The sequence below is a fragment of the Tetrao urogallus genome, assembly GCF_951394365.1.
Source record: "Tetrao urogallus genome assembly, chromosome: Z".
Lineage (NCBI taxonomy): Eukaryota > Metazoa > Chordata > Aves > Galliformes > Phasianidae > Tetrao > Tetrao urogallus.
Window position 1 is genome coordinate 59,252,353 of NC_136816.1, and position 134,074 is coordinate 59,386,426.

Here is a 134,074-nt window from a genome sequence, read left to right on the forward strand (position 1 = left end):
ATTGCTTTTACAGGTCTGGCTTGGTGGAACTGTGGAAAAAGCCTTGCCAGACTATATTACATGAGTGAAAAACATTAAATAGACAGCTAACATGTCTCATCTCTTCCTCTACCTCCTCTCTCTTTTTTTCTCTATCTTTTGTAACCTCCCATAGAGGTTTATGTGTGTGCATCTGTGTGTGTCTTTGTGTCTGTGTCAGTAAAAGCCCAAACATTAGATCACAAGTTCTTGTTTATATAAGCTTCAATTTACCCTTCAGGCAGAAACTTAGAGATTTCCAAACACACAGATGCTTGCCACTATCCAAATTCAATTTGAAATGCTCTGCACAACATCTCCTTTAACTTAGCTAACCTTGTATTGTTTGAATACTTCACAACCTGTTTTGATTGCCAAACATCATTACTAACTTTGCCATTGTTAACAAAGCTAATTGAAACGCAAATAAATGGAATTCCATAAAACATCAAATCTTCTTTAAAAATGCATTCATTTTATTAAGCACATGAATCTGATTTCACAAAGACTTATTAGGTAAGGCTTTTACAAAAAAACTGTCACACAACCAGCAAAAAATGTTGCTACCTGGTATGATCTACACTGTAAAGAAGATCCTCCAGCAGTCTGTAGGAATGGACCATAATCTGCCAAGAATCTCAGGGCTATAATTTATTCACATAGAGCAAAATCTAAGGAAGAGATACAGAAACCTCAGGAAAAGGAAAGTTTACTTAGGGAATTGACAAAGAATGTTTCCCTTATGGGAAGATTTGGAAGTCTATGGAATACAAGGATAGAAGCACTAAACTTTGCAGGCTTTGGGGAACATAAGATTTTTTGATTGTGACATGTTATGGTTTCTTTCAGTGGGCACACAGTGGAGGCAGAGGTTCTGTGCTCTACAAATAACTTATATTGGAGAGATTTGGGAAGAGATAATCAGTATTGGTAACTTTCAAAAAATATCATACAGTAAATAATTCTGAGGTTTCAGGATCTCACCCCTTATGAATTCATTTCAAGGCAATAAATAAAGCAAAATACAACTAAGTAAGAGAAAAGGGAAGCAGAAACTTTGGCATTATTAATCTCCATTCTTCTTCTTTCAGGCAAAGCATGGTTTATGAAGAGGCAGCGCATATCCTTCCTGAAAATCGTGAAAATCTGAGTCTGTAGCAATGCCATCATTAATTACATTGCTTGCTGAATCAGGAGATGTTATTCTCTATAGAGGTTCTTCTACAGCAGGTCCTTCTGCTCCTCTCTGAACCTCCTAGAAAAGGGATGTGTGTTCCCTGTCTGTAATTTCCATTCTGTGGAATGGACATACATAAGTTGTTAAAATAATTAGCTGATCCATTTTAACTGCTGTTATTTTTTCACTAATGAGCTGGCTGCTGCAGGGTCAGCTGGAGTAAATTTGCAGCAGAGCATTTACCCTGTGACAGTGGACTATGGCACAGTATTGCCCTGCAGTGTACCAGAGATAATGCTGTTCACATTTCAGTACAAGACTGACAGGATGACCTGGATGCACTGAGTGATGCAGCAGGTATCAGTGTGGGCATGGGGTGCTGCTGCAAACAGCTGATACATTAGAAATTCACTTCCTAATGTATCCAATTCTCTACCTATATGTTTTTGATATCACACTTCTCTACCTATATGCTTTTGATATACATTGAAAATATGCTTTTCTGTGCCCACAGGATATCTTCATGTTGTCCCTTTCTGGCACAATATAAATCAATGGCAGGAATTGTTGCATAGCTTGAAAAATGTAGGCACAGTACATTCTCCAAGATTCATAGCAACATATGTCTGTGTATCTTGTTCAGAGCCGTGCCTGAAACATGTTAATGTATGTGTACAAGTAAAGGCACGTAAAGGGGGTTTTGGTTTAGGCACATTTTATCACTGGATTTATATGGGCATGAGGTAACACCTACTTTTTTCTTCAAAGAACTAATCCACATGTATAATCAAAACAAGTCTTTATTCTGCTCACTAAATATATACCAGATGTATCTCTTATAAATGTTACATTTTGTAGCATGGTGGGATTTCCTAGTACCTGTGAGTTATGTCAACCTTGATGCAAAAGGAAAGAAAAATGAAGAGCATTGCATTGTAGGATATAGGGTGTCCTAGACATTGTCACAGACTAGTCTGTAAATATAGTAAACAGCTACATTATCACCCTATTGATTTACTTTGTGCTACATGATGGCTTGATTGTTGTAAACAGATCATGCCACTAAAATAACAAACAAAATTGATTGTACTGAAGCACACACATTGTAATTTCCACTGGCTTTTAGGTTTGTTTTGCTATACACTCACATATCATAGGGTTGTGATTAGCAGTTCTTCATGGTGTAACAAGGGAATAAAGATGTGAAAACGTTGTGAATACATTTTGTTGCATCCTTGAGAATGAAATTTAAGTGCTGAGTTGCTCGCAGTTTGAAGGCATTGTAGAAAACTAATCATCTGCGTGTACCTTAGCTCTTGCTAGCTAAACACTCAGGCACTCCTTTCAGAACCTTTCTTACACACTAAGAGTCAACCCTTTAAAAAGTTTTGATTATTGCAGAAGAAGTTTCAACTACTTTAGTTTCTCTGCAAATCTCGTTTGCCTTTAAAGGATGTCAGATATATACCCTTTTCTCACCAGGTCCAGGTGACCCAATAAAAGGGCTTTACTCCCTTGCTTACCAGCAGAAAATCCTGCGTGTAGTCCAAGAGATACAAAACAAACTGGAGAGAGAAAAACATAACACAGCTTCAAAGCTTTCTGAGATGTTTATCCTCTCATTTGTGCATCTGCTAGAAAGTCTCTGTTTTCACTTAATATATTAAAAAAAAAAAAAAACAGCAAAAATAAAAAAGCAACTCGTGAACCAATTACTAACAAGTAAAAGTATAACAGATGCAAACAACGAACTGCAATATTTTTTACCATATGTTTCCAATCAATCTTATTCCATCAGTTGGAAACAAAGCATAATGTTGTGGTTCTAACAGTAACTAACCTTGATCTATCAAACCATAGAAGAACTAATAGTACTTCGACAAGCCATTTGTTCTATTTATCATAAACAGTCAACAGGATTAAGTATGAGTCACCATTCATTTAGAATTATGTTATCTAATGATTCCCATTTCAGCTCCTTTTCTAATTGCCCTCTGGTGTTCATACATGCCTATTGCTCATTTGTTAGTTTTTGCTCTGTTCAGATGGTATTTTGTTTAATAACCTCCAGTTTCACAAACACAGGTCTGGAGGTGAATGGGTAGTGATGGGGAAGAGGACCTGAGGAAAGGGCTGTGCAAGACTGCAGCTTGCTTGGGAGCACAACCAGTGTGGCTATAGATCCCTAAAGTCCTCCTGAGAAATCTACCCACACGTGTAGACACCTGCACAACATGGCATTTTTACTGTCTTTAAAACAACGTCATTCATCTTGAGGTTAATGGCTAAAGCCCCACATATTTGGATCTCTATAATACTGCCTGGGAATCTCAACATGCTTTTGGAAATCAAAGACTCTCTTCTCTTTCTCTTTTCTTTCTCTTTTATTTTACACCTAAGCATTATTCCACATCTTAGAGTTTGTCAGCAAGCAAGATGCATTGGAGGATATTCAGAGTGAGGAACTGAAAAGAATCCCACAGTTTGAAGCTCCAGGTGGAAGGCAAGGCTGGATAATCTCCAAACAACCCTTCCAAGCACCTTTTCTATCACTCTCCCTTGCAGCTTCCTTTTAAATGAACAGAGACATGTCAGTAAGAGCTGCAGGTGCACTTGTCACATGTTTGTACTGTGAACTTTAGAGGCTAATAAGGTACAAGTCTCAGAAAAGGTGCTCTCAAAATTCTTGTTGGGATTCTACCATCTCAAAACATGAATCTAAATCTCAGGACACTGATGCTATGCTCACAGACCGCTCACAGGTTACTTGAAGTGCAGCTCCATGTGCATACAGCAGTGCAGGTAAGTGCTAGCACTTTGAATGTCGCAGTATTTACATGCACACTGTGAATAGTTCAGACTTTGAGCTCCATCTTTCACTTTCCATCCAGCTTTCTGCACTAAGTACTGCTCAGGCTGGTGTTTTGGGTGGTGAATATAATCTCTCTTGCTTTGAGGAGGTATGAACAGCAGAAATTTAGCATTGTAGGTCTGCCAGATTCTCAGCTCTCTGAACCACCTCATCTTGTATTTGCCAAATTTTCTTGAGTGTTGGCTTATTTTCATGAACTCAGTGAACTTTGAACTTAAAAGCAAGGTGAGAAAGCAGTGAGATTAAATGTAAATATGGTTTTCAGATCTAACTGTGACTTTGGGCCAGCTCCAAAAGAGGACTTAAGCACTTTATATGAGATCTAGTTGGAATTCAGAAACCTAAGTTCAAAACCCAACGCTGGAAATACGTGCCTAACCCTGGAGGCACCTAAAGTTATTTGGTGTCTGACTTTTTTCTTTTTAACTTTTCTTTCAAAACTGTTCAGTTTGTGTATCTATATTGACCCATCTTGACATGGACAGTCAGGCTGAGTTCCCTCTTCAAGAGGTTACTCAGAGCTCTTATCTTTTTTTCTTGGAGTGAAATGTTCTGACACCAGGCTATAAGTGTTCTGGGTAGAAGTGCTACACAGAAGTGCCACCGCTACAACACCACAATGAAAAGCCCTCAAGGTTTATGGAATGACTCAGGAATTTAGTAGTCAAGTGGCTCAGCTCTATTAGAAAAGATATGAATTCTGTTCTTTGTTCCAAAGATGAAGTCTGCACTTCAGATAAAATAGGTAAAATACAGGAGTGGTCATGGAAACAGGCATCAGAACTGTGCTTCCTCACTGTCAGTCTAGCCACTAGACTATACAGTCGTGCTCTGCCTCTCTCATTCTGTCTTCAGCATTTTCTGCACAGCAGCAGATTTCCCAAAGGAGTGAGAGGAATGATTTTTTGTATCTCTCACACCAGCGTATTTGGATTAGGTAACCTCTTAGTGATCCATCTTCTGGAAAGTGGGATAAGAGAGATTAAACCACTCTGAGATGAGGAAAGAATTAAGTCTGTTTCCCCTGACTGCACTCACTACCTGCTGTACACAGATTCTGGCTATGTTTTAATAGAAAAAAAAATGAGTTCTGACTAGTTCATTAAAGACATATACCTTCCCGTGAGGATCCTGCCTGTACATAGCAAGCACATAAAAGAAATTTCTTGCAGCTCTGAGTAAAGGGTGAGACCTAAGACACACAAGAACCTTGGGGTCTCTTTTTTGGCTGGCTTCTGGCACCTTTATACTGACTGACATAATGTAACTCCTGGTTAGCTAGTTCTTAGTTTTTTGTTGCGGCTCAAAGATGCTTAAATTTACAAGGACAATTTATTGGCAATCAATTTGGGATGCTGAAGTTGGAAAGGTTTTGAAAACCCAGATTGGGTATTTAAAACGTATCTAACCATGAGTATGGGCATACTGAAATTTCTCTCTTCATATCTCCAGGTTTTCCTGCCCTTATCCTGCTGTTTACCAGAGGAATGGAGAATGTAGGCAAGGCTTTGGTTCCACAATGAGTGCCTTGGTTTCTGCTTCATTTCTTCTTCCCTTCATTTTTTCTATTTCTCCACTTCATCATTTTCTCTCAGGGAGGGCTGTGGAGGTTCTGTCATCAGAGGGCAATTGCTCTGCCTCCTCTCCTCTTGTGGGTTTATCTGCTACACCAGTTAAAACACAACGGATCCACAATGATGTCACCAAGAGGAGGCATGTAGAGACTTCTCATGGACAATCACCTTGACTATTTCAGTATCAGACTTCTTGTGGCATTACAAGTTCATGAATAGATGAATTTTCTGTCTCCTCTGCAGAAAAAATACCTGTGCTTGCATGACCATTTCTTCTGCAGAGGAGAAGAATATGTTTCCTGAAAACATATTTTTGCTTATTTTTGAAGCATTCCTCCAACGTAAAAGTCTGTGATTTCTCTATAACTCAGCCAAGAATTTCTTCACTAAATATCAGATAACATTTTAATTTTTTCTTCATCAAGGAAGTGCATGGATCTTGACTGGAAACAACTTCATCCTATTTCAGATCCTCTCTTGAAATTTGTATGTGCTGTTACGAGATTGGTAATCATCTGGTTTACAAGTGACTGAATAAAGGACATATATTCATATTTACAATGTGAAGAGGTAAACAGACAGATGGATTCAATGTCCTTTACAGAAATAAAAGTGGTTAAAGCATGTGTGCACAAAGAGAGATTAGATTACACATCTCCCCCGTTTTCTGTTCAGCGTCAAGCCACTATTAGCCAAACAAAATTCCAGTAAGAGCATCATGACTAATTATTAATTATAAAATGGGGCCATACTGAGCACTTTCTGGCTTTACTCCATGGTATCACCCCTGATCTGAGGCTCAGTATCATACTTCACAAAAATCCAAGCCAATAGCAAAAGTGAAGGTCTTAGTATCTGGGCTTCTTTTCTCCTGCAGAAATAAAGAGGGTAGCACTACAATGCTTCCACATGTGACTGGGTGTACCTGCTTGCTTAGGCTGAAAATGCAGAATACGGTGCTCTTTCTCCCTTACGCTGCAAGCAAGGACAGTGGTTTGCTCTCCAAGGAAAGAATATCAGAACTTAATTCCATGCCACTGCCTGTATGCTGTTCTTGTCCATTTATAATGAATTAAGAAAGTTTGAGGTTGGAAGGAACTATTGGAGGCCATGTTGTCTGTGCCAGAATTGCTATTTTAGGCTTTTTTCTGTTTTTTGGTGAGATGTAACCAGGTTTTCAATACATAAGGCATGCTTTTGTCACAGCTGTGAATTTCCAGCAATATAACTCTCAATTTTAATACCATGTCTGGAGCTGTTGTCTCTTTGTACTTCCTGCTCTTACTCTTTTTGGTAGATACTATTATACGCAGCTCACAGGACCATGCTGCTGTCTGTAGATATCCAGCCTTCCTTCATTCTGTCACTGTGGTCATTAATGTTGTTTTTAGAAAGTAAGAAAAGACATGGAGCTTCAAAAGGGAGAACAGTTCAAGGTTCAAAAGGTTTCTTTTTTTTTTTTTTTTTCTTTTTTTTTTCTTTTTCTTTTTTTCACACAGAAGAATCTTATGCATATAGAGGTTGACCATCTTATGATGGATGGGCTGTGCCGCATGCTGTATCTTTCAAGGATGAAAATAAGACAGAGGAATGAATACAATCAATCTGCTGTTTTTTGGACACAAGGGGAGTTGGAGTTGCAAAATACAGTGTCCCAGAATACTGGATTTTGCATTTTGAGCTCTTCATATGCTTACACTCCTACTGAATATCTTACATTCCTACTGAATCAGAAGATACTCACTTGTATTGCCTGTTCCCTACAGCCATATGGGATACACTGTGCTCATTAAATATGCTGCTGACTCTGTATTGTGAGGAAGAAGTAGGTGGTGAGTAAGGGTAAAAGCCACAGATAATGGATCAGAACACTTCTTTTATTACAGAAATGTAACCACATGTAAAAGCATTGTGATGGAAGTTGTTTGAAGCAGAAATAGCAGTAGCAAACACAACTCTTTAAAGTGTTGAACTCAAGGAATCTTCTAGTACCACAAGCAAGGGCAAAGAAGAAGCAAGGTGAGCCCAAATGGCTCCAACAAAGGTGAGAAGGCCTGGATTTCCTGAAAATATATTTTTGCTTATTTTTGAAGCATTCCTCCAAAGTAAAAGTCTGTGATTTCTCTATAACTCAGCCAAGAATTTCTTCACTAACAATACTTATGCTCTAACTCAGCACACAGTAGATACATGCTGGTATTCCTATTCTCATAGAGAGTTTCGTTGTTTTGAAAATCAGGGAGATGGACCTACCTTTAAAACAAACAAACAAAAAACATACAAACAAAACAACTACTAACAAAAAAAGCTATCATCACTTACACTTTTTCATCTGTATGAAAAAAGTAAAAAATTGCACTGATAGTCTTTGCTTTACACCACTGCAAATGTGGAAAACAGATAAAAAGTACTTCTCCATTACAAAAATTGATCTGTCCTTAACAGAAACGCTATGACTACCACAATACAAGATCTTAGACACAGCAGTTTATAACTGTCATAGAATCAGTAAATATCCCAGAGTGGAAGGGACCCACAAGGATCACTGAGTCCAACTTCCTTTTTCCAAAGGAAAATCCAACATTCAAACTCCATGTCTGAGAGCACTGTTCACACATTCCTTGAACTCTGGCACTTGGTGTGGTAACCACTGCCCTGTGCAGCCTGTTCCATGCCCACCACCCTCTGGTGCAGACCCTGTCCCTAACCTCCAGCTGCCCCTCCCCTGCCACAGCTCCGTGTCACTGATAGAGAGAGCGGAGCTCAGCACTGTCTCTCCGCTCCCTGTAAGCCATGTGGCCTCCCCTCAGCTCTGGACTGAGCAAACAAAATACCTTCAGCTGCTCATCAGATATCTTCTCCTTTAGATCCTTCACCATCTTCACAGCCCTCTTTTGGATGCTCCCTAATAGTTGCATTTCCTTCTTATATTGTGGTGCCAAAAACTGAACAGGGTGATTGAAGTGAGGCTGCACAAACCCTGAGTTTTCACACATTTAGGTAGGTTGTATAGACAACAGGAAAACCTGGGGCTATGAGTAAGCCACCTCACGCTGGAAACAGAAGCTGGGGTTTCTTCAGCACTATTTTACCTTACATTTGTTCTTCAGTCTTTCATTCTTGGAACATGAGCTAGATTGGTGCGAATACTGTGTAGATTAGCTGCTTGTGATAACTCTCTTGTTTCCACTCTTCAGGAAATTCACTCCTTAGTGGGAGCAGGAGTAAGCTAATTTGTACTAGAGTGTGGTGGTTGAGGATTGACTATGGAGTGGCCAAAATGATGCATGGTTGTGTGTCAGTGATCTTATGTGACAAAGTCCTGGTGTAGGTGAAATCAGAGAACCCACCTCTTTCCTAATCAATCCAAAACAGCAACATCAAATCTTTATTTGCCTTACAGGCTGATTCCTGTGCATACACTTTGTACACCACAAGCCCCTCTTTTGACAGAAGTACTTGCTTATTAAGAAATCAGATACCATCAGTTACAAACAATAACTCATTAGAACAATGCTTGCTATGCGTCTTAACTTCTGTTTTAGTGTCAAAATTGTAATCCGTAAGAAAATTTTCTCAGCTAGTAAAATCCTCTAATTTCAGCAGATAATGCAACAACTGGAGGGTAAGAATGTGGCAAATCCTTCTCTTCTGTTGTAGAGATTTTCAGTGAAAATTCCCATCCTTCTCTGACTTACAGTGTCTTAGGTATTCTCACTGGTAGGACTAAGCAGTTTCAGGTGGGACTGAAACTGCATGTGCTGCTCATAAAGGTAAGTATGTCCAAATATGTAAGAAAATACTGATCAACTTTTAGTACCTTTAATTAAAACTGTGTTGTTACTGAAAAGGTATGTTTTAAACTGAATTCTGAACTGAATCAGTGGTGTTTCCAGTACAATAGCTAAACTGGATGTAAAAGCAAGAAGGATAGTGATGACATGACTCAGACTACAGACTCCCACCTCAACATTATGTTTATTTCTGTATTTCTGCCCATTGCGTTGCACTGCAATATTTTTAATGCTCTTGTTTCACTTCCAGAACCTGAACAAAAGTAGCAATGTTTGTCTATTGCTGGTGTTGTGAGGTTTTGTGGACATTCTGCGCTGGGAAAATGCAGACACCATAAAACACAGGAAGCCAGACTGTCAAATGAGGACAATCAAACTGAACAGCCTGTTCTCTATTCAAGCATTTAATTATGCTAAGAGCTAATGGAAATGAATGTGCACCTGTGCTCTTTGTGAAAATAGAGGGAATTGTATGAGGTTGAGGTTATTAACGTGGGTGTCCATGTATAGCAGTACGTTTTGCAAATTCATACAAACTAACTTGAAAGTTCAGAGCTTATATTTTCTTTTTTAATATATAATTCTGTGAAAATATATGTATATTTTCATATATACTTATAGCACATCATTTGTGCATGTATGTGATTTATAATTCTGCTCCCCTATGTCTGTATTAGGCAGTCTTTTGCTTTCAGGAATGATTTGTGAGTGGCTGAATCCTGTTCCAGAGTTAAGAGTAACATTTTTGCAAGCTGAGTATGTGTTGTTTAGTTGGAAACTGAACTGTTGTACAATGTCCTTCTGCGCTTCTATCCTGCCATTACCCTTGTAGGTTCCCTCTCTGGGCCCTTTCTAGGATCCTTTTCTTGTTTTAGTTTGTACGAATGAGCTTTTTTATAAACAAGTTTACTTTATTGCTGATGGTATTTGTCAACAGCCAGAAACACTTCCCAAGAAGCACCATAGCTCAATAAATATGTTCCAAAAGTATCCTAATGAAAATAAACAGTCAAATGAAATATTACTTGGATCAAAACAGAGGTTAGCAAGTATCAACGCCTATGTAGACCATAATTGGATCCTTTTCATTTCCTAATTTGATCTAGTGAACAAATACAAAAAAAAATAGAAATTTGATTTCATGACTACATACATGTATATATAAATATATATATACATTTTAATGAGACTTGGTAACTCAATCTGCCAACACTTGTGTTGCATTAAAAACAGGATATTGTGTCTCTCTCCAAACTGTACCAGATAAAACTGTTCCCTCCAAATGCAGAGGATTTTGCTTTGCAGGAGGGTGGTAACATATGCCTGCCACCATGTATAGCAGAGCATTTCTTGAGAAATCCTTTCTATGAGTCTTTTATATAGGTGGGATTTCTTCTTTGTATGCTTGCCATTAAGGTTAATTTTATTTAATTTGCCCTCACTGTATTTTTGCATGTAAAGAATAAGGTAGTACTGGCAAACTGTTGACAATTCATAATAAGCATAATTCCTGTGAAAATATGTCATAGCCCCTTAGAAGAAAAAATTGTTGGAAGAAATAGTAAACTGTTTTCTTTATGGATTAAAGCAGTGCTATGAAAAGTATGTGAATAGATCACCACACACATTTCTGCCTATGAAGGTTCTATTTACTTGTTTGTATTATAGGTGCCTTAAGAGTAAGCCTTCAACCTTTAGGGGCGAACACATCATTCCAAGATTTGGCATCTGCATTTAATACACTTAAGAGGAACAAAGTCGAGATATAACTTTAGTGAATACCATTGTATCTGCAAAACTGAGCGACTGCTGCTAATGCGTACTGCCACCACATGGTCTGTTAAATGAAAAGCACCACTTTCCCCCCGTTGCCTAGACAATGCAACCAGTATTCTCAGAAACAGCTTATTTGAAAATCATGTTTTAATTCATGAAATAATTTGGTACTCTACTTGGTATTTCAGGAGTGTAAAGTAGGAAAGCAGGTGTGTCTGATCCACAGTGGAATTATTACTGGATTAAAAAAAAAAAAAAAAAAATAATCTTTTGAATCACCTGTTCTCTCCTTCATCCTTTTTGTTCTAATGTGTACTGCACTGTTCCCTCACTGACACTGGAATATCTCCTGTCCTGCAGTTTCACCTTTCATTGCTGCATGAAGGAGCGCTCCTTTCCCCTATGTTTTTCCAGAGCTTTTGTTCCCCAAGCCTATTGGGGAACATTACCTTGCCAGGGATTTCCCTTCATTAGGGAAAAGAAAGGAAAACAAAACAAACCCAAACTAACCTTGGAACTCCCCTTCGGTTTGCAAGGTTTGTTTACTAAATACGTCTTACCAAATTCAAGTGCTGCCTCACAGGCCTTGCTGTACATATGAAGCCCGCTGGGGTTGAATGCTGGCTAATGGCAGATGAGAGGGCCAAACTGTGCCACTGACAGACACCATCCAATATCATAAACTCCCTGTAAGTTCCTGTGCATGATTTAGTGCTGTTTTTTTCAGTTTGTTTGTTTTTTATTTTTTGCTTTTTTGCCAGTCCACAGGAACCAGTCACAGATGCCAGTGTCACCTGTTTTACGTCCTTGCATTTGTTTGCTGTATGTTCTGTCTCCTAAATTATATTTTAAGTTCTGCAGAATAAAGTTTGTGTCTTCTTATAAGTTCGTATGATGCACAGCAGGACCCAGCATTAGACATCTGGGTACTATTACAAAACAAAAAATGAATCATGCCAATAATAAATAGGGCTTAAAAAAAAAAAAAAAGGCTGCAAAACTTATGGTCAGATTTTGGCGTTTGTAACATGGGAATCTAAGAAGTCCATCTCCTTTCTCATGGTCTCATGCACAGACTGTCCTAATTTTGATACATGGGATAAATTAAAAAACACATAGTAAAAAAGACTATTATTTGGGGTAAGCACATCTCTTGTGCAGTACTTACGTATTGTAAATAGTGCACAGGAACTATATGTGACTTCCATGCACTTTCCCACTACAGACATACCAACACTGGCTCAGACACCCATATAGTGAGTAGAAGTTTTGCTTCAACCAAGACTTCTCTGCAATAGATTCAAGTGCTGACCATTTACAAATGGTAAAGGAAGAGTAGACAAAGAGCAAGATAAAGCACTGAGACAACTAAGAGTTACACACAGGAGGTATATGAACGGTTTGGTATAATGCTTCCTTTATTTTCTGGCACTGCTTTTCATAAAATAAAGCTGTCATTGTAGTCCATGTATATCAGCTTGAGGTAGCAATAGTAAGGAAGGATGAAGACACAGTGGAGAAAAAGATGTAAGTGACATCTGAGGCAGAGCGAAGAACTGTACTTCTGAGATGAATGGGGCACCGTATTAAGAAATACATCGCAGTGCAGTAACAGTATATGTAGGTGCTCAGAAGATGATTAAATGGCAGCAACAGAAGAAAAAAGTTGCCATAAATCGCTTTTATCCTTATTATGCACAGAATAATTTGTAAATATGAGGGTTAATTTTGTTTTTATGAAAGGAAATTCTGCAATATAAATACCTGAGGCCAGAAGATGGGTTCTAGCGTGCCAAAACCACGCTCTAGTATACTGTTCCAGGCAGTTCAGTCACAAAACTAGACCTCAGTTAACATAAATGTAAATGCATGCATTTAGGCATCTGAGCACACCTTGCATTTTGTAGACTTATAAAGGAAAGTTAATTCCTTTCAATTAAAGATAGTTATGAAAAATTATATCCTGGAGGGCAAGACATAACTAATACTGAGGTTTTATCCTCTACTTGTCTGTGGCAACAAAACAGAGAAAAAAAAAAAAAAAGATAAAAAAAAAAAAATCAAGTAAATGGGAGACTTTGTGAAACCATGGAAAAATTAGTCTCAGTTCACATATCCTCTGGAAAATTTATCACTGTGATTTTTCAGAATTAATTAGAGTTCTGATTCTGTTCCTAAGATAGAAAGCCAAGTATCAGTCACAATAAAACAATAAGCATTGCATATAATGTCTTTACCTCAAAAGTCATAACTACTGCAATGTCCTGTCTTTTCTGGACCTTTGGTACCCATCTTGCTATTAACATAAACCTTCTGCAACTGTAGCTAATAACATTGTCTTGAGCATCAGAACCTCTTCCATATTGATTTACGGGCCAAAGAAGCATTGCCTAAAAAGCTGAGGAAATAAAGCCTCCCAGAGAGGACAATAGGTTTTTTTTACAAAACATATGTGCTGAATTTCCATGTTTTTACTCTTCTCAATTGGTTTCACTCAAGGCACATTGCAAGTTAATCACTTTCTCATTTTTCAAAAATGCATATAACTCCTGAAAAATAATCACTTTTTGATTTTGTAAAATCACAAAGTGATTTTGCTTTAGTCGAAGGAGGAAAAAAGAGAAAAAAATAGAAGGAAAAGAGAAAAAGAAGAATGCTTAGCAGAAACGGAAAGACTTGTGCCAGACAGACTGGATCTGCATTTGTAATACCCTTGCTTCAGGGTATCTGGATGTATCCACAGATTTGATTCAGACCATTAGAGAGACAGAACCCAACTGTAAAATTCTAAGTGAGATCTGAGCAGTGCTTAGAGTGTATTTGGATATAGAGTGTTGGCTGACCTATTTAAAGGATGATATTGTGCAAGAGATTACTCCATAATCTAGGCAAGTGCCAAGATATATTTAATAGGAAAAAGTAGCCAAAACCTAGAAGTTTTTCTAATGCGTAAAATCTGCTTCTTTCTTTCTCCTAAACCACTCATGGTCAATTCACAAACATAATGGAAATTAAATTCATTGAACAAAATATGTGCTGTAAGTTAAGCAATTGTCTCAAGCAAGTTCTCTGGAAGTTTTGTCCATTTGATGGCAAATGATTCCAAAGATGCATACATGGATATAAGTTCTGATTTCCTTCAGCCCTCAGGATGCTAATGTCTGAGTACTTTACCATATGTAGCATATTTATTCTCCTGAGACCACTGTGATGTAGAGAGAGAGAGAGTATTAAATCCATCTTAAGAGTGAAGAATAAGAGACAGAACACTGGGATCAAATAGGTGATCTGTGCTTGAGCAGATCAAAGCCTTCCTGATCACAGGCTAAATCCTTAATTATTTAATTTCCCCCTATCCACCCTTCAGAATAGTTTTTTCAAGTGGAGGTGTTCTGTAGAGCTGGCCAAAAAAATATTTTTTTCTACTTTTGTAATCCATAGAGCATTTTCCCAGAATGGAAGATTGGAAGGAGTTGTAGAGTGAGATCTGAGATACGGGGAACGTGACTACATCTGTAATGTGAAGGTATCTTTTGTGGTATCAGTAAGGTAGAAATTCAAGAGAAGCCTCAAGGAAGGAATGGACAAGAGACTTACCCTGTAGCACTAGTCAAAAATCCACAGGAGTAATGCCTTTCAGTTTGCAGATTATATCAAAATCAAGCACACTAGGTAACTATTACCTACCACACTCAGCTCACCTTGTCAGCGCTTCAGACAGTTTTCATGATAATTTGTCTGACTTTTAATTCTGACCCTGTTGCCTCTTTCAACCTTTTGTTCTCAGAGTGCTTAGCCCTGAAACATACCTTTAATTTAGGCACTAAAATTAAAAGGTTACACTGTGCATATCAAATCAGTTGTCCATTGTTTCTGTTTCTCATTTTTGCTAATTTCCAGAAATTCTAGACTCTAGTTATACTAGGTTGCTCTTTTTTTTTTTTTTTTCTTTTTTTTCTTTTTTTTTTTCCCAGGCTGGAAACTCATATTCCTTACCTCTTGGTGTGGACTTTATAATTACTTCCATCTTCCTGAATGTTTGTTTCACTTCCCTTTGTTCTATCATCTGCAAACTTAATTGCTATAGTTTTCCTATCTTCTTCCAATGAATCAATATTGACATGACTCATCCCTGTGACACTGCATGAATAATTTACCAGCAGCTTGACCTACTACCATTAACTATTACTCTCTGTTTATAAACCTTCAGGTAGTGAATGCTCTGCTCATGTGCATTCCATTAATTAATTAATTAATCCATTAATTTTCCAAGTTTTCAAGAAGCAATGAACAAGTTCTTTTCTTATATCTGCCTACATATACCTTATAAACAAGGTAGACTTATGGACTTATGTACCTTACTAATTGTCAATAAACAGAGGATGAACCATCTACCTCTCCTTTACTACTCTCATATGACTTATTTTTCAATAATTCTTTTCAGCAAGAACATTTGATCAGGCTGCAAAGGGTTCAGTGCATCAAATGACCCCTCTCATGGGGGTCACTGTCAATCCATAAAGGAAAAGATTTAAGTTGTTTTTAATGAGTTTGCTACTAGTAAAGGCCAGTAGACACAGTCAATTACCATGGCTCAGATGACTTATAACAACCTAACTGTATTTTTGAAACCAAGAGTGCTGAACCTATACTGTAAATGCACATAGCTCACAGTTACATTGTTTTTTATATTTCACTGTACCAATATGTGAACATGTATCATACATCACGGAGAGCAAATAAAAAAATGCTTTTACAACTGCCAGCTTTTTCACTGAATGACACCTTGATTCAGATTCAGATGTGATAAGATTTCAAATGGTTATACACAAATAGCCTTCTTAATAAATTACACCAGTTAGAAGACTTGGGACTATTTAGTACTTGGGAGAAAATGAACATTTTGATTAAACATTTTAGTGAATAACCATTTTTCTCCTCAGAGTGAATTTTAAATTAGCCCTTCAATGGATAACTTTGTTTCTTCTTCTTTTCTTTCCCCTGCTGCTGAAGGTACTGTTTCTGAGAAGAGGCGAAATGAAGTCTTGAGAAATGAAATACTTATATCCCTATTACTGATTCACGTATTTACAAGAAATCCTTTAAACACATTGACCAAATGCAAATGCTAGTAATTGGATCCGGTCTCCCTAAATATTCCCATTGTTGTTTCTTATGAAGCCATTTTTCTTAACTTCCTTTCTTCAAAAAAGCTGTTATTCCTGGCATGGTCTGGTTTACCCTATTCCTCTCCAGCAGTAACTGTACTTCAGTGGTGGGTAAAGAATGATTTTTATATGTAGTCTGTAAAACTCTCTGGGATATGTCATGATGAAAGGTACTCTGTGTACAACACCATTATTAACTTATTATATTTCATCAGGTTATTCTATTTCATATCATGTCACTCCACTGAAAGACCCTTGCCAAAAACAAAAGGAGTGCAATATCACTAATTGAAAAAACAGACTCTTTCAAGAGGCAATGTAGCACATAGATAGCATGGAAGTCCCTGGGAGTTCAGACTGGCATGGCTGTGGCGTGGTGGGACATCTGCGATGTCAGCATGTGTTATGTGTAAAACTATATTTTTTAATGTACTGTGGGATGAAGAATAAGAAATGAATTAGATTGCGAAATATGCTTAATATATCAACTTTTGAGTTAATATCTCTTCAGAACTACTGGAAATGATCATTTATATTTTATTAGTTTATGCAGATGGATGTAATTTGGCAAATTCTGAAACAGTTTGTTAAGCATTTTAGCAGTCTTAATGAAAAACATCTGAGTCTTCTTAAGCGGAAAGCTTCTATTCAATTACTCATTACTTTAATAGATAAAATAAAGCCATTTCTTATTTCCATTTATTTTGCTGGAAAGTCAGTGCTTATTAGCTTTATTAATACTTTTTTTTTTTCCCCCCTCTTTTTTTCTAGCTAGTTCTTTTTAATGCTACAATGCACCATCTAGTTTTTGTAAAATTTATGGGAGAGTGTTTCCCATGACAAATAGAAGCTAGGACCTGAATGTTTTTTTTGTAAGAATTTTAACATGACTCCAGAAACCCCAATCAAATTCTATTAGACCTGCTGGTTTTGTACATCTATTTCAAGACAGCTTATTTTAAAGGAGGAAACTATGAGGGCTGCTCTGAAAGTAATGCCTCCAATTTTTTGACTTTTGCTCAGAACATCAGAGGTAGGTGTCTGCTGTATGGCAGTAGGGGCTGAACCTTCCCACCAATATCCCATTACATTCTGTTGCCACCGCAGCAATAATGGCAACAGAGGGGCAGTCTGGCAGAATGACATGTGACATGGAAGTGTGTATGAAACAAAGATGTGTCACCGAATTCCTCAAGGAAAAATTGGCACCCACTGACATTCATTGATACTTAATGAATATTGGTGGAGACCAAACAGTGGAAGTGAGCACAGTGAGGTGGTGGGTGTTTCAGCAGTGGTGACAGCCAGCGTGAGCCACCTCTGCTGGTGCAGATTTTTATGAGAGTGACATTCAGGTTCTTGTTCATCACTGGCAAAAATGCATAGTTATTGGTGGTGACTGTGTTGAATTAGAGTGTTTTGTAGCTGAGAATTTGCTCTATCCAGTAGTGTTATTGTGCTCTTTGTATGAGTTGTCATTTCCATGGAAATAAATAGGAGGCATTACTTTCAGAGCAACCTATGTAGATTCAATTGAGCAAGATTAAGTAAATTTTGGAATAAAAAAAAATCACATCAACACTTTATTATTTGTTTTGCAAATCTTCACACAAAGAAATAAGTACTGCTGTGATTTATTTATTGCACTCCCAAAGCCTCATAAATCAACAGGACTTCTGTGACAAAATACTAACAAGTTTTGTTTTGAAGGTTGTATTTAATACTCTAGCAAAGAAAGTTTCCTTTCCTTAAGGCTGAGGCATGGATTTTTTCCAAGCCTTAAGCGAGAGGTACTTCCAGAAAAGATAAGGACTCTGCTTCTTGTCTTGAGAGCCACCTTCTGCTTTAGCCACCTTCTGCTTTGGCCACCACAGTGATCTGAGGAGGCAGTGGTTTCACCAGGTCTTTGCCTCCTAGATGTGTGTTTCCTAGGACATTGCCAACACAGCCAGTCTCCTTGTTTTGCATGTCTACAATTTCCAAGTTATCAGGTGGTCCTAAATCATTATCCTTCTTTTAACTGAAAGGAATGCTGTCCAAGATGGATCAGATTCTTTGTCAAATCATGCTGTTTTCGGCATAGGGGTGTTAAAACTGAACAAAGGTCATCTGCCTTTTCACTTTTATAGTTTTGGCCTAAGTTTGAAAGCTGTGTTTTTCTTAGTCCAGCTTAAAGCCGTCCACAGACTGCTCAAAATTACATGAGACTCAAGTAGTTCTTTATAGGATTCTTCATGGGCAAAGAAGTAGCTAGTAAATGCACCATGGCCACAACCTCTGCAATAGCTGAGTCCTTACCAGTTCATCACCTTTATAGGATTAAAAGTGGTACTTGGGTTAAATTTGTTAATACTACTGTGTGCTAAGTGGCAGGTTGCACTCTCTTAACAGTTCTTCTTCAAATACATATTTATGTACTTTTAACACAGAAATAAAAAAACTATGCTAAAATAATGTATATATTTAATTACAAAATAAGATCTCTGATTTCAGCAACTGAAGCAGCTAGACCAAAATATTTTTACCATGGTTCTGTTAAAAACACATAGGGTATTATTCTCAGCCCCCTGTGGCTGTAAGCACAATGGGTGGACTGAGCATTCACTCGGCATATGCTACTTGGCTTTAAGTCAGACTTCTTAACAGTATCTCTGTGGCATTTTCCCCAGGCCAATTCCTTTTGTTGTGTTTTTCTTTTACAGCAAAAATAAAATAAAATAAAATACATGTCACTGAAGAACCACATTAGAAACTATCTTGAAATTGTGGCATATCCTTCATCTCAATGAAAATGCCCCCAGTGTTCCATCTTGATGAAAATATTGTAGGGCTGTATCAAAATGTATCTTATAGCAAAATAACCAAAAACTCAAAAAAAAAAAAAAAAAAAAAAAAAAAAGACTTGCTATACTAGAGTGAAGTATATTAAACACCAGTTTTTCTAGAGTTTTAAACGTCTGATGAAAGACAAGAAAATCAGCAGATGTAAAGCAATAAGGAAGAAGGTGAGAAGGCTCCAGCAAGAGCGAGAAGGAAGCTCTGAGCAGAGGCTGCTGAACAGTCATATGTGCCAATACCTTGTATGCTGGTAGTAAGACTGATTTTAAGACAGTTGTTCATTTATGCCCAGTAAAAGAAGTATCACATATGACCCACATTAATTTCCAAAAATGTTGGGTTAAGCTAATCTACTGTAAACTTCTGCAGATTTCATTGACTGGCATTTGTTTGGTAAAAATTTTCAATTTATTCCTTACACAAGTAATAATAAAATCAATAAAATACATATATTAACTTTTCTATCTCTTCTTTCCAAACTTGTCTATACTTTTGGTTTAAGATTCGTTTACTGCAGTGTGTTACTTAAATAGTTTTAATCTTCAATAAATGGTCAGAAGTTTACTTTTTGTTTATGAGAACTGCATGTTTTTCATGGGTCAAGAAAGAGGCCTTAGGAAAAATGCTGAGATGGAAGAGAGAGGGAAGTGTTCTGAATGTTGTTGGAGAATTAATTCAGAACTCAATTCTTTCAGGCTTTTCATGATGTTTTCTTTTTGGAAGGACATTAGAGATATTTCATTCATGTGACCCCTATGGCATGGAGGACAATGCTTTGATTTTAATTTTTTTTTTTTCCCTTTAATATGCTATTTTATTCTTTTTTTTTTTTTTTTTTTTCTTTTTTTTCCTGTTATTTTCAGAGGTCTTTGTTACAAATTACATGTGATATTTAAACTTTGCTGTAATTACCAACATTTTTTCTTTTTCTTTATCAATGTTCTCACGTCATACTGTCTAAATATTTTGAGAGCTCCTTAGGGACTGATACAGGGCAATTAATATCTACTGTTGATATTCTTTTTTCTTGTGCTCTTAGGATCTTATCTCTAATCTAGATTAAAGGGATGGAAGAAAGAGAGGAATTCAAGTATTTGGATAAGGATTGAGAATAAAACTGTCTTCAAAGTCGTGATTGGTTGTTTTGTTTGAGCCTTCTGCAGTGACAGAGACTATCTAAAGACTCTGAATTTGGATCCAGGTTTGGATTCTTTGGAAATAAGACTCTCAAACAGATAATGATAAACACAAAACCATATACACTAGTTCACTAGCCTGGACTAAGCTCACCTCTAGTTGAACATTTTTAAAACTAATTTAGTATCAGAGCAGGGGTAATGGTGAAATATTTATGGACAAAAATAGAGGCAAACTAGGAAGCATCACACTAGATGCTTCCTAGACAAAAAGCTTCACACTACTGCTAGAATTGCTTCTTCTTCTACAGGCTATTCTGGCATAAAAAGTAATGGCATTAACTTCATGACATTTTGTAGATACAGAAATACGTTTTCCAGAAAACTTTAAAATTTAGAAAGCCAGAAGATGTTTTTGTGTTTCTAAAGAGAGGTGGTAGAGTTGCCGTCCCTGGCAGTGTTCAAGAGGTGGCTGGATGAGGAGCTGCGATATATGGTTTAGTAGCTTGTGGTAGCAGTGGTAATGAGAAGACGGTTGGACTAGACGATCTTATAGGTCGTTTCCAACCTCATGATTCTATGATTCTATGATTCTATATGCTGTCCCTGAATTTGTTCAAAGCAGTTAAAAGGAACGCATCACATCCACTGAAAATGCACAAAGCCTTCAGTGAGACAGGCAGAGTCCCAAAGCACTGCAGAACTTGCTTTGCAGCAGTCTGAGGCCTTTGTATCCAGAAATGTAAGCAATGCCTAATGAATCTACTAGAAGTTACTGGAAGCTCTCTTTGACCCAAGCAGCATGGGATGCTAGCGAGATGTACCTGATATTTACTAATAGACAATTATTACATATTGATAAAATGACAGCCAGGTACATGATACTGAAATTCTGAACCAAGAGAGGAAAAATAAATTCCTATAGAATCCAGAAGAACACATCTGCTGCAAATCCCCTTTCCTTTTCAGTGTGTTTTGCACTTCTCCCTTCTTTGTAGCTTCTTCATGCTTCACTCTTTCTGAAATTCTATGTCACTTTCTCTCGCAGAGAGATCTCATCATGGGGGATGTGGGGTCAAATCCCAATCAGGATGTGAATCTCACGAATCATTTCTGTAGAAATGCTGAACTTTATTCTTTAGCAGAGTGGCGAGGCCAGAGTAACAGGCATTGTGTAGTACAGCTATTTGCTGGCATGGACTCCTGGGGCACTCTAGATAGCTTGTTATTCCTTATACCTGCATGAAAAAGATGAGTTACTGTGGCTTGCACATTGCTAGCAAGTACAGTGTTGTTGGCATGTGACAGTGTAAAAACAGAAGAAAGAATAAATATGACAGGTCTGAGGGGTTGCTATGAAAATGAAGTTGTTGCACGGACTGTTTAGGATTACAGTTGGCCCTACTAGCTTTTATGCTGTGGCTTGCTTTATATCACCTAACTCTAGGCAACTGGCCAGGTATCTTAATTAGGAATGTATTCATTGTTAGCTCACTCCCAAAAGAGAAAAGGGAAGAAATTTCCAGAGTGTTATTCAGCTCCCTCCTAAATCCCCCGCTGAAAATGTCTCTCATTCTTTGAACAGACTATTAAGGTAGCCTAGGCTAAATGTGCTCCTGTGTTAAGTCCCTCAGTTAAACTTGGTACATCAGGCCTTTGCCATCAGCTTATGTCTCTCAAACCTAAATTTGGTATGCATAAAACTGAGGATGAATGAGAGGAAGAAAGAAAGTGTAGACCTGCAGGCAAGAAAGTGATGCAGCCAAATCCTATATGATGCTTTTATTCAGTCAGCAGCATAGTGCATGTAGTTGCATGAGCTGGCACCATGCATTTGCGTGTTAGGACATATGGTAACCAGAGACGCCACACTGCTGCTCAGCGCTACAGGCAAAAAACATGCTGGTCTTTGTTTCTTATATCCCCAGGGACTCAGGCAGTGAGAAATAAACTTTGAGAGGGCTGCGAGAAACCCACTAAAATGGGTCAAATAGTGGAACCAGGTCTCCTATTCTACTCTCTGAGGAAGATGTAAAAATAAGGGTATTTTCTGCCTCTGAATAGTTTGCAATCTAATGGGCTGTGAAAAAATCCTGAACATTGGGATAATTCAAGATGTGGATCAGCATTTTGTGGTCCAAGCCCAGTACCTGGACAAAATGCAAAAATCTAGACAATGCCTCAGCAGAAGAAAAACGTGAACTTGTTGTTTTCCCTGTGTCAGGGCTGATGACAAATATTTATAATGTTTGCCACGTGAAACTGTAGTCAGAAAAGCCAGCACACAGATATATTTTGGAATTCAGAATATTAAGAATAGAATTGAAAAATAATTTGAGTTGGAAGGGATTATTAAAGTTCATCAAGTCCAACTCCCCTGCAAAGAACAGGGACACCAACAGCTAGATCACACTGTCCAGAGCCCCATCCAGTCTGACCTTGAATGTCTCCAGGGCTGGGTTATCCACCATCTCTTTGGTCAACTTGTTCCATTGCTTCGCTAAAGAAATGACGACCTCGTTTTGATCTCAGAATGTGCAGATCAGTGTTAACCTCATTACTGACAATAATGCTAGACAGCAATAAAGGCAGTTTTTGTGAAAAGAAGTCTGCCTTCTATTATTGGTGACCAAGATTATTCCATTCTTACCTAGTTCCTGAGAAAGGTGTCCCACTTTTTAAATATCCATTTAATTTGTAATAATCCTTTGGCTCTCTCATTTTCTCCTCCACAGTCAGCTATTTTATTTTACTGATTAATAAAGATCTGGGTAGGGGCTGCCAAGTTTGAGGAATTAATAAATGTGGTTCTGAGCATGGGGATCCATCGGGAATTAAAGTGTAAGATTTGAAGAAATGAGCATGTTCTGTGGAGGTCCTCAAAATAATAGATTCATAGGAGAATCTACATTGCAGGGGGCCTCTGGATATATAGTCATAGAATAATTTAGGTTGGAAAAGTCCAACCATCCACCTAACACTACCATGTCTATCATTAAACTGTGTGCCTAAGTGCACAGGCCTCATAAATGCTGCTAGGGATGGCAACTATACCACCTGTTTCAATAGCTCACTCCCATGCCTTACCAGCCTATCTGTGGAAAAAATCTTCCTGATATTTGAACTTTGCCTAGAGCTACTTGAGGCCCTTACCTCTTTTCTCATCATCCAGTCCATGCAATTTTGGAGCAGGACTACTTTCAGGACAGGCTGCTCAGTGCTTACCTCAGTCAAGCTTTACATTCTTTCAAGGATGGGGACTCCATATTCATTCTGGGCAACCAGCTCCAGTGCTTGAAAATATTTTCCTTACCATCTGCAACAGGTAATTCACAAGGCTTTCTTTTTCTTTTCTTTTTTTTTTTTTAGAGGAGGAGAAGAATGGGTATTGCTCTAACTATACAATTATCTTGACCTGACTTTAAGAAGACAAGCCTTTTTGCTTCAGAGACGCAGTGCTTGCTACCCAAATAAAAATAAAATGAAGTCCACCTAGAGCATTCTTAGTAGAGAGGGAAAAAAAAAAAGATTTTTTAAATAGAAACTTAAGAAATGCACACAATGGAATTATTCTTCTCCAAATTACTCCTCGAGAAAGTTGCTTTTGGAAGAGTAGCCCCTTCAAAATTGGTATAACTAAAAATTATGGAAATAATACAGCAACATTAAAATAAAAGGGGAAGAAAGCAGAGCTACTAAGATCTGTTTTATCTGCTTAAATTTCTTGCAGCATAACCTGCAGTCTTGTGTTTTATATTCAATGTTGTGCATTGGAATTAGGACAACAAACATTAAAAGAGACGTCATTGCCATCCATGGTGTGTTGAAATCCTGGGAATATTTACTCAAAACAACTACACTGCTGGCAGTTCATTCTGTTTCAAGGTTGACAAAGTTTCCATGTCTCAAAAACAACAAGGAAAATAAATGATTATTTTAACAGGTCTTGGCTGCAGAGACTCAGAACCATGTAATCATAGGATATCCCAAGTTGGAAGAGATCCACAAAGATCAGTGAGTCCAACCCTTGGCTCCACACAGGAACACCCAAAATTCAAACCCCATGTCTCAAAGTGTAGTCCAAATGCTACTTGAACTCAGGCAGCTTGGGGCAACAACTGCAGCCCTGGACAACCTGTTCATGGTTCTAGCCACCCTCTGGTGAAGAACCTTTTCCTAAACTCCAACCTGACCCTTCCCTAATGCAGCTCCGTGCTGCTCCCTCAGGTCCTGTCATTGCCAGCAGGAGTAAAGATCAACACCTGCCACTCCATCCTGGAATGACACCACTTGATTGTCAGGGTTAGTTTAAATCCATTCTGCCACTGATTCAGGAAACTGAAAGTGTTTACAACTATTCTGTTATTTCCCTGTGATTAAATGTAATATTGACATAATGGCCAATACTATTAAAGACAAGCATTATCCAGCCACAAATTGTGCCAAGCAAAGGTACTGAACTTGAAATAGTTACAAAAAGTGTTGCGTAATTGTATAAATTCCTACTATTTTCCTGTCAACAAATGTCTCTGTCCCATCAGAGGGACTCTGGTCACTTGGGATTGCTCAGTGAAATGATGCTGGTATGCCTCATGGTCATGCCCAGCTCCAGGGAGTAGAAGTGATTTCCCAAAGGTATGTGTGGATGATGTGTGTGAGTTCTGGGAGAGTTCTCAATACATGTCAGTGATGAGCATACCTTGGTGACTATCTGTGTTGATTTCTCATCTGCAGACAGAATGCTGTTATATTTGTGTTTTCTCTATGGAAATATACATGCTTTATTTAATGCTGTGGCCAAGTGTATCAGATTTTTTTTTTCTTACAACACTTTTGGTAAGGTACTCTTCGGTAACTCTCTTCACTGAGAGAGTGGTCGGGCATTGGAACAGGTTTCCCAGGGCAGAGATCACAGCTCTAAGCTGCTGGAGTTCAAGGAAGGTTTGGACACAGGTCTCAGATATGTGGTTTGGATTTTGGGTGGTCCTGTGTGAATCCAGGAATTGGACTCAATTATCTTTGTGGGTCCTTTCCAATTTGGGATCTCCTATGATTCCATTATTCTTATGCTAACAGAAGGCTTTGTTGCTTGGTACTCCTGTGGTCTCAGGCCCTCTTTCCAGCTTGATGTGTTATAATGTTTAAGGATACTGTGATAATTAATAATAAGTAATAATAATTAAGTGATCTATTGCACTTTGGTCTGCATGAAAGTGTAATCATACAAACTGATCTTAAAAAGGATACTTAATAGCATTATTTTATATATTTTTAGCATATTTCATTTTTCCTCTTAGCAATATTGTACAAAAATCTCACATGCTTGGAAATACTTGTTTAAAAGATTGATACTCTTTTTGACATATATCAAATATACTGCTTTTGAACAGAATACAGTTTCTACAGAATGAAGTAAAATCTGCTCCTGACAATTAACACTATTTTTTTCCCTTTGTACTCCGTCAGTTGAAGATAAATTTCTCCACATTTAGTAAATGGTAGCAACAGCTCTCAAGCCTCAGTAATCTGATTCTAACAGTAAAACATGCTTGACGGTGCTCAATATAGCAATATTATGCAGCAGTACGGATGTAGAAACAATAATACTGCAGTCTTTGGAAGAAACATGTTCTACTTTTCCACCTCAGATTCTACTTTTTGGGTATGTTGCTGCATCTTATTCATGCACTGGTACTACGTTGCTTACTTCTTTCGAATACTGGTCTTTGAATGTAAGAATATGAATTTTATTTCAGAGTTGCACTGTTCTCTAATTTACCCTGGTCTTCTAAAGAAACCACAGGGAAGGAGAATACATAGTTGAAAGAGAAAAAAAGACAAATCTCTGTTTAGTAATATACAGTCTCAAGGTTACAGTTCTTTACAGTTTGTATGTATAGATAAAGTGATACTGTGATTTGCAATAAACACAAATTGCATCAAACTTTACATTTTCTCCATTACCACCTGATCACAAAGAGGGGATTCTGCAGATGTAAAAACTAAAAAAGCTGTAAAGCTAAAACAGGTACCCAGGAGTTTACAAAAACAGGATTGCCATACATCCAGAAAGTGAAAAATAGGCAAGTAGAAATGACTCCCAAACCACATTTCCTCACTTCACACTATCTATTCTCCCATGTAAGCTGTACGGTAAAACAATGTCACTGTGTTGAAGACAGTTGAATAGGTGAACTCTTATCCTTCTTTTTTGGAGAGAAAAATGCATGACTATATTAAGCAACAACTTTTTTTCAAAAAGAAATCACAGACTGCTCCATCCTCTTTCTGATGAAGTTCAAGTGAAAAATCCAAATAAAAATCTCAAATTTACTAACATTATTAGCTACAAGCTTCCACTAACCATGTTAATCCATACATGGATGAGTATGTGCATTATTCCAAGCTAGTTATAAAGAGGCAAAAACTGGAAATGGCCAGTTTTAAATTGGACTGATGCCAGAGCTATACAAAACTGAGAAACTCCTGGGAATTCAGGAGGAGAGACTAAAAAGAGGCATTTTCCCTCAGTCCTGAAAAGTCTTCCCAAGATGATTTTTGCAAAGGAGTAGGAGCTACAGAAGCACTGAAGAAAAGAATGATTACCTTGGGATCACTGGAGGAGGCTGTACAGCTTTTGAGCCCATATTAGATTTGTTACAGATCACATTCATTTCCCAGGTCAGTGTTCTGAGTCCTGAGCCCAAAGGAAATTCCATATCAATTTCCACTTTGGAGAATTAACTTTTACACTGAAAGCTTTATTCCAGATTAGTTGAATAATCCATAGGCCCTCACTTAATGGTAAGAGGTTACTTAATATTCTAGAGATTTCTCCAAATTTTCTTCAAATATAATTTATTTAGCTTAAAAATGTCACTTTCGAGTTTTTTATTTGAAAAGAGAAAAGAAAAGGGAAAGGAAGGGAAGGGCTGGGAAGGGAAGAGAAGAATGGTCGTAGAGTTTACACTTACTCTCACAGTAAAGGACAACATTACCTCAAAGACCCCACCCCTTGGTCTTCCCACAATGACAGTTCTGTGTCTGGGGGTACAGGCACCCTGACTCATCAGCTCAGCTGCTGATGAGCATGGACAGAAGATGAAATGCACTCAATTTCATTAAGTCACACCTTCATTTATTTGATATCAGCATGCCATCTTTAGACACAAATATTTAAACTTGTCTGATTTAGTATTGAGAGAACAATATCATTCTGATACTGGAAAACTAAAGTTCTGAAATCTAGGTTCACATTTATGTTCTTAGATTTATGAATTACTAACAAAAGACTTTATCAGCATGAATTTCTACTTCCATATCAGTGTAATATTGGCAATCCTCAGTCAGTAGTCCCATGAGCAATTTATTTTGGCACGAACCCCAGACTGCTGCTGAAACAAATGATCCCACCTTCCCACTACTTGTTCCCACCCATACCTTGTCTGCTGAGTTGGCATCAACATCCATGCAGCTGCAGGGAGAAGTGATACTCTTTGCTAAGCTTTTCTTGGCTGGGCCTAGAGGGTTTTCAGCAGCTGCCACATTTGATGGTGAGGCTGGCAAAGGTAGCTGAAAGTGGTTACAGGATGAGAAATGCTATGTGTGCACAAACTACAGCAGCAAATGCTTTCACAAGCCTTTTAATACTAGATCACTAATTGTTAGCATTAAGTTGATTGGACTGTATCTGCTTATTTTAAAAACAAAAGGTTAGTGCTAAGCAGTTATCTGCAATACTTGAAGAGTGTTATAAATTTTGACAAGACATGCAAATTCTTTCAAGAAGATTGTAAATGTCCTCATGACAGAAAACACACATAACTGCGAAACTCAAGCCCACCACTCCTTGTGTTAAGCAGACAGGGTGTGCTACAAAGTCCAGCCATTTATACCTCTCATTGTTTAGACAGACAAGCTTAAGAGGAAGACACAAGGCTACGTACAAGTGGGATCACCTATAAATTCTGACCAGTCAGGAAAACATGAATTGCAGTAGTAGTGTTAACTCAAGTGCCATGTTTAACTATAAAGATACATTTATTTATTTTAATCAATACTTAATCATTTTAATCAGCATTTTCTACTTGTATTGGTACTGCATAATATGATGGAAGGACATTAGCTCTTTAAAAAAACCCAGGTTCACTATTCCCAGAACCTTATAATGTCAGGGTACAGCAGCACAGAGTCACTGCAAGGGTGGTGAGGAAAGGGTTGCTGCTCTCTTACCTTCAGACCAAACTTCAGCTGGGCACAAGCATGTCTGTGTCCTGCTGCTGCTTGCGAAAAGTGGCTGCAGTTCCCTTGTAGTGCATGTAACAGTGAAAGCTGAACAGAGCATGGAAGGGAAGAACAGAAATATGCCCAGAGGCCAGAATATACAGAGGGAAAAATAACAGTATATGCCCTGAATTTAAAAAAAGTTGTACTATAATTCTGCTTTACATAACATCTGGAAAACGTGCCATTGGTGCTGTTTGCCCTAATCTCTTTATCAAATATATCACTATTTGATCTCCATGGTTGCAATATCTGGTGAGTCATCTGAGTTAATCCACAGACAATATTTTAATACTTCTGCTCATGGAAGGATTATTCTTTTAATATGCAAGATCTGCGTTATGTTTTGTTTTTGTGTGTGTGTGTGTATGTGTGGTTTTCCTTTTTTTTTTTTACTATTGCTTTTACTATTTTTTTTGAATAGCATTACTCCAAATGCAGCACTGGAAAAGTAGAAACCTTTCAGAAAACTTTATGACTTGTATCACACAAATTTTGTGTTGACACATTTGGATTCAGTTTGTGAAATAGTCAGTTTGAAACAATTTACTCCATTTATGATTTTAAGTGGTAAGAGAAACTCAATACACGCAAGATCCAAGCTCTCACTGTATATATATAGAAAGAGAGAACAGCAGAGGGAAATTTGACTTCTCTAGTTATGACTGTAACCATTTTAAAGAGTCAGCATCCTATATAGCAACCCTTGCTGTGTGTTCAATGTCTGTATTATATGTTTGCACATGTATAACTACGCATCTAGACCACTCCTCTACTTCACAGCTTTCTCATTATTTTTATTAAGATATCACTGATAAAATGCTGACCAGATTCAGGAGCTTCCAGAAGCCTGAGTAAGCAGACTTCCAGTTGGTTGGTCTTGTGGTACAGAGTGTTACAAGCTGAAAGGAGATAAAAAGTGTTAGGTATCTAATCTAGTCCCAAACTGAAGCTTCACAGTTGTCATTAGATAGCAGATATTCTACTGAGAGTAAGTATAAAAGATAGGCTGGCTATAGAAGAAGACTAAGCACTAGCACTAGTGCTACCTAAGTGACACTTGGACAGCTAAAGTTAGGTGAAATGGGTGCCATTATTTGTGACAAGTCTTAGTTTTGAAGCTAGCTAAACAAACTGAAGCTCCTGCAACTGGCTTTGACAACACCCCACACTCAAGTATCAATTTACAGCCTTTTGTTTTTAACCCTTGGGACTAGTTCTTGTGATGCCTTCAAAATCTTCTCTGAGAAGTCACTTTGACTGTGACTCATATGCACTAAATGGAGTCTGGCACATGGAGATATGCCAGCTTCACAATTACACTTGGTTGTCAGTACTCCTACAGTGCTTAGGGGACCAATAGTCTTTGTTTTACTCAGCCGCTTTTGCTGCATTAATTCTTCTGTCTTAACGCACATGCTGAAAATCTCAGTTTCCATGTTATCATTAGTATTGTTGTCTCTCAGGACATGGAAATTTTCATTTCTCATACATTATCATCTATGTTAAACTAAATTGATGTCCATTCTAATTTATAATCAGTTCTGAAGTGACTTTAAACGTCTTCCAGTGCCTACAAGTGTGTTCTATCAAACTAAAATCTCTAATCTCTTCAATAAAGTGATACTACAGTGCATGGCCATCTTTCCTTTTCATCTTGGAGGTGCTGTTAAAAGAAACTAAACAGCAAGTTCTCCATTCACTAAGCAGTGCAACAGTTTCAAACTCATTCTCATTTTTAATTGGTTTCAGAGGCGGCATATTGATAAAAAAAGCTTACCTCAATCAGTCAAGTTGACAAATCACTTTTGTTAACTGATGAATATATACTCACCTAACTTGGTGTTCTAAATAGCTCAGCACATACGTTATGGTTCAACTAGAATTTCTATTATTGCAATATTTAATGACTGCTGATTACTTCCCCTTAAAATTGTTTTTGAAAAAACGCAATGCAAGAAGACAATCAAATAACTCTTATTCCACTCTTCCCTTTCTCTAAGATAAAGCTATCATTAAGAGTAAATTACTGTCCTTTCAGGTGACCATTTTTTCTTAGAAAATCTAATTTAAAGATTCCTTAAAGTCACCACTCTGCATCAACACTTTTAGTAGATTTACATAATCACAACTGTTCCATGTCCACACCTGCTCTCAAGTTTGTTCTCAAGCAATAGAATGTGCTTCTGCCTAAGTGAGGGTAGTCCTCAGATCAAACTTTATGAATTTTCCAATTCTTTGCCTTCTTGGGGATGCAAACATTTTCTGGATTCTTCCCATTCCAGAAGTCTATGTTACATGATATTTCTAATCTTTAAATAATAGTATTTCCCTGCCACCAGGAAAGCACTCACAAAGATGAAAGTAAGCCCAGAGAGCCTAATTTCTCTAGATTACCCCAACAGTCAGTGGAGCAACAAGCTTTGGCCAGAGGTAAGCAAGTTATTTTAGCTCCTAGAATGACTTCAGAAAAGCACACAGGTTTCCACTTGAATAGAGTCTAGAGAGATCACTCTTACTATGTTAAGACAGATTTCCAAATAATTTCCAGAGTGTTTTGGAAGTTCCTGTCAAGTTTCTCTGTTCTTTAAAAAGCTGCACAGTTGATTTTGAAGACAAACACCCTATGCTTGGCGTAACCTTTCCTATTTAACAAATACATTGTTACATCCTCCTCCTAATGTGCACTGTGCTGGCCTACTGAATAAAGTATCATGCCTCCATGCTTTTGATTGCCTGGCACATTTGGAGTTGGAGAGGAAATGTGATTGTTCAGGTTCTGTGTCTATGTTGGTGGATGTTCTTGGAGTTCAGCATGGAAAGGAAGGAGGCAGACTTGGTCCTGAATCCTCCGCCTAACCCAGAATAGAGCAATAATAATTGCTCTCTGCTTTTTTTTTTTTTTTTTTTTTAAAAAAAAGATTGTATAACTTCTACAAATTGATTGTTTGCTGTCTGCATGTATGTGTGGATTTCATAAAAATGAAGCTAAAATTTGCAATTTTTTTTCTCATTTCAAAGCTAAGAAATAATAAACATTACCAATTCTAATGAGAGTTTATTTCTGTGTCATTATGTAGCCAGGTTAAAATGGGATTTTAATTTTATTTCATTAAATATCTTAACATCTTCCATCTCCATGTGATTAAAAGTTTTACCTTAGGGTATCTATTGAATATAAGATGCAGGGAAATACAAAAACATTTTTTGGTCTTGGAAAGAAAGAATAAAACAATGTCTAGGAACTGTAATGTTTAAGATTTCAATCTTCTCTCTACCTTTAAGTATGGAGTGACCATTGATTGACACGTTCATTTCAGAACCAGATTACACAATGGTCTGAGAATAAGATGTCTGCTGGTGCCCTCATGTGGATGTCTGTGCTTTCAGATATGGAAGAAAAAAACTTTTAAGACAATGCAGAGGAATAGAAATTTTAGCTGCTTTGTTTTGCACACAGAATTTGGATGCCCATTAGGATAGCTTTCACCATTTTTCTGAATTGCAGGCAATCCCATATTGTATAATTGTAAGCAGAATTTCCTACCTGCATGTCAGGATATGGTGTAGTTCATAAGCTAAATTTGAAATAAAAAATTTAACTCATTCTTAACTACATAGTTACAATATCCCTCTCATAAACTACTGCTTCATATTAAAATGTCAAAGTTATCAAGTGGCTGGCTTTCAGAACTATTCACGCAGCATTTTTCCAGGTCTAGGAAAAATTTCAACTAAATATTATGTTTTCTGAAAAAAATACTTTTCTGATCAACACAGAAAGCATTCCAGATGTCAACCAACACATGTAAGACTTGAATATGTATAGGGTATATACACTGGTGGAAATAATTTCTATTTAATCAGCCTCCATAGATGTTACCAGTAAGGATCTAGGCATGTTTTTCTGGTAATATGCAAAACAGATGAATGAAAACAAAAAAACTTCAATAAGAATACTGATCCAGTTTTCTGTACAGTTTGCATGATGATCAACATTTACAGACCATCAGAAAGGCTCCTATGTAGGCAGCAATGAGGCAGATGTGGGAACATGGCACATTCCACATTGAAGACAACTTGTTAGAGTAAGGGCAGATCCACACCTGGTGTCCCTAGTCACCTGTTATAGGTATCGTCCATGAAGAACATCTGCTGCCAGTGTATCTTTAGAGAGCTTATAAAATTGTTTGCACTTTTGACTCTACTACATAAAACTCTCAACCTGAAGTGTAAAATTAATCAAGACATCAGCATAGCACTCTATAGCATCAGATGTATAACCTTTACACAGAAAGTGTAAAGAAAAGCTTAAACGAAAAACAACTGGAATACTTCAACTGATATTGAAAGAATTAATCATGTGATGCAATCGGAATCTAAAACTATGACTGGCATTTGCAGAATGCCCTATCATGATTGCACTGTGGGCACTTCCAGAGGTAAGAAAAGAAACTGATGTTAAAAACTGGATAAAGTTCAACAAAATTTCAGTTTTCTAGCAAAGAATTTACAGTGATTATAAATACTTCGTAGATAGAGTAGCTGCAATCTGTGATTTGATATGACAACCGTCTACCTGAAAACTCATGTTACTGTTGTGTAGAGATGCTGATTTTGTTTTCACGAGTCAGCAATGGATTGAGGCAACGCCAGTGGAATTCCATTGGCTTCAGCAAATCTGTATTGTGAAATGCACCTTACCTTGTTCCGTGTTTCAGATTCTTACACATTCTGATAATTGGAAGGCCAACAATTTAATCTTGCAATATAAACTAACACTGTATAAATAACCTGCAGTTGTCCCCATCTTCAACATCTCTCTGTGCTGGCTGATATGCAAAAGGACAGAAGAGCATACAAGCCAAGTGAAATCCTATGGATGAGAGAAATTTTATCATTTTAAATGCAATATCAGAGATGTGATGATTTGAAGATTTGATAGCACTCAAAATTCTTTGCCTTTTCCATCAGTTTGTTATTTGAACCTCTGTAGTAAGCACTGAATTTTTGACATTACTTTTTTTTTTTTTTTTTTTTTTTTTTTAAACAGTGACAAACAACAGTTTTAAATATGTAGATTCTCCAGATCAGAGAATGCAGAGGTGCACTTCTGTACCAGGCACTTTGGAAAACGAGGTTCTTAGGTATAAAAATTTTGTTTTGCATTGGGATTAAAGACTGTGGAAACAGTTTTTACCTTGGCACCATTACTAAGTACCTTAATGCTCTCTCCCATGTTTAGAACAGTTGTTATACCACTTAATAGACACCCAAAACTCCACAGCTAGCTTGATTTGAATGATGCTGCGTGCATGCTGGTTTAATATAACCTTGAGCTACCCTTTGTGCAAAGGAGAGTTTGAAAATTAAAAAGCTTTAGAAATACTTTATCCATCAACAGAAAATATTTTATACAAACCCGAAAGATGGATTTTTAAAATCTCATTCAAGAAGCTACATATTTTACTTACTGCTCTTGCTCAATGAAAATAAAAAAGAATTTCTTATAGAAAAAAAATTGCTTTAAATGAGACAGTTGAACAGAAAGACTTGTGTGCCTATGAACTATGAAGCAGTTCCAGACTGCTTATACTCTGCCTTAAAGCTGTGTATTTTTCTCTGTACTTACGCAACGCATTTATATTGGAAGGCCCTCTTAAAACTGGGTGATCTATTGGTTTAGGGAGCTAAAGATTAATTCCAGATGTAGTCATGCTACTCTAGCCTTTCAGAAAGTAACTACTGCACCATCTGTTTTGTAATAGACAATTTCAAAGAGTGCCAAGGGGGATGTTAAAGACATTGGTCAAATGGCCACATATACCTCACACACAGGAATTCTGGAGGTCACAGTGCCTCAGAAAGATTCATATTTTCACTTCCCCACCCCTCCCTATTCCTCCAACATGTAAACTAAAGGAACAGCTTTCTTTCCTCCAAAAATAGGAAGGAAATGTTTTCCAGATTATTAGCAGTGTTGACACATTTGAATCCAAATTCAGACCTAAATTCAGTGAAATGACTGGAATTCTTGGTGACATATCTGTTATACCTGCCACACTTTGGGATCCTTGTAAGTTATGATGAACAGCTTTGTTTTGTTTTAAATGAACTCGGTAGCAGGAGGTTAATGATAAACTGACTAAATCTGGCTGGGGACCCAAGATAAATGAAGGGTACAACAAGTAATGAAGGGTTATTCCAGATCGTGATAATTCTCCCTGGTTATTTCAGGAAGCGTGAAGTAAAGCAATTGTGTGCATTTTTTTTGAACTACAGTGTTACGCATCAATACCTAAATGTCTGGTGTATACCACAGATGCACTCAGGTGTAGCTAAATTCATCACAACTGTAAAGTAGGAATAAGAGAAGTTCTCTCAACACTTCCTAAGTATAGATTTGAACTTAACAGCAGTAATTCATGATCCATAGAAATAATCCTACAAAAAGGTCTAAGATGAAAACAAAATGAAACAGAAGATACAACCATGAGTTAGACAGTCACAGTCTTGTGCAGTTCTAAAGAGTCACTTGTGTTGCAGTGACACTAAGTAAATCACTGGCAAAAATAAATTAATAAAATTAACAATATGTGAACAGTTCATTCCTATTCAGTTTTCCCAACATGTCCAGGTAGGTTCTGTAACAAATTCTGTAATCAATTATTACAAAAATAGCTTAGGACTAGCAGACTGGTGTTCCTACTTAAGTATCATTCGTTCTGCTTTGTTTCTCTCAATTCAAGAGCACTATGCAAAATTAGTACCTTAAACTGTAACCCTTGTGCCTGGGTAAAGTTCAAAGTAAGGCAGGTAAGATAGGAACATCAGTTCCTTAGCGTTTGCCCCTCCTGGATTTTGTTTGAATTTGTAAGTCAGTTTCTATTGCAGTGGTATAAGGGAATTCTATGCAGGAAGATCTGCACTTTTTCAGTATTAAATGATACTAAACAAAGAACAGTTGGAAAACAGAATGAGAAATGTCTGCTCTGGAGGTCTTTATCACAGTCTTTAAAATATCACCTTAAAGTATCACCTAAGATGCTAATATACATATGGATGTGGGAGGATGCACACACATCTGTTCACAAAAGCAAAGACCACACCTTAGGACGAGATTTAATTTAAAATATTAGACTCAATAAATGACACTTAGAACTATCCATTACATTCTGCAGCTACTCAGGAAGAAAATGGCACCTGAAAAAGGATCCAAAATAGACGGTATGTTAGGGGAAAACGATGTGGACAGAGATTAAAGGAATCATTAAGAAAAGACAGTTTTGAAATCTCAGCATTTACAGAGCTAATGTTTTTAATCCTGGTCTTTAGAAACATCTCTAATGTCATTTTACAGGAGTACCCCTACTCACTATTAAAAAAAAAAAAAAAAAAAAAGCCAAGCAAAAAAGTAGCAATTTCAATAAAAGTCACTTTTCCAATCCAATGAACTTCCTGAGTCTGGTCTTCTTGGAAGAAAATAACTCCAGATCTAAGAGGTATTTATGGACAGTTTTTGTTGGATGATGATAATACACCTCAGTTTTTCTTAAAAACTGGTAACTTCTTTTGTTGGTCCTAAAACACAGTAAACAATTTCAAGAGTCACATATGCTGTTACATTCCTTTGCAGCATAGGCCAAATTTTGCATATGAGTCACACAGCACAGAACTAAGGACTGAGCCATCCTTTCAAGCAAGCTCAAGAAGTGGCTTCGGCAAGTCATTAGCTGGAACCCAAGGAAAATCAAGAAACTTGAAATCTGTAACTAACTGCTCTGTCCTTATTCCATAGTGGACCTCACTCCAAATCCAACTCCAACTCTAAGAATAAATCTTTCAGAGCTTACTGTTTTGTGAACTGAGACGATAATTTGCTCCAGCTGAGCCCATCTACTCATCTGCTTGACTATGAGGACATGACATCCATGATACATCTTTTGCACCGGAAAAAATGTGCCAGCCACTTGCTAGCCATTGGGTAGGTCATCCACACTTTGTCAAAATTATCTATTTTGTTTAAGTTGTAAAGATCTGACACTATGCAGCCCAGATAAAAGAGCAAGCCTTTTATTTACTTGACTTGAGTTCAATTTGTGACAGTAGTTAATCATTCACAAGCAAAAGAATAGAGTTTTAAAAAATAACACATTTGTTCCTCACCGCAGAAAATTAAGACATGGTGTACTGTTTAAGAAGTACAAAATGCATAATCCATGGGCTCACTTGTGTTTCTACAGCACGTCTTTTGAAAAACTTTGTTATCACTGTAACTTTCATTGCACAGTAGGAGACTGTGCTACTGCCCTCTCTTTATAAGTTGGTGCCAAAAATTGTACACAGGAAGGCCTGTTTCCATTCTCAGTGATCTTTTGGAATGACAGGATACTAGTTCTCATTTTGAAGACCTTTTTTTTTTTTTTTTTTTCTTTTGCATCTAGTCAGGATGCCACCACCTGCCCATACCACAGTTTTGGCACGCTGCAAGCTTCACGTCTCCACGAGCAATTACAGATTTCCCTGTTCGGTGTGATGGGAGGAGCTGTTTGCTGGCCAGGGGGTTACAAGCGTGGTCTGATGAACAGTACAGAAATAATGCTGGCCACAGGGCTTGGGGGCACAGCTATGCTGGTAGCTTGCCAAGGTCTCCCTAGCATGTGTCCTGCTGTGCTGCCTTCACCACCAGCTCATGTTCCTCCCAGGAGAGCAGCAACTGAAGGCCTGCAGCTGTCCATGGGGAGACAGGTGATACCGTGCCACTGCAACCTTTGTACTCCAGAAAGGTTTTCAACAATGTTTTAACAGACTCTGGGCTTTGTAATATTAGATATATCTATGATAAATATAAATGTATGAGAAGTTCCGTGCACTGAACGCATAACATCTGCAACTACTTGCAAAGGCTGCACCCATCTCAAAATCTGCCTTTTAAGGTCCTGTTCCGAGAATTTACAGGCCATTCCAAACCGGACTCACCGAAACGCAGCCCTGCCCTGCCTAAAACCCGGGCCGAGGCCGGGGCCGGGGCCGCAGCTGCAGGCCGCAAGCGGTGGGCCGGGCCTAGGCGCGGGGGCCGCCGGGAGGCCGAGGGCGCCGGGCTGCGGGTGGCGGCTCCATGAGCTGCCAGGTGAGTGCCGCCGGGCGGGCGCGAGTGGGCACCGGGCACCCCCCTGGTCTCCAGCGGGGCCATTCTTGGTTCTCGCGGCGGAAGCGTCGGGCGGAGCTGCCTGCAGTAAGCGCGGATCCGCGGTCGCCTACAGAAACGTCCCCCTGTCGTCCCCAGGTGACGGTGCTGTACTTTGCCAGGAGCGCGGAGCTGGTGGGGCTGCGCTCCGAGAGCGTCTCTGTGCCGCAGCGGATCACCTCCCTCCAGCTCTGGGAAGAGATCGTTAAGATTCATCCCAGGTATCGGGGAAAGCGCCGCGTACAGGCGGTGCATAAAGCCTGACGTTCGTGGGGTGGAGGATTTGTTTTTGTTTTGTTTTAAGAAATACAAGTTCATCATACAGGCTCGAGCCAGAGGCTACAGCAGCGCTTTGGCTTCAGAACAGCAGTGAACTTCTCTTTGTGTTGTAATAACCTCAAGTGAGCGTTTTGGCTGTGAGCCAGTTGCAAATACTGCGGCTTTACATCTATATTAAAAAGGCTAAATCCGATAAACGCACCCCACGGCTGGGTATTGCAGAGGTCTGAGGTCCTGTTGTCCAGGACGGCCTCCACGAAGTCACTGCTTAAAGACAGAAAGCACTACCTGTGGAAAGGCCAGGTGTCCTAGGAGGGGATGCAGCCCAGCTTCAGCGATAAAGTAAGAAGGTCTGATCGTAGGCAAGTGTTTTTTGACCACTTACCTCTAGCTGTACTCTCAGTTTATGGCAGTCTCTGGAAGGCTAGTGAAGAAGGGAACTAAGGCCCTGGCCCAGGCTTCCTGCCAAACAACCCTTACACAAGAAATAGGCTCAGCTGTTTTCAGCCTCTTCTGACTGGGGGAAAAAAAGGCACTCTTGATTGCATTTCACAGGGAGTCTTGTTTTTTGGGGGCGACAGCAAGAGTGCCTTCATTGGTCAAGGCTGAAGAGTGTGTTGGAGCCTACTGATGATAAATCAGATGCAGAAAGGCGTAGCGTCATTTAGTCAAAAAGAATAAAAGTATAGCGCATAACAGAAGTTATGGGCTTACTGCTGAATGCACCAGGATTTCCACCATTTTAGCTCTAGTTTTCTAGTTTCTTCCAAAGTTTTCCTTTGTGCTCAACACTTCTGTGCTCAAGCTAAAATGTTATGAGAAAAAGAATAAAAATTTAGCAATGTTAAGTGTTTCTAAAGGAGTTTTAGAAGAGGAAGGGATGGGTAGAATAAGATGGGTAAGTAGAGTTTTAGAGTAAGGAATGGATGTATTTTACTTTGCAACATATTACTCTATTTGGTATCAGAAGCACTAGCACCTTTCACAGTTTATCGTAGTTTGTCAAATTCACCCTGTTTTGAAAGGTGACTTGCTGTCCTACATTTTGCATGTGCGCATGCCTTTCACAGTGGCCTTCTTGGAAAATGCTTCTGTTCCTAGATTTTCTGGAAAAACTCAACATAATTGTAGGGCACTGACCACAGACTTCTATTCACGTTGCTAATGGATATTCAAACTGCAGCTTGAGCATACTTGACAATGCTCTTCTGTTCCACCCATTTTCCCCAATGAATTAACTTGCAAGTGACATTAATTAGAAACCATCCTTTTAATGGGCACTTCAGTTCCGTAGTTGTAGTCTGTTCTTTAGTGGCTTGCTTTACTTTTGTACAGTCCTTCCCTTCAGTCTGTCCTCCAAGACAGCGCTACTGATTTTCGCTCAGACAGTGCCTTGCCTAGCTGGCTTTAGTCTAGCTGGCTGGTAGGAAATAAGTTGAATTTTACATGTACCATTTTGGCATGCCTGCTTGTTTCTAGGCAATGCAGCTCTTCGCTGTCTGTGCCAGATTCTGTACTCTCAAACAATACAGTTATTATGCTGCATCTGCTGAAGTAAAAAGTTGGCATGATTTTCTAGTGCCTCAATGGTGTTGTCCTCATACTCTCTATGTGACTGCACTTTGTTGTGAAAGCAAACCTTGTTTCATGGTATCCAGAGCTGTAGACTCTCACACCAACATCTCAGATGTGAAGGCCAACAGATATACGCAGAATCTGCAGAAATCACAGAGTCCTCACAGAATCACAGAATGGCCTGGGTTGGAAGGGGCCTCAAGGATCATGAATCTCCAACCCTCCTTCCACAGTCAGGGCCACCAGTCTCCACATTTAATATTAGACCAGGCTGCCCAGGGCCCCATCCAATCTAGCCTTGAACATCTCCAAGGAAAATGCACCCTATCTGCCCTCTTAGCAGTGCTGTCACCCTCATCAGTAGCAGACTTCTGATCTGTAAGTACAGAAGACCAAAAGCCTTTTTGAGGTTACAGAACAAGAATAACAGTCTGACCACTGAATCTTCATGAGATCTTGAAAAACAAAGTGTTGAGGGATGGTATTCTTGACAAAAATTGCTGTAAGTGCAGCCGCACTGAATCAGGAGAGCATTTCCTTTTAATCCCAAATCAGATAGTTTGTATGTTCTTGAGTTATCTAGTTATTAGAAGCTTCTAAAGCGAGTCTGGCTTACGTTGGTTAATTTTTAATAAAATCCAGTGACAAACCCTGACTTTTGAAAATTGTCCTTAATTGGTTTCTCCCTAGCTCCAAGAAAAAAAAAATATCAATGAAGTGGGTGCTTATAATGTATGGTATTTTTTTCTGGTGGCAGTGACAGGACCTGAGAGAATTGGCATGAAACTGTGACAGGGGAGGTTTGTAGCACTGAGGTTGCTGTAGTTTGAGGAGCATCTGGACAGTGAACTCAGTCATGTGGTTTTGTCATTTGTGTTTTTGGGTGATCTTACTTGGAGCCAGGAGTTGGACTTGGTGATTCTTATGGGTCTCCTCCAAATCAGGATATTCTATGATTCTGTGATTTTGAGAAGTATATTGGAAGAGAGTTGCTTAAATCTCAGCAGCATTTACCTCAGTTGCCCCAGACTGTCTATCAGTTTGTTGTTAATGAAATCTCGTGGTTGAATGTAAACACTCTAATTAGAAATCTAACTGTGTTCCTGCCAATCCCCTCAGGCTTGCTGTCATCCGGGAGCAAGTGGTTTTTGCTGTTCGGCAGGAGTACGTGCTTCTTGGAGATCAACTTCTGGTCCTGCAGACAGGAGACGAAGTTGCAATCATCCCACCAATTAGTGGAGGCTGAATCTGTGCAAGTTCTGAGAGGTAGGTATCACTTCTTGCTTCACGTCCTGTAGAGGATCATCCAATGTTAAAATATCTGATGCATTCTGTACAATCTTTTTATAATACTTTTCTGGTAAGATCCTGAGATTTGGTATGCAATTATCCCCATCTACATCTGGTACTCTTTGGAGAAAGCGTAACTTTTGTTTCCTGCAGGAGAGAATTGCAGTGCTGACCACAATCTATAAGCTGTTGCATGAATAAATGATTAGCACACACAAGTAAACGGAATAAAATTGGCAATGAGGTCAGGCACTGTTTTGTTTTGTTTTTGCTTTTAGGTCTTATTTTCTTTGGTAGTTTTTTTCTGATTATCAGTAGATATCCAGCTTGCATAAGTAAGATTTTTAACTGAGAGGATGCCACTTTTTAACATAAAGGATGATACAGAAGAAGAATTGTTTGCTAATTAAAAAAATACTTTGTTTTTTGCTGTGAAAGGGTCAAGTGTTTCTAGCTCAGATTCGTGCTTTCCAGTGTAGCTTATTCTACTGCTGCTGCTCAGTCCACTTATATTCTTCCTCATCCTTAGATGAATTGGTAACTGGTGTATATAGAAAGCATTTAGAAGTGGCACCAGTGTCATTGAAACAGCTGATAGGATGAAAACTTGCATGTCCTGGTGAGCATATTAAACTTTGAATTAAATGCAAGTTTAAACTGTGATTGATTATAGGATAAGACAGAAGGAATGGGCTGACAGGCTTACCAGAAATTTGCTAACATAGTGGTTTGTGCTAGTAGATTGTACTGTTGAACTGAACCTTGAACTAGTTCTTGTTTTGTCCTACTACACCAGACTTTCCTGCAAAGCAGGAGCCAATTTGCCTTAGAAAGAGATCTTCCCATGGTATTTGCACTTACTGTTCTCTCAGCAAGTCTGCTGAGAAGTGAATTTGCCATGAAGACTGGTCTCTTGGGGTGAGTAAGAAGATGGTACATGTTTTCTGAATAAATTGGGGCATCAGTATGGGATAAAAGGCAGTTGGCAAATGTTAGTACTGCCAAAAACAACTGCAGAATCTGTTTGGTTTTAGCCCTTCTAGGGAGCCATGGTTGAAAGAGAGGATGTGCCGAAAGATTTTATCAAGCTCAAGGCTGAAAAGCTGTCTGTAGATGAAGTGTCAGAACTGGTCATTTCACCATGCTGTGGGGCAGTGTCTCTTTTCATTGGTGAGTTTAAAGTTTTAGAGCCGGATCTCTGGATGTGTTAATAGTCTAATAAATGGAACCCAGCTTGTCTCACACCCCAAACTTGTGCTTCTCAAATAAATGCATTTCTGGACTGAACCCAGCACGTTTAGAAAACTCATTCTGAATTATTTAGAACAAGACCATGGCAACTCTTAAGCAGTTGCATTGAGACTGAGTGGTGAGAAGCTTCCCTGCTGGTGTGGCTGTTCTAGGACTGAATGGAGCAGCAGTGCTGGAGGGCAGTCCTGCTTATAAGTTACTGTGCTATTTCCCTGCACACAGTTTATTCAAGATGGAAAGTAGTGACTGCAATAAAACACAGGTACTCACCTATGTGAAAACTGATGCAGTTCAGGTCTTGTTGAAGACAAAGTTTTGTTCTACCAGTGGGCCGGTGCAGTTTGAGTTTGCTGGCTCCACCCTGTTGTTTAAAATACGTGGTATAGATCTTCAAACTCTTTTTTTGCTTAAGCATGAGTACCTGTGGGCTTTTAAGTACTAAGCACTTAAATAAATTAGCACAAAAGATGTTCCAGCTTTGAGCATTACAGACTATGTATTTTCGTAATCTGTAGGCTTATTCCTCGTATATTGAAATTTCTTTTGTTTGAAGAATCTCTTTACATAGCCATAACTGGAGGAAGTCATTTATGTTTAGAGTGCTGTCCTTGGCCTCAGCAGGAGGTCCTGAGTTTTGCTCTGTTTTTTTTTTCTGTTGCTTTCCTTTTATAACTGCGTTTTTGTTCAGGTACTACGAGAAATAATTTTGAAGGGAAAAAAGTGATTCGCTTAGAGTATGAAGCGTATACTTCAATGGCAGAGATGGAAATAAAGAAAATCTGCAGAGATGTTAGACAGAAGTGGCCATCAGTCAAACATATTGCAATGCATCATAGACTTGGGTATGTACGGATAGACCATATTCTTCTTCAAATGGTATACTAATCTTTGAATGACGCTTGCATACTTGAAGGTTGTGCAGGAGTCTATAAAGGCTGTAAAGCATCAAAGCTTGCTACTGGATTGTGCTGTCAGTAAGGAACTAGGTTTCAGAAATAAAGTCTTGTTTTTCAAAATATTTTTATTAGTAGTATTTGCCAGAATCCATATTAAGCTGTCAGAAACCTCAATCCTGCTGTTATGGTTTGAGAGTGGAGAAAGGAGATCAAGATTTCCTTGCAGGAGAGAGCAGGCCATTATGTTTGTGAGGTTCTCTTCCACTGCTGCAAAGTGTCACTATTTTTTTCCTGTCAGGTTTAAGTAATGGAACCTAAAATGTCAGAATATGAGGTTGAGAGAAAGGCATTGTAATTGCCAGTCATGCTTGTAAAAATATCTCTTGTTATTCCTTGCATTGGATACACATTTTTTAATTGGATATAAACCATGGAATGGTTTAACATAGTCCTAAGCTTTCAATGTTCATCAGATTTTTGGCTGAAACTAGCAGGATTGGCATTGTGTGTTGCAAATATTTGTTTCCTTTTTTTTTTTTTTTTTCCCCCCACAGGAAGAACTTAGAACGAGATCACAAACGTTAATATTAACTCTGAGGGGTAGTTTCTTTGGATTTCTTCTACAGTCAACAGAGACAGGAATTAATTCTCTCTGAAGAGCAACTCAGAGTACTTGAACTTAGGTTTTTCTCTGAGCTGTTTGCCAATGCAGACTTGCTAAGTAGAGGGGGTTGGAAGGCAGCTTTTGGGAGTACTACCCTTGTGAGGAGTAGTACAAAACCTTGTGCAACTTCTGTTAGCTTAGTAAAAATGACCCACCAAATAGAAAAAGAAACATACTTTGAAGTCAACATTTGGCAAAACTAAAGTTATGCTGCAAAATCTGTGTACTTTGAGATACATAGTATCTTTTTTCACATATCATCTCAGTTTGCATAAGAATTTCTGATATTTTTAGTTAGCTTCCTGTTCCAGACCTGTTACTGTTCATTATTAAGCCCAACTTCTGGAGTGTTTCCTTTGTTGCAGGATAGTAATTTTCATCTCTTAATTCCATGGACTTATTTTTAAAAAAGAAGAAAGAATAGAAAAAAAAAAAACCTGTGACTGGTGGTTCTATTTATTTTAAAGCATGGAATTCCTGCATCTGATGTTGATTTTAGTTGTGGTTTTCTTTCTGTTTAAATGTGCATAATCTTTTGGACATGGCTTGACAGTTGCTCAGTGTGAATGAGTCAGGAGTGCATGTGACCAGAATACTGATGTGACATGGGTACAGTCTTTGGGTGTTGTAGATGTTAAGCATTAGCTAAAACTTCTGTTGTTGTTCTCTCTCTAGCGTGGTTCCAGTAACAGAGGCAAGTGTAATTATTGCAATCTCGTCTCCACACAGAGCAGAATCCCTTGAAGCTGTAACACATTGCATCAACACTTTAAAAGCATTTGTCCCAATATGGAAAAAGGTATGTTTGGGACAAATTTGGTTCTAGCCACTGCAAGGATCTTAGACAGCTGGACTGCTGCTGGCTCTTAGGGAAGGAGCTATAGTGTTATGGGCAGCAGTTGCTCCTGAAGAGATGCTTTTTTCTTTTCTTTTTTTTTTTTTTTTTTTTTTACTTTAATGCAACCAGGCCTGAATGTGGCATTCAGGGACCAGGAAAACCCTCTCTTGCTTGTGCCTCCCAGCTACTCTTCTTCTTAATGCCTTTCTGGGGTAAGAGTGATTCTTGAGCTCATCTCTTCTGAGTAAAGTTCAGTTCTGCATATACTAATGGAAGAACTTAGAATGTATTGTCTTGGATGGCATTGCAGTTTGCAAATAGAAGTGGCATTTCTTTCTATTTTTCTCTCATCTCTATGGCTATGGATAGGCACAAAGCATTAAGAAGCAGGACACACACATATAGCAACAGCACAGAGTGAAGGAGTATTCAGTGGTCTGAAAGCTCATTTAGAGACACAATAATGTGTGTAGAGTGCAGCCTAAGTCTAGAAAGAGCCACATTGCATAACCACAGGATTACATGCAATTGGTGGACATTACCTCTGCCTTCTCTTACTTTCCAAACTTGGTATGTAGTAACAGTAGTTTCTTGAGTTGCTCAGAGTACAACAGTATCTTCTGTATCACTTTTCTGACACCTACTTCAGGAGACTGAAGTTTTATGATTCCAGAAAGAATAATTGGGTTCACAACCCTGCTAAATTTGATACTTGGGACTGGACTGCTGTTGGGTAGTCCAGTCTATCCTGAAGATGTAATGCTGTATTTTGAGTCTTGGTGTCATTTTTTTTTTTTTAACACGTTTTCTAAACATTTAAACACTCTAATTCCTAAAAAAGATGGTAGTATTTAGGACACAAGTGCTGTGTACTGTACAGCTTCTGCATCCTTTCTTCTAGATCTCTTTCTTTAAGTGACTTCAATATAGATGAGGCCTTCTAAATGTAATGGGTTCAGCTCCAGGTTCAGCATGTGCCCACATGTAAGTCAGTGTTTTCTAAAGATGATCCCCCTTTTCTGTTTGCCAGCTAAGTATAGTGTAGTCCTGATGTGGTCAGCAAATAATAGCAAGATGGCTGTTGAATTGTTTGGCCTGGCTTGTGCAGGCCAAACAACTGTGACTGTATGTAGTGGACTCCCACAATATTTCTCATTCTTTGTTTGTATTCACAGGAGATTTATGAGGACGAGTATTCTTGGAAGGAAAACAAGGAATGCTTTTGGACAAATTCAGAAAAATAACTGTACTCTTTTATAAATAAAGTGTTACTGCTCCTAATGAGTATTCTGTTCTAGCTTTGAATTGTTCTTATATAGAATCTATGTGATCTTAAGTAATTGTAATAGGCATTTCAATCTGAATAATTTAATCAGGACTGTATGAAATTAATGAGCAGTAGTTAGGATTTTCTGTGTTAAGTGTTAAGTGTTAAGTGTTCTTAAATCCTTTGAAAACACGGAGTCAGTTTTTAAAACTATCTTTCCTAAAATTCATGGCTGCAAGACATTTAGTCCTCTGTGATATATACTGCTTTAGTTCTTCTGTGTTTGTAGTCTTTGTTTGCTGTTTTCATGGGAGGTCACAAGAAGACAATTGGATATTAATACTCTGCCAGCAACAAACTTGCACTAGCAATAGCACATAAACTTGTATTCACCTAATGACGTCTAGACATGATTGATTTTGAAGGAGTTTTTTTGGATGTGTAATTTTGTGATTCTACAGGAAAAACATCCTCAAGAATAAGTTTAATTAGATTTAGTAGTTTGACCTTAGGCAGGTTAGGATGCAGTGTCATCAGAATGGATTAGTTGTTCAAAGAAAAGTTGAATGTATTGCATATGTACATTGCAAGGAATTCACAGCTTATATATGCCTTTAAATTCACATTTACATTTTTAATAGTTTTTCACTTATGTTTTAGTCTAAGAGAAAAGGACGGACATAGTATGCCTGTTCTTCCACTGTGGACAATAGGCTGCTTATCTGATTAGAATTGTTTTCTTTATATTATTCTGTACCGCAAAGTATGGTAGATGTTAAAAGTTCAAGGTGGCAGTGTGTGTGATATTTTTACTAGTGACAAATGGCAGATTTATCTAATTGTTATCGATGTAGAGAAGAAAAGTATTCTAAGAAAAGGGGAATGCAGTTAAGTAAAATCATTTTTACTGAAGCTGATATATCATTTCATAACACAATACTTAAGCCTCAGCTGTATGAATCTGTTTCATTGTGTCTGCAATAAAAACCTTCACAGCTGCTAGCAGCACAAAATGAAACTGGAAAAATAGGCAGTGATCGTTTTCCCCAGTGATGTCAGTCATTTTTAATGCTTAGTGATGGTGACTGTACTGGGTTACATAAACCCCGGAAAAGCATGCAACTTCAGGTAAACAGGTGGTTAAACTGTTTAAAGCTTTATAGCTTGCTGCTGCACTTTCCCTCAGTGGGAGTTCTTCCTCTGCAGGACAGCAGCTGCTCCTTGTATGCATGTGTATACACAGTCTTCAAACCATGTTGGCTCTATTATCTAGGCAGAGCTGAACAAGTTAAAGGTTGCATGGATGTTGGAGAGAAGCCCTCTGTTAATTTGAGTGTCATTTTTGGTGGGAATTGTATGGAATCCTGACTACAGATCACTTCTTCAGACAAGTAATTATTTTTGTTCTTAAAAAAAAAAAAAAAACAAAAAAAAAAACAAAACAATAAAAAAAAATAAAAAAACAATCAAAGACACAAACAGTTTCCAGTGTTTTTGTGTTTTTGCACATTAATTTGTTTGTTGTTACTATGCAACTGATTAATTTCAAGCAAATGGCTAGCTTGCCTTGTGATGTAAGGTTTATGATAGAAGTAAAACCTGTACAATTTTTACATGCTCAAGCTGTGCTTTGATGCAGGAAGACTGATACTTAGAAGAGTTAAATTGTACTTGGAGCTCTACAGATTCAGAGAACCTTAGGATGATCTAGGTTGGAAAAAACATTCAAGATCATCAAGTCCAATGATTGAGGGCAGCTCCTGTGTAAGGCAAACTCTGTTGCCTTCGTACTTCTCTGGTGCTGCAGTCTCTTTGAGGATTTGTCCAGGGTGACCCTAAGTGCACCTTCTCCTTCAGTAATGCAGCTGGGAAGGAGGGTGCAGAAAAGAAGAGAAAGAATAATGGTGTACTTCCCTGCAGTGACCAGGAACAATGAATGGAAGAGATGTTGTACTGAGTCACAGCTGAGTGCTACAATGTGTGTATGCTGCCATGGTCAAAACAATGAAATGTCATTTTATGTCCCTAGCTGTGCATGAGGCAAGTAGTGCTTTGTTCTGGAACAATGATGTATCAGTATTGTGTAACTTTGGGTTCTTCTGCTGGCATCTGAAAGCAAAATGGAAAAGTCCCTAGGAGGGATGATGTGCATAGAGGTAAAATGTATGTAACTGAAATGTAAATACATAACCTGAGCTATTTGTTCAGGCTCCTTCTGTTGTGCTACACTCTGCTAGAGAAATTATTTTAAGATGGCAAATTACTCTTCTCTAACATAGCTGCCTGAGGCTATGTCTAGAGCAACCCAGAACTGCTTCCAAATTTCCAGGCCTGGGGATGAACTTCAGCTGCTTAACTGCATGTCAGAGAAAGATGCGGCTGCACATGTCCTGGTTTCACAGAACTAGGCTGCTGGATGAAAACTACTGAGTGTTCTGATGAATATGAGCTGGACAACAGAACAGTATAAATGCAGATCTTGTTGTCTGGGATGAGTGCAGCTTTTTCTCTGATTTGACTATAAGTGAAGGTAATCCTACGTCATTGCTGCTCTTCCAGCTGTGTCACAGTAAGCTATAGAGATGAGGCTGTGAGGAGAGAGGGATGTTCCTGGAAGCAGACCCTGTAAACCAGAAGGTAAATCTGTGACTAGTGTAGTGACCTGCATGACAAAGGGTACGCTGGGGGTGAAGAACGTGTCTTCAGAATGAGAAGTTGTCTTTCTGAAATGTCTTGGATTTGACTGGTGATATTTAAATAGACTGTTCCCTTTGTCTGTACATCAGCATTGCATAAGTTTAAGTTTCCTGCATCAAAACTTTTCATTTTGTTCTGTTCACAAGAGAACCTCAGAATGACACATTGCGAAAACACAATGTGAAAATGCAACTGATGGAAGAGACACCTACCCAGGAGATGGCAGCAGAGGGACAGATGTGTGTATGGGCAGCCGCCTGGGAGCACAGCCGCGCTGTGCTGGGCTCCATCTGCAAAATACAGGTGCTCGCTTCTGTAATCCATGAAACTACCACTGTTGTACTCAGTAATGAGGCATTTAAGTTACTCAAGTTTAAAGTAAACTGGCTTTTCTTTCAGCTCACTTTGCCTTTAGCTGTTCAGGGAATTTCTGCTTCACAGACTATATAATCATAAAATCATAGGAAGGCTTAGGTTGCAAGGGTCCTTAAAGACCCGCTAATTCGACCCTCCTGCCATGGGTGGGGTTCTCACCCACCCAATCAGGTTGCCCAAGGCCTGTCCAACTTGGGGCCCTGAACACCTCCTGAGATTAACTTCTTTGTGTAGCCTGTGCTAGTGCCTCACCATGCTCTGAGGACAGAATTTCTGCCTAATGTCTGATCTAAACCTCACCTCTTTTAATTTAGAGCTATTTCCCTTTGTCCTATTCACGTAAAAAGTCAGTCTTCCTCCTTCAAGTATTCCCTTCAAATACTACTAAAACTGTTGATGGAGTATAATGAAAGTAACTTCGCCCTAAGCTCTGAAAACTCAGTTTTGGGCTTTTCCATTAAGTGCTGTCTTGCAGAGGTACGTGAAGAAAGAGTTAAAAATAGGTGGGTGACTATAAGTGAGAAGTGTTTCTTTTAATATCTAAGGACAGTGATTTTCTTGGTCCAGATAATATGAGTCATGTTACAAAAATTAGCTTCCTTATATATTTTGATAGTGATTCTGTTTTAAAAGTTTGATTTCTGCTACTTTGAGGGAAAGAGGTAAATCATTGTTAAAACTACTAACACGTCAAAGCCAGTGACTGCCTATGAAAAATGAATCATAAGTGAAGGCACAAAGGTTGATTGAAAAGATAGGACTTGGCTTTTCTGAGGTTGTGTAAATTAATGTACGCTTTATTACCTTTAAAGGCAACAATAAATTGAGGTAGTTAACTATCGATTTCATATTTGTATCATTTCTTTAATGTGCAAGGTTTTGTTGCTCTCTAGTTTTGTATATAACAGATAATACATGCTAGTTAGTAGATAAGGAAGCTGGATTTCAATTTTCCTAAACAGCAAAATGGGGTGAATGACAGAATCTCATGCCTTAAGATTAGAAACATTTGATTCTATTTTGTGGAAATTCTAAGGTTTGTAGCCGTAAAGTATACAGACACAAAGCATGGGGCTGGCAGAATACGGTGTAATTTCAGATGCCATAGAAAATAATCATATGCATATAGGAAGGCCTGGCGCTGGTGCAGCTTTGTATACCTCACAGAGTCATCACCTTAGGTTTTTTTGCTGTGTGCTATTGGAATAATTACACATTTGACCCATTTTATGCAGTGCTTTTTCAGTAGCGTTTCTTTTCTTTAGGGTGCTGTATAAAAATAACCGAGTCTCTGTTCAGCAGTATTCTTGTTTTTATTATAATAATGCTATTAGGCCTTCAGGTAGGCACCACAGAAATACAGTCCCTGCTCTCAGAGAGCTTACACACTAGTTTTCAGAAGTCTGTTTGCTTATGAACTCTCTTTTCCATCTACATCTAGTCTCATGTGAAACTCCGAGTTTAGACTTGATTCTAGTACTTCCAGAAGTCAGCAGCTAGACTCAATTCTAAGATCAGATATACCTTGAGATTGTTGAAAGAGTTCCTGACTTCTCTGCTGCAAGCACAAACAGAAGCACATGCTGAAGTCCAACATTTTGAGTATTATTTCATTTGCAACATGCTATTTTTTAAAAAAAAGTAAAACTAAAAAATCCATAATACAAAATATACATAATATTTCCAGCATTATTTGTGGCTGTGCCAACTTAACTTAAAAGTGCAGTAGAGTAACCCATAACAAAAACTGAACTAACCAAGTATTAATCATAAAAGAAAAATAAAACTAGTAACTTGAAGTGGTTAGGATAGAAAACCTTACACATTGCTATGCCTTCCCTTTATTTCAGGGAAAGTATTATTCCCAGGATTGAGAGGACTCCTGTTGTCTGGGACAAAATAAAACCTAGTGTAGACTGGTGAACAGAATTGTCGCTGTCTATGAACTGTTAAATAACCAAGACGTTGGGTGTCAGATATTGACCTGTATTTCACACCTGTGGTTGAAGAAGTAAGTCTGGCTCACTGCCTACTCCTTTCCTGTATGGCAGCATGAGAAATGACAGATGCTACAGTCTGCTTTGTTGTGAAATTCCTCCTATGGCCTTGATTATATGACCCTCGCACATGTAGGTGTAGGATTTTGTTTTCTTCCTTACAACTTTATACAGTGATTGAGACAGACAAATTTTTATCTTCACTTTTAGAGCATTTGCTTGCAGGGTTCATAACTATAAGTCAGGACCACATTCCTTAGGTTTGAACAATTGCTTTAAAAAAAAAAAATTAGAATAATTGTTTTGGTCACAAACTCAGCTAATGGCAACAATCTTGTCTGACAGTCAAGATCAGAATCCAGATTGTTTTTCAGAATGTTAAAAAAAACCTGAACAAATATATAACCTTCAACTGATACAAAATAAATCCAAAACACATACAATTATAGTGAGAACAATCCAGCTGTCACTGCAAATGAAGCTGTTATTTGCCAAAGAGATAATTGTCTCATGACTGATTAATCTTTAGTGATTTAAAAAAAAGACTGAATAAAATTTCCAAACACACTCAAACGTAATTTTTTAAACATCCCACAGAAAATAATTCTAGAAGTCCCTAACTGTATTCACAAACTAGTTTTTGGGGAAAGAAAACGTAACTTCAGGTCCTGTATCAGTTAGGCACATTTGAATGTTATACTCTTCAAGTAAATCACATCAAATCAGAAACAATCTTAGTTATGTGGCAGCATCCATAAAGACAACCTATGTGTCTTCTGTCACAACTGCATTTAAGTAACCACCAGCTATGAAAGTGAAGGCAGACAGAAGGCCAAATCCCCTGACTGTTACCAGTCTTACAGGGCCTTCTGACTTATCTATCATTAAAACTGGGCAGCACATGATAAATTTGAGGTGTGTAGCTTACACAAAGACCCAACTGTGCTCAGAGTTCCTGCAGAGCTTTACAGTACTTTATTATGTAAAATACAAGCTAATTTCCTCAAGACATGAAGACAAAGAACCAAATAAAAAAAAGACAGGTATGTAGGTCACACTGAACTTTGGTCTCCTGGAGGGCACAGAGATACTTAAAAAAGCAAGTGCAGTGTGTAATTTATCACAGAATCACCAAGGTTGGAAAAGACCTACAAGATCTTCTCCGTCTTCTGTCCTAACATGTGCATACGACCTCAGTCATATCCCCTTTAGCTCAACTCTTGTACTTACTATTGCAAAATCTTCCAGTACAGAATTAAGGGCAAGATTTTGACTCTGTTCTCTATTTATGCCAAAGCTAAACTGATGTCAGGTGGCCTGCGCACATAAAGCCCAGCGTAACAGTATTGGTAGTTCTTCTCCAGATGAAATTTGAAAGCCAGTCATAACATGACAGAGAACATGGTGTAAGTGGTTATGAAATTCTTATTTTCTTCTCAGAGACAGCATTCAGAAGGCAGTTACATGTATCATTTGGCAGTATTTTCCAAAAACAGTATACTTCAATAATTTGTGACCTTAGTGCGAGGAAATGCTGACCTTTTGGAACAGTATGCCCATCCAGTTGCCCTGTAGCACACAGATACATGTCTTCTTACATAGTTCTCACTTCATAGATTAGTTAAGACAAAGGTTTCCTTGTACAAATTTGTGTAAAACAATAAGGATGGAGCTAGTCAATGAAAAAATGAATTTTTTTCTCCCAGTCTGGAAGCAGTATTCACCACACATTCATCATCAACGTAATAGAAAGTGTCCTTTACACATATGGTACTTGTCAACTGAATTACGAACTGATGCTGTTCAACAATAATCTGAAATAAATTGTTCTGTTTCACTCTGCAGTGGATCAGGAGAAGTGTTGCTGGCACAATACGTTACTGTAAACTCCGGACCTGCCAGTTCTAAGGGCTAAGTTTGTTTGAAAGGCAAAAATATACAAGAAAAGGCACTATAAATCACTTTTGAAAAAACAAAACCAACAAACTGTCCTGCAGTTACTCTTATAATAGAGCAGAATCTGTAAAATATTTTCATCTATAAAAAAAACACCAACACTTTAATTAAAAATGTTTAAATGTTATTAAGCTTTAAGGCACTGCAGCTGAAGAACAGATTGGATCACAATTTCTATTGGTGGCTCAGATCTTCTCTCTTTATCCACATAATACATCTTCAGTCTTTGTCTTTTGTGAGTTCTGTAATTTCATCAATATCTTCTATATCCTGTGTCATTTTTTCATACTGTCTCTTGAAGAAGCCAAACTGTGAGGAGTATGGATATAACACCACATTACAGTCAGTCATCAGTACTTATATTTCTAGGTTAAGCTAAATACTATGATGGAAGAAATGCATGATATGTGCATGCACACACATCATGGAGTGTTTGATTTGTAGATGATTCCTAACTGTAGAGAAGCTGGACCTTAATTTCCTGCCTGGGGCAACAAATGCCAAAATAGTAATGCTGAACAGCTAGTCTCCCTGCCAAGATGAAGGGATATCTAGGCTGTCTTGGTGTGCCAGGGTCCCCCAAGAACTAATGCTCTGGCATGAACAAAAGATTTTCCTTTCCTCTTATCAAGGTATCCTTTGTAAACCACTTTTTGCTGTCACCCTTCTCTTTTCTTTTTGCCTGTTCAGCATATATTCTGTCCTTGCTTCTTTTCCCCAGACTTGCTCACTGAAAATATGGTTGGTGAACTGTGGAGGGAGACAGGGAGAGGGACAAAAATGCTGCTGCTCTCATTTTAAGGAACTGGCAGCACATTTATCATTTTCACATTGCCCGTGTCTATGGTGATTCACTTCAGCATTTTGATTTTAAAAGCTCCCATCAAGAGTGGAAAGCCAATGCAGTATTATTCTTGTTACTAAACTGCGTATGCAGTTTTGTTCAGCGCTAATAAAGAGAGGTTCCAAAGAAAACAGCCCACATGTACTTATCCTTTTCTGCTTTTCTTTTTAAGAATATAAACACCTACTTACTTTCCATAAAACAGCAACCAGTACTAACAGCAAGAGGAGTCCAGCCAATATACTGCCAATCACAACACCAATTGGTATCTCAGCTTTCTCATCCGGCTTTATTATTGTAACTGGGATCTGAAAGCAGAGAGATGTGGTAGAGGTTAACATTTCCACAGCATGTAAAGCAGGATTTGTAAACCAGGTACTTATTAAGGATAGCTGTAGTGCACGCATGCCAAGATCAGTGACTGGAGCACACCAGACAACGGCAACCTTTTCACTGGGGTCCACAGGCCACAGCCTGCACCACAATAGCACTGGACAGTCGAAGATTAGGAACTCTCATCATTCTTAGCCATATACAACAGGCATAGAAACAATCTCTTCATGTCAGCTTTCTGTCTTTTTGGTAACAAGGGTACTTTCAAAGTTATTCCCAGAGCGTGGACACCCTGCTACTACGCAAACCACAGATACTGACATGCAGGCTGGGAATAGCTGTGCTTACAACCCCGTCTACTCAAAACAGACTTCATCTGCATCAGCTAGAGAAGGACTACTTCCAACCGAGTTTTCAGACTCCATTCTCTGTAGTGGGCAGCCATTAGAAACAATATTAATTGTTAGATCATCTGGTATTAATCTGTGTTCTCCTGAGTTAGCTTCAAGAACTTGCAGTAAGACATAGGGGTCAAACAGAAGCCTCTAGGACATCTGTGCGTCCCAAGAAATACCAGAGAGCTCGCAGGATAGCATACAATGTCTGGAAGTTCATTTTCAGGTGATACCCTATCTAGTTGGATTGCATATGACCAGCTATCTAGTTTCACATAATGTAGTGGCACAAGGAGATACTGCTGTAATATTTATGAACTGTCAAATCTTTGGAATGACGTGCGTTTAGCATGAAGATTTTTTTTTCTTTCCTTCCTGAAACATGATAAAAGAAGTCATGTCAGTTTACTTTCTCAGGGTTGCTTGCTCAGTGCATTTGTCTGGGGTAATTTAATCTTAAGCTTTCCGGGAAACTTGCACTGAGCTGACATCTCAGTGATTTAAGTCATTTCTGCTGGAAAGCTCTACTGTTGTGTTAGGTGTGGCTCTATGTATTCATTTCACTGAGGCAGGCTGGCTTTATGTATTCTCTAACAGAGTAGCTGTAATGATGATTATAGCAGGTTAACATTCTGTCCTCCAGCTGGCAGTACTTCCCAACAAGGAAAGAATCTGAAAGCTTTTACGCAAAAGTATCAAGCAGTTTCTCCACATAACATCACAAGGTGATATTAATTAATTTGACTACATAGCAATCTAACTCATCATAATTTTAAAAAGCCAATCTCATTTCTACATGCAGTCTGTCTGGTTAGAATTCACCTCATCTATTGCTTTACCTACAGAATAGCCATTGGTTTTCCATGGAAAAAGATTGGCCTTATTTTAGGACATCATTCACCTTACCTATTTCTAGCAATCACCTTTAAGATGTAATTAACTGCATCACAAATATACCTATTCTTTCTACTGATAAGAGTTAATAGAAGTGCTAACTGTTGTATGGATTTCTAATGTAGATACTAAGTTAGATGAATCCTACCACTCTAGCTGCTTTTCTACAATAACAGTATAAGTTGGAAACAAACTCAGATTGCCACTGCACGGTCCCATTCCAAAGAAAGAGTGAAGGGACAGAGAGTGGCCATCATTTCTGGCCTGCCATGCTAAGTGACCAGTTCTTGATGCTGGCTCCAACACCGAGGTGGCAAAGGGAATTGTTGTAGAAGAGTATATGGTCCACTGCCCTTTACCAGCTGGCACATTTGCCAAGTCTTCTCACAGGGCAAGAACCTATTAAGTAAAGATGGGACTAAACTTCACCAGAACATAATGTGGATAACTTTCATGGTCTGCTCATCCACTGTGTCAGAGCAGTAAAAGTCTCAGGGGCAGATATTTCAATGGTTGGCTGAAAAAACTACCTTTTGTGTGTCAACTGACTTAAGCAAGAATCACTGAAATAGGTACGTTCTGAAATCACTGACAATGATGCTGGAAATGCAAATTTGGTATTATTATGTTCCAACTGTACAAGAGTACACAGTCAAATGTAATCTATAAACTAGCTAAAAAGCCTGTACAATAAGTGGAATATTTGTACTGTATGTTAATGGGTTTCACCTTTGGGCAGAAATACTATGTCACAAAACAGAGATTCCCAGCAGACTTCAAATATAGGTAATGTAATTTTTCTGCAAAATCATGGCATTACTTACAGATCTATACATATTTTTCCCTTCTTCAGGGATTTGAGGCTTCCTTGGTTATAAAAAGATCTGTTTAGAGGTTCTCTGCAAAAACTGAATTATCCATGAGAAAATAATGACAAAAATAGTACTGAAATATGGTCTCATCATCACTTTGAGATAGGTCAATCAGTTACTGTTTTGGTACATACTTAACTGAATATTCCATTGCCTGTGAATGGACTATACCACGTTTTCTTGAAGATGTTTGACTCCCTTAACAGCTTACTTTGGTCTTCAAAGATCTGTCTACAAACTCCAAACCTACTACAAACCTACGTTATGGAAGTAAAACTAAAAACCAGATTTGGTAAAATGTTTCCCAGAGCTTATTTATCTACAACAATTAATTCTATTGAAGAAAGAAGTTCAGTTTGATCTCTTCATGCAGAGGAAGCTGAATGAAATTCCTAAGTCTTTAACTGCGTTTGCTGATACTTCTACAATCATTTTAAAATCTGAAGATTTTATCTCTGCTTTAGGTAGTAGTCAGATGAAATTAACATGTTTTCGTAACTTACAGAAGTTTGTGTGTAGCCAAAAGGATACATTAGTTCAACATATTTATATGTCACAAGAGGTTGAAATTTGCTATGTACTTCTAAATATCACTGTAATATCATCAGTTTAACACAGTAAGAAAAAAAAAAATCTAATTATCCATCACTTACAGTTAGGGTATTTTCTCCAATTATAAATAAGTCAGTATTATGCACATTGATTTCTGCCTCAGCAAAGAGTTGCAATGTCTGGAAAGTGGACTGAAAGAGAAGATTAACAAAAATTATAAAGCTCTGTTGCAGGACAACTCAATTAGAGTACAGACTTTTTAAAAACTCTTGTTTTTAAATCTTCATAAGTCTTCAGAACCGTAAGAAATTCACAGTATTAAGAAAATTAAAGTGATCTTTCTTTTTATTTCTCTCAAGATAGTGCATCTATGAAAGCAATTATGTAATGCTGACAATTTCTTAATTTTGTTGTTTTTATTTATTAGCAGTAAAACTGTAAAACTCTCCCCCTTTTATCTTCTTTAACAGATCAAATGAAATAGAATAAGTAAAATTGCTTTTATAGTTATTTCAAAGCTATTGCTGCTGATAGCTGGGAAGAGATGAGAAAAATATAACAGTGAAAAAGGGAGAAATCTCTCTGGCTTTTGAAAGAAATGGAAACTGGATGTTCTCTCCCTGTTTTTCCTCATGACCTCTACCCAATTCTTCTCTCTTCTTCCCCCTTTATTTTTTTCCTACCACTGTCTGTTCCTCTCCACTGCTTAAATTCTGACCTCATGTCCTCAGCTTAAACAAAGAAGACAAAAATCCAGGCCAGTTCCCATTTGAAAAGGGACCATGTGCCAGATACCACTTCCTTTGCAAAAGCATCCAGCTCAGTGCTGCTCTTATTCCCATGCCACCTCCCATGTCCTGCTAGCATGCTGGTCCCAAATTCTGCAGTGTCACTGGAGACAGCTTCTGGTTTGTAAGACTGCTTGCCAGTCATCTCAGATGCAATGAGCTCTTTGTCCTTTTGCCTCCTCAGCTTTTTCTCTGGTTCTGAAAACCCTACTGCTACTGAAAGTTCAGGTATGGTGAGTTTGACACTGGGAGTGTGAGCTACTGTGATCCCACAGCCATCAGTGTGCACCGAATGGACAGCAGCATACAGCATGCCTGCACCATGGCAGGCTGTCCTGCAAACCTGAAAACTGGAAATCTGCCCAAGCATGTTTCAAAACACCTTCCCAATTCTTAAACACATCTTTCTTTGCTTTGTTTAGCAGGTAATGTACCAGGAAATCTTACGTCCTCATCCTGGACAAGGGTGATGATTTGCATTTTTGGCTGTTTGTACAAGTATTTGCACTGAACATTCACAGTCAAATAGAAAACAACAAAATGGGAGATGAGACGAAAACTGTCATTTTCCATCTTCCTTTCTCATCTCTGAGTGGTAAACAAATTGTTTCTAGGCACTGTCTTGTACAAGTAACAACCTTTTATCTGGGTCTCCACCTTCTGCACATCTGTCAGCACTAACAAATGCTCTTGACCCAGCCAATTTGAAAAACACCATCTTTAAACATAGGCAGATGCTTTTCTTCACATACTTGCATAAGTACATTACATTATCAGCCTGACCTTTTCCTTTTAAGAGCTGAATGGTGAAGCTGACAGCAACCCTGCTGTTAAATGTCAGTACCTGCATCATACTTGCCAGACAGGGTAATGAGACTGCGTCATGTTCTTGATGCTCTGTGCAAACCTGGGTCTCTAAGACAGCCTGGTTGGATGCCTAGCTGAGAAGCCAACATGGTCTCTTTTCAAAAGTCTGGTAATTCAAGATGATTAATGTCCTGGAGGACACATGATGATTTAAAGTGGGAAGGTCAAGGTATTATTGATGGATATTTTTAAGCATCCTGTAGTTCTTTAAGCAAGGACAGTTTCCTTGACGCCAGCTCTAATAAAAACAAAAAGTCAATTAAAAGTTTTCCACGCCTTCTGTAACAAATTAACTGGCAGAGCTAATAGGCTTTTCCTATTTTGGTGTGACTTGAAATGATCACTATGTAGCCTACGATGTTCAAAAACTAAAAGCAATATTATTTTCTAGACTATAACTACACTCTAGTTTCTTATGCTGAATTTTGTGGAGCTATAGTTCCCCTTAAATTAATTTAACAGATGCAGAAAATGTTTTCTACAGCTGTGAAGATCTACATTATTGCTGCATTTTCCTAAATTATTTGCTGGAATAAAGGTTCCCAGCTCCATTATCTAGCCTTACTCCTTATTTTACTTCTTGGTTCAAGTTTTCAATTCAGACAAACACAATAACATAATATTTTTAGAATTGAAAGTTCTCTTTAACAAACTTTGTAAAGCATCAAGAACTAGAAAATACTTGGGTATTGATTCATCATGAATACACCAGTGATACTCACAACAGCAAAGGTACCGTTCCAGATTTGGGTGGACACGTTCACAAAATACTCTCCCTTCAGCACGAGGTCTTCCAGTTTGCATGTGATGGTACTGCACTTTGCATTCTTACAGTTCTTCGAGGGAAAACAGCAAGGAGAGACAACAGCATGCATTACAAATTACACTTTAAGTAATGATCCTTTAACATGTAGGTAAAGTTTTACTCTCCTATGCCCACACATTAAGTGTGTGCACACTGTGAAGAACACACAGTGCTTCGTCTCTCTAAGGCAGATGCAGCATGAGAACATCACTTCTGCACAGCAGGTGAAGAATGCCATGGCCATCACAGCGATCCCCACAGGTGCAGCAGAAAATGTCAGCCATGCACCCATGTCCTGGCTCTTACTCACCAGTTCTTTCACAGCTCTAAGGTTTTCTTTCTTGAAAGATGTAGAGTAAGGTCTTTTTCCTATCTGCAGTGGATTTATCTGAACTTGACAAGTAACGCCTCTGGCCTAGGAAATGGACAGCAGAATTAAAATTGGTGGCATGCTCTGAAGTTTACAGTCATCATAATATCATATATTCCTGATGGCATGGTTGATGTGAAATTATAGGTTGTGAATTATATAATACTGGATAATTTAGAAACCAATAGACAATCTATTTTTTAGTCTGCTCTTCTGGTAATTTTTTTCCTCCTAGATCATGCTGAAAATTTCATGCTGATCAAAAAATTCCACTTTTATTGTATTCTTTTGAGAAGCTTGGAGAAGAACCTAGTTGAAGAGTTCCAGGGTGATATGAAAACTCAGCTGTGCACTGCACAGATAGACGCCAAGGACTAGACTTAGAGTACTGCTGATGGTTGTGATCCTCCCCCACACCTTCCCATCTGTGACTAAGAGACAGGAAGCAATCACAGCCACACTATGAAGGCTGATGTACATAGTGCTGGCTAACTCTCAAAACATGGCAGCTTATATGGCTCAGTTCTTCACCTGATCTGTATCAACTGCAGTTATGTACATCAGTGGGTTGTCTTTGCTGGTTAATTCTGGAAGATGGATTTTCACAGATGCCATCTTCACTGGAATACTCCCTGTTGTTACCTGCAAAACAAATAACTCATAATTAATTCAGGAAGCGATACTTACATATACATAAATAATTTGGTATATCAAAAGAAAACCAAAACAGGGATAATTAAGATATAGAACAGGATTCCTTTTGCATCAGTACTTTTATGTTGGTAAATTTAATAGGGTAAATAATGACAATATGCCCTAATGGAAAGTGTACTATGCTGTACGCCTTCAGAGTACCGTATATACAGCATAGCTTTGGGTACCAGTCTGTTTCCTTAGCAAAGCTCTTATTAACTGGGTGAGATATTTTTTTGAAAAGCAAATATTCTACTACAGCCAATAAGCCTTAACAGCAGTTACAGGAATGTAAATGGAACATAATTTAATTTTCTTCCACGTTGCATATTTGGATCTAGGGTTTTTTTGAGGTATGTAATAAATGTTGTGATCTGGCAAGTCCTTGCATCTGGTTTGAACACTTAACCCTCACCAAATTTAAATTTCAGAGTCCAAGCCCGCAAAGACTTATTTTCCTTTGTCAAGTGAATAGAAGACAAATAAGCTCTGTGAACAAATAGTATAAATTGGACTAAAGTTAAGCATTAACCATCTTCCAAAAACATAAACAATGCAGGACCAATCCCTCCCCAGCCTACTCATGCATTAAGTGCAAATTTCATTCTTGACCTCATAAGACTGTAAGCATTTATCCTCCAGCTATTTGCCATTTTTTTTCCTATCTGACTGATTCAAAAGCATCAAAATCAGACAGTGAAACAGAACTGTTTTTTCAACTGTGTTTTCGGTCCCATATAAGAGGAGGTAAAGTGGCTTCACAAACCAGAAACAGAAATATTTACTAACCTTCACTGAAAAGTTGAATGTGGGGCCAATATCTTCAAAATTATTCACAGTGGAAGGAATGTTATGACCAGAGTATACTTCATAGAAGTTGATGTTGGCAAGCCTAGGTAGCAACCACAAAACAATACATTACAGCTGGCAGCTACTTTGAAAACATAAGCAACTGAATCTGCTTTGGTTTGTTTTAAGTTTGTGGGATGGGTCAAAAGTATAATGAGAAGAAAAATCAGTCACTTGTACTGGTCTTTGAATTTTACAAATCTGTTTATGAAAAGAAGGGCTATACTGAAGCCCAAAGCCAAGAAAGCATGTGGAGCCAGCAGTGCAGCATCAGATGTGGCCTCTGCTCAGCCTCCTGCACCCTACAGTGCTTTTGGCACTGTACTGCAGGCTCCTCTCCCAAGAACAAGTGCTACTTTTGGCCCTAATGTGCTCTGTTCCACGTGGGTTTATTTCCTCACGGTCTGGGTGTGCACACACAGCACCCTGCAAATGTGCATGACACATTCTTACACTATCTGGGACACTACTTTTTTTCATTCAGAATTCCCAAAAGAACATGAAGGTGATGCAGCCCAACATATCAAGCATGAAATGATGGGTGTCTGATGGAAGAACATGGTGGGAGGGCTTGTGGATGTTTCAGGGGTTCAACTAGGTGGGACCACGCTCAAAGACAAAAAAAGCATCCCTATGTAAGTAATTGCTTCCGCATGCTCCTGGGGAGCAGCTTTTCTGCTGAAACATCTCAGAATTTTATAGTCTTCATCCTAGAGAGGAGTTACTCAAGCAGTTAAAAAAGTAGAATCTGGGAAGTGAGTTGGCAAGAAGCAGAGGCCATCATGACTCCTTCCAGCAGCTCTGTGTAGCACAAACTGCAAATCCCCTCTGTTCAGTAAGGCAGCTCTATCCATTTAATCTGGGTAACATCTGTGCATACAATGCCAAATTAACATGTACAGTCTCAAAGAGGCACTTCCTGATGAGGTGCTCTTCCAGGGATCCTCTGTGATCCTCCATGCTTTTTCCCATGAGGCCTTTCCCTGCAGGGCAACAGGACAACAACTCGCAGGACAATCCATGTGGAGCTCTTTCTCTTTCTTATTGCTCGAATCTCCAATTCTTCTAGTTTGAAAGTATCAACTTCCTGTCCTTGCAGTTGTCACTGATAAGATTGATTCCCACCTCTGAAAACTCAGAAGATTTTTTGCCAGAAAGGACGCCCTTCAGCGAGATGACTTTTTTCCCTCAGTTCTTATTTTAAAAGTTACTTGCTAAAAATTACCTTTCAGAGGAGGAAACTATTTTCATATTGATATTTGCTAAGAGTTACTAAATCCAAGAGAAGCATTTAAAGTTGTACACTGCCTTAATGTGTACTTCCTTCAGTTCTTTTAAGCTGGTTCATCTCCAAGAATAACTGAAAAACTTTTCTGACTAGAGATTTCTTCATGCACTTGCATAGGCAATTACTTTTTCTGATACTTCAGGAGATGCAGGTGAATTTGAAATCCTATTTTTATTTGGGCAGCTCTTCTATAAGCTTTCTGCCTGTTTTTGTGTTTTTTTTTGTTTGTTTTTTGTTTTTCTGTAATTATTTCTCAGATAAAATAAATTTGCTGAATCAACTTTGCACCATCTGAAATTCCTACTGACTTAATCCTTAATTTGGTGTGATAGCTACCTACTCAAATCTTTCTGTAGTCTTTGTGCTCCTGCCAACTTGAGTAACAAACACTCTTCTCCTATGACTTTCCCAGGGAGCTGAAAGAACTTGCATTGCTGGTCTAAATACATGTTTTTCGCAACTACAAAAAAAGGAAAAATTCTGTCATACTCTAGACCTGGTGGACCCAACTGTGTTGAGCACAGGGCCTTAGAACAATGAAACTGCAACTGCAATGCAGTTCATTAAAATAAGCTTCTGTGCTATGATCCAGATTCAAGGTTAGGTCACTGCATGAATCTCTTGTGTTATGTGTCACGGTGGCTTTGGAATATTCATTTCCTAAATTCATCATTGCTGTGCATTTTTAAACAGCTTTCTTACTTTCATATTTCTGTCATTGTTTGAATAACTACCATTTGTTTTCTACCATTTTATGTTTATTGATTTTGGAATGCTTTGGGATGCAAAAGCATTTTTTTCCACCATTAGTTTGTGACCACGTATAGCTCCACAAATTTTATCTGAAAATTCAGCAGCTGGGAAAGATAACCTTTCTTTGATGAAAATAAAATAGCATATCTTAAACTGTGAGTCAAACGAGTGTATTTTAATTTCATTTTCAATTTCAGTTAAACTTTAACTGGAATTATTCTTGTTGCAACATTATCAGACTAACTACTGTTTCAGTGCATCCCAAATCACTAAATGTTCACAGGGCTGAAAAAAGAGGTTTCAAAGGCTTGAAGTCAAGATCAGTCTTACGGGGACTTTTGTCCCTCTCTCTCCTCCTGACTAACTAGCTCTACTCACAATCTGCATTTCTCAGGATACCGTGTCTGACACACACCAATCTCAGTTGCCTCCCACGTTGAGGGACAGGCTCATGATCCTAACCCTGGGCATGTGGAGAGAGGATGTGCTGCTCCTGCTGCCACAATAGTTAGGGTGGGAGCAGAAAGAAAAGCCAAGGGAATTTCTTGTGACTTCCATAAGAACAGAACAAAGTTTCAGTATACTTTCAGTGGTCTTTCAAGACTGTTTCTATATTTTAATGCCTTTGAAAAAATGACAGCGACTCCTTCCATTATTCAGCATACCTTGTGAAGTGAATTTCTGCATCATACCGCAAAGGAATTGACAAGCTGATCTGGTTGTCCAGTTCTTGCTCTTCTTTACTTTCACTGTTCATCAAAATAGATTTTGATCAGGTGTTTTCATATTATTTTGCACAAATGTCCTACTAATACATAATTTGCTTTATAAAACACTTTACCTCAATGCATGAAAACTTAGAACTGCCATATTCTGAAGATTCTTCAGGTTAAAATCAAAACTAATATCAAAAGACACCTATGGAAGAAACAAGGAGCACAGAGTAAATGAGTCGACGATACAACACCAAGAGAACTTAAAGGTTGCAACGTTATTATTCATATGTACAAACATCACCCTCTGTAACCGATTTCTCCTGTTTCTGTGTAATATTTCAAGAATCTCTTAATCCTTCTGCATTTTCCTTTCTTTCATGCACAAGTCAACTCTGTTATGTAAACATTAGCTATCTGTATTTTTAAAAGATGTGTAACTTGCTTCAGGCTGCAACTACAGGTCTTTAGATTGCTTTAGTTACTTATTTTTACATGTTTAAACACCAGCACTCACACAGCCTTTTCCGCTTCTCTTCCAGTCATTCCAACAGGTCTGCTTTGACCAATGCAATTAACAATTAAAAAAACCCCTTAATGTTATGTATCTGATGGGATTTCTTTGGCTTTGCAGAATATCATGTTTATATTACTTCTGGAAAGTCTCTTATTCCTCCAAGTGACTGTGCTAAAGGCTGGAAGCCTACTTCTGTTCTGCCTCAGGAATAAGAGATTAAGTTCCTTAAAACCAGGGATATCCTGAAATTTATGGCATAAATGAGAAAAAGGATACATGATCTATCCTCAGGCTCTCCTCTCCCTCTCCTCAGCACCACTTCCTTGCAGAGCTGAGCTGGAGCAGCTGCCCAGGTTTGCTCAGCAGTGAGGGTTTGATGCACTGCACAGAGCCCCCCAGCAGGCTGCACGTTGCACCTGGCTGCTCATCTCTTGTCTTCTTCCCAGCCTTACTCTACAAGGGTTACAAAGCTACAGAGGCATTTGGATTGTAGGGGCACAGAAAAGTGTGCTTTAGAGCATTTTTTTCCTTTAATCTAGTACTCTGGTCACCACAGTTTAGGCTCCGAGTTGCTTCTTTTAGTGCCTCTGAAATCCAAGGGGAAGTTACCTATTGCCAGCCCTAAAATCTTCAACAACAGTGTATGCCGTTTTAGGGGAAAACAAAAACAACAAAAATGCTTTGGTACGTCAGTCGAGGTTATTCAATTGTGCTAGCTGTACCTGTTGTCCTGTTCGGAAAACAGGATAGCTAATCTGGCAGATGACTGTAGTTTGAGATGTTCCTGTCTGACATGAGACTTCAGTCCCATCGCTCTGCAGGGGAAACAAAAAAATCATCTTAATAGCAGTTTCTAATAAAAGACAGGAAATTCCCAGCCTGCCTCTTCCACATGAGCTGTGTTACAGTAAGAAGCAGTACCAGAGGTGTTATAGCAATAATTCCTAGAGATGAGATGGATGGGAATTATAGGTAGGGCTGGGAGTGAGGCGGGAGAATGGTTGAATAAGGTTTGATCCTATGTAATTTCTCTGGACTCTAATGATCTTACAGAAACTTCATGCTGGGCTTGAAAGAAGGAATAATGACCATAGTGTATAGGCCACCTACTTCATTAACACTTACTGTGCTTTTTATAATATTGCTGCAGAACTTCTACAGTAATATTTGCATGGCCTGAGAGACAGTTAAGTACTCTCACCATAGAAATTAGTGCATGGAAGAGAAATCGTATCATACTTTTTGTAGGAGAGTCTACAGTACTTGAGAGTTTATTTATTACTCTTATTATTATTTATTTATTTATGTATTATATTATTACTATTATTATATTATTTAGCATGTCAGCATCTCACATCAAAGGAAAGACAAATTCATAGACTATGGCCAGTTATCATCATGCTGAAGATAATAAAATGTACTGTTTTCTTGTAAAACACATCCCTACCACATATTTACCATTCATGATTTATGTTCTGAAAAGAATATAAGCTTTGAACAAATAGCTTATAATATTTCAGCTTTGAAAAAGGCATGTTTTTGGGGGGAAAAAACTTCACTTGCAGGCTGGAATACTTCTAAACAAATGAGCTTTTAAAGTGGAAGAAAAGCCTAGCTCCAGTGTGGTCCTTTGGTATGAATGGAGTGAGTAATTTTGCTGTGCAACAGGATGGGGAGGTAGAGGGGCACACTCAGCACAGTATGGAGTCCCTCTGCCAATTCATTGTTCCAGAAAATGTGGCTCTTGGACAGTGATGAATGCTCCTATCCCTTCATTACTGCTCTGGATTTCACCCCTCGTATTATCACGCATTTCCCCAGTAGCAGTCTAACGCATAGGCCAAGCACTGAAGTCTGGATTTCATCCTACATGAATTGTTTTGGAGAAACAGTTCACTTTAAAGATCTACTGTATTCCCTAAAATAGTCTGTAAATTCCTTCATTTTCCCTTCTAAGACCAAATCTGTTAGAAGAACTTCTGGTATAGCAATCATTTCAGTCTGATTAACTGTCTATAGCTGGAATATGTGGTGTTGGCAGTGAAACCTCTTCTAGATCCAAAGTCTTGACTTTAAAGTTGCATCTGTGCCGCATGCTTTATCAAATATGAATTCCCAGCAACTGTATTCAGGCATATTTTTGGGAGTTAAGCATGAGATGTGACTGCCAAAGCCTAAAGTGAGGAAAAGATGACTTGAAATACTGACGTGAGGTCAAACTCAACAGGTTGCCAACTTTTATGCTGAGTTGGCAGTGTTTCTCCTTGACCTATATAAAACTGATATGCTGAAGGGAATAATTCTGGTAGCCAAGAAAATAAACTGAGAGAAAGATTTGCACACACATTCTCCTTTCTTGGGACAGACACTAATAGACAGAAAAATACACTTTTTGGAGTAGCTGGAAAATCGGCAGCAGTAACAGAAACAGTGAAGATGGGTACCACGTACCGGTAAGGAAGAAGAAGCAAAAAACAAGTTGTCTGAAAATGTGGCCTGGATTCTGGTGTTGTATGCATTTTCTTTTTTATTTTTCAATTTCATGTTGAATGTTAGTCTTCTGTTTTTGCTGCTGACAATGAACTGCTGTTTGCTGTTGGAAAATGAAGTTCAATGTTGTAAACAGAGGTAATAGAACAGCTGTGGATCATGAAACTGTATCGTACTGTGCTGCCTCTAGCCAAGAAAGAATAACAAGCACAGCAAGACATTTCCTATTTTCTATTCATATAAATCTTCTGCTTTCTAAGCCCTGTGACATGAGAAACTCTGTGATGATGTTTTTCAGAACCAACTGGAATTAATGTCATTGTTAAGTGCAGAACTGATCGTGTACAGTCAGTCACTTTGCTGAACTTTCACAGTTTCCACCATTCTGGGAAAGGTGAGCAGAGAATGGGCAGCTGAGTCAGACAGCAGCTTCAGGAGGAGGCAGTTTTGTCTGCATACTGTAAATGTACATGTGTCTGCATATGGATTTAGAGTACATGCTTATACGCTATCTCCTTGTCCCAGCAGCACAGCCTGATGCAGGAACCTCTCTGTTCCTCGCAGGAGGGTCTGAGACTGCTGCTGCAGCTGCTTTCCTAGAGCACTTCTTCTGACACAGTCTTCTGAGTTTTCAGTGTTTACTCATTCATATGGTACAAAAAATTAGTTTTGTCTACACTTATAAGAATCCTGCTTCTGTATCTCTGTTCATATCGCACCCCTTTTTCCTTGGCTAGTTATTTAGACAGAAATGCTATTATTTTCTTTTTTTTTCCTCTGCTATTTCTAAATAGATTTTGCACTGAAATGGTATTCTTATTTAGAAATTCATTCAGAGCCTAAAGGTAAGCCAATCCATGAAATCCACTAGGAAAATGTCTCCACCAATCCCATTTGTTGAGGTCTTACCTATCATCTCCCTTCTGCTGTACATTCAGAACAAGATCACAGATACAGAGCTCATCTTCACCACAATCTTTAATAAAAGGAATCTGTCAAAAACAAATAAACAAATAAATAAATCCTGAATGACAGTGTTTTACTTTAAAATTATCTAGGGACAGTAGAGTCTTAAACACTTTATAGGGAAAGAACATCACTTCAAAGCACATTAAGAATTCTGACAGATGGAAAAGCTATCCTGAGAAGCATGTTACTACACATCAGCTGATCCATAAGAACAATGCAGGCCTACACCAATCATATAATCTGAAGGAATTTACATTTCCCAGTTACTCCTTTATTGTAGGCTAAACTGACTAAGACTTCACAGTACAATGCAATAGAAATTCACATGTACAGTGACTTGGCTCTACCAAAATGCTTGTTATGCCATGATGTCTGTTGTGTGCTTGTAGATGAGCAAAGATTATGTTATCAAGGTATAAAGCAACAGGGAGAATATGTGCAGGTGCCTGCTTTCAGTCCAGTGACTTAACTAGAGTACGAGTTTTTACCTGTGTGCAGTTCCTTAGTGATTTTGTAGGTCATGTTAGGCACAAGTGTATTGCAATGCATTGTACAACAGTGAGATTGTGTACTTACACTGTAGGCCACAGATGCAGGAGAAGATGTATCAAGTACAGGGCTGGTGCCAGGATTTGCTAGGCCGATGTCAATGCGCACATTAAGGGAATTGACTGCATCAGAAGGTTCCTGTAAAACACAGATGGTAGCTCTCAGCACAGCAAATAACATAAAAATGGTAATTCTGTTGTAAATTTATAATGCATAGTAAAACAATACTTTCTCTAAACATGAAGTAACAATGTAAAACTCCATTTATTTACCAAAATACTTCCGTGAGATTGCCTGGTGTGGTATCCTCTTGCTAAACAGCTTTTATTTCCATTTCTGTGATAAAACTCCTTTTGCAAGTGTTCCAAAAGACTCTATTCATCACATACATGTATAGATTTTGCATCTGCAGAAGCTAACCATTAAAAGCCAACAGCAGGTGACTTTCCTTCTCAAACTGCTGCAGGAATCAAATTCCTATCCCAGTCTGCATAGGCAGCAATAAAACACTGTATGCCTTGAATCTCTTTAGTTTCTTTGTTCTGGGTGGATACTCTCCTAACTCATGGCTCCAAGATGACAATAAATGTGATCAACAAGTCAAAAATATTTTCCCTCACTGAATTTGGGTGTACAATAAATAAAAGAAGGAAGAATCAGAAGGAGGGATGTGAAAACATTCCTATTTACTATTCAGCTCTAAGCCTGCTGGTTTTAAGTACTGCAAAGCAACGCAAACTCAAAATTCTCAGACTTTCTAATACCTGACCTGTCACAACACAGGGGGCTTACTGCAGGTCTTAGGGCTGTGTTTGGCCTTGATTCTAAAGAATGATGGACACTTTATCCCAAATACAACTTGTGTGTACTTACGGTTAGCATGCATGAGGTAGAGAAGTCCACATCAAGTGTTCATTTGAAATAAGACATTTGTATGTATTGCTACTGGTCATGCATCTAAAATTGATTGAAACTAAAGGGAAACTAAAATACATAGTTAAGAATGGCCTCTTCTGCCTTAAAAAGCAGTGATAAATAAGACAGTTGTTATTGTTTTCTTTGGAACTGGCATCTTACTCTGTGTTTTTCGATATTGCAGAATTTAAGAAACTTAAATCCTATATGAGGCCATGTACACAAGCTGGAACGTAGAAAATTCAATGCAAACATGAGGAAAAAATTCTTCACTGTGAGGGTGACAGAACACTGGGACAAGCTGCCCAATGAGGTTGTGGAGTCTCTTTCTCTGGAGGTATCTGAAACCCACCTGAAAACTTTCCTACATGAATGCAACCTACTGTAGGGAAACTGCTTTGGTAGGGAGATTGGATAGATGATCTTGAGAGGCCTTTCCAGCCCCTACAGTTCAGTGATGGAAATCATCTTACAGACATAAAATTCATCAACATCTTCTTCTGATCATTTTTGTCACAAGGCCCCTTACAATTGCACTTACCTGTACACTGAAGATGTCCTGAACACAATTCATGGAATGAGTCACCACAACATCCCTCTGCATGTACCTTTCATTATTTTCTTTGAAAAGTCCTCTAGAAGTCACTCGGGAGGCCTGGAGATCTGCATCCAATGTTGCATTGCACTTTATAGCTACAAGAAAAATAACAGTACTTTTTTTTTTTTTTTGCTGAGCCATACTGCCTGTGATCTCATTGCTATGTTCAACACTGCAGAATGACCAGACTTTCTAAACCACAATAAATATTTTACTTTTTTCACAGTAATCACAGAACATTCTCAAAATGATAAAATTTTCTCTTGTGTTTTCCAAAGCAGTCAAACAGTTTTAAATCCTGAAGTAAGTTCTCATCCATAGAGAGCACATTAAATGGCAATCAATTCAGTCTCCACTTCAGATGGCTGAGCCTGCATCTCAGGCAGAAAGCCTGTTAGCAGGGCCAGGATTATAGCAGATAAAGAGGCACTGCAATCATATCCTGAATTCTGAGACGACTATAAAAAATCTGCATCTTTTCTTCGATCACATCATAATTTCTGTCTTCTTCTATTCCTAGGATGACTAATACACCTAGAAAGTTCACTTTAATTTTATAGCTAACAATCACAAGTTCCAAAAGGCACTGGGTGTAGGACTGAAGCAGTCCAACTGGTGTTGGACTAAATGGCTTCATGAGAGATGAGTGCTGGTCTCAGAAATATTCTGAGCTCTCCTGTTCTCTGAAAAGAAAAGGTTCTCTCCATGGACTTCTGTACTGATCTTATGGAAATTATTTTTGTGCTGAACAAAGAAGAGCCTGAAGTCTGCCATTGAAACAGCAGCTCACAAAGACTGTACCCAAACAAGCATCCTCCAGAGATACCCATTCACCCTTATTGAAGTGTGTTGCCATATGTGAGTGACATCAGCTGAAGGAAAAAAAACAGAACTGGTGAGCAAAGGCTAAAAACATAAAGTAAAATGAAAAGCTTCTCAGTATCAACATTTTCTGGGTTTTGTCATACCGATTTTCTTTATATTGTTATTTCCTCACTTTTACAAGATTATGGAGCCAGTGATGACCGTAGATTTTAAAAACACTTCCTTAAGCACTTAAATTTGATAGTGATTTCACCTTTCTTGACATCTAATGCATTATTTCTTTAAAATTTCCACTATACATTTGAATAATGGTTTCTGAAGAAATTAATATAAAACAAGCCATTGAAATACTCTTACCCACTTGATTATCTCTCTTAGCAGGTCTAAATGTAGCCTGAAAACATATTTTGACAGTTATTTCAGTGTTCTTGTTCAGGAGACTGATTTTCTCAGGTATAAACAAGGCAATTATGGACACATTTGCAATGCTCTGCGACCTGTAAAACATTTTTAAAGGGTTACATGTGATTTTCAACAGCACTGGGTAACTTAGACACCATTCTCTGCTACTGTTTGTAAACGTAACATAGATCTTTTGGGTTCTCAATGGAAACAGTATTTATGGCACTGGCAAAATTACTTTTATTTGCATATAACCGAGTCTACTAATACAGCAGCTTTGAGAAATTAAACAAAAAAAGCTTTAAGATAATTAAACAAATAATGTATCATATCAAATTAATGGCTAATCAATGTCTTTGTCCTAATGACCTAATCAGTCCCTTACGATAACAGAGAATGAAGCCCTTGCCCTGTTTTCCTAACATGAAACCTTCTTCTGCTCCTTTGGGGAAGTCATTGAGTTCCACTGGGAAGGTAAAAAAGGGTAATTCTTCTTTTTAATTATGCCTTTGTTTTTTTCAGAAAAACATCTTCCATGTAATTAGAACATTTTCAAAGTAACCCTTGTAAAAACAAACACTTCAATCACAAATGAAATGCATTAATCAGGCCAAATTCCAGAGTGAAAGAAAAATGAGCATCTTCATTAATCACATAGAAATAAATGCCGGTACTCCAAGGAGCATAATTTTCTTTAACACAATCTCCATCAGCACCAGCAGGAGTTCTCTTGTAGGTCAAGGATCCAAACTGACCATTCATTTTGTAAACTCTTGCTTTATTATGAAATAAATAGCAATTCAGTGATGTTTCTCTTGTTACAATGGGGGCCCTCAGGCAAGAGGAAGGGTGACAGATTGGACAGCAAGCTACAGTTTAACTTTCCTCCCCACAGAAGCAGTGGAAAATACACAGTATTTGTGGAGGCACAAGGTTTGGGTTCTTGAAGCCCTTCTTCTTTATTTTGTACAAGTACTCAGATTGTGTCAGTAAAGGCTACGTGCTAGAAAATATGGGTTTCCGGTCAGAAGTAGATGCCAACTCAATGGCACTGCTTTCAGTCTATACCCAGCAGAATAACTCTTCCTTCATATAAGCCTATCAGTTTACAATGGCTCTGCAGGTTCTGTAGGAAGAAGCTTTGTCTCTCTCAGTACTGGAATTACCTTGTAGCTGTTGAAGAGTGCTGTTACCGAAGTTTCTTGTCGGGTCCCACTCCCCTCTGCTACCATTTCCTTCCAGACCATATGCCCACATGGGAGTGTTTCTTCCCCCTACCCACTCTGAACCCCTCTCACAGTCCTCACTATCCAACTTCCCCCTCTGCATCTTCACTCCGCTCTCAGACTGGCTTGGCTTTTGGTAGTTTGATTGTAAGTACTCAGTAGAATCATAGAATCATAGAATAACCTGGGTTGAAAAGGACCACAAAGATCATCTAGTTTCAACCTCCCTGCTATGTGCAGCCAGTGACCAGACCAGGCTGCCCAGAGCCACATCCAGCCTGGCATCCACAACCTCCTTGGGCAACCTGTTCCAGTGCTTCACCACCCTCTTTGTGAAAAACTTTCTCCTACTAACCTAAGCCTCCCATGTCTCAGTTTAAACCATTCCCCCTTGTCCTATCACTATCCACCCTCGTAAACAGCCGTTCCCCCTGCTGTTATACACTCCCTTCAAGTACTTGAAGGCCACAATGAGATCTCCCTGGAACCTTCTCTTCTCCAAGCTAAACAAGCCCAGTTCCCTCAACCTTTCTTTCATAGGAGAGGTGCTCCAGCCCTCTGATCATCTTAGTAGCTCTCTTCCGGACCTGCTCCAAGAGCTCCACGTCTTTGTACTGGGGGCCCCAGAAGTGTACTCTGAAGCTGTGTATTAGTGATGAAGAAAGTGTGCTAGTTCTCTGAACACATGGAATAAAAAAGCTTTATGATTTGTTTTGATGCTTAATTAACTAAATGCTCAACTTTCATCTGATTTATTAAGTACTGCTTTTCTAAAAGAGTTTACTGACCAAAGCAGAACCACGTTTCCATCTGCACCAACTGATACATCAGTAATGTCATTGTCATCTAAGTCTCCACGGCCATCTACTGATCTTCCAAAGAATTTGAGCCGTTTTCCAAAAGCAGAATCCGATCCTAAAATTTTCTGGGAAAGAAAGTTTGGTTACTAAGTTGCCACAGCAGTGCTGTAAGCCTGTAGATATCAGCCCAAACAATGGATTTTTGCAGATTCTCTCTGTATACGTAACATATTGTTTAAACAAAAAAAACTTGTGTGAATGTTTTCTCAAATGCTGTTAAGCTCTTTTTCCTCCCCTGTTGGAGGAGACAATGGACTAGAATTTTCTGTCATGGTAGTAAATCAACTAGCTGACTGCTTTATGCCAGCCAGCACTTACTGGAAACTTTTTCCATCTTACATTGAGCAACTCAAAGAATAGGAAGCTAAACAGGACTTCTAACAAATAATTTCTGCAACTAGAAGATCTGCATGGAAAGTGACATTAAAATTATTACTATTATATATTTTGCATTATATATATTATAATATATATAAAATATATAATGTATATTAGATAATATATACATATACACATTATATATATATTTGAATATTGCATACCTAATATACAAATTTCTCTGAATTACTTTTCCTCAAATACATATTTTCAATTTCTTTATTTCAAATTTACAGTGTAAGGACTTATCTAATCTTCAATGCTGCACAACAGCTTTAGTTTTTTAGAAACTTGAATTGCAGGTGTCAAAAAAGATAAAGGAAATGAGTTGACTTCATATGCATGCACCAAAATTATGAGAGGTTCAAACAGAGCATCCTGCAAGCAGTTTTCCTCTGTACACTTCAGCTGTAAGTACCACAACAGTATCACTCAGGATATGCTGACAGTTGAAGTAAGAAGGGGGATAAAACTTGAAATAAACCATGAAAATAACAATACTAAGAGGATGAAACCATGGGCAATAAAAGGATAGAAAATCCTTCAGTTTTCCTCCAGCACACCTAAGTACAACACTGTACAACATAGTTATTTACCTGAGAATATTTGGTACGTATAGTCTTTTGAAACCCATTGTAAATATAAATTGCTCCAGAGTTTTGATTTTCCAGTGGTGCACCTATTACAACATCATTAAAGCCATCCAAGTCAATGTCTGTAAGTGCTGCAATTGCTGATCCAAAGCGAGCATTTTCTGAACCTTGTGGGCCTTCCAAAAGCTCTTGTTGATCCAAAATTCCCTTTATAAAAGGAAAAAGAAGAAAAAGCCAAAACATAATTATCATGACACCAGATTAGACATAGCAGCATTATCTATGTGCATTGTTTTTTGCTTCTTTTTTTTTCCCCCAGTACATTCCCCTTGGACTGCTCAACCCTGAATTCCTTCCCCATTGTATTGCCCATTCAGTTTGCATTATGTCTCAGAGTCTTGGCAAGCATTACACAGCAAAATTAAAGCATGCTATCCAGAGTACTAACAGCAAATATAACCATATGTATAAAGCTTAAGTGCTCTCACTGTCCTCATCTGACTGTTCTGAAAGTTTCACAATACATTGAAAAATACAGTTTCCAGTTTTGGATTACCAGTTTTTATGCAGAGGGAATGGAAATTATGTAACTGGACATAATTCTTTGAAATAGAAATGGAATTTCCTAACTATACTAATGCAAAAAACATGTGTCCAAATGGTAAACTCCTGACCTCTCCAGTGCCAATGAAGAAAGAAAGGCTGGAGATCTTTAGAGTTAAGTAATCACATTCATATTACCTTAAATCCAGCTCTTTGGCAAGTATCATTCTCATCTCTAACCTAAGTTATCACACTGTGCTCAAAATTTTATAAATACCAGCCAAGTTATTTGTTCAAAATGACTAGAAATGTGTAATTTACGCAACATAAACACAGTTTCGCAAATTCAGGTTTCGTTTTTTGTTTTTAAACCACTCTCTCACTATATTTAACTTTAAGTAATTTTAAGTCCAATATTTGAAAGATTAAAATTTGTAAGGACAGCCTTTCACTGTACTCATTTTCTGAAACATGAAAAAAACCACCATCCTTGTATATTTTTTTGTCTCATTTCACAGTCACATTGACCAATCCAGCTGCCAACAGTACTTCATCGACCTTAAAATTGCCCCAGAGTACAGCTTCATCTTGCTTCAGGATAATTGGACCCTGAGCACTTCTAAAGAGGATGGCACTTCATTTCTGTTTGTCTGATTGTAATTTACCTAGTAAAAGGCCATGTTTGCTAATAGCTGCCATTAATAGGAAAAATTTACTTTGTGTATTAAGACATCCATGACTGTGAGACTGTTCAGAACTACCAGATTTTTCAGGATGCTTAATACAAACATTCTGAAAACACCTACCACAGATCTGAACAAAAAACATCACATAAATAGCACAGCTATGCTGACAAAGGAGACAAGTATTAGCAACCACCCGCTGTAAGGTCCATGAAACAACGCATTGGCAGAACAGTGTTTATTAGAACTATTCTAGGAATACTGTTAGGTTCTGAACAGATTTCCTAAAATTACACAGAAAATTAAGTAGCGGAAGCCACAAGCTAAATCTTATAGAGAAACAGTCAACTTGCATTGCATTCATATACTATGTCCAGCACAGTCCCTAAAACCAGGGTCAGGGAGGAGCGAGCTGCAGCAGTCAGCCCTTAATCACTAATACTGCTTAGCTATTAGCTTGCCTCATGGCTCTCTTTCAGACTTCTCCAGCTGGCTTATTACCAGATTATGTCCATGAGTGGTTCTGGGGAGAGTTTGCACCTGCTTCTGAAAAGCAGGACAGGAAAGACTGTGCTGGGAAGGGTTCCATCTGCATCCTCTGACCAGACAGCCTTTGCATCACTTACCCCTGCCCTTACACTACACCTCAGGCAAAGCACATGTTCTGTGTGTCTTAACAAAAACACTGCTCTCAGCATTTCAAATGCTTGGAGAAAGATAAACAAAATAAAGGCCCAGAAAAAGTCTGGAGCCAACGGATTTTTTGCATAGCTGTGTCCAGCCTCTGCAAGAGGGTAGTGCTAAGCAATGCTACCCTCGGGCCACAGATCACTCCTTAGATCGTTCTCTGATTTAACAGAACAGATGTTGTCACCAAGTTCTGATTGGACTGCCCTGATAAAACTATAATCCAGGGAAAAACAGTGAATCCCAGCTGAAAGTGAAAATGCCAGAACTCATTATGGAAGGATATGCAAGAAGCCAATTCCAGGTTTGCTACATGTCCATTCTTACCTTTGTGATGGAAAACATATATACTCTCCCTTCCTCTTTCTTCAGGTCATTCATAAACATTGGTGCACCTACAAGCAACACGTCTGTCACAGAGTCCTTGTCAACATCCACTGAACATACCACGCTGCCAAAATAGGAGCCAATCTGAAAACCAGTAAAAAACTGAGTTTTTATGTGGATTTTGCAAAGCATAATGCTTTAACATCTGAACCAGAAAACTCTTAAACCTGAAAAAGGCATAGTAGTAATGAAACTGCCCATTGGCATGAAACTATTATATAGCATACTCCAGTATTTTATGAATCACAACCGTACTATGTGTTCACTGCTTCTGCCTAGTAGTTGCTACCATGGTACTACTAAACAAGAACGAAAACAGAGAACAAACAATGGAAGCTATGCTTCTTATATTAAACTGCACACATTATACTCCGCTTTGTCTTACAAAGTAGAACAAAACAAACTGAAGCCATCTAAGCTTTCCATTCTTTCCAAAATAGAGAAAAAGAAAAACTTCCAAATTTCTCCCTTGATGTCATCTACTTCGCAACTTCTCAGGCAGAGTGGAGCTCACCAAATCTCTCCCAGTTAGATGCGCTGACAAAATTGTACATTATGTGGCTTTGTGTATTATCTTGTACCACTAGTAGAATGACATCATAAAATATGCTTCAGTTAACCTCACGAAGTCTAGTGGTAGAGAAAAATGCAAGTAGGATGCTAAGTGCACTGGAGAAAGGAGTTTTTCAAGTACTGCAATCTACTCCTCTATCAATAAGAACAGACACCTTCAAAATCTGCAGTCATAAACAAAATATACTTGCCTGTTCACCTCTCTGGGACTGCACAATTGAGATATTACCTTGGCTGTCAACATCATAAACCACAACCCTGCCAGTGTAGTTGGACCTTGGTGCACCAGCAACAAAATAGATGGAACTCTGAGTTGAGAGAACAGCAACTGAATATCCTGGGGGAAGAAGACAGCATATAACATGTGAGAGTCTGTTTGAGAGTCAGGTTGTCAGCTGGTTATCCATAAAGGCACAGACGACTCAGTCTGGTGCATTAGTGGCAAAGGATGGTGCCTACAGATGGGAACTGAAGTTGTCCCATATGCATCAAACCTCTTCTGGAACGAACAGAGGCACAGAGATCAAATCGAAGAATGTTTGCAGACCAGCATGGACAATAGCCTAGCCTAAACATAGACCATTAAAACGTCAGTTTTATGAAGGAGATAGGAAAAATTGCACAAAGAGTATCCTGGGAATGAAGAAATAAAGAGAAACTTGAGATAAACATATGAGCCAGTGCTCCAATCAGGGAGAAATACCTATCTTTGGCAAAGCCCTCATTGCATTTTCTCACAACTCACAAAACCACAGCCCAGTACTTTGGCTGAACACAACAGACCATAGTAGCTTGTCAGCTGAAGGGCTTAGTTGGTTGAATGTCTTTCAACATTTTAATCCTCATTCACATTATTCTAACATTTATTTGCTTTCAGGAAACATCTTTTAGTGCCCACAGATATCTTACAATGTATTAGCACTGTAAGGATAGTTTTACTACACATTTTACATTTCTGTGATTTAACTACACCAGATTTATTTTAACACAAGTAAACAAAATCACTCTTTCTAAAGTCTGTAACTAAACTGAGTAACAAAATCCCAGTGATTGGGCAGAGCATGCAAGTCTTCAGCAAGCTGTTGTACAAAGCAAGGAGCACAGACCAAAGGGATTATGCCTTGGTCATTACATTTATCGGTCTTATACAGGTTTGTGTGCAGTTAATTTGTGACTGTTTTTCCAGGAAGAGAATGTCACTGGAAGCTTAAATTTCAAAAAAAGATTTTATTCCACAGCTTAAGGCCACAAGTTCCCAATTCAAACAGCACACAGCCACTTGAAATGAGAAGGTGTAGTGCAAAATGTATGCCAAGCTAGCAAGCTGTGATGAGCTAGCAAACCCTTTAGCATGGGCTCCTCACTGACACTGGGGAGATTCACTGGGGAACAGAAAGAGGGAAAGGAAGGAAATGAGAGTACAGCAACAGTACCAAAGGAGGAGTAAGAAAAGATAGTAACATTGTTTGCTCCAAAAAGAGTAAGCATGATGCTCTAGATAACGTCTAGTGGAGAAGTGCTGCACAGAAATGACCTGACCTTTCAAGAATTATTCTAACAGAGAGAAAAGTAAAAAATCTGAATCTATCAGACATACAAAAAAGCTACTGCTTTTTAAACTATGTTTAATAATTTCATTGTGTCAGATACAAGTACTGCTAACTCATAGGGAAAAGTGTAAATATCAGCGGGAAAAATAGCACCTCTTTAATAACTTCACACATTAGAAAGCCATAGTTGATAAACACAGTGCTATTATTCAGGAACAAATTGCTAGCATGCATATTGTAGCTTTGCAGAAAACATTTCAATGAACTGAGAAGACAAACTGCCTGGCTTCACTGGGCCACAAAAGCATGTGTCAGAACATGAATGGGAATTATTATGAATAAGATCTCTGCTAAACTGTTGTGTTATGCCTAAAACTATAAAATTGACGGGAAAAGGCCAAGAAATGAAAAAGCACAGATGAAACTACAACAAGTCAATCAACTGCCATGTGCAACTGAGAAAGTACATATAAATATTAAAAGAGAAGTTATCCACTACTACAAACTGGCCTTTTCTCAAATCTCATGATTTTTTTGGATTTGTGACAGAACGTTTTGGTTTTTTTTTCTTCCAGCTTAGCATTTTTGATAGGAATAGAATTTTAAAAACACAATAAAAGACTTCATTAAATGTTCCAGTAAATAAAATATTTTTGCATACAAAATTCTTTTCTTTGCAGATCACTTCTTAATGGGAATGAAAGATAAATTTTCCAACTTATTCACCAGAAGCTCGATGCATTTCCAGATTTGTATTTTTGTCCTTTACCTAGATATGAACTATGATTTCGGTCCTGCAGAATTTTCTCAAACACACTGCTTGGAAAAGTAGTAACTCTGTTTGAAGACTCCTGAACTACTGTTCCACTCCAGTCATAAGCCCCAACAGCACCCAGCAGCAGGACATCCTTTAAAAAAAAAAATCAACACTTTAGAGCTGCTTATTTCAGAAAAAATGTGAACAACAACAACAACAAAAAACAACACCAAAAAGCTGAAGTTACCATATGTAATTATATAAAACATCACTGTGTTTTGAGGTAATGATGTGCATTCTAATGACTACAAGCAGTCGATGTGAGTTGTTTAGTTTTCACTTGCATGCTGGACCTTACTACCCTATTAAAAAGGATTTCTACCCTTCTATTGCAAGAGGATAAGTGACAGCTTTAGTTCCTGAGCACTGCAACCCAACTTTCCTACACCTGGCTTCTCTAGAGCTGGTCTTGCTAAGCATACACTTTTACAAACTCATGATCCTTGGGAGAGTGTCAAAACTGATTTAATTAAGATAATCTTAAAATTGATTAGCATGAAGAATTGATCTGATTTATTATAGTAATTTCTAAATGAAATGTTATTTAAGCAACTATTATTGATTTTATAAATATTGGAGAAGTTATTTTCTGACTATTTATATAGAGGTCAGAGCCCAGAAATACACTATCATTACAGTATTGTTTCAATTCTTCTGAGTTATTCAGCTGCAGAATGTCAACTTCAGTGACTGAATTTCTCATGATAGGTGAACTCAAAATTGATGAAAACATTAGATTAACTTTCTCAAAGTCATTACAGTGAAGTGGTACGAATACATGTAGCTGTCACTTAGCTTCACTTATGAACAAATATTTTGTCTTTTTGAGAGAACGTACCACATGTTAGAAGTCAATTTTGTGTTTTTCTGGTAAAAAAAAAAAAAAACAAAACAGGATAATTTGACATTCTCCTGGTTATAACAATCTTTAAAAAATTATCAATTTAAAATCTTACACTGTTGTGTTTCAATGCAGTATGTCTATCAAATAAAATCTACTTATGCCATTGAATAATTAAATTCATATACCTTTTTTTGTGAGAAATATGCGCTGAAGCCCACCTGAGACATTTCCATTTGGAATGTATCACCTTGATCTGTACCTGGTAAAATAAATGTTCACATACAGTTAACCCAACAGAAGCACAGAGAGAGATCCAATCCTGCTGCTTACAAGTATAACTTTATAGAGTCCCTATGTAATTCCATCTTTTCTCCAATTCACCATTTCTCTTAAAACATTTGCAAACAAATGAAATCAGATAAAATGTTAAAATATTTTCACAGTGTTGCATGGAGCCATGTTACAAGACTTCTCCAAAAGAGGCAGATGATAAGGATGGCCTGGGTCAGCCTGCATGATACTGGCACCGTAGCTAATCAGCTTTTATGTTCTATAGGACAAGTAACAAGAATTCAAAAGAAATACTCAGCAAAACTCTAGAAAGTGAAGCTCAATTGATTCACTTGAATATAGTAACACTAAAGCTACAAAAAGCTCTGTAGCACGAGCTGAGGTCAAGTCACAGGTCTCCTGAGGAAGGCGCAAATTTGACTTTAAAAAGCTGGGTGTCAGGAGAATGAAGTGTCTCTGATCCACAGCTGGTATACCCTCATCCAAAACACACATGGATGATGCCAGGAACGGAGTCCACCAGAAACCACATGGATTGCATTACCGTAGCTTTTCAGCTTTGTAAAAGGTAACTCAATCTTCTGACTTGCTTTTTATCTTTACTTTTGCTTAACATTAACAAACACAAGCAGAAAGATCCCTTCACTGTCCAGTGATGGCAGCTCTAAAAAGATTTGGATGCACATGGACAAACCCTTGGCTGATGCCTGAAACTGAGGACTCAAGTGAAATTTTCAGAAACTGAGGAAAAATTCCCACTAATTTGCAGAAAAGTGAAGCTCAGGGTTATAAGGGCTTTAGTAGCTTGTACAAACCATAGCCCTCCTGGGGAGCCTCAAACATGAAGCAGTTCCAGCTGCTTCTTCTGACATCAAGGTGAAGACAAACAAAATTCTCACTCCCGAGCTGGGAGAATCTTGTCTAATATTTCAGAGACATTGAGTATTTTACCTTCTATGCTAAAAATACGCTCTCCAAGTGTTCCTGCTTCTTCCAGTAGTGCAGCCTCAGATGACACATTAAAGAAATACTTGTCTGTTGGATGACTAGCAATTCCTTTGATTTCTTTAATTAAGTTTTTAGTATCAAGTTCATTCCTGATTAAGTATCCCAAAACCTTGGGGGAAGAGGGGGAGAAACAACATAGAAAAGCAGGGGATATCATGTTGTTACTTCATTTCCTTGTGTATCACTTGAGTAAGCATTCCAAATATGACAACAAAAATAAAACTAATTTCATTTATATTAAGGAACTACTAATGGACCACTCAGACAGAAAAAATACATAAACCAAAGCAAAGAAGAAATCCATTGATCAAATTAAAACATTTCTGCTTTTTTGCCAATTAAAGAGGTCCTACATTTCACTAACTCATGAAGATACATTTAACCAAATTTAAGTTACTATGTTATTATATAATTATTACATATAGAACATAACACACAATAATATGATCTTTCCGAATCTGCCATACTATAAGTAATTATTACTTACAGCAATGCCAAATCTTGTTATATTGTCTTCATTGCATCTACCTATCACAGTTTTCAAGTTGGAGCCGTCATGCGATTCACCGTCTGTCACAACAACCATTACTTTGGTGGCTGTAGGCCGTCCCCCTGACTCAGCTGAGAAGGCATGCTGTCTGTTATAAAACAGTGGGTTTACCAGATCGAAATTCACAACAGATGGAATTATATGTATATATACCAATGAACACGTCTATCACTGACATAGAAAAAGGAGAATCTATATTTTGTAATACCAGAATAGCTAGGAACTGCCTAAACTAATTTCAAATAAAAAGGGATAAATATTAACAGTATGCAAATTTGGACTCCACTGAAGGTTGATTCTTTCCTTAAATAAGATTTTCAAGATCATTTAGACTTCCAGACGCTTATGCCTACAGCCCTGTCTAGATCCAATCACAAAATAGCATCTGCCTATTGAGAAATGCACCAGGATTCTATGTGTGTCCAGAATTCACAGTATATCATTTAAACATTTTTCAATTTTTTTCATGCTACTAGTGATGCAGTGACAAACTGACAGCAGAAAAGGGACTTCTTTTCCCTGTATTTAACAAACATGACCTGAAAACTCATATGTTACCACTTCCATTAAATCTCTGGAATTTTTTTACTACTTTCAATTATTTTATATCTCTCCCAAAACATTTTCAGTGGTGCTTGATGTGAGATGTATCTATTGGGTACCAGAAATACTTAGAATCATAGAATCATAGAATCGTTTGGGTTGGAGGGACCTTTAAGACCATCTAGTTCCAACCCTCTGCTATAGACACCTCCCTCTAGACCAGGTTGCTCAAAGCCCCATCCAGCCTGGCCTTGAATGCTTCCAGGGTGAAGGCATCCACAGCCTCTTGGTATCATCTGCCCTCAGCATGACGCCATTTGCAAATTACAGAATCACAGAATGGCCAGGGTTGGAAGGGACCTCAAGGATCATGAATCTCCAACCCCCTGTCACATGCAGGGCCACCAACCTCCCCATTTAATACCAGACCAGGCTGCTCAGGGCCCCATCCAATCTGGCCTTGAACACCTCCAGGGACGGGGCATCCATAACCTCTCTGGGCAGCCTGTTCCAGCACCTCACCATTCTCATAGTAAAGAATTTCCCCCTGACATCTAACCTAAATCTTCCCTCCCTCAACTTAAAACCATTTCCCCTTATCCTACAGTTATCAACCCTTTCAAAGAGTTGATTCCCCTCCTGTTTGTAGGCTCCCTTTAGGTACTGAAAGGCTGCAATGAGGTCACCCCACAGCCTTCTTTTCTCCAGGCTGAACAAACCCAGCTCCCTCGGCCTGTCTTCACAGGGGAGGTGCTCCAGTCCCCTGATCATCCTAGTGGCTCTCCTCTGGACCCTCTGCAATGGCTCCCTTTCTTTCTTGTACTGGGGGCTCCACACTTGGACACAGTACTGCAGATGGGGCCTCACAAGAGCAGAGTAGAGGGTGACAATCACCTCCCTGTCCCTGCTGGTCACCCCTCTTCTGATGGAGCCCAGGATACCATTTGCCTTCTGAGCTGCAAGGGCACAGTGCCGGCTCATGTTAAGTTTTTCATCTATCAAGATCCCCAGGTCCTTCTCTGCAGGGCTGCTCTCAAGTACTGCTCCTTCCAGTCTGTATGGATGCCTGGGATTCCTCCGGCCCAAGTGCAAAACTTTGCACTTTGCTGTGTTGAACCTCATCAGGTTCACCCAGGCCCACTTTTCCAGCCTGTTGAGGTCCCTCTGAATGGCATCCCTTCCTTCCACCGTGTCAACCGCACCACTCAGGTTGGTGTCATCACAAACTTGCTGAAGGTGCACTCGATTCCTACATAGATGTCATTGATGAAGATGGTAAAGAGCACCAGTCCCAAGACAGACCCCTGGTGGACACCGCTCGTTACCAGCCTCTACCTGGACATGGAGCCATTGATGACCACCTTTTGTCTGTGGCCTTTCAACCAGTTTCTTATCCATCAAGTGTTCCACCCATCAAATCCATATCCCTCCAATTTGGAGATAAGGATGTGGAGGAGGACCATGTCAAAGGCCTTGTTCAAGTTCAAGTAAATGACATCGGTCGCCTTTCCCTTGTCCACCGATGCCGTCACTCCATTATGGAAGGCCACCAGATTGGTCAAGCATGACCTTCCCCTGGGAAAGCAATGCTGGCTGTCTTGGATCACACGCTTGTTCCTCATGTGATCAAGCATGTCATCCAGGATGATCTGTTCCATGATCTTCTCAGGCACAGAGGTGAGACTCACCGGCCTGTAGTTCCCAGGGTCCTTGCTGCTCCCTTTCTTGTAAATGTGAGTGATGTGACCCTTCCTCCAGTCATCTGGGACATCACCTGACAGCCATGACTTTTCAAACATGATGGACAGCGGATAGCAACCACCTCAGCCAGCTCAAAACCCTGGGATGCACACCATCTGGCCCCGTAGACTTGTACACATTCAGTCTCATGAGGTGGTCTTGGACCTGCTCTGTCCTCAGAGTGGGGGGGAATTTACCACCCCAATCCCCACCTAGAGGTTTAGGGATGCAGGGCTCAGGAACGTGAGAAGTACTGGAATCCTGACTGCCAGTGAAGACCAAGGCAAAGAATTCAGTCAGTACCTGAGGTTAACGTTAAGGACTTGATTTCAGCAAGCTGAATTTACGTATCCTTGCCCTGCACTGCAGTTGATGCTGCATATGTACCCAATGTACAGTTATTTGCATGTACCTATTTACAAATATACCTCCTTGGAGACTCTAAGGATGTGTGCTCTCAGAAGGAACCAAACTCAGGATGTGCTCCTTGCCTTGTGAGGTAAGTTATGATAGAAATCACACCACAGTAATCATCACCACATTTTACCTTGCATAATCAATGGCTTTGAAAGTATTAGTCAGATCTCCTCCTTGTTGAAACGTTTTCTCTGTTGCATTAACAACATCATCCTTTGTTCGGTACTCACTCAACTTGAACACTACACGGGGATTATTTGCATACTGAATTAAACCCACCTATAAAATGAAAGATTTACGTTAAATTACCATGTATTACAATCACTTAAATGATGTCATGATGCATATCTATTTATCAAGCAGGAGCAGAAGATTTGCAGATGCGTACCATTTTATCTCAACATATAAAACCAATTTATACTAACTAATTTGGAAAGCAAAAAAATCTAAATACTCTTGAATCTTAAATCATTTATTATGGACTACAATATGTTAATGCAAAGAATTTGAAATAGTAGGCATTTAAATGTTTGGTTACTTCTGGAAGAGCTTAGGAACAGCAGTAACACAGTGAGCTATGCAAAAATCAGAAAATAGCAAGAATTCTACAAGCTGACAGCACCTCATTTTGATCTTTTCTAGGGAAGTCCTAAGGGTTAGTTTCTTGACAGCACTGCAAACCTTACTTACTTTCAATACAGGTGAATACTATGGAAATACGTTAAGATGTACATGTAACATGAAAGAAAAAAAGAAGGGAAGATGGTAAAGATAAGGTTTAGAAAGGACTCATGACGCTGAGCAGGAAGCCTGACTTTTAAGCACCTCACTTCCAAAGTAGCCCAATGAAGAAGGCAGCCTTTGGGAGAGAGATTTCCAGTGCCCAGACTTTGTTCCCAGAATTGTTTATGGAAAATGGACAGCTGCAAAGACAGAAAATGTTTAAAAACAGGAAACAAAATTTTCCTTACCATCATCAGAATAAAATGAGAAAAGAATCAAAGATCAGACAACAATCAAGTGGGGAAAAACTCCTATTTTAAAGATACAGCAGTTGGAAAGTAAAAGCCACATGAAAACCTCCCACAAAAAAAAACAAAAACAAAAAAACCCCAAAAACTCAACAAACACACACACACAAATTTACTTATACCACATTTCCACAGACTACATTTTAATTATTTTTATCTATCATATTATCTTATATATCTAGAAGAGATCTGTGTCCATTATACATAATTTAGACTACTATTTAAGTTGGTCCGCATTTGGTATCAAATTACTAGTCACTTTTGGAATAAATAAGGTGTGAGACTGAAAAACAACCAACAAACAAAATACCCAGTACTGAAAGATAAAGGACAACTGCATTATCTATGGCCTTGGGGGAGTTACTATTGTTAAGGTAAAATAAATGTGGTTTTCTTTAAAACTGCCAGAATTTGCTAGTAAAATCCACTGCTTCCTTCCCATGATCCTTATCCCAAGGTTGCATTTTACTTACCTGGGTTTTGTTAATGCCTATATCTAAACCTTGGACAAATTTCTTCAAAAATGCCCGCACAGCATCCCAGGGATAAATGCTGTTTGACTCATCACAAACCACTACAATATCTATGACGGAAGAACACTCTAAACAAAGAAAAAAAAAAGTGGACATCACTCTCAATTTACTCACAAGTCTTCAATGAAATCAAGAGGAGCATATCTAGGTCTCACATAGGCAGCACTTCAGATAAGGAAGCTTTCATCTGAATGAAGACTCAATGATATCATATGCAGATTTTGAGTCGGTTACAACTTGCACTGCTCCAGTGCAGTGCCTCTGAATTCAGAAGAGTGAATCCAGATTCTTACCAGCATTAGATCAGTATCCATGAATCTTCCTTTATGTCAGAAAGGCTTATTTTAAGTCTCCATATACATTTTTTCTAAAATCCCAAATTAAAGTGTCCCCAACACAATATATCTTAATTTTGCTTGATCCATTTTTTTTACTGAATCTGTTTTATAAATGTTGTCTTACTTTGAATAGCAGGAGAAAAGCTTCTTAGAATCTGGAAACTTGGGCTGATTTCAGAACAGACTCCTGTTGCATAGTACTGGCTTCCACACTGCTGTGCCCACAAGGGGCCACAAGTCTTTAAAAGTAATAACAAGAATAAATTACAAAATAACAAGTACTGGTCTCACTGCATCCATATACAAAAGCACAATAAGCTGGATGAAAGGAATATGGGATAAGATGAGCCCCCATGGGTTATTAGGCTGAGTCTCTTGCTGTCACCACAACAACATCAGACAATCCCCTTCGTGTACATTCTCATAAAAAGGACTCTCTATTTGTGGCCATTCTGAAGTCTTTGCAAGCTCCTTCCTACAGAGCATTTGCATCTATAATTTCTAGTGTGACACAGTCTGCCAGGAACTTGTGCTGCTTTATTAATCTGCCTGCTCTACAAACTATCGGCACAAAACTAGAGTTCATATTTCCAAGTTGCTTTCAACCATGTGGTGGAGTTCTTCTATTAAACCAGGAGGTGGCATTATATCCACGAGCATCTTCATAGCTCCAGACAGCACGCTCTATTAGCCCACACAGTGACAGGACTGACAAATCTTAAGATCACTGCATCTGCACATGGATTTATTAATTTGAGAAGACTTGTTCCCAAGGGAAACTAACTTTGCCAAAACATTTGTGAGTTGAGTTTCTTCACGGTCTCCCCAGTTTACACAATCTGACTTAGCTGCAGGCTGCTGCTGAAAAGATATTTGGCCCCTGCCTTCCTCAAAAGTAAGCTTGCTCTGCAGAAAATGATCTCTACAAAAAGAAAATTTTTCAGCTGATCGTATAAAAGTGAGAACTCTGATCTTAGAAGGATTTCTACAAAAGTAACTAGATGAAAAGACAAATACAGAGACAGTACTTTATCATCAGGATATTTGGGAGGTTCTTATTGAAAGAAAATTATATTAGGAGAAAACATATGACTTCTGTCAACAGTTCCGAAAGAAACTGTGTCCAGTTCTGGGCTTCCCGGTACAAAAAAGACAGCGATCTCCTGGAGAGTGTCCAGCAGCCACAAAGATGATAAAGGGCCTGGAGCATCTCTCCTGTCAGGAACGGCTGGGAGACCTGGATCTGTTCGGCCTTGAGAAGACTCAGAGGGGTTCTAATCAATGTCCATAAATACCTAAAGTGCAGGAGGCAAAGGGACATAGCCAGACTTTTCAGTGGCGTGTTGTGATAGGACAAGGGGAAATGGCCACAAACTGAAGCACAGGAAGTTCTGTACAAATGTGCATAAGAACTTCTTCACAGTGAGGACGACAGAGCACTGGAACAGGCTGTTCAGGGGGGGCTGTGGAGTTCTCCTTCTCTGGAGATATTCAAGACCTGCCTGGATGCCTACATGTGCGACCTGGTGTAGGGACCCTGCTTTGCAGGGGGTTGGACTCAATCTCTGGAGGTCCCTTCCAACCCCTACAGTTCTGTGATTCTGTGAAATGATAGCTCCCATGCAAATACTTTCTGATTCACCTATCAATTCTGTCAAAGTCAAAAGAGTCTGGATAACAGAAAATGCACCATCTCCATGTCAATAGTGAAAGGAGAGCAATAGAAACATTACCCTTTTGACAAGAATGCTGAAGAGAAAAAGAAGTAATTAAAGGCAGAAATTAATAAAAAATGACATAAATGTCAGACAGGAATATCAGTGGCAGATGGCATCAAAATATTCTAATATATTTTTAAAGATAGCAATATTTCTAGACAAAAGAAACTGATCATACCTATAGATAAGTTCAAGTGTTCTAGTGTGGTTACAGTCAGAGAAGCAAGATGCACCATTAGTGCAGTGGAAAACTGGTAGGTAAGATAAGTAGAACTGATGAACTTGAAAAGTGGAATATCAGAAAGGGGAATAGATTTGTCCTTAAGGACTGATTCTACGAATTTTGAATGCAAACTGGGAGCTCTCTGGAGGGGAGAGACCAAGGAGCAGATGGATCACGTGCTGACTGATTACAAGGTGGCACAAAGGCAAATGTGGCATGAATGGCCTGGAGGTATGTAACAAGAAGCACTTGCAATTGAGACAGGGAAGTACTAAATACACTGCGCTGTGTCCAGGAGAGATTCATGTGGAATACAGCATACATCTGGTTTGTAGTATTCAAGACAGATATATTTTAAAAATCTCATTTCATCCAAAAACCTGTTTGACCAGCAAAGAAAAGAATGAAAGAGAATGCCGTATTAAATACTGAAGTGAGATTTTATATCCTGGGGATTGGTGGGAGCTCCTTCAAATTACTGAACAACAGTGTCCCAAGAACAAACTGCTAGGAACGAAGCCTGGAAGTTAAAAAAATAAAAATTTGTTAGCCATCAGAGGAATGAAACTCTTAAACACTATTCAGCAGGACTAAGCCTTCCTACAAAAAATGTAACAAGCATGTGCAAATGACTGCCGGTTGTTAGATCACTGTGGGAAGCAATCACATGACATCAAAAAGCTGAACACACAGAGCCCTCAAGCTGCAACACAGACATGCCAGGATCTGAGCAGTCTGGAAAGAGCTCTGAAGAGGAGCGACATGGGCACAAAAGTTTGGAGCCTGGAAGAGAGGCAGCCACGGGAGGATGAAGCATGAGCTGGATAGGAAGTCCTGAGCATGGTACAGAGAGCCCATTGCAGAGCCCAGCTCCCAGAGATGTGTCCCAGAGTGAAGTCCTGGTTGGCAGCAACCTGCAATTAGGAGCAAAGATAGTCTCCACTTATTGATCAATGCTAGTGTATGTAAATGACAAGGCTTTTGAAATTCAAGGCAGCTGAGACACAGATAAGCACCCATCTCTAATACTCACTCTTTCAGAAAGAACTTCCTTTCCCAAAGATGTGGCAAATAGTTCACACCTTAGCATTCCACTTTTTTCCTGTGTGTTTTGCTTTGCATGCTACTTTATGCAGTTTGGATAATCATCAGTGCCACATGAATCGGGAAATTCTTTTTAACTGAAAAAGTTCACGTATTGCTAGAAAATGTATTTTTTCCTTTGTGAGATGTTTTATACTTCCTCAGTCACTGATACTGGTTAAAGTAGTTATGCAGGGGACAGTGTTAATTTTAATTAGAGATGTTACTCAAAAGACAGGATCACACAGTCCATCTGTGTGAGAACAGAGAACTGTTGCTGTACTCTGAGCTTATGATCCACCTAAGTAACACTAATAGAACTGCTGGAAAGCTTGTAATTAAATCTGTATCTATCGTAGTAGTTCAGTGAACTGGGTTATATGGTGGTGAATATAAACAATTGAATAATTTCATGATTACCAGGAAGATGCAACTGAAAAATAACAAGCTTAAAGGGATGTTCAAATCTCATTTTCCAATATTGTTTCACTTGATTACCATTTGTACATCATAAACTGGTACATATCCACTTTTCAAGAGTTATCAAGCCTATGGCTAAGACTGTATAACTGTGTACAAAACAGGCTGAATTTACTCTCAGTTACTACATCCCAATTATACAGAATTCTAGGAGAAGTTTTCACAGTATACACATAAAACTCACTCCCTCTACTTCACTATTCAAATAAACCACACTGCTAAAGCAAAAAGCAGACCCACAGGACTGGAAATCTTAACATTTCAGGAGAGTAGTCACTGTGCAAGTGCTTAATGCAGAGGAGAGATCTCATTTGTCTTCTGAAAGCATAACCAAAGCTATATGAGACTACCTTACAGGTCCATTGTGGAAATGCTCCTGTAAATGTTTTCTGACCTGAATTACAAAATCTTTAATTATATGTTTGGTGGCTTTCTTCCATATGGTATTTTGATAAGTGTGAAAGACAACCTGCATGGATCCTAGGAAATAAGAGCTTGACTTTAAATCATCCGAAGTATGTATTTATCAAGGCTGCATAATGAAACACATCTGGCTCAGGCTTAACTAGAAACGACAGAAATTCTAGTTTCTTCATTGTCTTCATGAATTTCTGTATCTATTGAATGTATCCTCAATACATACCAAAAATCCTCCTGTTTTTGAGTTCTGGATCAGTGTCAAGCCAAGGTTCATGTCTTCCTTTATCTCAGTTACATTTGGAATATTTATTAAAGCTGAAATAAAAAGAAAAAAAAAGTGGCAAAACAATAGCTGAGGAACAGAAGCAATTCAGTCAGTTACAATTCCTTCGTGTCTTAGAATCTAACATGCTTCTTCCAAACACCTGCATAATATTTTGAGACAAAAAAATGAAAACTAATCTTTGTCATAAATTTGCTAGCTAGTAATAGACATTAATTAAGTAGGGCCATTTAAAGTACCTTCTCCCAAGAGAGCAAAGGCACAGGAGAGGAAGAAATTGTCTTCCTTCCAACTAAGCATTTTTGGCTGGCTTCATAGATGCAGCTGAGCAGCTCCTGTTACATTCCTCAGGATACTAAGGCTGCCCTTATCCAGTAGCACGCTTCAGACAAAAATGTGAAAGAAACAGTGGAGAACAGATATGTCACCACAATTAAACATGAAGTACACATTTAAACTAAAATTATACTGTGCTGTACTTATTTTCACTGTATGCAAAAGGGAATCTCATACTTAGTCTATAAACACACAAAGCAGAAATGCCTTCATACATTGATCAAATGAAATTTGAAATGAGAATGTAATAAGAATCCCCAAGTATTAAGTAAAAGTCTTATAAATATTAATACTGCTAACCCTGTTAACAGGGCTGCTACAAATGACAAAGAATGTAAGTGTTTATAAAGGCAGAACAAAAAGTGTTCCAGAAAAGATATAGAAAACACTAATAGTAATAGTAACCATATTACTAATTTTTTTTTTTTTTTTAGTTTTATTTTATTAAAGAGCATATAAACATGAGGGAGAATGACTGTTTATGAGGGTGGATAGTGATAGAGCAAGGGGGAATATTTTAAACTGAAACTTAAACTGAGAGGAGGTTTAGGTTAGATATTAGGAGGAAGTTTTTCACACAGAGGGTAGTGAAGCACTGGAACAGGTTGCCCAAGGAGGCTGTGGATGCCCCATCCCTGAAGGCATTCAAGGCCAGGCTGGATGTGGCTCTGGGCAGCCTGGTCTGGTGGTTGGCAACCCTGCGCATAGCAGGTGGGTTGAAACCAGATGGTCTTTGTGGTCGTTTTCAACCCAGGTCATTCTACGATTCTATGATCATTAATTAAAAATACTTGAAATAAATGACAGAAAGATTAAAAAAAAAAGCTCACATCAGTATCATAAGGTCAATTGTAAAAAAATACGCGTAAACATTCACCAACAGTTAATTTTAGAACTCAGAAACAGTTAAGTGAAAAAGACAAGAGAAAAATATTTTTATTCTTCAAGGAATCTGAGACCACTGAATACTGGACTTGTCATTGAAAATGAAATTCCTCTGAATTCCTCTTAAGCAACATTCATGCTTACACTGCTGTTATGTGCTTTTGCTACTGGTCTTGCTAGCTTCCAGCTATTTCATTAGATAGATGGCCTGGTACAAAAATGAGAAAAGCCTGAATAATTGCAATGAGGCATTATTCACTATAACTTACCTTGCAAGTTTAATTTTTTACACGTGGTTTTGGGTGTACCAACAGGACATGCATAGATATCTCCGGTTCTATTTGCTGGATAGCCACTCCAGGGTGAGCCAACCAACAACCTGAAACAACAGGAATGTCTTTTACCATGCCAAAAGGGCCAGCAGCATTGACACAATTAAAGCTGAGGGGATCAGGTAGGAAGGCTTCCACCAGATATACCACCTAAGACTTTCAGGAGTTTTCTCCAGAGTTGTTTGGATGCTGGGTTTTACTTTACTTATACGTTAATACAGTTGAGTGATGACTGGAAACCCTGACAGGAATGCCTCTAGGAGCATACTGCCCCAAGCACTTATCCCATGGGTGTCCAAACTTTTGGCTAGTATACACTGCACTGAGTGAAGAGGAATTGTATATATATTTAGGTTGCTCCAAAAGTAGTGCCTCCTCTTTATTTCCATGTAAACTACAATGGATACAAAGTGCACAAAGATCATTTGATAGAGCAAGTTGTCAGCCAGGAAGTTCTATTTTTCAACAGTCACCACTGTTAGCTATGCAATTTGCATCAGTGAAGGTGATCCACTGTTGTTGCCTCTGCAGAAACATACCTCACGCTGCCTCACTGCTCACATTCACTGACTGGTAGTCAGACTGCCCTTCTGCTGCCATTTGTCACAAGGCAGTGAAATGTAATAGAATATTGGTGGGAAGGTTTAATCTCATAACACCAAAACCCACCTCTGACATTGTGGTCCAACATCCTAAAGTAAGAGATGTTACTTTCAGAGCAGCCCTCATAAAATATATAAATGTAGTCAATGTATATAAGTAACAACAAAAAAAATATTTTTAAAATATCTTTTTATTAAAACCTAAAAAAGGAAAGCAGCAAAATCGTAAAGTTGGTGGGCTATTTGACCCTGTTTTTGTGAAACTATTGCATCAGTGTTCTTCAATGGCAGCTTGAGCTGGCACTGTATTGCACCCCAATTCCTGCTTTCAGCATCGATAGGGTTAATAGTGCACCAGTGTTCCACTGGTGCTGAGAGAGAGTTTTGAGCCCAGGCTAGACAGCAGGCAGCTGCATTGCAAGCTGTGCTGGGCCACATGGAGCCTGTGGGACTCAGGTTGAACCTGACTGACTTGTGACACTGTGTCACCATGTCAGAAGAAATAAAGCACAGGTGTTAATGTACACCAGTGCATACAAATTTAGAAATATATGCCTTATGGAAGGAGAGAGAAAGAATTTGATTCTCCCGTCAGGTAACAGTTAACTGCTTCCTTTTAAGTTATTCTTTTAACCGATAAGAAGCACTTCCTTCAGGCTCTGCTCAGCAACAGTATGGTTCTTATGTCTGAACTTGAAAGCTGCCACACCTTGACAACACTGAGTAAGAAAGAAAATACTGCAGGTGATAACAGACTGCTGCGTGAAGTATTTAATCCTGAACAATAAAGTTAAAACTTCAGTAATTTATGGTAGTAGTATGAAATGATTCACTCTCCCCAGCACTTTTCTTCATTTGCAGTTAACATTCCCTCTCCAGAGCCTATTCCTCAAAACATCTCTCACATTTTGTCTGAAAGCGTTCACAAAACCAACAAATTCAACCTGTGGAAATGCTGCTGAAGAACACCTGTCTTCCAGCACTATTCTCTGAGAGAGTGCAACTAACAGGCAGCATAGGGTAGTGGAGCTCTGGGGGAAGACAATTATTTACACAGTTTAATGTGCAACAAAATGAGGGCAAGACAAAATACGACTATAGGAACATGATCTGTACAAACACACACACACAAACCAACAAAAATAGGTGATTAGAGAGCAGCAATATGACTTTCCTTTCATGAAGCATAATCTATGGTAATAATTAATGCCTTTGTGGGACAGTAAAAAGGACAAACAGTACATCTTTTTTCAGTTCACCATGTCAACTGCCATTCCCTAAAATTTCACAGGTAGGTGATGTAAATATTTTGCACTGTAAAATAAATTATTTTATGAAATAACTACGCTTTGAAGCAGCTTTCTTGAATGATGATATGCTACTAATTTTTGGAAGACTACCTGATTTTATTGCTCCAATTTTGTAACTAGTTCAAGTAAAATTGTTTTGATGAAAACACATAGTTTTAGATGCAAGAACAAAAGTTTGAGTCCTTCAAGTCTACACAAGGCTCTCAGATATACAGTCAGATTTTTGAGTGGTTCAGTATGGAGCCAGGGGTTGAAATGGATGATCCTTATAGGTCCCTTCCAATTCAGGAAATTCTATGATTCCATAATTGAGATTTCTTAAAGGAAATACTGCTATCTGTATTTTTTAGTTTATTTCACATCAGCCAAATGCAAACCTGATGACACAAATAATGTTCTTCTCCTTTATTAACTCAATTGCCATTGTGTAGGAATATTTTAAAAATATCTGTCCACTTCTCAATTATCTTGCAGAAAGACAGCAATTGTTTTGTTGTGCAGACCAAACAAAGAAAAACTAAGCTAAAATAGTAAGCTCCTCTAATACTGTCCTCAAAACAATATCTATGCAAACGGTGCCTAAAGCAAATGTAATTATAGCTTTCATTTAGTTTACATTCCTCCTAGTGTTCTGGATGTTATTTTCATACCTTCCCTTTGCTGGAATTAGCCTTCAATACACATTCGTAAGACCCACAAATCTCAACACACAATTACACCACAAGCAAAAAAATGCATCTATACACAGAATTTAATACTTAAAACTCATTATTACTGACACTCTGATTTTCAGAAATTAACTGTTTAACATCTTTTCTTATTTGACTTAACTAAAATTTCATCAATATTTTCTTGAGAAAAAATGATTAAACAATTTCTGCCAGGCCTAGCCTACAGCGATTTTTTTTTTTTGTCTATATAAAGATCCTACCTAGGAGATAACGTAATGATGATTTCTTTTATATCCCGAGACTTACGTGAGTTTAATACCAGTCTTCATCTTCTAAATCAGTAATCCTCATTGTATTTAAAAAGTAGAAGTAAAAGAAACTGTTACAGTACACAGTTACACAACCGGGTTCTGGGAAAATGCGTATCTTTCAAAAACATCAGAAATGAAGAAAGAGAGTATCTGACTAGCATCCTGCTAGCGACAAAAACATTTATTTACTTTGATTAAACAGGATGTAGGCAAAACAGAGTGAAACAGAATGTATCAGGAAAGAATGCAAAAAATGATTACTAAAATACTTCAAAATACTTGTTTTAAAATAAATTGTATCATGCACAGTGTATTAATTATGGACCCTTCTTAGGCATGGGTTAAATATTTATTTTAACAAAACTTCATTATGTATCTTTGTAGAGTAGCTTTACACAATACCATTGTGATCACTGTGTAGTATTGGCACGGATTTCATTAGTCAGCTCTTTAATCAGTCTCCAACGCTATATACAAAGCAAGAAGTCAAGTAAAGTTCAGCAGCAGCCATACCACACAGGCTGAAGGAGAGGCAGATCAAAGTGTAATGGGAATTATTTCCATGAAATTACACCATGACAAAGCGAGTAACTGGCAAAGTGTGATGTTGCAAAAAACATCAGAATTCAGGGTGAAGGGCTACATTCCCAGCTGTTGTCAAAGCAGTTTTTAAATTTAATGTTGCCTTGTTGACTTTTTAAAATGCATTTGTTCTTTAGTGCAATTTCTAAACAGAGAAGACTAGCTGCAAATTGCAGTAATAAAAGTAGAAAGGACCTCTTAAATCATCTGGTTCTTTTCACTTCAACTACAGGAAGTGATGAATAGATACAAAGATCAGGAATCTTTTCACTGTCATAGCTGCTTCTCTACACATCCTAAAGCCCTGATCACCATCTAAAATTTCCAACTCTTTGAAGAAGATACTCAAAATCTCATAAACTATGAATTATGGCAAGAATTCAGACCGATAGACATAGAAAGCCATGAAGACAGAAGCTGGGAAAAAGGAAACTAGGTCACACAGTTGATAAGGCAAAAGGCTGCGAATGTTAGCAGTTGCTGCTGACACTTAAAAGCAAGAGTTGTAATAATGGCAGCATTTTGTTAAAAAATAAAATAAAATTGGCCAAAATGCATTCTCTTAATTATAGTATGTAAATGTATCAATTTCAATGAAATTGCTCAAGAAATGTGTGTTTTTGTCAAAATGTCTTTTTGGTTGAAGAAGTCAGCAGATCAACAGATGTGATGCTCTAGAAATGATAGGGCATGTCAAGGCATTTCATAACTAACATGATATTAAGTGTAACAAAAATATAAAAAATGCAAAATCCATACTGTATGTTGCAAAACAAAATTAAAAAATCCCAAATCCTAAGCACGCATGTACAACAGAGTAGAGTGGCTGCACTTTTATATCACACACTGAAATTTCAGTCTATTAGTTCTATTGTGGAATGTATCTCACAATACTTAATGCAATAACAGAGAATTTATTCTCAATTTAAGACTCAAATGCAAATAATCTCATGACAAGAAGAGCCATATTATAAACTCAGTGATGCTTCTGCTGTGGCTTATTACTTCCATGGCTATCTGCCTCTTTTTTTTTTCTATTTGACAAGTTTCTTCAGTGTTCACAATTTTATTTGACCTCATTAAAGAGTTCCTGTCTGAAAATTCCCACCAGACACTATGAAAAGCTTGAGCTTTGCATGGCTTGCAAATCTGTCCTTATTTACAAGCATCACATGCCATCAATGCACAGCAGATCAGTGTCCAATTATCCTGGATCTTCTGACTCTACACAAAAAGGGCTCCCTTGCTGGTTTGTGTCACAGCTTCCCTACATACAGTAGCCCCTACTATATTCAAAAGCAAAGTCTAGGAAGTGATGAAATCCTTGTGGATCTCAGATTCTGGACAATCTCTCCCTTGGAGAGAGCTGCCACCTGTGGTGTTTGATGTGGAGAGAAACTCTACTGTGCCCAAATAGATTTTACAAGTGCATCACACACTTGCTGCACAGTTATGGTCTTGCCAAAAAGCACATAGTGATAAATGTTCCTTTCTGATACAAGGCAGCATCTCACCGTTGTGCAAGGCATCAATTTGCCTACCTCCCTCCTAGCTTAGATATGTCAGCCAGTGCTCAGTACATAGACTGCAGTCAGTGCATCACCTATAGGAAAAATCAACTCTAAAGCAGCTTGAGTGCTTTTAAATAACATGCACAAGCAAAAGTGCTATTGCCCCAGTAAAAAGAAAATAGCTTAGATAAGAAGAGAACGAGAGAGTAAAATGGGAGTGATGTTTTTTCCTGCATGTTTAATGGTTACTTGAGAGGAAGACTGAAAAGAGCTCTTCTTCATTAAGAGTCTATAACAAGCCATGGTTACTGAAACAGCTGCTAATAGAATTCTTCTGAGTTTTGGAATCATGGTCAGACATTACGCAGTGAATGAATAAATGATGAAGAAGTGCTTATTTGCAGAATACAGCCCCAAATTCATAATACTCACATAGATGGGAGAACAGATAGGGAAAGTAAATCCAAATTTACTTTCTTTCCCAACTTCAGCATACCAGCCAGTAAATTTGTAGTGAAGGAGTTATTATATTGGAACTAATTATAAAATGGAGACAATAAAAGAACAAAAAATGCCTTAGTTCAGTCCTGAACCTGCTGTTCCTGTTGTAAGCTTAAAGAGAAATTTATAAGGATGAAATGCATGACAATTTTTTCAGAAAATACCAAAGCATTTAATTGACTTTGGGCAAACATTCTTTCTCTCCTTCAATAGTTTCACACAGAAGAAAGAGTGCTCAGAACTATGGGTGGCTAAACACATAATTAAGGCAGGCAGAAACACAGCAAGAAACTGTTACTGCAACCAGAGAGAAGCAGGGGAATTTCATGCTCAAAGGGGTGAGAGGAAACACTGAGCTTCTACTCGGGATACAGCTGTGCTCTCTTGCTTTGTCTCGTGGTCATCAGCGGTAAACAAGGTATGCAAGAGAAGCAGTGGGACCAAGGAAGTCTTACATTGTTCCATATGCAACAAACTGTGCTTACAGCAGTGACTCTGCATAGTAAAGCATCTCTGCTAGCTTTTACAGTTTTGTCTGGGCTTTTGCAAACACTGAGATCTTCATATGCATTTCCATCTTTCTTTTTACTGAAAAATAGTTCAGCTACTTACTATCTGTCCATCATCAATTAAACATACCAGTTTGTTGTTTCTTTGGTTATGATACTGTTTCAATCTGTAGAGAATGACGCATCTAAAATATTATCTCAGCTTATGATAATATGTATAGCTTGTATGACTTTCCATTGGTCCCTGCCATAAAAGATGTCTTAAGCTTTGTGGTTGCTGAGACTGCAGAAGGAAAAAGTACAATGTGTTTAAATGTACATGGTTTAATATTTTAAAGTTCTTTTTGGAACCATCAATACCAGAAAAAATATTTTACTAATTACTCATTAAGCTGAATGTTGTGGCAATAGAGGACTTCACATGAAATTTTATGCTTGAGGAAATGCAGCAGACATCCTTTGCTAAGATTACATTATGACACGTTGCCCTTAAGAAGCAAACAATATCATATCAGAAAAAGATGTACAAAGTTTAAGTTCGGTTAATTTTAATAACTGGGAATCCTTATTCCTATCGATTTGTGTTAACTTTGCTAACATTAAAGCAGAAAATATCCTTAACATATACAGTGTATAATAGATATGTTACGGCTACAAGAGCGACTGAGATCAGAATTAAAATGCTACAAGTAATTGTGAGTCTGAGGAGAGTCATATATTGGAGGGGAAAGTAAAAGGTTAAAAGAGATAAAGACTTCAGATTACATTGTGTAAAGGAAAAAGAACCGGAGCATTCACATGAATGCATCTTCAGAACATTTTCACTTTTGTTTTAATAAGGTCAGTATTTACTAGTAAAAAGATTAATATAAGAATGAACTAATTGAAAGTCACTTAATTGAAATCTGGAATCATACAATAAAAATATGTTGCAGGTTTTTTTGCTACCCATTTAGTTTGACATTTTCAAGATATTCAAACTGCTTACCATTTGCCTTGCTCATTTATGAACTGTTGAACTGTGTATCCAAATTGCTCTCTTGATGGACCAGAAAATATTTTTGCTTTAAGGAGCCCAACATTGTAGGCTTCACAGCAGTTATGAAGAAAACCTGTTAGAAAAAAGATTATTATTACCACAGAAGCAATTAAAGAAGAATTTAGATGCTGGTGAAAACATTTTTTCATCTGTGCCAACTGCCACAACAGAAGAAAAAAAAACACAGCCTTTGACATATGCAATAAAAGACAGCCTATGGCATCCATCTGCCCTGCCATGTGTACAGCCTGTCTAGTATGCTGCACAGGTGTTATAATATCATAGGTTAATGACTCATTCACTGTTTTGCTCGGCAAATCTTGAGGCATTACTAATGAGAGCATTTTAGTTGAAGTGAAGCAGGAAATGTGATTCAGAGGTTCTTTACATTAAGACATAAGCCTATGGCCCACCCAAATGCATCAGCTGCCTGCTGAGGAATACTGAAATGAAAGTTCACAGAAAGTAATTATTGATACTGTTTGTATTCTAGTGTCTCTCTGAAATTTAATGTTTGAAACACTGGAACAAAATCAGATTACCTACTGCATCAGAGAACCTATGGTTTTGAGTCATTTCATTATCACAGCATGTTTGTTTTCTGTCCAAACAGCCAGAACGGTTGTCCAAACAGGAAAACTTAGAAATACAAACATGGAAGTTATCACAGTATTAATAAACTACAGGACTTAATATTGAAACCTCACTTTGCTGTGACTGTGATATTAATTACTTTGTGTTGGGAAGTGCAGGGATTCACTCCTCATTCATAAAGGATCTGAAATATTTCTGATGAAGGCCTGTAAGAGGATGTTAAGAAGAATGTCTACTGCAGAAGTTGCAGGAATTTTATTATTACACACTGTACGTAATTAGAAATCACTAATTGCCACGAGTAGATTATTCCCCCTTCCACACAGAAAGATTGAAACAATGGTGGGATCCCAAGAATAAGCTCATGGACACCTTAGTGCCCCAGGGAAGCCTCTGAAAATGACAGCAAAGGAAGAAATGGTGACCTCTGTTTGCACTGCTGAGGTTCTCAGGTAGGTTAGTTCACAGAGTTGCACAGTGGTTAAACAACATCCCTGATGCTTTCCCTCCCTTCCTGTCTATCCAGACAGGAAGTGTTTTATCTACTCTACATACAAAATATGTCTCATCATAGTTTTTCAGTACGAGTCATTCTGTAGTAAAGTAGAGGTCTTTATAACAATCCCTTATAACATTGATCCTTTAAGGAGGTATGTACCAATCTTTTGCACTTGAAAATCTGATCTTAAATTGTATTTCTCTATCTTTGATGTGTGGAGTGCTAATTGTTGGTTTTTCACTCTTCCAGGTCCCTAAAACAGCTTCAGTAGAGTTCAACCACAATTAAATTGGCATACAGTAGCCCATCACAGCAGCTTAGCTGTAATAGTAACAACAGTAACAACATCATAGTGATAACATCAAAATCACAACTGCAGGTTTGCAAGTAAAGTTCACTACATGTAAAAAATTTCAATGACTTACATATCACAGCCATGGAATAGAAAGCACAGAGGTTATGCAAAAGAGTAAATGCAACTCACACACTTACTACTTTTTGACCACAAACTCAAAACAGGAAATCATACATTAGTTATTTCAAACAACCACTATCTACAGATGGCCTTTGGAAACCAAACAATTGCTCTTTGCTAGAAATACAGTTTCTTGAGAAACATCATTAGAGACAAAAAGTATTTTCTCAGCCATGTTACTTGAGACTGGAGAAGTGTGTGTACAGACACACTACTCTGTGTATTGCAATACTTTTGACAGTAATTACAACCACTTAAAGTTACACCTCAAATCTAGGTTTAGGGAATTAGAGAAAAGGAGAGACAGATATTGACCATATGTAAATTAAGATTACTGTGGAAACTTTGCCACTAATTCTTTGGTGATCTAACATGTTTGTATTTTATCAAAATATTTTGCTTGTGTCCCATCCTATGTATTTTTACTTTGGCGTCTATTGTTTTTAAGTTACATTACACTTGGTGAGAAATCACAGAATCATAGAATCACAGAACGGTTGAGGTTGGAAGGGACCTCTGGAAATCTTCTGGTCCAAATCAAGTATCATTTGGTAGTGACTCATTCTCAAAGACCATGGAAGGCTCTACCACAATGCCATCATATATTTTGACTTCCTCATGCAAATTCAGGGAAAGAATAACTCTACAAATTAGGTGATATACATACAAATAAAGCTTGTATTTGGAATGAAGGGCCAAAATATGTGACTTAGAAGCATACTGTATGGTTTTCCAAGTCTGTATGCTCATCTCTGCATCCTTGCACTGAGTTACTGCTATCATCAGTTGCTGTATATGTGCTATTAGGAAGCAGTGCAACATGTGGCTATGCCTTACCTGGATGGAGTTGGGCACAGAGGATAGGGAGAGCCCTACTCGACTAACAGAAAATAAAAAAAAATTATCTTAAAGTAAAGATTTTATCTTCTTGATGTCATCTACCAACACTGTAGCTATCCCAGATGACACTTGCAGCTCTGCAATAAGGTGCCAAAAGATAGACTTCTGTTTGTATGACTTGAGTGAATACATCTTAATATTGCTGCTGTTACTGCCCAGTTGTCACTGGGTAAAAGGGAGTACAATCATACTTTAGTGCTCCTGTGTTTCAAAGACATATGTTATTTCTAGCCTGCTAGATGAATTGTTACTTAGCTAAATATATTCTAAGTGCAACTTAGCCAGCTTAGGTGCAAATGCATTGAAGATTCCTCCTCATGTGTCCGAGATTATGGTATTATTAAATGCAAGAGTGAGGGCAAAAATTGACAGAAGTTTATAAAACTGCAAACACCAGACGCCACAAATAAGAGCCTGAAGAGAAATTCCCATGTTGACTGAATTTCATATAGGGCATGGTGTCGAATTAGATAGGGTTTGAGAAAACACTGTCTGGGTTGCACATTGCCTGTCCATCTCTCCCCTTGCCTTCATGTGGGCACTGCAGTCCTCCTCAGACCAACCACATTTAAAAAAAAATAAGGTGAAGTTAAAAAAGAAACCAGAAAATGGAGTGTCTAGGGAGGCAGTGCCATCTGCAATATTCTTGTATATCAGCTTTGCTTCTTACTACTACTTACTGCATGACTACTTGCAAAATCAAAGTAGAAAAGCAGGCAAATACATCTGACTCACTTCTGACATTATTAAGGGAACCATAGTATAAATGAATTTCAGTGACAGTCATTTTATACTCCATATTTTGATAATTATTAGCAGATTTTTTATTTTAAATTTATGTCCCACACATCAGGTAGTGTACATGCAAATAAACCTTGGCTTTGGAGTGAAGAGCCAAAAGAATCCTATGGCTGTAGTAAGGTCTAGAGAAGAATAACATAGCAGGCATTTTCCTGCTTTTTTCTCAATTTCATATTGTGCTTACAGTATAAAGACATATTTTATGCATTTTGTACATCTATCTACGTACACTACTCAGAACAAGAAATTCAAGCATTTGTAGCAAGAAAAAAAAGAAAAAAAGAAAGAAAAAAAGAAAATGCTGTTTGCTGCAAACCTATTTTAAGACTGTTCCAGAATAAGAAGGTCTCTTATGCATTCAAGGAATGTCAACTACTGAAGAATCTGAGTTCAAAGTACTGTATATTCTAGGCTGAAAGATTCAGTATCTGTTTCTGCCTTCAGGAAATGAGCTTTGATAATCTGAATATCTCAGAATAAAGAAAACTAATCCACTATCTGGATTTCAATAACTTTTGGTGACAGAATATTACTTTGTGACCTAACAATTACAATGAGAAATTAGTCGGGCAAGGAAAAATCCACTTTGCAACTTCAGTTTGTAAATGACAACCTAATTACAGTCAAATAAACAGACTTCATGGAACAAATGAAGCCAGATGCAAGACCAAAGTTTCTGAAGGGGCCTCTGAAAACTTCAGTGTGTTTTTTGTTTTTTTTTCTCTTTACAGGCTGGATAGGGAACATAGGCACTTTGGTTCAAAAAGGACAGCTTCATCAGGCAGTGTGGCTCTGAGCAACATTTCAGAAAAAAACAGTAGTTAGAAAAAAATCCTTAATGGAATAAAAGAGACTGCAGGATATCTAATGAAACTCCAGTACCAGTCTGCCATGCATTTTTTCTGGGAATTACTATGTTTCAATGATTATTTTCTACTGCATATGAGAGATGCAGTATAGTAGTGCTGCTGCTTTTATACATCTGCACCTCTGTTTTCTTGCTTCTAGCAGGATGAAAAATAATACAAGTCCTGACTGAGCACCTTTAAGCCTGAACATGTGGGAATTCTTCTGTAACTATAAAAGGCATGTCTAATAATGGCTATTACGTCTTCGCTACTATTGTACTAGTAAGTACAAGTTGAAGCAAGTTTCTTGAAGAAGCAATGGCTTATATAAGGTACCCTGAGTTTGTAATTGGTTTGGTTCTGTAAGCAAAATACAGAGATTTCAGTGAGCAAGTATAAAATACTGAGTAATCAATCATTCAATGTCGTGGTTATAACAATAGTGGCTGTAACCCTTTCTTTTTATTAAGGAGCAAAACAAAAAATAAAGGTTAAATAGTAAGATGAGAAGAAAAAAAAAAGAAACATGACTCTCTGTGTCTAATAGAGTCATAGAATCATAGAATCATTCAGGTTGGAAAAGACCTTACAGATCATCGAGTCCAACCATGGCCCTAACCATACTGCCTTAACTCTAACAACCCTCTGCTAAATCATGTCCCTGAGCACCACATCTAAATGGTTTTTAAACACATTCAGGAATGTGTGACTCCACCACCTCCCTGGGGAGCCTATCCCAGTGCTTTACAACCCTTTCTGTAAAGAAGTGTTTCCTGATATCCAACCCAAACTTACCCTGGCACAACTTGAGGCCATTTCCCCTCCTCCTTTAACTTGTCACCAGTGAGAAGACACCAACCCCGCTTTTGCTGTAAGCTCCTTTTAGCTACTGGAAGAGAGCAATAAGGTCTCCCCTCAGCCTCCTTTTCCCCTGTTCCTTCAGTCTCTCCTTGTAGGGCATATTCTCCAAGCCCTTCGCAAGCCCTGTGGCCCTGCTTTGGACCTTACTTGGTTTGCCAGGTAAGTTTGTAATAGTTTTTAAAAATATAGTAAGAATCTTATTGGTCTGCATTTTGTTTCATACTGTAATAACAACCACATCATTTCGTTTTAAGTCTGAATACTGAAACTGAATTTTCAGTCATCAGAACTACACTTAAAAGGTTTGAAATGGTGATAATACACAATAGAATCCTATAATCATACAGTATCATTTTTACTAAGTCTCAGCTCAGATATATAGTACAATAAAGGCATTTACTATTGTTTAGTTTATATTAAACAAGTCTTGCACTCACAGTATAGAGAAAAGAGAAGACATGCAGGAACTTGATCACTGAATCTATAAAGACCCACTTCATACTAATCATTAGTATTAAATTTATCCAGTATTAGCCTTGTCAGCAGAAAATTCTCAAGTGATAGGAAATTCATCATCTTCTTCCTCAATTACACGGTAATATGTTCAAAAAACTAAACCAACAAAAAGCCAAAACACAAAAAGCCGCTACTGCGAAAGTTCATTGAATAATCCAGCTAAAGCTACGGGTAGTCTTTATTCATGAGCCTTCATTCCATGAATGGTGTCAGGAGAGGAAACACTGTTGGCCCCTATGTGAAGTCCTACTCTGCCCTATGCATAGCCACAGCTACAGCTGCACTGTGCAGCATCACAGCTTCAGAAACCCTCGCAGCACAGGGCAGCAGAACCTGGCAAACACATATGCAGTGTAAACTATCTCTGCCAGATTTGTCACCAAACTGCAATGATGGTGAATTGAAAAAACAAAACAAACAAACAAAAAAACCCCACAGAACTGGCACAAGAGTTAATTTGGTTAACTCTATCTTATGTAGGGGATATAAAATAGTATTACTGCCTACACCTACATACAAGCAAAAAAAAAAAAAAAAAAAAAGACATTAAGAATTCAGGAGTGGAAGGATTATGCCTGTAGGCATTGAAGAAGATAAAGGTCACAGTACAGCATTATAGTAAAACCATGATAGTATTTCACACATTCCTGTGTGGTCTTTTAAGTCCACGATCTGCTTTGGAAAATAATATTAAAAAAAGGTCACTGGGTGACAATCACACTGGGTGATTGTCTGCTTCCTGAAGCAGTTTCATAGATTGGCAGCCAGTAAGATGTGTATAACCTACACTGCCTCAATTGCTTAGCTTAGCAATTTTTAGAGTATCTAGTTTTTTTCCAGAAGACAAGTTTGATAGCCCTTTCACATTGGTCTTCTCCAGGAGAATCTCCACACCAAAGAAAATTCTACCAAGAGATTTTTCCCTTTGTTCTCAAAGATTTTTTCCTCCTAAGAATAGAAAGTGTAGAAGTGGTGCGAGGCAGGAGAGAACATGGTAACTCCTGTTTCTTCTGGCCATACCTTTCCTGGACTGCACATTTTGGTGGATTTGGTGGAGACTGCAATCTTTCTTTATCTTTCTGTAATCGTTCTGAAGCAATTCTAGGTGCTCTTTCAGGGGTTGATATTCTGGTATTTTGTAATACGCAAGCTTATGTTGAATCTCTTTACTTGTTATAAAACTGGTAAAGGCACTTTTGCCTCATCCCAATGCCAGCTGTTATTGTTACTGTTTTCATTCCTCTGCAAAGATAGCTGAATTTGGCTTCCAAAATTAGCAAGGGAGTATAGGCACTCACAGCTTTTCCTCACACTATAATCACCTCCTGTCCTTGAAATACTGAGCAGAAAGGTGGAATAAAGGCAGGAAGAGAAAGTAATAAAGTTATGAAAGAGTGCAGTCAGGAAGTATTTGCTTCATTAAATATATTCAGTGTTATTTTATTACTTTTTCTAAAAGGCATTTTGGTATAAAAATAAAGTTATTCCCTTACTATTCAGAACTTGTGCTATCACAGCAATAATCCAACTGAAATTAGTCAACTGTTGTTGCAGAAAGAACCCATAATTGAGCAGCTCTTAAAGTGCATTATGTTTTTTAAGGTTTTACTGACAAGACTGTGAACACTTAGAGAATAAAGCAACCATCATGCAATTACTTGATTCTGTTGAATTGCAGCACAGATATTCTTCACTGTGCCTTCTACAAGCCACCAAGTAATTGTCTCTGCAATAAGCTTCTACAGGGAGCAAATTTGACCAAAAATGAATTTCTTTTTTTTTTTTCCTCCTAATAACAAATTAGCTGCCAGCATTACTGTATTGCTGTGTGCATTTTATGCATGCATATCAAACGAAGTTATTTTCACGTGAAGCAAATAATTCTGTAGTGGATGCACTCATTTGGGCTTTTCTGAATGTAAATATGAAACACACTTTTTATATATCTTTACTGTACTCAGACATTTGAACCCAGTCTGTATATTGGAAAGTTTTACTAATGCTCACCTGCAAAGGCCAACATAACTGAAAAATAATTTCTCGTTAGAGTTTTGCTGCTATTGTTTGTACTCTTTTCTCCAATGTGCACAACCTCATAAGTATATATTTAAAGCAACATTTAGAAATCTTCAACTCATGCACTGAAACACCACTTTTATCATTACATTCATCAGTTTTATTTTAAATCGGGCATATCTCTCATTGAGAAAAACCATCTTAAAAAAAAAAAAAGCAAAACTTAGAGAGGAAATCAAAAGGAGAAAAGAATGCAATTGGCAAGACATTGTATTTTTTGTATTAAAGGCCAATCCCCACTTCAATTACTTTGTTGATATTTCATTACATTTGAGTCTTAAAAGGTAAAACTTGATTATTTGAGCATTTTTTCTTCTATTCGTTTATTTATTTTTATCTTGAGCCTTAATTATTCTTCCCATTAGGTACAATATCTCAAACTATTTAATAATTAACTGAGACAGGTTAGAGTATAAACAAATTTGAAACCACAACCAAAAGAAAAAAGGTTAAACAATGATTCATTTAGTTACAAATCCTCCCTCCCATCCCTATTCTTTCCCCTCCTTTTCCTCCCTCTGAAAAGTTTCCTTGGCTTCATCGTCCAACTGTGTTGTCCCGGAAGTAGGTCAGCTCTGAGCCTGAAAGCTTCTGTGTGTGTGAAAGTATGATTCACTGCCTTTGAATCACAACTGTTTATGAGAAACTGCACCAAAGGGTTACCAGTAACCTGCTATGAACGCAGACAGGATATAATTCAAGTTGTGAATGAAAGGCAGAAAAGCCTGGGAGAATGCTGCTGTCTCTTTAACTGCTTTGGCAGTACTACAAAGTTGTTGTATGAGATCTACCTAAATCTACCCACAACTGCATTAATTACTCTTGGAAAGTCTGTCTTGATAGTTTCCTGTTTCTTGCCTACACACTGCTCTCCTCCATTCCCAGAATAGACCAGTGTGCTGCTCTTCAGCTGGAGCTAGCAAACCTCAATAACCTCCTGTACACAGAAGGACTGATTCCAAAGTCACATTCAGTAGAAGCTCCTGATGGACTGACAACTTCCTATGTGCTTCTAATCAGGACAGCAAGTACTTGGACACAGAATTATTATCCTGCCATACTTCCATCCTTAAATCCAGTGGGAATAACTTTCTTCCACAGAGAACTCACAGGAATTGCATCTTCTCAAAATGACTTGCACTTTGTTTTCTTCTCTTCCTTGATCTGGGTACAACAGACAGGATTACACTGTCACAATTTGTTCTTAGTAGTACCACAAAGAGATTAAAACGATACATGGCTAACAAGTTGTACACACATACATGCTATATACGCATTTGTGCCATTTGCTTCCAAAGCACTGATCATCAAAAAATACTTCATGTGCTTCTCTATGATAAAAAAATGAGTTTTCACTCCAGCATATACTCCTTCCTCACACTCACATTATCAGCTTTGCTCAAGCCACCAATATTTCCTATTTCCAAATACAGACAGAGCAGCACAAGCTGCTTAAGGACTGCAAGACAGGAAATGCAAGTCATTACACAGAAACCAAGACTGTTATCTCTGTGCCCTACTCACTCAGCTGCTGTAGAGGTGTACTAACAGACTGATGAACATGCATATTTGTATAGAGACACCAAGAAGACCAAAAGATCTGTGTTCTCCTGTGCACAACAGACCCTAGGTTACACAGAAATTTCAGTGTATGATATAATGTAAGAATACCATATCATTTTACACAGTATCACTGTTAAATGGCACCTGAAAATGCTGAATTACAAAAAGCCTGAGGAACTTGCTGCACAACAATTCCAGACTCACAGCTTGCAGTGTGAGGACTGCAGTAGCTTGAGAGCAATTCTGTTGGCACAGTCTTCAGGGCACCACATTTAGGACCCTGTTCCTCCATCTCAGCTTCTCAAGAGCAGGTCAGGAGCTCAGCTTTCTTGGCTACACACAAGAACTGAATCAGCTATTTGGTACCCTAGCTTCCTGCAACAAGAAAAACCCCAAAGCACCACAGGATATATAATACAATAGTTGGAAGAGCTGTAATTACAAGATCTTTTGTTTTCCTATAGTAGACATAATGACTATTTGTCTTCACTGGCTAGAAGGAGAGCTCACAGCCCAGCAGACTGAATGCTAGGTGGTCCCAGACATGGACCTGAAATTCACCATAATGAACATTGAAACCATCCGTTTTGGCACCAGGCAGAATGTGGTCTTATTAATGTCAAGAAAACAGCCCAAGAATCCCAGACTTCAGCAGCTGCCTAACCCAGACTGAACTAAAAATTATCTGTCACCTAGGTTTTGTAGTACAAACTCACATACAATTTCAAAATACAATACAGATGCAAAAACACCCCTAACAGCAAGGTTCTCAAACTGAGATCCACTCTGCAGGCATGGCCAGGTGGCAGGTTCCCAGATTAATAATGTCTGCCCTAAATAAATGAATTATTAAGCTAAGCTAATGCATTTATTTTAATGCACTACCTATTTACCAAAGGTAAATTGCATGAGCAGTCCAAAAGGGCCAGCCCAAAACTCCTCACAGCTCAATGCTCCAGCCATTAGGCCACAGGCAAAATGTGTCTTTGCATGTCTGCCTGCAAACACAAATATGCATCCTGGAATGAACACAAAGCAGGTTTCAAAAGCAGAGGTTGAGGGTGCCTCTCTAGCTGCTTTGCTGCCTGGTAGAAAAGATGCTTCTAGAAAAGTGAGAGAGGAGAGTTCACATTCTACTAAGTCTCAAAGGAGAGCTAAGTGAGAGTTAAGTAAGACCCAAGTATTATCATCATTTATCAGGTACCTGCACTTTCTTGAGAAAGAGCTCATCACCTAAATCCCTGCTTCAAAGAAGTTTTCCCATGCGCATAACTCAAGGGAAGGAGACCTCTAATGCAGGTTTCCAAGATGAATGGAGTCCAACCACTTCTCAGCCCACTGCTTGATTTGGAGGACCCTTCCTATTTCACATGCAAATATTTTCTTTGCAGTTAAAAGTGCCTAAAAGACTCCATTAGCTCTGCCACTTTGACCCGCAGCATCTAGGGTAGGGTAGGTGGATTTCAGGTGCTGTGAGGCAGTAGCGTGCACTCTCCCAGCCTTCAACTCATACACCGGAGTCCGGCATATCTAGATGGTTGTGGTCAGGTGGGTAATGCTATCTTTGATCAGAGTTCAGGAAGTTCTTTATTTGTAGAGTGCAGACATGCTACATTATGGGAACTGAGAGTGGGATCCATGTACATTTAAGAAAATAATCTCCATTTTCTGGAGGTAATACTCCCACTAAAGCAGAACGGTTGTTTTTTGTTGCCAGAGAAAGAAAGTCTATTGTAGTTGTAATCAACTTTGTCAGAAGAGAAATCCAGAGACTCACAGAGTATTATCCATAGTGTATTTGTTAATATGATGAACTGGCTCTGGGCAGTTTGGAAAAGAAACCAAAACAAACCAAAATAACAAGAAAGGGAGTGAATAGACATGGTGAAATGAAAGGGGATTTGGCTAGAGTCAAGCAAATCACTATAATTAGCAGAATTACTAACGGACTACTATTCAAGCAGTGCTGATTTTTTTTTTTTTTTCTGTTTATTGTTTTCTCCATCTTAATAAGGGAGTTATTTTATTGTCAAGTCATCTCTACAGTTCTAAGTTTAACTTCTATGTATTTCACATCTAAAAGTGAATGCTATTTGTTGGCATAGTTAAATGTAGCATTGGGCCAGTTAATTTTTTTCCATCTACAAAAGGTCAACTAAATTCTAGCTAAATTTATTTATTAAAATTTATTTATTTAATTTATTGCTATAGATAAATCAGTTCCATGTGCAATGGAAGTAGTGTACTTAGTGATAACTCAATTTTATACCAGAGATGAAAAGGAGGCATGGTGCTATAGTTTACTGCCTGTAATGCAAACTTTTTAAAAATAGGGTGTTTTATAAAAGGGGAACTGTAATTAAAGAATTTGCACATTCTCTAATTACTACCATTTCAGAATGATCTACAGTAACATGGTGTTCTGTGTCTTGCTTTTCATACAGGTGTAATAATAGGCATTATTATGTATGAAAAGCTGATCTGTTTTTTAAGTATTTTTGTTCTGCATAGTGAAGTAATTCTTCCCATTAGTTCAGTTGCTGAAAGGAGATATTACGAGCTTTGTACACAATGAAGGAAAGGTAGAGTGTCCAAAGGAGGGCTATGAAGATAGGAAAGGGTCCAAAGGAAAGATGCATGGGAAACAGCTGAGGTCTCTGGGTTTGCTGGGCCAGGAGCAGAGGAGCTGAGGGGAGACCAGATGGCAGCTGCAGCTCCTCACAGGAAGCAGAGAGCAGCACTGAGCTCTGCTCTGTGTGACAGCAACAGGGCCCCAGGGAACGGCGTGGAGCTGTGATGAGGGGTGAGTGGGTCAGGTTGGGTGTTAGGGAGAGGTTCTTCACCAGAGACTGGTTGGACCCTGGAACAGGCCAGACTTCAAGGAGCATTTTGACAACACTCTCAGACACAGGGTTTGGATTGTGGGTGCGTGCAGTTGGATTTGATGATCCTTGTGGGTCCCCTCCAACTCAGATTATTCAATGATTCTATGCTTCTATATACACTGGATTAAATTGCTGTCTTCATTATTAGAGCAGTACATGTATCGCCTTATTAACATATACAGTTAAACAGTAGTATGGGTCAGATGGGTAAGTAATTTTACAAAAGTCTATGTTAAAATGCTGTGCCTGTCTTCAACTGTATGGGGGTTGGACTCGATGATCTCTGGAGGTCCCTTCCAACGCATACAATTCTGTGATTCTGTGATATCTACTGTTCTTGAAATAGAAAGTTCAAATAAAGATACACGCACGGCAAAATTTTACAATGCTCTTGAGTCTCACATATTGCAGCATTACTTCTTAACTGTCTAGGACACATGAGTTGACCAGGGACAAGACAGGCTACTTCTTTCTGTTTCAGACAGGCCTGTATGAAGGGGATTCCTTCTTTCCACAGAATAATGTAGCATATTGCTAGTTTCTCATATTATTGAGAAACTAGACCACTACTTCTTGACATCGGCTTTCCTCATTCATACACCTACACAGACATTTACCTTACTAAGAGGCAGTAACTTAAAGGAAATTTAGATTTGAAGTTCTGTAGTTTACTGATTTGTTGTTTTAGCAATTATGCAATTCAATTGAATTTCTTAGCGCACTTTCACAGTTGAAAGGAGAACTGCAGTATGCATTGGCTACCACAACAGTCACAACACTGAGAAGTTACAGGTGACTGCTGCATATTTGGAAAAGGTAGACACCTCATTAGCAACTCCACCTGGCTTAACTGTGGACAACATGGAGCACAGCACAACACTCCGAAAAGTGGAACCCATTCCTGTGGTAAGTTCACATAAACCAAGCACAGGTTGGTTATTCCTCAATCAAATAAGAAATCATCTTGCAGTTGGCTGAGAACATTCTTAACTAGCTAATCCAGACAGTCAGACACTCAGGCATCTGTGGTCTTACCTCTACTGATTCCACGCAGTTTTGTGTTACAGTCTTAACTTACTCATAGCATCAACTGTTGCCAGATGTCTTTTAGAATGTTAGCATACATGAGATAGATAAAAAGTAAAAACTTAATTCAACATTTCTCCACCACCAGACTCATCAATAAAATCCACTATTTCTGTAAGTACATCTATTCATTTTAAGAATGGTCCCTTCACTGTGCAAATATGCTCCCTCCCAGATGTTTGCTGTGAACAGTAATTTTCCTCTGTTCCTCAGAAACAACCATATTAAACAAGGAGATTTATGTTATTTATAAAAATATCCTGAACAAAGTAAAGAAAGAATGATAAACTTGGGTGCAGGATTAAAAGGGCAAAATAAATCAGGGATAAGGCAGGAGATTTCCACCAGGGCTATACATAACTTGCAAGTCCTTCATCCTTGTCTGTCAGCGATTTGAAAGGGACAGAAGAATCAGTGACATTTATCATGTGTGACATTCAGCCATGCAGATGCCATTCAGTTATACACAAGATGTCTTTGCTCATACAGTATTCAAAGAGACGGTGTTTACCTTACTTCTTTGCCTGTACTGTTCCTCTTTTAGGTCCTGAATAGCGTGCAAGTCTTACTGATTTTTGAATAAAATGCATCTCCACAAGAAAATAAAACTAACTTAGTCACTAAATGGCATTTCAGTATCCTCAAAGGATTAATTCAAACTAAGTTGCTGGCACTCAGAATATTGAATTTATTTGCTAAATGGGAAATACCATCCTGATGTAGAATTGATGCAAGTGCTCAAACAGCTTATATTAACTCCTCTAGATTCTTTTAGCATCCACCACCTCCAAAAAAATGAGTGCAGAATGAGCAGAAAGCACATTATCTCATATTGCTTTATAGGCTTGCAGACTCACACTCAGTTAATATAGACAGAAGGTATCATACATCCAGTGTATTCACATCCATTTATTTTTATTGCCCTTTTATCAGTGCCATGAAAAAGTGTGTTCATACAACTATTTAGCACAAACACATGTCAGTCCTTCACTTAAATGTTTTTTAAAAAAACTTAAACTTGCTCTGTTACCCTTTTTAACAGAAATGAAAACTTAGGCCGAGACTGTTCTCTGATGCCTTGACTAATCTGAACAGGACCAGTACAAGTTTATTTAAACATGAAAAAAGAAAAGCTTGTTGATTCTCTTCCTTTCACTTTATAGGGTCTGAAATCCTAAGCTCTGCATCACTGGGCCAGGGTTCACTTTGTGAAGAAGTCCTAAACATGAACATTGCTAATGGAAATGTCCTAAAACAAGCAGATAACGTGTTGGTATGCAAGTGCATGGCTACGCCGAGCAGAAGCCAGCCTATGTCCTGTCTGCATTTCAGCATGGTAACCATGGAAATGGGAACCAGCCTGCACAGAGTCTAACAAAGAAAACCTTGAAATGAAAATAGCAACAGTGGTGAGAGACCAGCCAAGATTTCTGAGGGGGAAAATGACTGCTCTGAAGATGGATAAACTCCCTTTTACCTGCACTAACCCTAAGGGAAAGAATTTTATTCCCATTTAGCTGTTTAGACATTAATCTATTATACTGGTAGCTCCATTAGCATTCGTGAAAATACATTACACATTCGTGAAAATACATTACACAAAGCATATGAAAAAACTACTTTCATTCATTCAAAATTAACAACAGTGAAGAAAGACCACAATGAATAACATCTGTGTAGTAACTATGAAGCACAATGAAACCAAGACTTGTCAGTCCTTTTACTAACTCCTTTGATCTCTTAAATGAAAATTCTGTGCAACTGAATTAAAATAAATAAATTTAAAAAAATAAAGTACAATTAAAAATTGTTCCAGAGTCAGAGAGCACATAGCTCATAACTTGTTGGTAAGATCTCATGTTTGCTCTGCACAAATTATGCACAAATAAACATTAGCTGTTAATGTGTTTAGAAGTGTGATGGTAATACCCTGTATGCTGTCTAAGATAAACATCATTTGTACAAAATACAGTCCTGTAACACAGCATGAATGAAAGGCAAAGTTCCAAGAATAATATATAGTAACAGTCCTGCTACCTGACAAGTTCTCTGAAAGTAGTTCCAGAAATGAGAGATCCTAAGTCTCATTTAAAAAAAAGAAAAAGAAAAAAGAAGAAAAAAGTAAAAAAAAAAAAAAAAAAAAGAGATCGAGGTCAAAAGTACTACCACTTTTGGATATCTAATGATTCAGCTAAAAACTTTATTTTTTCAGAAGGCATTGCACATTCAAAATACAATTTCCATTGACTTCATTCACAGCTGTGAATACACAGCAGCCTTGCATGTCAAGATGCACTTTCACAACCAGCTCAAGCCAGTGGAAGTGTTGGCTACCAGTGAAAGAAACTTTTCCAGCTTCCCTCCCTCCTCTGACCACAAGTTCTGACTGTCCCTTTTGCCAGTGCTGACACCTAAATACTGACTGCTCAAGTGAACAGGATCAGATTAGCTTATCTCCAAAACTAACCTGCCCCCCCAAAAAAAGGGAAAATATTGCTGTCCCCAAACCAAGCTCCAGTGGCACCACAGGATACTGGTGGAAACACGCAGTCAGAAGTGGATGAAATGTCCTTGCAGCAGCAGCCCACATTCAGGTCAGCTTAACCAGATTGTGAAAATGCAGCTACAGTTTTGAGAACCCCTGGCTGAGCAAAGAGAAAGAGAGGAAGACAAAGGCTCCAACCACGTGTCAAACATTTAATTTAATTGACTTGCCTGAAATTGCACTGGGCTTTTGTGACCAAAAAAAACCCAAAAACAAAACAAAATCCAAACAAAAAACACAGTGAAAGAGCCCTATTCTGCAAAGAACATAATCATTTCTCTCCATCGTACCCTTCGTCACCATTTCTAGAGCATCTTCCAATTTCATGAGTAACAGAGGTAGAACTTCCAGCCCCTTTTCTGATCACACTACAGCCACCTGTCCACAGTCAGCCACAAAGCAAAGATGCAGACCTGAGTCCAAAAGATTGCATGATACACAGGTTTCAAAGAGGAAATAACCAGCGTCACAGAATGGCTCTGTTTGGGCGGGACCTTAGGGATCATCTGGTTTCATCCTGTGCCATGGACTTGGATCAGGCTGCTGAGGGCCTTCATCTGACCTGGCCTTGAAGGCTGCTAACTTAGGCACTTCCTAACTTTTTCACATTTGACTCAGTTGTTGTTTTATCACAGTTTATATTCCCTGGGACATAAACATAACTAATCAGAAGAAAAAGATTTATGTTAGTGGAGTCTTCCCCTGTATTACTGCACAGCTCTTCAGCCCATTGCCATCAAGGCTGAAGGACACTGCTGCTTTCTAGGATAATGTGATGCTTTGCATCAGCAAGGGTGAGATACGTACTGAAAAACAGAAGAAGGATTACATTTGGAAATTATGGAGTCCATATGAAGTTTAACAGAAAATCCCCCCTTCTTCATTTTGCATAAGATTGATTCCTTCTCCAGTCTGACTGGGTCTAACAGGTTGAAGCAGTATACCTGTGTCCTCAAAAACACACACCTTATTTAGCTGGGATTTTTCAGTTCAGAGCAGAATGGTGTGAGGGATACATGTTTGAAAGAGTGGGGATTTTAAGAAATAGCACAAGAACACAAGGGAGACATTTGCAGATGTAAACATAGATCTCATAAAGAAACCTGCAGACCACTGCCACTGCAATAGCAAATAAAGTCTGTCTGAGCTCCATACCAAGGACAGACAAGGTTTATGTTAAAATCAAGCCGATAAAAATAAATTTCTTTCCAGAGGAATGAAATTTTCCAAAGGTTTTTTCACTTGGACTAATTTAGGTAGATTTTCAAGACGATGCAAATAACATCTTCCTGCCAAACTTCAAATATCTGCTCTGAAGCATGAGGGCACAGGAGCTTTCCAAAGAAAATGTTACCAGAATTGAGCCCAGGAAAGGCACTGTGTTTTCCACTGGCTTCGCTCTCAGGAAGAGCTGGGGTATTTTGGCTCAGGCCTTTTTTTTTTTTTTTTTTTTTTTTTTTTTTTAAGAACAGGCTAAGAAAGAATCAGCATGCAGATTTAAAGAACTACATTAACCTCTAATTTAAAGAATTCAAAGATTTAAAGATTTGAAAAATTACAAGTACTTGAGATCTGCTCAAAACAGTCAATATGTTGCAATGGAAAGCATCATGCTTTGTCGTACAGGTTGTACTATTAACTCCTCCACTTACTGTTATCCCCCTACCATAGTCTACTTCTATCATACTATACTTTTTTGCCCAATGAGTAACAATATATCTATATTAGCAAGATTGTAATATCAAAATTTTAGTTCTACTGTTTTTTTATTTATTTATCAATTGTGAAGTCTGAATGACTTTCCAAACATAAAAATACACAACAAAAGTAAAAAATGCATACTTTTACTAACGGTTGCATTACTTTTGGTTGAGTCTGGGTATACAACAAAGCCCTTATGGGGTCTACTTAATATAGCTGATAATTTGGAAATGCATACTTATATAAAATCAAATTTATTTTGTGCAAATTTATTTTCTTGCTGGACTGCCTAATTCAACTATCATAGCCCAGTTACACTCAATAAGCCTTTGAAGGTTAAAGAGCTCATCACCATTCCATCAACACAGTGGGACTGTAAATTGCTTAGAGAAAACTCTCCCTTCCTTCTAGTTCTACAAATCAAAAAAAAGTTTTAAAAGCTTTAAAGTATTAACTCAGCAATTACACCTACTAACATCAAATGTCACGAAAGTCACATTTGAAATCAAAAGCATGTCTGCTTTTCACGCAGCTGTATCACGTAATCACAGAATCACAGAATGGCCAGTGTTGGAAGGGACCTCAAGGATCATGAATCTCCAACCCCTCTGCCTCATGCAGGGCCACCAACCTCCCCCATTTAATACCAGACCAGGCTGCCCAGGACCCCATCCAATCTGTCCTTGAACACCTCTAGGGACGGGGCATCCACAACCTCTCTGGGCAGCCTGTTCCAGCACCTCACCACTCTCTCTGTAAAGAACTTATATAATGTACAAATCTGGACAAACCATGGATAGTGTCTGAACAAAGCAGGCCTATCCCACTTCTGTCAGACTCATTGCTGGGGGAATTCTGCTACCATAACCAGTCCTTATCTTCTGGTTTCTGCACTGCTTGACAAATCCCCTCCAGTCTTAGGACTTTTACCTTGGGAATTGTAACGCCCCTGGTGTGCAGTGACTATAAACAAGAGCATAAGAGATGGATTAAACAAAAGGGCAGATGGGTGTTTTGCCCAATGATGCTTTTAAGAATTTTCATTTCTTAGAAAAGAAAAAACAAAAAACACAAGGCTGTTTGTATACCATGTATCTCATCACAGGACAATATTTTTGCATTCTACTTTATACCCTGCAGCCGCGCATTCCACTGCAGTATTTGCTACAGCTACTGAAAGAACAAGTCAGAACAGCTCACATGTAAAAACTCATTCTTATGCCTCTTCTTCAGTGACTTACTAATTAAGGGTTTGAGTGAGCATACAGTAATATTATCACTCTGAAAGTTCTTGGGAATTTGCTTATGGCAAGTGAATATGACGGCGTACATTTCCCAGGAAAATATATGTAATGGTAATTAAGCAAGCCAAGAGAAGGAGGAGATGGTTTAAGTTTCCCTGTCCTTTTCCAAGCAGAGGCATCTGCTGAGCAGAGTGGGATAGGACGTAAAGGATTCTTGAAATCAGGAGTGGCATTCCCAGCAAAGAGCATCACCTTCCCTTTTCGGACAGCACAATCCCCACAGAACCGCAAACGCGCAACAAACCGCACGCACACCCCCGGCCTCCAGAACTACCATCACCACCATCTTACTGAATTCCCAAACCGGTGCCAGCCCAGGGCTCGAACCTGCCGCTGGAACGCACGCTCTCCGCTCGCGTCGGCCCAGACTCCCGCCCCGCGCCTCCCTCTGCCCCGTCCCCGGCGCCGCGGCGGGAGGCTCAGCGGCATCGCCCCGCTCCGCCCGGAGCCTTACCCAGCGCCAGCAGCAGCGCCGCACTCGCAGAGGCCATGGCGCAGGGCAGTGCGGAGAGGTACTGAGCAAAGAGCGCGGTGCGGTGCCGGCTGCGCGGCACTGAGCGCCACCTGCTCCTCGCTGCCACGAAATACCCCTCCTCCTCCTCTTCCTCCTCCTCCTGCCCGCCCACAGCGTCCCGCGGGGTCCCTGCAGCGAGCCGGGAACTCCGGCCCTCCCCCGTTTCTCTCTCGGGAGGGGCGGATGGGTGAAAGCCCGCCGGTGCATGCCCGCCGCCGACAGGACCTGCCGACGTCCGGCTTCAGAACCACGAGTTCTGAAGGGGTTCCACTGAAACTAATTAAAATCATGGTTTATTTCTGTTGTTTTTTGTTTGTTTGTTTGTTTTTGCTTTTGTTTTTTTTCCCCTTCTAGGAGCACAAAGTCTTCCTCGAGTACAACCATATTTTCTTCTCTATTGCCTTAAACCAGCATCTTCTCCTTTAAGTGAAATTCCTGCAGACCATGCCCTCAGCTGTGAGAAGTGCAACAGGATGTGGGAGCACTGCCACTCCACCGACTCCAGTGCTGGCCATGACAGTAACAATATATTGCTCATGCAAAATATTGCCCTAGGTGTCCGGCCAATATCCAGGGGCACAGTGTGAGTGAATACCACAAATGATGTGATTGTAAGAGGTCCTACTTGGGAAGAAATTAGAAAGCAGTGCGATGTGTGGGATTATTCCTGTTTTGTGTAGTTTCCAGCCTATGTAGGCCTATTAGCAGTGTTTGTACCCTACATATTCATGGTATTTGATATCCCTTCTTTTTCTCTCTCCCACAGCTCTGGTGTATGAGACCTATTGAATACTGGATGATATTCTATTTTGCAGCAATGATTTTGGTGAACATATTGTATCTTCCTGGCATGAACACAGTGGAGTGAAAAAGGCAGTTTGTCTGGAAACTTGAAATAGAAATACTTCCTTCCTCCCCCTGTTCATCATCCGTGTCATGTCCTTGTGGTGTGTCACAGACCTCAGTTTTTATTTCAGGAGCAATGTAAGAATACATGCGTTCTCTCACTCATCATATTCCTTTCAAACACTTTGAATGTGAATTTTAAGTTAAAACAGAGGCTGTTGACAAGTGGGATTGTCCAGCAGGTACTGATTGGTTCAGACAGTGGGTCTTTGGAAACTGTCAGGATGTTCAGATCCTTCATGGAAGTACAGCAGAGACCCAGCACTAGACAGTTGATGATGATCCCTTCCACGTATTTACTCTTTCATGAAGTCATGCTACTCAGCCTAGCTCATGAACTTGCACAGGGACAGACTTCACAGGACATCCTTACTTCTGACCATTCCCTCTGAGTCAATCATTTACTGAGAATGACTCACGTGCAGTCCCTTCTTGGTGTCTTAACAGCCCTGCAGAATGTGCTTCAAGAGCCAGCTACCTACAGCAGGAACATCTGCTCCAGCAACAGGTGTTGGCGCAGCTCTGGGCTTTCTCTGCCTGTGCTGTGCATGTAAGAATGCTTGCAGCTCTGGGGCAGGGAGGGAAATCTATACTTCCATGAAGCAGAAAAAAGAACCACCAATTAATAGATGCTGTTGGAAGGACAATAATAAATGAAATCTACAGCACAGGGAAAAAGAAATATTTCTTAGTTAATACATACACCTGGAATTGCCCATTAACCCACCTAAAAATAACCTTTGAAGACCAACATGTCAGTTTCCTGAGAAACAGTGCCTTTGATTCAGTTACATCATCCTTATTATGAACACACCCTCAGGATACGAAACTTTCTTCCTCATCCAGACACAATGTTGAAAAATAGTTTCATACACACAAAGGCCGTTCCCAGACTGACATTTGTCTGTATCTGCAAATAATAGGTCAGAGGAGAATACGTGCCGTGTGAATTATTGCATCCTTTAACCTTTAGTTGAATATTTATATTTCAAATAGTTTACAAAGCATTTGTACCCTGTTATATAATCCTGAACTACCCATTGTGTGTTACATGAAAGCCAGGCTTTCTGCATTGTGCAGTACTTCACCTTTCCGACTTTTTCCTATCTATTTTATATGTATTGTACGTGCATCTTATGAAATTAGGGAAAGAATGAAGGAAAAAGTAAGGCAATATTTCCTTAATTTATTTTGTCTAGAATAACAAAAAACTAATCCACTGAACAGCTTGGTTTGTGCTTGTTTTTTTTTTGTTTGTTTGTTTTGGTTTTTTTTTTGTTTTTTGTTTTTTTTTTTTTTGTATGTAAGGGGGGATTGATAAGCACCCTGTGCTCTCCATGACTTGGCTGTTTACTGGTGTGCTTTGTAACACCCTGTTTTGTCTGCTCATCACAGGGACACTTGCCAAAAATGCTTTATCTGCCTGAGCGTGTTTGTGAAGTTTCAGGCTTGGTTGTGCATAAATATGGATTTGTTGCACGTGGGACGAATCTATTTCATTTGGAAATGCCAAGTAAGCCTTAGCCTCTTTTTTTTTTTTCTTTCCCTGTGGTAAGGGAAGCAAGTAGCTTGGTAAATTCCACTGCAGAAAAGATCAGTATAATTTTTGTATTTTCAAGAGGAATGAAGAATTAAAGAGGAAAGAAACTGCAAATATTTGATTTTAAAAGATATCTGTTGACTGCATAATAGTAAGTTTTATTGTGGGATTTTACAACTAATATATAGTAATTTTAATGTGATGACATGAAAGAAACTTAATGCCAACCTTCTCAGACAAACATTTGGGAATTTCCATTCTTTGTTATCTGTGAGGGGTCCCCATAGACTCAGAGTTTCTGTGCAGTACACAATGTTGGACTTTTTTGATAACATAATTCTGGGAAGGGTTCTCACCAAGGTGATGCAATTTGCACCAGTAAGGCCAAGATGTATGGCTCCAGGTCACTCCTTTGATATTTCTGAAGGTGTCATAGAAAATGGCCACCAAGTAGTTATTATTTTTGGCAGACACATGCTTGTAGCAAAAGCTAAAAAAAAAATAAAACCAAAACAAAAAAGGAAATACTAAAAATGGCTGTCAGGATATAGTTTAGACCTTAGTAATAATTAAGTTTTTGAGATAAGTTGAAAAAGGCCGATTACTGCTCTCCCAGCTGGAAATTGCTTAAGCAAGCAGTAGAGTTGAAATTTTGCTTCATTGATCTCAAAGTGCCACAGTAGAGCTAGAAGACAAAGGCTAATTAAGTAAGTTAAGTGTCCTAGTTTCAGTGGATACGGAGTAGTTTTTTCTCTCCTAGAGTTTGGTATGGTGCTATATTTTGGCTTTAGGAGAAAATGTAGATACCACACTGATGTTTTTTGCTGTTTCTGAGTAGTGCTGCACAGAACCAAGGAAATTTCAACTTCTTTCACTGTCCTGCAAGCAAGAGGCTAGAGAGCACAAAAATCTTGGGAGGGGTCAGAACGAGGACAGATGATCTAAGACTGGCCAAAGGAATATTCCAAACCATAAAACATCACGTGAAATAACTTGAAAACAGTAAGGAGTTGGGCAGGGATGCATTCACTGGACTGGCTGGGCATCAGTTGATGAAGTGTGAGTCATTGCTTGCGCATCACTTGTTTCATAAATATATATTATACTCGTATCATTACTACTATTATTTTTCTTTTCCTCTTTTCTCTTAGTAATAGATTTTATCTCAACTCACAAATTCTGCCTTGTTGCCTGTTTTTTTTTTGTTTGTTTGTTTATTTGTTTGTTTGTTTTGTTTTGTTTTGTTTTCCGATTCTCTCCCCCCATCCCAGTGGGGGGAGTGAGCAAATGAGTGTGTGGTGCTGTTGAGTCACAACAAAGACATTTATCTCCAGAAAAGGGATGTCTTAAAAGGAAATAGTGAATGTATAGCATTGGAAAGGGCATGAATGAGAGTGATGGGGTCAGTTGAATGCTGTCTTCTACATTTGGTAAATTAGGGCAGTCTGGTCTAGCTACTGCATATCAAAATGAGTGAGCACAGGCAAAAGAGGATGGATTTTGCATCTCTGGGCACTCTGGAACAGACTTCAGTGCCACAGATTATGAGACTACTTAAAGTTAACCTGAGTTCCCAGTCATGACTGGGAAAGAAAAGTATGCCAAGGATTACTAAACGTATTGAAATCTTCCCAGCTTGTGAAGACCTTGCACTGCAAAAAGCATGGAGCCAAGAGTTTTTGTGGAAAGACAGTTTTGCTTTGGTCTTAGTTTTTTTTTTTTTTCATAGGTGTCTACTTTTAACATCAAAGGACATGACTTGACACTATGTAGATGTTTATTGTGAGCTGATATTAGTCCTTTCATGTGCTTTTGCTATTGGACTAACCTATAGCTTTCTGTTAAATTGATCTGCCAAACAGAATTGATTATTTTTAGTGTTTAGCTCATTTTTATGATTTCATTTTATGCCATTGTTGAGACTATCATAGCTGTTTTGAATTTAATATTTCTGTATTTTATATTTTCATGCTCTTAATATTTCTTTATTAATGATGTGAGCACTTTCAGAAGGGTATATTGTCTATCCCTTCTGGAAATCTGTACAGAGGGGTAAGATTACTCACAGATGGAAGTAGCCTATGGTCTCGGTCACCTTTGAAAGTTTCATCATGTAAAGAGTAGATAGCTGATTTCAGTGATGTTGAGTTAGAGGAAAATTCAGTAGGACAGGTGTGTCAGACACCTAAAGCAGTGAAACAGTATGTGAAGAATCTTAGAATTATAGATTCACGGAATCATGGAGGTTGGCACAGACCTCTCAGGTAATCCAGTCCAATGGTCCATATACCACCAACATTGCCCACTAAACCATGTCTTTCAGTACAACAGCCAAACATTTATTGAACACCTGCCAGGTCAGTGATTCCACCACCTCCCTGGACAGCCTGTTCCAGATCCTGACCTCTCTTTCAGAGAACAATTATTCCTAATGTCCAGCCTGAATCCATTCCCTCCAGTCCTATTGCTAGTTACATGGGAGAACCACAACCACCCTTCAGGTAGTTGTAGAGAGCAATAAGGTCTCCCCTGAGCCTCCTCCCGACTGAACGATCCCAGTTGCCTCAGCCATTCCTCACAAGACTTGTGCTCCAGAGCCCTCACCAGCTTCATTACCCTTCTCTGAACATGCTCCAGGGCTTCAATGTCTTTCTTTTAGTGATGGGCTCAAAACTGAACCAGTACACCAGTTGCAGCCTCACCAGTGCAGAGTACAGAGGGATGATCCGTTCCTGGCTTCTGCTGCAACATTGTTTCTGATCCAAGCCACCACCATTGGGCTTCTTGGTCACCTGTGTACGCTGCTGGCTCCTGTCTAGGCAAGCATTGACCCATGCCTCCAGGTCTGTTTCCCATACACAGTCTTCCAGCCATTCTGCCCCCAGCCTGTAGGGTTGCCTGGGGTTTTTGGGTCAGAGTACAGGACACAGGTCTTGTTGAATTTCATCCAATTGACCTCAGCCCAGCTATCCAGCCTGCCCAATCTCTCTTTAGGGTCTTTCTACCCCCAGACAGATCAATACTTCCCCCCAACTTGATGTCATCTACCAATTTACTGAGGGTGTACTCAATGCCCTCATCCAGGTCTCTAGTAAAGATATTGAACTGGACAGGCCCCCATGCCAACCCCTGGCGAACACCACTCGTGGCCAGTCACCAGCTGGGTGTGAATCCATTCACCACCACTCTCTGGGCCTGGCTATCCAGCCAGCTCTTTACCCAGTGAAAGCAGTAGAAGTGAGCTCTTCTCCCCTGGCACACACACACACACACACACACAAGAAAATGAGCTGAATATCACATTTAGAGCCTGTTCCTAAACTTCAGCATTTTCTATTAGAAAGTCATGATCTAACATCTACGTGATTGCCATGATTAATCTTGACAGATGAGTTAATCCTGACAAATCACACATCAGTTTAAAACGTGAAGCTGCCTCCTTCATCTCCCCTTCCACCTGAGAATCATCCAAATACACTTTGGAAAGGAGGTTTTCTTACATGGTGATTTAAGAGCAACAGATCTTGTTATACAATTTAACAAAGGGTAGACATTTTAAACCCAACGATCGGTTTTCCACTAAAGCTGTCAGTGACAAACAGAAAAGAACTAATAGGGATAACAAAGTCTCACAATAGATGTTGGCAAGATGTTTGAAAGTCCAACTGGGTCAGTATATACTTGCTTTCTTAGACGTGTAATATGAACCTCAGAGGAAGTAAAAGGGATTGAAAAGTGAAGTAAGGATTTCAAAGGAAAAATACAGGAGCTGGCAGAGAGAAGTAAAGATTTTTGATGTGAAGAGCAGACCTTTAGGAACACTATTCACATCCTTTAAAGCCAGACTGTCTTCTGAAAAAAAATATGAAATTGATATTCAAGTCAGAGTACAAAGCAAAACTCTCAAAAGGCAGAGAGTGTGTGCATTGTGTTCTCAGCAGAAGCTTTAGCACTCTCCTGTCCTGTTCCTGTCTGTATAACTTAGCATACAATTACTGATTACATATTGTTTAGACTGAGCTATATCCTAATTAACATAGAGTACTTTTAGTGATTCTCTGTCCAGATTAGCAAAATTTGTGCCTGATATCTGGAAATTATCACAGATGCTCATGGGATATAAGGCAGATGGGGAAGACATTCTCACTCATTTGTGATCCTCTAAATTGAGGTCCAATATGAAAGCTTGTTAGTTTATGTAGTTTTATGCCTTCTAAAACAGACAGTGAGCTTCAGCCCATTTCTCAGAGCATTAACATTGATACCACTCCAATAACCACTCCTAACAAGAGTGTAATAACACTCCTAACTCCCAGATATTTATCAGATAGGAGTTATAGGTATGCAACAAAAAGATGAGAAACTGCTAAAAATATGCCTTTAACTCAAATTCTTGACAATTTTGCCTTGAAGGCGTAGTGACTGTTTGGTTTGTGGAGTTAAAATTCATTGCTTCTTTCTTTTTATTTGTCTGTCACAAAGGGTTAGTCAATCATTTGCTAGACATTTCTTTTCAAAGTTGGCACCCTTAAGAAACCCTGCTTAACTACATATGAATTGTAAATGGATGAGGTGAGGTGGATTTCAGTCTTAATACGTAATTTTTGTTTGCTATTTTTCTTATATTATTTGCATATAGTAAACAAACAAACAAACAAACAAATGAAAACAACAAAAAAACTTAGTCTCCAAGAGAATACTTCTCATTACATTCATAACTGCTAAATTGGAGTTACTTTCACTCAATTATTTTCCATTTGCTGTTGAACCTTGAGTTAAGGATGAAATATCAGACTAGACAGTGAGGGATGAACTTGGTAACAGAGTTAAATGTCATCTAGTTGACCAGATGCACAAAGCATTCCTGATCAGATTGCAAAAATCTTACCATCAAGAAGAAATTTTAGATGACAACCTGGCAAGCCAATGTTGATTGAAACCTGAAGGTACTGCGTATGAAGAGACAACCTGTGTTGCAGCAGTGTCTCAAAATTATTGCTTTGCTTTCTAAATGCATTTGTTGGTGCTTGTGTGTTGGTATCTATTGGCATGTTTCCAAATATTGGAAAACTGTGTTGCAAAGAAGGCCAGAGACTTTGAATGAATTTTCTAATCTAAGATTCTTAAAAGACAGATCCCTCAGATAAACTGCAAAAACCCAACTAACAGGTTTCTGAAGTTCCTGAGAGTCCCCAAAACCATAACATTAGTGTCATCAGACCTTTTTGGTTTGTTTTTTTTCTAACTAATGAGGCTGTGAGAAATTTTAAACTGAAACCAAGAAGTTTGATGTGTTACGGCACCTGTTGTGACATATTGTAAAATGACTAAAACAAGAATAATAATCTCTTGACACCAGTGTTTTGTGAGCAGGGAAACAACAGACTGCACATCAGTGGCCATGAATATGGGCCCAGAGATGAGAACACTCAAGAAAAAATGTTCATGTATATAATTCCCCCATATGAATTGTACGTCATGGACAATGTTGGTTCTCAGAATTGCAAAATTTTACGTGTGCTTTTAGGGCAAATTAAGATCCTTCAACAAGATGCAAAGGCTGTATGATAGAAGATAACATGAAGGCAATATTTATTGTGGAGAATATCTCATTACTGCAGGAGGAATAACATTTAATGTGAAGCAACCTTAAGAATCTTAGAATCATTGAATGACTTGGGTTGGAAGGGACCTCAAAGGTCATCTAGTTCAACCCCTCGTGATGGGCAGGGTTGCTAACTATAGATCAAGCACCAGATCAGGATGCCCAAAGCCCCATCCAGCCTGGACTTGAACACCTCCAGGGACAGGTCATCCACAGCCTCCCTGGGAAACCCAGGGTTTCCAAGGTAGTGCAAGTGAGGCCTCAAGTGCAGCGTAGTGGGGCAGGATCACTTCCCTTGCTGTGCTGGCCCTGCTTCTTTTGATGTAGCCCAGTATATGGTTGGTTTTCTTGACTGTGAGGGCATATTACTTGCTCATGACCAGCTCAACATCCACCAGTATCCCAAAGTCTTTTTTGGCAGGGCTGCACTCGATCCTTTAATCTCCCAGCTTGTATTGGTAGTGGGGGCTTTTGCCTTGTCCATTCATGCAGTTATACCATCATAGAAGGCCACTAGGTTGCTCAAGCAGGATTTTCCCTTGATGAAGTTATGCTGGTTCTCTTGTGCCATTTCCTTGCTTTCTGCGTGCCTTAGCATAGCTTCCAGAAGGATCTGCTCCATGAACCTTCCCAACACAGGGGTGATACTGACAGGCTGGTAGTTCCCAGGGTCATCCGTTTTACCCTTCTTAAAAATGAGGAAGATGTTACCTGGGACTTCACCTGACTGCCATGACTTTTCAAATATCATGGAGAGTGTCTTGGTGATTTATTGGCCACTTCTCTCAGGAGTCTGGGTTGCATCTCATCAGAACCCATAGACTTGGGGATGTTCAAGTTCCTCAGGGGGTCACAAACCTGATCTGTGCTCACAATGGGAGAGACATTGTTCCCCCAATCCTCTCCTGATCCAGTCATTTGAGAGCTGTGTGATTAGCAGTTATCAGAGAAGATGGAGGTAAAAATTGCTGAGTACCTCAGTTTTCTCCTTGTCTATTGTTACTAGCTTGTCTATGTCACTCATTTGTCGGGGTACACCCTCTAGGAGTTTCCTTTTCTTGTTGAGGTACCTTTAGAAGCCTTTCTCGTCCATCTTGGCACCCCTTGACCAGTTTAGTTCAATATGGGCCTTGGCTTTCCTGACCCCATTCCTACACAGCCTAGCAGCATCCTTATACTCTTCCCATGGTACCTGCCCCTGTTTCCGCTGTCTGTGTACTTTCTTCTTGTTCTTCAGTTTGACTAGCAGGTCACAGCTCAGCCATGCCAGTCTCTTGACTTCATTTCCTGACTTCTCTCACCTGAGGATCATCTCCATGCTCTTGCTGGCAGCACTATTTCTGATACAAGCCAGGGTGTCATTGGCCCTCTTAGACCTGGGCACACTCCTGGCTCATGTTTAGCTGAGCACTGACTAACACCCCCAGGTCCTTTTCTTCCACACAGTCTTCCAGATACTCTTCCTCAAGTCTGTAGCATTACCGTAAGTTGTTTAGGCCAAAGTGTATGACCTGGCATTCAGAGTTCAGTATCTTTATCAAAATCTCTTTATCAGTGACTGTCTGTCTGAAGCCCTGTTTCTTGTGGTGTACATCACACAGTGTTCACCCATTCAAAACAGTGTCAAGTTGTGTCATAAGCATCACAATTCATATGTCAGAGTAAAATTCATAAACCAGTACAGCACACTTGTGCTGCAAAAATGAACTTGCTGTTTCTGACAAGCATGACTTTTAAGTGCTCAACGCACAGCAGAAAAAAGGTTATCTTGCCATCACCTTTTCAACGAAAGACTCCTACTGCGCTCTACCAAAAACCTTGAGCTTTATGTGCTGAAACTGCTGGATCAGTATTGTTAATTAAATAAAGAGACACATTCCCATATGCAGTCTCATACACAAATACACTGAAGGACACTCTATCTTTTAAAGTAAATTGGTTAGCTACCTAATTCATTCATATACAGCAAATTCTTCCAGAAATTTACCATCAAAAACAATTTAACATGGAGCGTTGCATGAAGTATTTTGGGATGACAAAAAAATCTTATAATAATACTAAACTAGATATGTGAAATAGGATTGAGAACACACTTTATTAATTTGCAAATACTATCAAGCTGGGAGGTGTCAATCAGCCTGAGGGCAGGAAGGCCCTACAGATAAGCCTGGATGGGCTGGTTTGAAGGGCTGATGGCAGTTGTATGAGGTTCAACAAGACCAAGTGCTGGGTCTTGCGCTTTGGTCACAGCAATCACAGGTAATCTTATAGGCTTAGGACAGAGTGGCTGTAAGAGTGTATAGAGAGAAAAAGATCCTAGGGAGTGGGTTGGCAGTTGGTTGAACGTGAGCTTTATGTTCCAGCAGGGGAGATCATGTTGAGTACTAGGAAAAACTTACTCTCAGAACATGGTGAGGTATTGGAACAGATTGCACAGGGAGGTGGTGGAGTCACTGTCCTTAAAGATGTTCAAGAAAAGGGTAGATATGGTACTGAATGAAGTGGTATAGTGGGGATGGTTGTGATAAGTTGATGGTGGACCATATCAGGCAAGTCCAACCCATGTTGTGGCACAGCCTGTCCTGCAGCTGCCCCCCGTCCTCTCTTCATCATGGCAGCAGCCCTTCCCTGCCAAGTGGCCCAATCTGGCCTCAGGTACACACCTTTTGCTCAGCAACAACCAAAAATTGGTGTGCGATTGACACTGTCTGAACTGAAACAAGGGCATGGGCAGGGCACAGTGCAGTGCCAATGCATGTTATGCCAAATAGTGTTATGCAATTTTGTACATTCGCTAAATACAGTCCAGTGAACAGTAAAAGACATGCAGACTCGCTTTCTGTTTTGATAAAGAAATTCGAGAATTTCCAAGATTCCTGAAAAAAAAACCATCAATTCTGTATATGTTTGTGACTTAATTTTCGGTTGATACAAACACATGGCCTGCAAATTTCAAATGGAATATATAGAGTTGCAATCATATTTCAACTCAAAAATCTGATCATGTCTCTTATCAGACTTTTATAAGGCCTGACTTACCAGAGAAAAAATATCCCTTTCTTCACAATCACACCTTATTTATGTCATCATTTTTTGGCAGTAAATACATTTTCAAACAACTATTGTCAAGGTCAAAGGAAAGGAAGAATAAAATTTAATGAAAAGTCTCTGATGAACACCTTGAGAACTCACAAAGAATCACAGCCACTTCTGGCAAACAAACCTGATGTATTAGTTTCACAAGAACAGGGTTGAATATCCTTCCAGTTTTATGTGTTTGTTTGTTTTTTTTAATGCTTTAATAATAATAATTAAAAAAAATGAAGCAAGTTTTATTACTTGTATACTTCAACTATATCATGTTTCATGTGTGGCCCAAGACAATTCCTCTTCACTCAGTGTAGCATAGGTAAGCCAAAAAGGTCTTAACGGTCTTAACGGTCTTTTCCAAACTTAATGATTCTTTGTTTCAACAAACTTGATGACTTTCAGTGCCAAATCAAGGTGATCTGGAACTGAGAAGCCAGATTTTGCTGTGGTCACCTCTGAAAGTGAACCGATACAGTGCAGAAATTGGTGACACAAATTACGCCAAGGTAACCAACATGATAGATGTAAATGTGCAATATGCTTCAAATAATTCTGTTCCTTCTGTCATTTCTTGAAATACCTAGGAGGTGCAACATTCAGTAAGCTCTTCAATAATGTCTGTCATTTATGAGAAGATATGAAGCAGGGCAAAAGAGGGCAGAGTGGCTAGTGAAAAAGAGGAACAGCAGTCAAGGAGTACCATATCCTATCTATGATAGATGAAAAGCTTGAGGGTTACCCTTTTCCTTTTCCTTTTTTTTTTTTTTTTTTTCTTTCTTTCTTTCTTTCTTTTTTTTTTTTTTCAGAATGAGAAAAGTCAAACATCTCTAGTGTTGATATTTGTAATTGAAGTCAAGATTATATTGAAGACAGCTAACACTGTCACCCACTTCAAAAAGAATGTAGCTGTGTGTTGTGAACAGACAGGAGTTACTAAAATTTCAGCAGCTCTGTAACATTTTTGAAGAGATATTTTGTCCTCACAGGGCTCAAACCACACATGTTCCATGAACTACTATTGCTTTCAAAATCTGAAGCATCAGGGCTGCTTCTGCTAAATGCTATTAATTACAGTCTAGTTTTGTGCAAACTGAATGTAGTATTGCACTCCTTGCCACACAAAATGGATTTTAGCCTTTTTTTTTTTTTTTTTTTAATTGCATAGAAAATTAATATTAAAAAAAAAAGGGTCTGATTTTCATAAAAATACTTCTATTTCCAGCAAACTCTAGATCATACATAGATCATACATAGAAGGATGTTTGGTAAGCATTCCTCTGTGACTGGACAGGACGTTGGTATTACAGGATTGTGACTCACTATGAAAGTAGTCTCTGATAATAGTTAAGTCATTACAAGTTTTGTAATGCATCTTATATCACTGAAAAGCAAACAAACTACAAAAGACGTATATTAGATTTAAAAATTTTTAATCAATAAAACATATGGAATAATTTTACAGGAAAAACAGAATGCTGTGTAGAATGCTGTGATTTCTTTCTTAAAAAAAAAATCCATCTTAGTCATGCTCAGTGGTATAATTAATGAGCGTACATTCTGAATCTCTTACTTTGCTTTCTTTTTCTTCCTGGAATTTTATTGTTATCTATACAATAGTTAATCCAATGTATTAAAACAAAGAAACAATATGAAAGTCATTAGAAGAGCATGACCCTAACTCCAGCCTCTCTTTACTATGAGAAAAGTGCAAACCTTATTGGCTGCTATTGAAGGTGTGCTCCCCTGACTCAAGCTCTGCAGAAGGAGGATATTGTGCTCAAAACAGCTCAGCAGCACAGGAGATGTACTGAAAGGCTCAGGTAAGGGCTCAGGATAGTTGGGTTGTGCCTGAGAGTGACAAGAACATAAGCAGAAGCGAAGGGGACTGCTCTAAAATAGATGTGTTTGACCTGTCTCCATACAATAGACTGACAACCTATGCAACAGCCTCATTTTGAGGCAGGTGTGATTGCTTAAAGCTCTGTCTCCTTCTTCCAGCAAAGTGCAGTGCTATAGAAACATAGCTTGTCCATTCTTTCTAACATTAGCTAGTTCAGTGCTGACATTAGGAGTGGACATGGGCCAGATTCCTTTGATAGCTTAAACTCTGGTTATACACCTAATTTATTATATTTTTTCATAGGCTGTTATTTGAATTAAAAAATGTTAGTAGTTGGAACCATAATACAAGCCTAATGTGTCTTTTTAAAGAAATAGAACAGATTACATGTATTACTGATTTTCCTTGACCAGACAAATCTCAGTGAGATGATTCTGATACTTGCAATATTGATTTCAGTAGGCTTTTTTGCTGCATAATGTGAAAAGCAGTAAAAATACTGCTTTTGCAGTGCTGCATGGAAAGATTCTGTGAATTAAAATAGTGATTTAACTATAATGTAGCCCGTGCAAGAGAAATGTGATACAGTGCTATTCTCTTTACATACTTAAATTTTAAATAGATACTATAATTGAACATTTGATAGTAGGACAAAGGTGAAAACAGAGAAAGTATCAGAATAAACAGAATAGCAGTGTGGTTACATGAAGCTTCCTACTGCTCTTAAAGAGCAAAGTGAGGCTAAAAAAAATGGAACACTGATCTCAAACAAACTTGCGTTGATAAAATATGTATTTTTGTGCAAACTTCAGGGAAATAGACTGTCCTATTGGCTATTTTAAATCAGGCTGATGCTTTAAAATATGACGTGAAAAGTGGTCAGGAAAAGTTTAAAGTTTTTGTTATAAAGAGTGAAACAAAAAGTGTGTTGCATAAAAGTGACGTGTGAATTGCATAACTTGGAGTGATTAATTTTATGAAGCTAGGAAAAATGAGCTAATGGTTAACAAACTGGGTGAATAACAATAAACACAAGTATTTGCTTTATTACCATAGACTTCATGTGTGTGCATAGACGAGTCACAGCTTCTTCATAATTTTTCCTTCACAAGACCATATTGGGATATAGCACTGTTATGCCTTTACAGGGATATTACAAGGAATAAAAAGTGGTGATTCTGAGGCATTCGTATGCTGTGATGACAAGTGCTATATAATTCTATCAAACAAACTGGAAAAATCTTAATTTGTTAAAAACTGAACTTTCAATTCAGACTGTACTGAAAACATCTTTGCAAATGTTAGTTTGGATTTTTTCCTTCCTTTGAGGACTGTTTAGCTTGCATGATGACTGAAATAGGGATCCTGCCCACAACTCTTCTGCCTTGCTTACAGCTTCCACTTGGCACTCAGGACCAGGGCAGCACATCTTGTACTCATCCCCAGGGTCAGGCACACTATCAGGCATGCAGACGAGCCCGGTGAGCAAGCCCACCGAGGCTGTGGATCTCCCACACTGTGCAATGCAGCCCACGGTGCTCCTGCAGAGGGCTTGGCCCTCTGCTCTGAGTCATGCTACCATCAGCAGAACGTTGTTATGAAATCACCAACTTTCCCACAGGCAGACACAAACTTTTTCAAGCATAATCCTACTTGCTGAATTCACACAAATCTCAGCCTTTCCCAATAACTACCCTCTAACTAAGGAACTAAATAGAAGACACTGAGGAGAGACAGCATTTTTTAAATAGTGAAGCACCCTTCAGTGCATTGCTGGAGTTGTACTTGCCAGAATGTTCAACTTAATCTGTGGTCTTTTCTTAAAGAAAAAAGGTGTGTTTATAAAATATATTATAGCTTTTTAAAGCTATTACTATAAAGTCAGCGGAACCTATCTCAGAAGATAAGCCTTTTGAAAGCTGTGATGATTTTTTTGTTTTGTTCCAGTGAAATGTGTAGCAACAGGTGAATTCCTTGACAAGGCAAAGGTATTTCTGCAAATGAGCACATCTTACAGAAGCACTCCTCAACATTTTCTGATCTACTGGGAATCAATACTAAATATTACCATGCTGAGGAAAAATTGCAGTTAGCTTGGATGCCTCCATTTCCTTCTTAGCTTTTATGTGACTGCAGGTAATGTAGGAAGCTTTGAAGGACAACGTACAGATAGCCAAGAGCTGCAGGCAGAGATCACTGTGGAAGGAAAACAAGTGTGTGAAAGAAAAAGGGAGAAAGAAATTTCCTGCTAAGCTGAACACTCTAAATAGCTTGGGAGAAACCCTTTGCTATCTACATTTCAGTGTATTCTTACATAAACTTAAAAACTTTTAATCTTTGACACAAAA

General features: G+C 38.6%; 3 protein-coding genes across 3 annotated transcripts; 2 read left to right on the forward strand and 1 right to left on the reverse strand.

The window, feature by feature from the left end:
- Positions 1-37,754: 37,754 nt before the first annotated feature.
- On the forward strand, positions 37,755-40,923 carry LOC306956963 (molybdopterin synthase sulfur carrier subunit-like; the record flags this gene model as incomplete). The annotated part of the gene is made up of 2 exons (XM_079548294.1): positions 37,755-38,044; positions 40,797-40,923. The coding sequence occupies 2 exons, from the start codon at positions 37,755-37,757 to the stop codon at positions 40,921-40,923; spliced, it is 417 nt and encodes a 138-aa protein (XP_079404420.1).
- A 1,093-nt stretch (positions 40,924-42,016) lies between these two features.
- On the forward strand, positions 42,017-45,860 carry LOC306956806 (molybdopterin synthase catalytic subunit; the record flags this gene model as incomplete). Its single annotated transcript, XM_079548106.1, has 4 exons — positions 42,017-42,137; positions 42,907-43,060; positions 44,454-44,577; positions 45,792-45,860. 4 exons carry the CDS (start codon positions 42,017-42,019, stop codon positions 45,858-45,860), a joined length of 468 nt encoding a protein of 155 aa, XP_079404232.1.
- A 7,267-nt stretch (positions 45,861-53,127) lies between these two features.
- ITGA2 (integrin subunit alpha 2) lies at positions 53,128-118,722 on the reverse strand (the record flags this gene model as incomplete). The annotated part of the gene is made up of 30 exons (XM_079548295.1): positions 53,128-53,217; positions 53,944-54,060; positions 56,900-56,989; positions 59,176-59,289; positions 59,569-59,673; positions 60,160-60,270; positions 61,111-61,213; positions 63,877-63,960; positions 64,053-64,129; positions 65,164-65,256; positions 66,893-67,034; positions 67,841-67,923; positions 68,477-68,587; positions 69,906-70,057; positions 71,145-71,284; positions 73,204-73,340; positions 74,250-74,453; positions 76,487-76,630; positions 77,311-77,456; positions 79,439-79,577; positions 80,516-80,589; positions 81,573-81,738; positions 82,117-82,267; positions 85,010-85,158; positions 86,384-86,511; positions 86,906-87,020; positions 90,929-91,020; positions 92,479-92,588; positions 99,527-99,650; positions 118,686-118,722. 30 exons carry the CDS (start codon positions 118,720-118,722, stop codon positions 53,128-53,130), a joined length of 3,528 nt encoding a protein of 1,175 aa, XP_079404421.1.
- Between the last annotated feature and the right edge of the window lie 15,352 nt (positions 118,723-134,074).